Genomic DNA, 140688 nt, shown 5'->3' with positions numbered 1-140688 from the left:
CCCTGGGGGTCCCCAGGGTCCCCAGCCTCAGGCGCACCCTTCACTCCCCCGCCCAGGAAGAGCGGAGACAGCCCACAAAGGAGGTAGCACAGGCAGTGACACAAAACCACGATTTATTTAAAATAGGTAACAAAGCAAATGTTCCAACAGACTATTTACAACCAAGCACTCTTTTGTTCCTTTGAAAAAAGAGATTACACGGCCAAATCGTTTGAGATCAAAGGTGCACATACATGCATAAATGTCGGTGAACGGTTTGGGGTTTTCTTCTTATTTTTTGGTAGAACTTTTTTGCATTAAAACGGTGACGTTTTGTCCAGAATTATTACCTGCTTGAACAAAAAGCCCATTTTTTTTGTCTTGGGAAGGAAAAACAATTATGCTATTCAATTTGTGGCTCCAACAATGTACTGTCATATGAAGTAATAAAAGAAAAAAAAACACAAAGTTAGAGTTTAGATTAAATTACCCACAGAAACCTGAGGGAAGGAAGGAAGTCTAATCCTACGAGCATGTAATCAATAATGGAGTTTATACATCCCGTCTTATGACTTGATTAAAAAATTCTTCCATTTATAAAATAAGTCCACATCCTTTTGAGAAGTCATGAAACAGCTGCCGCGGATCTAGGGCCGCTTTTCTTCAGAGAACGGTCAGCGTTGTGCGCGACCCTCCTGCTTTTCTCTTTAAACTCTGATGACTCGGGGTGCTCTCAGAGATGACTTAAGTCCATCAGCATTTACTGCGTATGAAGGATGGGGGTCATGGAGGAGGGGTTTCTGACACAGGCAAGTGCAGGTGCCAGAAGTCGGAATCCTGCGTCCTCCAAAACGTGTGGTTTCTGGAATGAAATCGCATGGCTATGATTTAGGGCAGTTTCTGCTTCCAACCTGGAGGAAAATAACAAAGAGCTTTAATAACAGGGGTTCGATATCTGAGCTGGGAGCCTCTGGGACAGGAGGTCCGGACTGAGCCCTGATCCCCCAACTGGAATATAAGCTCATCTTGCTTTTTTTTGAAGTGGCCAAAGGCCCGTTCATGTGACAGCATCAGGATGCCCTCAGGTGCTCCTCTCCCTCCACCAGCTGGCTCCTGCCCTGCCGTGCGCATGGGGCTTTTGGAGTGCGTGGCGGGCGCAAGTGGGGAGGTACAAGAGGGGGGGGTCCATCTGCCCGCGAGTCGTCTCAGCTCCGCCGCGCGTACCCCGACTCCGCGGTGCCCCAGGTCCCTCTGCTTTAAACGGAGAAGGATGACACGCCCCCAAAGAAGTGCATCGTCCATTCAAGTGTCAGGTGTCCACCAGGTGGGGAAAACCCTGCTGCCACCTCCTGCCTGACCCCCTCACGTCCTGCCCTTCACGCCCCCTCTGGAGCAGGGAGGGAGAGAAGAGGGGGCAGGAAGGAAGGTCACTCTCCCCACCCCCGTGTCATGGCCCGTTCCTGCCAGCCTCAGCAACCCCCCCCCACACACACACACTCGCACACACACCCATCTCTCCACAGATATTTTATTCCTAAGTCGCGGCTGCAGACACACAGCAGTGCTGAGCAATGAGATTCTGGGGTGATATTTACCTACCTAGGAAAACACTGACCCCCAGGACATCAGGCCCACGACTCACCCCCCCCCCCTTTCCTGCCCAAGGGGGCAGGGCTCTGTTCTGGCAGCTTCACCTACCATCGGAATGTTCCAGAATGCTCAGAACTACGTCCTGTAATAGAAGCCTTCCTTAATATCCACGGGCGAGGACATGGCAAAAAAAAGGTACTGCGTTAACTTATGAACAGACCTCCTTTTTCTTCCAACTCACCTCTTCTCCAAACTGATGTAGCGTAAAGGAAGAGTAAGGGGTGGGAGCCACAGTGTTGGTTTTCAGCACTGAAAAGCACGCCTATTCCCTGCACAGACAGCTTCCATGGGGCCTGGTGTCCGTGCTCTTCTGAGACAGGGAGGGCGTCTGCTAGAGAAACCCCACCTAAGCTCATCTTTTCTCATTCTCAACACAACATGCTGTCTCACCACCTCATCCACTCGTGCACTGATCTCACAAACCTTATGTAGACACCGACCCAGTGCCAGGCAAGATCTAGGAACCGGGGGGGTCCCAGCAGTGGGTGAAACAGACTTGTTCCCTGTCCTCAGGGGTATATGTTCTAACGGGGGCTGGGGGCTGCTCCAATGGGGACATGACATCCAGACAGTCCAAAAACACCTTATTTTATGTCACAGCATCAACATCCTTCCCTATAAAATCTTCCCCCAGGACTTGTAACATGAAGGCAAAAACCAAAGATGTTTCAGGGGCAGGACCACTGAAAGAATTTATCTCTAGCTCATCCACATTCCTGAAACATTAAAGGACTTCCTTCAGGCAGAAGGAAAACGGCATCAGGGGGAAATAAGGATCTAGTGGAAGGAATTCAGAGTTTCAGAAATGTCAGTGATGTGGGTGATTACATATCCTACTTTCTTATTATTTAAATCTCTTTAAAACTTTCACCATCATAGCTGTAATGGACTGAGTGTGTCTCCCCAAAATTCATATGTCGAAGCCTCAACCCCCAGTGGGATGGTGTTACGAGGCAGGGCCTTTGGGGGGTGATTAGGGTTAGATGAGGTCATGGAGGGTGGGACTCCCAAGATGGGATTAGTGTCCTTTTAAGAAGAGGAAGAGACCACAGCTCCGTCTCTATCATGTGAGGACACAGCAAGAAGGTGGTTGTCTTCAAACCAGGAAGAGAGCCTCACCAGGAACTAAATCTGCCCACACCGTGATCTCGGACTCCCAGCCTCCAGCACTGCAAGAAATAAATGTCTGGCCCCCAGCCTGGGGTATTTTGTTACAGCAGTCCCAGGAGACTAAGACAATGGCTTTAAAACAAATCTGGGAAAAAATAAAGGATCAAAAGAAGAACTTTTCTCAGCATCTCTCTTTCCTCTGAAGTTGTTAGGGAGCAGTAAGACGGCCCCAAAATCTGTCCGAGACATGAGAATCAAATGTCAGTTGTAAATAAAAGAGCCAGGGCCGACTCATTCCTGGTCAGCAGGATGACATACGCGGTGGATTTGCCAGGAGCGGGATGAGTTCCCTGGAGCGCCCCCAGCAAGGGGCTGTCACTGGCCATTTCTGGGTCTGCCTGGTCCTTTCATGGTGTCCCCACAGACACTTTGTCCAGCGTCCCTGCCCCGTGCGGCTCTGTATGAGTGTCCTGGGGCTGGTCTAACAAAGCGCTGCCAGCCGCGGGGCTGAAAGAACAGGAGTGTCTCCTCTCTCAGTTCTGGAGACAGAAGTCTGAGGTCAGGGCTGGTCCCTGCTAGGGGCTCTGCTCGAGAAGCTGCTCAGGCCCCAGGGTCTTTTTATACAGGCCCCAGGCATAGCGGATCCAGCCCCGCCTGACCAACTTCATCTTAACTTGACTGTCTCTATAAAGACCCCCGTCTCCAAACACAGTCAGACTTTGAGGTCCTGGGGGTCACGGATGAGTCTGGGGGACAAAATTCAGCCCATCACAGGTGTCAACTACACCGGTCTCCCACTTCCTGCTTGCTTCCCTTTGCACGGCCGTCTCTTCTGTCTGGGAGGCCCTCATCCTGCTCCCCACTCCCCCAGCCTCCCCGCCCACCTTCTCCAGCCTCCCACCTTGAAGGCACATCTCACCAGCTTCTGCAACCTCAGGACTCAGCACATAGCACCCGAGCCACGGGAGGGTCCAAATGCCTTGAGACCACGGCCAGCTATGGGGTCACCTTATTCCTTTATGACAAGGAAGAAGGTTCACACACGCTTCCCTTAAACAAGCCAGCCTCTGAGAACCCAGGAGGCTAGCTCCTAGGGGTATCGGGGGGATTGATTCAATACACAAGGAAGAAGGGTAGGGAGGAGTGGGATCCTTGAGGCTTCATATTTAAAAATCATACACTTGGGACTTCCCTGGCGGTCCAGTGGTTAAGAGTCTGTGCTTCCAGTGCGCGGGGCGCGGGTTCGATCCCCGGTCGTAGAACTAAGATTCCGCATGCCGCGTGGCACGGCCAAAAAAAATAATATAAGAAAAATTTTTAAATTAAAAACATAAAAATCATACACTGCCGCAGGAAAAGAAAAATATGTACAACAGTCCCTCCACTGCCCTGCTTGTCCTGGGGAAGCTGTTAGCTGCTCTTGCTTGAATTTGCTTTCCTGGGGGTTCAGCCAGAATGTAAGTGCATCTCTGAAATCCCGTTGGGGCCACCACAGAGCTGCAGGGAGACCAGGATGAGAATCTAGACCCAAAGAGGGAAGCTCGTGTGGGGAACTGTTGGCCATCAGAAGCAGCAGCTCTGTGCTATCAACCTGGAGAGAACCTGGACCAGGAGTTCCTGCAGAGCCAAAGGCTTGCAGACGGGAGCAGGGGAATTAACTATGAACATAGGGTCAGGCTCTACGAGATGCACTGAATGACAAAAATGGTGCCCCCCAAAAGCAAGCTGGCATGGCAGGAAAAGTGTGAGAACCTGCCGCCGCAAGGCACAGCCTTTGCAACCAAGAGAGAAAACCTCTAACCTCTGCCACGAGAAAGAGCATCCCATCGCAGACACCCTGTTGAGGCTGTCATTCCCTCCTGGCACCCAAGCCCTTCATTCGGACGTTTCAACCTCTCTTTCATCAGCTGAGTGGAGGAAGCCTGAAGAATAAAAATGTTAGCCAGGCTAGGAATCCCTCTGTCGTCCCCCACTCAACACAGCAAAACCACACGGTTTCATCCTTCCTGCAGCTGCCCTCCAAAAATAGAGCTGCCCAGGACGCCGGGTATCAGGTGTCGGGTGCAGAGGAATGCGGACAGATGGCCCCTGCACGCTCGCGGGGATGTTTTTCGAGGGTCGGAATCTAGTCAACTTGTGCTGTGGCCAGAAATAAACTCTCCTGCTCCGACGGGCCAGGCGTCTGGGAGATGCGGGCCTGGCGACATCTGGTCTACCTCCCTGCTCTGCAGAGATGGCCCAGGCGGAGCCCGGAGAGGCCACCCTGGTCCCGCGGGCTCCCGTCCACGCCTTGACGTTCGCTGGCTCACCCCGAGGATTCACGCTGGCGCTGTCCTTTCTTAGAATACACAGTGTTCTCTCTCCGGGTCCTCACTCTGGCTGTGTACCTGTGTCTCCACCACACTCTTATTCACGAGCTAAAGTACCAGCCCAGGCATCCTCCTGGCTCTTGGCGTCTGTCTGGGGGTCCCTCCTGCGAGCTGTAACAACACAGTCAGCTTCGATCGTGCCCTCAGTGGCGCCATAACCGTGCCTTATTGACCTATAGCCCCTGCCAGGCGAGCAGCTCTGAGCTGCAGGGGGCATTTGGTTGACACCTCCATTGGGGCATTTATCACATCCAAGGGGACTCGGCTGTGCCCCCACAGGGGGTGGGTGGGTGGGACACACAGTCTTCTCTGTGCATGCAGACTCTACAGGTCGGGGTCCATCAAGGGCTTGTGGGTGCAGCCTTCTCAAACCGTGAGCCGATGATGGCCCCTGCCTGCGAGGGATGGATTCCAGCTTTTAATGAGAAAACCTAATTGCTAATAAAAGAGGTGGACACACAAACCTATGAACAGAGGCGCCTGGCTCCCAGCCTTGCACAGCCCCCGGGTGTGGGGTGGAAGGTCCCAGGCACCCTCCCCAGGCACATAGGGTGAGAGGTCGTGGGGACCTTCCCCAGGTGCACGGGGTGGCAGTTCCCAGGGACCCTCCCTGAGGTCATGGGGTGACAGGTCGTGGCCTGAGCCCATGGCCTCTGCCGTGGGTATCCCCCCCCAGCTGAGGCCTGTGGCCCCTCCCATCAGCTGCTGTAAGGTCAGGTCCCCTCTCCCACACCTAGAGATGGGGCACAGCCAGCACGTTAAGTCTACAGGCTCAAGGGGGAAAGAGAAAGACGGGAAACCCGCCCACAGGTGAGTTCTGTGGACCTCAGGGCTCGTGGCACACCAGTGTGGGAAAGCTGCTCTGGCATCCAGGCAGGGGGACCTGGGCCGCGCCTGACAGCAGGTGAGAAGTGCAGCTGGGGGCCCGCAGCCTCTGGGGCCCAGACCACCCAGGCAGGGGCTGTCCTGAATCCCTGTCTGGCCAGACACAGATCTGCCCCCAGTGGGAGGGCAGCACCTGTCCACAGACCCCACCGCACGGCCGCCCTGGGGAGGTTCCAGGCAGGAAGACTCCGGAGAATTCACTCCGTGGGGTGGGCACAAGGTCGGAATCCATGTGTAAAACTTCAAAGCCATCTTAATAATTTGTTGGATTGTAAAAATGATGCAAAAAAAGAAGTCAAATTATATATAATGTAGCATACTACCGCATTGTATAATATATGCATGTGCCACGTGCATATGAAACTTATAGTGTATAGTATTATTATATTGTACTATGTTAATTATATAACATATGTACTATGTAATAATATAGTATCATAATATAAAGCATCTAATATTGTTATATGATATGTACACATATATTAAAGTTATGTTACATAAGATGTATACATATGTATTATATGTATGTAATATATAACTATGTATTGTACAATTTTATATGATATACATTGTATGCATATTACAGAATACTATAGACTATAATATATAATTATATAATTTTAATACACATTATATATATATTCACGTATCTCATAAACTCTTTGCTTATTTCCAAGTGGCATATGTGTATGTATCTTGAAGGAAATACATATCACCTATCTATCATCTATATATCATCACCTATCTATCACCTATCTATCTATCTATCTGGCCTCTATCTATCAATCTAACCTAATCTAATCTAGCTATCATTTATCTACTTACCTATTTATCATCTGTCTGTCTATCTAATCTATATATCCATCTAATTTAATCTAATCTATCTATCTATCCTGTCTATTTCCCTTTCATCCCATGTCTGGAAGGAAACTCAAGCTCAATACATGAGTTACTTTTCAAAGCGTCAAGTGTCCACCCTCTCAGTGCATTTGCACAGAAAGAATTTAATTGGTTTGGGCAACACCATGAGGTTTGGGTTTAAAGTGGGTCAGAAACAAATCCCCAGTGAATAACCCACTTCCTCCCTGAAACCCAGCTCTGACTCTGCCACTCTCCCTGTGGCCAGAACACAGAAATTCAGCGGAGAAGTTCAGACACCACAGAAGCAAGAGCTCTCTGACCAATCGCATTCCTGACGATGGTGGGGGACTTTCTTCAGCTCCCACTGACGGCGTGTGCTCTGTTTGAACATCAGAACTGCCACCAGCCTTGGACTTCCCTGGTGGTCCAGTGTTAAAGACTCCACCTTCCAATGCAGGGGACATGGGTTCGATCCCTGGTTGGGGAACTAAAATCCCACATGCCGCGGGGCAACTAAGCCCGCGCGCCACAACTACTGAGCTCGCGCCCCTCAACTATAGAGCCCGCATGCCACAAACTACAGAGCGCCCTGGAGCCCGCAGGCCACAACTAGAGAAGAGAAAACCCTCACACCACAACTAGAGCGAAGCCCGCGTGCCGCAACGAAGGATCCCACGTGCCTCAACGAAGAGCCCGCATGCCACAACTAAGACCCGACACAGCCGAAAAAAATAAGGAAAATAAATAAAGTAAATAAATATTTTTTTAAAATTTTAAAAAAGCAAAGAACTGCCACCAGCCCTGTGAGAGCGCGCCTTCCACGTCACCAGAAAAGCCCATCGGAAGGTGGAGGAAGGCGCTTCTCGCTGCTACGGAACAACCCCGTCCCGTCCCCGCGCCCAGCCCCGCGCACGGAGCACCAGCTACCACGCCCGCCGAAGCCGCACGGGTTGTGCATCCCCTCCACCCAGCGAAAGCCCACCGCTCAGTGCCTCTCTGTCCTTGAAGAGCCCGACCGAGGTCAACGCTGAGGATTAGGAGCTAATGACATTCTTCAGATTCCGGAGCCGGACAGTAATGCAGCTTTAATGCCATGCGTGGCTGTGATTTCCTGAAATTTGCTGGTACGTAACCCCTGGGGCATGAACGAGAGCCCTTAAAATAACCCGAGTTATGTGCTGCCAACACAAGCTTGTGCTCAGCTGTCTCCACGAGGAAATGCCTTTCCCGAGGCTCCTGGGGGGGACATGGCACACGGCCAGAGCAGCTGAGCGTGTGGCCTCTTCAACCTTGGGGGCAGCGGCCAGAGACAAGGCACGGTGTCGGGGCGGCCTCGTTTGAACAGTTTGTCACGAGACGCCATCCTGTACTGTTTAAGACGGTCATCGGGACTTCTGCCCACACCCAGGCACCAGGCTGACAGGCTGTGTTCAGTTTCCGATGTCTCCCACTCTGTCGGTTCCCTGAGGTGGCAGATGACTGCAAAGTGGGGGGTTTAAAAGCACGGACATTTATCCTCCCCCGGTCCTGGAGACCAGATGTCTGAGGTCAACGTGTCCCAGGGCCGCGCTCCCTCCAGAGGCTCCAGGGGAGGGTCCTTCCCGCCTCTTCCAGCTTCTGGGGGCTCCAGGCGTCCCTGGGCTCGTGGCCGCCTCCCTCCCGTCTCTGCCTCTTGTCTTCACGGGGCTTCTCCTCTGTGTCTGGGTCTCTCCTCTTCTGTGTTTAGAAGGACCCTGTCATTGGATGTAGGGCCTCCCTCCTCCAGGAGGACCTCATCTCAGACCCTTCACTGCAGAGATCCCGCTTCCAAATAAGGCCCCGTTCACAAGTCCCAGGGGTCAGCATGCGGATGCGTCTTCTAGAAATGCAGTTCAGCCCACTACGCCCACTTGGCCTTCAGTAACATTCGTTAATTATGTCTTGACCAGGTGAAAATGCATAGAGATACACGTACACATACACACACACACAGAGCTAAGTGACCCCCACCGGGGACTCAAGCACTGACCTCACATCAGTCGTTCCGTCTGTACACGACCTTGAGTAACTCATACACACTCATTCGTGCTGTACTCATGGAACCCGACACCCTGGCTCAAATCACAAGTTTGGGGTGACCCAAGATCCCTTTGTTGCTCTTTCAGGGACCCTGCAACCTCTCCCCCTGAGCCCAGCATGCACTGTCCCCTGCTCCCCTCCCCATGCCAACTCCGTGTCCCAGGCCACCGTCCCCTTCCCAGGACCCCTACAGCCGCCTCCTTGCCCCCTACCCATCCCCATTTCTCCGCCCAGCAGCTCTCGTCCCCTTGTTTTCTGGGGTCTTTCTTTAGTGGCTTTACTGAGATGTAATTCACATCCTATGCAATTTATCTATTTAAAGTGTATAATTAGGTGGCTTTTAGTGTTTTCACAGAATTGTGCAATCACCGCAGAGTCTGTTTTAGAGCATTTCATCCCCCAAAAAGAAACCCCACACCCGTCAGCCATCATGTCCATGTAACCCCCTGAGAAATCACGAACCCACTTTCTGTCTGTGGATTTGCCTGTTCTGGACGTTTCCTGTCAATGGAATCACACACTGTGTGTCCTTCTGTGTCTGCTTCTCTCACTGAGCATCGTGTGTTTGAGGTCCACCCACGTGGTAGCCTGTGTCAGAGCTTCACTCCTTTTCATGGCTGAGTCATATTCTACTGTATGGATGGACGCCGTGCTGTTTATCCAACATCCATCCACCCATCCATCCAACCATCCATCCATCCAAGGATCCGTCCATCCATCCATCCATCCACCCATCCCACCCATCCATCCATCCATCCATCCACCTATCCATCCATCCATTCATCCATCCATCCACCTATCCATCCATCCATTCATCCATCCATCCACCTATCCATCCATCCATCCACCTATCCATCCATCCATTCATCCATCCATCCACCTATCCATCCATCCATCCATCCATCCATCCACCTACCCATCCATCCATCCATCCACCTATCCATCCATCCATCCATCCATCCACCCACCCATCCATCCATCCATCCATCCACCTATCCATCCATCCATCCATCCATCCATCCACCTATCCACCCATCCATCCATCCATCCATCCATCCATCCATCCATCCATTCATCCGCCCACCCACCACCCATGCATCCATCCATAGACACTTGGGTTGTTTCCACCTTTTGTCTGTTGTGAATTCCGCTGCTGTGAACACTGTGTGTGAGGTTTTCTGTGGACGGCTGTTTTCTTCTCTCTCGGGTACACGCCCAGGAGTGGAATCGCAGGGTCACATGGTCACCCCGTGTTTAACCCCTGGAGGAACGGCTGGACCGTTTCTCGCCCCCTCTGTACGCAGCAGACAGTGCCCCCTCGTGTAAGACCTCCCTCCCGGTGGCTGGCTGTGACTCCAGGACCTGCTGGCTGGCCCTGGTCACCCGCTGACATCAGCTCAGCTCAGCACCCATGGCACATGGGCTCCAGCTGGACCTTGGTCCCCCTGGACACACGCAGCTCCTTCCTGCCCTGGGACCCTCACCCTGGCTGTTTTCTCTGCCCGGGACCCTTCCCCACATTTGCAGGGTTGACTCCAGTGCCTGTGTCTCCCGACCATGAAGCTGAGAGGGGGCACCAGGACCCTCTCAAACACACAACACGGATCCCCGTTCTCTGCAGAACCCTTCTGACCACCCATGTGGGCATCAGCCTTCTCCCCAAGAAAGGGGAGCCCCATTACCACCTTCACGAGGGTACAGTTACCTGTCCTCCTGAGCACGGCCATCCACACCTGGACCCAGAGGCACGTGCACACACTGGGTCCACTCTGGGTGGCATGATGGCCCTCAAGTTCTGTGTTCTTTATGTTTTCCTTAGATTTCCCCATGTTCTCCCATCGTTACCTATCACTTTTACAGTCGTAAATATAATCAGATGTCTGGAATATGGTGATCTAAATCACTAACTTTGGCCCTCAGAAATACAGCCCCATATCATTTAGAAAAGTGAGCGTTCTACACTCCGAGTCAAATGTACATCTTGAACAGGAAAAAACTAGTTTCTGTCACCAGCATCCTTAAAATTGCACTCACTGAAAGAAAAGAGTATCACATCTGAGCTCCTAAGAGTTTCCACCTGCTTTAAGTTCAGGGGAAAGCGTATGTCATAGCAAAAGAGCTAGATCTAAGGCTTTCGTTAACCAAAGAAGCATCCAGAAAACATCCTTTTTCTTTCCTTAAAGAAGAATTTGTGAGTGATTTTCTAGAGTCACACATTCCTGGGAACGGTACAATTGTACTCTCTTCTTTTATCACCTAAGCTTTTTTATAGCCTAGCACTTCCCAGAAATAATTTCAACACACATGTAATTTTAACGCATGTGGGTCTCACTCTTTGAAATTTGGAAGATAGAGAAAATATTTTTAGGTCACTTATTATCCATATCTGTTTAACAAAAATGAGTTTCCTTTTGTGTATCCCTTCCCAGTCCTCTTCAAGGGCTCCTTTTATAGAGAATGCATCCTGTTCCACTACGTAGCTCTTTCTGCCGATGTGACAGGCGCACTTACTGTGGTCCTCATCTGTCACGGCCTTCTGTCTGAACATGCGCAGTGCTGCCCAGCATCTTGAGGAAATGCGCCGTGACTTACGGGTCCCTCCTGCTGTTCTTGGTCGTGGAGACAGCTTTCGTTTTTCCGTTTTTTGTGGGTCTTGCAGGGATGAAGATCTGTGCTTGCTTTCGGAGACTCTTTTCTGTTTCTTGTTTTAATTGAGGTATAGCTCATTTACAATATTATATTAGTTTAAGGTGTACAACATAGTGCTTCAAAAATTTTACAGATTATACTCCATTGTAGGTTATTACAAGATAATGGCTATATTCCCTGTGTTGTACAACATATCCTTGTAGATTACTTATTTTATACATAGTAACTTGTACCTCTTACTCCCCTACCCCTGTCTTGCCCCTTTCCCCACTGGTAACCACTAGTTTGTTCTCTTTATCTGTGAGTCTGCTTCTTTTTTGTTATATTCACCAGCTTGTTGCATTTTTTAGATTCCACAGATAAGTGATAAAATACTGTATTTGTCTTTCTCTGTCTGACTTATTTCACTTAGCATAATGCCCTCCAAGTCCATCCATGTTGCTGCAAATGGCATTATTTCATTCTTTTTTATGGCTGAGTAGTATTCCATTGTACATATGTACTACATCTTAATCCATTCATTTGTGGATGGACATTTATGTTGCTCGCATGTCTTCGGTATTGTAAATAGTGCTGCTGTGAACATTGGGGTCTATATACCTTTCAAATTAATGTTTTCATTTTCTTTGACTTAAGGGATCTATCAAATGAGTCCCAGGGGTCACAGAGAAGTGTCTCTTGTCTTCTAAGGGGGATGAAGGGCCGCAGGTGATGCTCAGTGAGGCCTTGTGGATCTGCAGGCCCCGTGGCCCCAGTGGAGGTGGTGCTGTGTCAGTGTCCCGGGGCGGCCACACAGATGACCACCAACCAGTGGCTTCAAACATCTCAAACCCATCCGACCCCAGTCCTGGAGACCAGACGTCTGAAGTCAACGTGTCCCAGGGCCGAGGTCCCTCCAGAGGCTCCAGGGGAGGGTCCTTCCTGCCTCTTCCAGCTTCTAGGGCTCCAGGCGTCCCTGGGCCTGTGGCCGCATCCCTCCCGTCTCTGCCTCTATCCTCCCGGGGCTTCTCCTCTGTGTCTGTGTCTCTCCTCTTCTGTGTCTTAGAAGGACCCTGTCATTGGATGTAGGGCCTCCCTCCTCTAGGAGGACCTCATCTCAGACCCTTCACGTCATCACAGCTGCAGAAACCCTGTTTCCAAATAAGGTCTCATTCCTATATTTTGGGGGTCAGGGCATGCACATAGCTTTTTGGGGCCACCGTTCAGCCCATAACCATGGTCTGTGTCCGGCGGGGGCAGGGCAGGGTCTGTGTGGTGTTTGAAAGTGAGCAGGGCTCACGTGACCCCAGCGAGGGACCCACACTGCGCCCTCAGCCTTCGTTGCGAGGTTCCAGAATGGTTCTGAGTGCCTTTCCCATGTCAGCTCATCTAATGTGTGTCAGAATCTGCCAGGTGAGGGCTGTGATGAAGGCAACATTGCCAAGGAGGCAACTGAGGGTCAGAGTGGTTGAGTCAAAGCTCTGGTCCCCGAGTAAACCTCAGTGACACAGCGAATAATAAGCATTTTCCCTTAAAACATGAAGGCTTTCGTAGCATTATGATTGATAGCAGGCACGAAGCAGAAACCACCCAAGTGTCCATGGATGGATGGATGGATGGATGGATGGATAGATAGATGGGTGGATGGATTGATGGCCAGATGGATGGACAGATGGACACACAGAATGGGGTCCATCCACACAGTGGAACATGACTCAGCCGTGAAAAGGAGTGAAGCTCTGACACAAGCTATAACACGGATGGACCTTGAACACAGGATGCTCAGTGAGAGAAGCTGACGCAGAAGGACACACAGTGTGTGATTCCATTGATAGGAAGCGCCCAGAACAGGAAGATCCACAGACAGAAAGTGGGTTCATGGTTACCGGGGCTGGGGGAGGGGCATGGGAAGTGACAGCTGATGGGGACAGGGACTCCTTGGGGGGATGAGAAGTAGATAGAGGTGGTGGTTGTACAACACTGTGAATGTGCTAAATGCCACCGACTTGCCCACTTTCAAATGGTTAATTTTATGTTATTTCACCTGAATAAATTAAAAACTAAATTTTATAAAATGGAACAGTTGTGTGCAGGCATGTGACATTCTGGGTCATAGACAAAAGGAAGGGGTTTCGGTAGCTCTGGGAACCACCACAGCGACAGAGCGGTTCTGCCAGGTGACCATCCGGAGACCACCTGGTTCCCCCAGCAGTGGGGCTGCAGGGGGCGGCCAGGGGCTGGACAGACCCTCCTACAGCAGGACCCTCTGCACAGCCCCGCTCCCTGCTCTACTGCCCATGTGTTACGCCCAGGAGATCAGTGTGATGGGTGGGGCGGGGCTACCTGGATTCCCACCTGTGCCCAGGTGAGGAGGGGCTGGCACAGCGGTGACCTGAGAGAAAAAAAGTGGGTGTAGCTCGGGTCACTGGGGTCATCCAAGGACAGGGCCCACATCCAGGTCATGTCTGAGAGCAGATCAGGGGATGGCTCAGTCACAGAGATCACCTGGGGGATGGCGACGTCAAGGTCACCCAGAGGATGGCGAGGTCACAGAGGTCTCAGAGGTCACCCAGAGGATGGTGAGGTCACAGAGGTCACCTGGGTGATGATGAGGTCACAGAGGTCACCTAGGATGACATCTATGTCCAGGGCACTGTGAGGTCATGTCTGTGACAGATCAGGGATGGTGGGGTCTCAGAGGTGGCCCAGGGGATGGTTTTGGGGTCATGGAGGTCACTCTGACATCTCCGTCCCCTGTGCCCTGCTGGTCCAGCCCCGGGTCCGGGCATCTAATGATCGGCGTCACCGTCTGGTCCACACAAGGACGGTGCTGAGCCCCTTTTGTATCTGGGACCCTGTGGAGATCGCACGTGTCTCATGGGGACTTTGACGGGAAGGCAGATCTTCCTCCCTAAATACTTTCCAGAAAGACAAGTCCCTGCCCTACGGCCCCCGAGTCTCCCTCTACAACGTCCCTGCCTTGGTGACCAAGGAAGAAACAAACTAAACACCCAGTGTTCGCAGCATAAATAGAAGACGGGAAACGTATTCCCCATGCGCTCCTTGTGGGCACGTTTCATTGGACCACGGTGACTGTCATCACTCCCCACCAAAGCAGGCTGAGTGACAGGGGCACCGGAGACAGCAAGGAACATTCCTGTGTGTGCTTTTCCAGAGCAGTTAAAGCGCAGGGCCCAGCGGCCTAGGACCTGGGCTGCTCCTTCCAGGCTCCAAATCTCTTCATTCTCAGCCTGATTTCTCCACCCCGACGCACCTCTATGCCCCATTCCTGCCTCTGGTGTTGGGATGGGCCAGGGCTCGACCTTCCAGGCTGTCCATCCTGTGAATTCCCATGCTCGTCTCTAACGAGGTGTTTCCAATTCTCTGCAGCCCCCGCAGATTCATCTTCTCCTTTGAATCCTTCGGAAACGCGTCAAGGTCTGGCGAGGCCCACAGCTTCTGTTCATTTCCTGCGAGGGCATCTGTCCTTCTCCACGAACGCGGTGGCAGACGGCCGCCGCCTTGCCCAGCCCAGCGGATGCATTTCCACGTGCTCTCGTACATTAAGTCCTAATTTGTGACCTACCATTTTTTCCCCTGCGACAGAGCTGTTATTGGTACAGTAATAGGAGGACGCGGGGTCTCGCGGTGTAATGTGCATTTTCGCACTTTGCGGGGATATTCAATCGACTTCATTATTTCCAGCACTCCCGCCGTGCATTCTCCCATTTGATTACCTGCCCCAGACGCATTTCCATATGCCATCCATCACCCTGACCCGTGCAGAGTGCTGCATATTCAGATTAAATTGGAGCTTTTTCCCCATGAATAAGGAATTTGATTCTATTCTATCGTACACATCGTCTCCAGGGACGGGAAATTGAGTTGAAGGTGGCGGAAGGCAAGTCAGAAAATTTTATTATCCAAATACGAGATTCTTTTCCTTATCATCAAAACCTTGAAATGGCGCCGTGGGGAACTGGGGGGTCAGGGAGAGAATTCAATTAGACGTGAAAGTGGAAAAGGAGCATTTTTCAACGGACCTTTTATGTTGCCAAACAAGTGGCAGTGAGAGGGCCCAGGACAAAGAGGTGTTTGTCAGGGTCTCCTTCCGCTGGGTCAGGATGCAGGCCTGAGAAGTTACAGGGGAGGGAGAAGCAACCCCTGTGCTCTCTTGTGAGACGGGGTGCCAGCCATTCTTGGCTTCTTCTGCTTCTTCTTTTTCCTCTCCTCCGACTTGAGACCCGCAAAATTGACACAATGTACTTATTAGAGTTTCACAGAGCACCTCGGACAACGGGTCTGGATTAAAGCTCAGATTTCTGGACTTTCCCCCCAGGACCATCCCATTTTCACAAGGACCCAGAGTGTGAATGTCCCGGGGCTGCCGTAACACATCACCCAAAAATGGGGGCCTTAAAACCACGGGAATTCATCCTCCCCCAGTCCTGGAGACCAGACATCTGAGGTCAGGGTGTGGACAGGGCTGAGCTCCCTCCAGAGGCTCCAGGGGAGGGTCCTTCCCGCCTCTTCCAGCTTCTGGGGGCTCCAGGCGTCCCTGGGCTTGTGGCCGCCTCCCTCCCGTCTCTGCCTCTGTCTTCTCACGGCTTCCCCTCTGTGTCTGTGTCTCTCCTCTTCTGTGTCTTACAAGGACCCTGTCACTGGATGTAGGGCCACCCTCATCCAGGCGGACCTCATCTCAGACCCTTCACTTCATCACACCTGCAAAGATCCTGTTTCCTAATGAGGTCCCTTTCACAGGTTCTGGGGTCAAGATGAGGGCATAACTTTTGGGGGCCCCCCGTTGAATCCCTTACACCAGGGTGACAAGGGAATAGTCATCTCTGTCAGAACAGTGTTTCCCTTTTCAGAGGCCACACGAAGCTTGGGATGACTTTGCCGGGTTTTCGTTCTCCAAACTTCTCCGGCCACTTGTCAACTTGCTTCAAATGCCTCCGTCAGTTACACACGGCTGGCTAATCAGACCTACGTCACCAGGCAGTTTTAAGGCAAAACGAGAAGCAGCGCTCGCCTTGGTGCTGAGTTGGCTCGGAAGTCTCAGGTATTCAGGGGGCGGCCGAGGAGACACGCCACCACGTCCAGTCTTCCGGCTCCCGGCCTGGGGTCCCTCTCTTGGCTGTTTCCCGTTTTTTCTCTACCTGCGTGCTTTCTTTTCTTTTCTTTTTTTTTTAATTAAGGTGAAATTCACGTGATATAAAAATAAGCATTTAAACTGGACAACTCAGTGACATTAAGCCCATTCACAATATTGTGTAACCACCACTTCTGTCTGGTTCCAGAACATTCTATCATGCCGAAAGGAGACCCCGTCCCCATGAGCTGCCACTCTCCGTCCCCCTCCAGCAGCCCCTGGCAACCACTGATCTGCCTTCTGTCTCCATGGATTTGCCCGTTCTGGACATTTCACATAAAAGGAATCACACAGTATGTGCCCAGACATTGCACTCACTCAACAGACTTTATTTTGTTGTTGTTTTGTTTGTTTGCTTGTTGTTGGCTATGGCACATGGCTTGCTGGATCTTAGTTCCCCAACCAGTGATCGAACCCGAACCCCCTGCAATGGAAGCACGGAGTCCTGACCAGGAGAATTTTAATAAAGAGACAGAAATTATGAAGAGGAAACAAGAAGAAGCAGTCTTTTCTCTGCTTCTGAGTTCTTTGCTGCTTTTTGGACAGGTGAGGTTTCCAGGCAATAGTCATGGCTACCGTTCACGATGTCTCATGTTCCCAAGACCCCTCCCCAGCCCACCCTTTCACCTGTTACGGGCTGAACCATGTCCTTGAAATTCCTATGTTGAAGTCCTGACCCCCAGGACCTCAGAATGGGGCTGTATTTGGAGATGGGGTCTTCAAAGACGTGATTAAGGTAAAATGAAGTCTCTAGGGTGGGTCCTGATCCCATAGGACTTCTGTCCTTATAAGAAGAGGAGATCAGGGCACAGAAACACACAGAGGGACGACCACGTGAGGACACAGGGAGGAGAGGGCCGTCTACACCCCCTCAGGAGGGACCAGCCCTGCTGACACCTGGATCTCAGAATCCAGCCTCCAGGACTCGGAGAAATACATGTCTGTTGTTTAAGTCCCAGCTGTGCTACTTCCTTATGGCAGCCCCAGGAAACTAACACCAGTGGTAAAAGGGACTTCGCAGATGTCATGAAATCAACGGTGTTGAGATGGGAGGTGATCCTGGATTATCTGGGTGGCCCCAATGTCACCACAAGGGTCCTTTTTGGAGGAGGCAGCGGGAAATTTGAAGGCAGAAGAGGTGAAGGCTGTGCGACTACAGAAACAGAGATTGGAGTGATGAGCTTTGAGGATGCAGCAAGGGGCCATGGGCCCAGGAAGGCAGCTGTCTCCAGAAGCTGGAAAAGACACGGCACAGATTCTCCCCTGGAGACCCCAGAAGGAACCAGCCCTTGACTGCAGCCCAGTGAGACTGATTTTGGACTTCTGACCTCCACAACCATGAGAGAGGACATTTGGGTTCTTTTTAACCACTGATTTTGTGCTTTTTGTTATAGCCGACCTAGGCAACTAATGCACCCGCTAAAATCCCTTACAGCCTTGGAATCGTTGTCTAGATTCCCATGCCTGTAACTCATCTTCCTCCTCACTGTCAGAGTTAAAGGCCTCAGACATACTGGATCATTTCAATCCCTGCCTTTTGTGTTTCAATGGTCTGCCTTTTGTGTATCAGGCAGTTAGTGGTGTGTAATGACCATCCCCAAACTCTGTGGTCACAATAATAATCATTTCTTCTCCCTTGTGCATCTGTATCCATGGCTGGGAGTTGGCGGATGTGGGCTGGCCCTTCTCTCTAAACTCAGTGACAGGGATTCTGGGCTCTTTCTCAGAGTCCCCCACCCCCAATTTTCCCACTCTAGTTCTTTCAGAGGTCTTCACAAAGGGAATCAAACCTGCATTAGGTCTTTTCTCCAAGGTTGTGTTATAGTGGACACACTTCTGATTGGATGAAAGAAAATGGATTCAATTTCTAACCCTGCAATTTGGGGGCTTGCCCTTATTCTCTGTAAAATTCTGGTGGCAAACTGGCCCATTCTTTTCTTTTCTTTCATGTAGAAACTGATGGAATGCAGTTGGTCACAACCAGCCTGCAGTCTTGTTTTCAGATGGTTTCCCAGAGCTGCCGGTGTACAAGGCACATGTTTTGCCTCCCAGGTTAATGCAAGTCATGGTTTTACCAACTATCCCACCATAACTTAACATGATCACTATGTTTCCTCATGGTTTTACCAACTACCCCACCATAACTTAGCATGATCACTATTTTTCCAGCCTCCTAATTCAAGGTATTTGTGCATGAAAACATCCAAAGTCTCTGCCTGGCACAGAAGCCCTTCACGACAGACCCTCAAACAATGGTTCTAGCTTCAATTCTTGTGTGTTCTTTCCATGCAGACTGCTTTCCACTATTAATCATCCTTAACAACTCTGCTTAAATAGCACTCCCCCCGACCCCCCGCAAGCCTGTCCTGTCTCCCCACGTTCACTTTTCTATCATCCTTCTGCATCATACCGTATAATTGAACGTTGAATTATCTAATTAAATAATTCCCCTCTCCCACCCCATTCCGATACCGGATCTCCGAGATCACGAGTTGTTTTATTTATCTATGTCCTCAGGCGTGTCACACACACTCAGACGACCCAATACTAACCCGTTTAATTATGCTGCGTCCCAGCATAACAAATAAATTGTTAGTAAATTAAAAGACAAGGGACTGATAGAGGCGGGCGAGCTGATGTCATGAAGTTACAGCCGATCACAACCATTACAGCTGACAGCTGGACAAATACAATAAAAAATGGGGCAGGGTCAAAGGTCATTTAGAGGATGGGGTCCTGAGCCAGCATTTAGAACTGGGATGTTGAATCAAGACCATCAGTGGATGTCTGGAAAGTTTCATTATAAATAGTACAAAACCATGCACATACTCAACTTCTGTAAAACTCTTTCTTGTGGATAAAAGGGCAGATTATATGCACACTCCCCAATTTTTTTTTAAGCTTTTATTGGAGTACAGTTGATTTACAATGTTGTGTTAGTTTCAGGTGTACAGCAAAGTGAATCAGTTATATATATACACTCTTTTTTTTCATATTCGTTTCCCATATAGGCCATGACAGAGTATTGAGTAGAATTCCCTGTGCTATACAGTAGGTTCTTATTAGTTATCTATTTTATGTATAGTAGTGTGTGTATGTCAATCCCAACCTCCCAATTTATCCCTCCCCCCTCCAATCTTTAAAATTTTTTTTTTTTTATTTTTAGCATTTGAGATTTTTCAGTTCTCTTTAGTTTGGTTAGAACTGCTATGAATTCGTTTCATTTTTCCTTTTTTGTTCAACGTTCTTATTCTTTGAAAGCTTATCAAAATGGGTGCTAACAAAAAAAATTTTTTTTTAAATTATCAGGTCCATATCGCATTTTACCTAAAATGCTACTACTTATATAGGAAACATTCAATGGATTTCCCCCTCCTTTTTGTCCTGGCTGCAGGAAAACCTTAGCACATAAGGAATGCTGAAAAAATGTTCAAAGGCCATTTGATCCCTGGTTCTGAGTCTGAAAACCTTTCCCCAAAACCACTTTGCTTTCAACGGAGGGAAACTCGGGGGCACTGCGTCCGGGGCTTGTCTGAGTCCCACAAGTTAGAGGATGCAGGGGTGAGCGAGGTTCACAGGAAGGAAATGGTTCCTCGACGATCAGGGAATGTGCAGTATTCCCGTAACGGGGTGTGTCTGCGGGGCTGCCCCACAGTGATGGGATGCACCAGCCACTTCCTCCACTGTCACACTGTCTGAAAGGGAGTCTCATCCAGCAACAAACCAAGGCTGAAAAGGAAATCAGTCGGGAATAAAGCAAAGCAAATAAAGACAAGGAAGGGAAAAGACAGAGATGGAAAAGACACGCCAATCAGAAAAGAGCCTCCACACTGTACTTGACGGAACTCCCCATTAAGTACTTTGAGAGGAAGTCACTTGAAATCAAACACATGCACCCTCGTGGCTGTTCAGGAGTCCGTTTTCACGAGAAAGACAAAGACCAAAAAAAAAAAAAACAAAGAAAGAAAGAAAGGGAGGGAGGGAGGGAGCGAGGGAGGAAGAGAGGGAGATGGAAGGAGAGAAAGAAAGGAAGAAAGGAAGGAGGGAAGAAAGAAGAAACTCAGGTGGAACAGCTGTGGCAGATAAAAACTTGATCACTCCGACTTCCAGCTGCACAGGACACGTATATTTGGAGCTCAGGGTCAGCCCAGGACCAGTGAGACTGACCACATAGGACAGTCTGTCCAGGGCGTCTTCATGCCTCACGCCTGAGTGTGCAAGCAACCACCCGACCTGGGCTCTGGTGACAGGCAGGTGTGACTCAGAGCCACAGGATGTTCTGAGCGCCTGCCTTTCCGAGCAGCTCCACCTGGGGCTCTGAGTTGATGGCCACAGAGGGACCTGGGCTCCCGTGGACGAAGGAAGGACTGCCCTCCCTCCCACTCCCCTGGATAAGCTCCGCCCTCCCACATGCGGAGCATGCGCAGTGCATGCCCTCCCACAGGGGGGCCTCTGGAATCTTCCTCTCCACGTGCACGCTCTCCACACCCACCCCCCCACCCTCTGCCCTGAGACCTCCGCCACCCCTGGAAGGCGGTTGCAGCCAGCAGAGCTTCCATTCCTGCCATCAGCAGAGTCCTGCCTCTGTTCAGGGGTGGGCGGTGCAGGCCCCTCTGGCCTCTGCCCCGCCGGCCTCGGGCCGCACAGCACCTCTCTGTCCCCTGCGGCGGGATCCACCGCACAGACTGAAGGAGGTTCTGTTTCCTTCACGGAGTTTGTTGCTGTCCCGTTGGCAGACGCACAGACCTTTCCTTAGGCCCCGCCGAGCCCCGGGGTATAAAGCCGTCTTGTGCAGGGACTCAAAAAGACCATTTCCCCCCAAAACCACATGGATGAATGGCAGCTCGTTTACAGACCCCGAGTGAAAAGCACATTTGTTCTTGGACAAGATGTCTGTGTGTGATAAACTCAGAGACGTGTATTAATATTTACTTCTCTCCAGAAGTGACAGCCTGCGTACACAAGCATTAGCTTCCCAATGAATAGAAAGAACCGCACAGAATTCCTGCGTTATGGCCCTGTCCTGACCCAGGATACTCGGATTTTTATCTTCAAGCCATATCGGTAAACAAAGGATATTGCATCCATCAAGCCCTCAGCCACTGCAGGCACCCTGGACTGTGCACCCTGGGGGGACTCAGGATGGAGAAAAGCAGGATACTGGTCCCAGGTAGCTAAGGTGCATATCAAAGGAGTGATTTCCTATCTTTAGCATCTTCCCATCCATAGAAAAGTGCTAAATTCATTAACTTGAGATGCCTGTTTTTCTTTCATTAACAGTAACCTTCCAACTATCTTATTTTTTGTTGCAAAAAAGGCCTCTGTACCCTGGCTCCTCCCTGACCTCTTGGAAGAAGTCCCTCAGAGCCATCTGAGAGGGTACCTCCCTGGCTTAAGTCCTCGGAATCAAACATAATTCTCAACTCTTAGGCTGTGCATTTTTCTTCAGTCAGGAAACACAAACGAAGTTTGAAATCATTGTAGGCACAAAATAAACCCATAGTTTAAGAGTTATTTAGTGAGTCTAGCTATACTTATACTCCTGAGAAATAGGAGAGCCCGGCTCATAAGACCTCGAAACTACCTCCTAAAAGAGAGCAAACCCAAGTGAAAACTCATAATGTTAAGAGAAAAAAAACAACTTAGAAAAAAGATCAAGGCATTAAAAAAAAAAGAGGTGCATGTGTGCTGTGTGGATGATTTATCGACACTATTAAAAGGATAAACTGAAATAAGCTAGTCATGGGGCCAAAGTCATTTAAGTAATTACTTCCACTTCCATCAGAATAGATTATTTTTGCAATTACAAAAGCAGTTCATTCTCAGCCTGAAAGGCCAGCTTTAAAGCAGTTGCACGCCTCCAACCCGTCACTATCATCATTTAACAAATTTAACGTAACCGCAACCATTGCGGTCTGAAGGGGCCCGTCTTATCTAAAAACTGCATTTCCCCGCAATCGCCGCCACGCCCACCTCCCGCTCGCTCCCGCAGCGCGCGTGCTCGCTCCCGCGGTCGGCGGGCACGCCCTGCGCATGCTCCTCCCCTGTACCACGGCCTCTCCGCGCACAATGCCCGGCCTCCGACTAGCTCCCGGCGGGCACGCACTGCTCATGCTCGACCGACAGGCCTCCCGAGCGCCGCCACGACAGGCATGCACTGCGCATGCCCAACAGACCGGCCGACTACCCCCGCCCATCCCGGCGAGATCGCACCGCGCGTGCTTGCACTTCCGCGGACATAAGGGCACGTCGCTGGTGCGGGCCGCACCCCAGCAAAGCCTAAAAGCTGAAAGACGTGGGGTGGGGTGCCCGCCATCCCCCGCCCCCGTCCGCACTCCAGCTCCTGAGCGCCCTCCAGCCCACCGAAGCGCCCCGGCACAGCCGCGGCTGGAGTCGTGGGCGCCGACGGTTGGCGCCGTGATGACGCCACGCGTCACGGTGACGCACGACATAGGCGACCTTTTTTGGGAGCGCAGCCGGCGCGCCCGTTTTGAAGCTGCCCTGAGCTGGGCGGGCCCCCTGCGGTCCGGCCTTCCGCCTCCGACGGGCCCCCCAGTCCGCGCAGCCCCTGGGCGGGGCGCCGCCCTACCCCGACCCATGACCCCGGGCCCGCGACGCTCGCCGGGCCGTTGACTCCACGCCAGACCCCGGGCCCGCCACGCCCGCCGGGCCGGCCGCCTTCACCCGGGACCACGGGTCCGGGACCCCCGTGGGGCTCGTCCCCTTTGGCGGCCGTCGCCTACTACGCGGAGGTCCATTCAGGTCGGACTTCGGTCCCGGCTCCAGGCACCTGTGCAGGAGGAAGGGGTCCCCCTGGAAGGAGGGTCCGAGCCCCGGAGATGCCGCCCGGCAAAGTCCTGCAGCCCGTCCTGAAGATGAAGGTGGACGAGCTCTTCCTGTGCTGGCTCAGCGAGTCCAGCACGCAGGCGATGCTCCAAGACTGCTTGCAGAGGATCAAGATGCCCGGGGGGCCCGAGGGGGTCGCGGGAGACGCAGGGCAGCCCGGGCCCCCGTTCGCAGCCCCGGCCCTCGCCTGCAGGCCGCGCGGGTTGGATGGCCCGGGGGCGCCCAGCCCGTCCCCCGCGTCCACCGCTCTCCCCCTGGGAGCCGCCTCTAGTGCCCGGAGTGGACCACCTGTTCGAGGGCCTCGTCGATCCGCAGGGACGAGAGTAGTAAGTTACCCTTCCTTCTCCTAACGCCTGCGGAGGTAACTCGGGTCGCCTACCGACGTGTAGCTGAGGGTGGTCGAAGATGCTGGAGGAATGTCAGGCGTGAAAGCGCTTGCACGTCTAGTCTCTTTCCCCTGCCAAGAAAGTCTCGCACACAGAAAAATGTTGTCTTTGACAGATTCCCAAGTTGGTCGTCATTCTGGAGTTTGTTTCCGGTTGGTTTTAGTTATCCATGTCTCAGCTTCTTCTATTCTGCCTAGCTTCTGAACCTAGAGGTTTTATGCCTTATTTATCTACAATAAGGACAGCTGGACAGCAGTATATTTAATTTTTTTTAAAAAAGGTGCTTTTTGATATTTAATACCGTGTCGGTTAAAAGTAATAAAACGTCTCCAGGTGCTATGGGAAAACGTATGGTTGGTGCATATCGTACCCCTAGCGTACGCCTAAGCCTGAAGGAGTGCGCCTGTTCCATTGGGACTTGCTGGTAACCTTCACGGTTTCCCGTTGAGCCCGCATCCGTCCCATCAACAGCACTGAGCGTATCAGGAGGAGGGACTTCCCCCATCACTCAGTCTGCTGGTTTCCCAGCCACGAAGGGGAGAGTGAGAGGTGGATGTCAGTCCAGAAGGCACTCGTCTGGTTCCAAGTGATTGGAGGGTGCCTGACATGTTCTCACGGATCAAGGATATTTTCCAGAAAGTGAGCCTCCAAGGAGGATGGGAGGTAGACCCAGAGGCAGCTTGGGAGACCCTGTAGAAACGCCCCAAAGGAGGCTTATCTGGATCTGCAGGAACGTGTGTCCTGGGACCCATCCCTTAGTCTGAGCGTCTGCAGTGCCCCCACTGACCTGCAGAACCACAGTGCCCCAGAACGCCTGCCTGAGCCCCCATTGAACTGAGGAGGTGGGTACGTGAGGGGGGCCAGGGCTCTCTCAGCAAGCCCCCTCTAGCAGTGACAGCCCCCCGCCCGTCCTCCCCCAGGTGCTCTTCCTCCCTGGGATCCCTCAGGTCTTCTGTGGGGAGCTCCCCACTTTGTCACTAAGTGTGCTCCGGTGACACCGCTGGAAGATGAATTCTTGTGTTTCGTGACCCCGTGACCTGGTGTGAGTCCCCTTAGGTCTGGAAATGTCTACCGAAGGTCAGCTCGTGCGAGGAGGGTGACTTGGATGTATGTGAAGAGAATGTGTTTCTGTGCAGCAGGTAGGAAGTCACAGACCAGTGGAAGTTAAGTTCCGTAGGTGTTCACAGCGGGGAGAGGCCATTCCTCTCCGTCTGGAGGGATGGGGCGTGGAGGAAGTGAGCTGTGGGACTAGGGGGTGCCCTGAATTAGGGCAGGGCGCCTGCGGGGCGGAGGGGACGTGGCGGGGGGGCTATGTTCCAAGTGTGAGGACCAGATGTTTATGCTCAGAGACCTGAGCCGTCGCACAGCGGGCTGCTGCGTCTGGGCCGCGCCAGCCGGATTCGGATTGAGCCAGAAGCAGAGCTCAGGGCTGGGTAATCTCTCTGCCTCTGTGGCCGGCTGCTGGGCTTCCCGAGGGCAGCGACACGGCGGGAGTGGTGTTTCCTCAAGACCACGTTATTGCATTGCTCTGCACTGCATGGGGCCGCAGAGAGATGAGCTTCTGCCTGGAGGGGTGGGGCGTGGCCTGGGTGGCGTGGCCAGGATGGAAAGGGGGTGAATGAAAGGAAGTGCTGACGGAGGTGGGGTGAGACTGAAGACCCCTCCTCTGGTCTGTGGTTTCCATGACCAGATAGAGCAAGTCAGCATGAGAAACCGGTTTTGAGGGAAAACAGAATGACTTTCTCTTAGTGGTCCCAAGAGTTTTCAAAAAGTGATGACGGACCTTGTCTGGTACTTGAAGGTGACTTTAAACACGTCTCAATGTATTTGGAATTTATGGCGTGCTTCACTTGGATTTCAAGAAGCGAGTACCCCAAAAGGATGTTTGTCATTCTGACAAAATGATAAGAGCTCTTTTGCCCCAAGAAATGGATAATTAATTTCAGAAAAACGTTCATACATAAAGTGCTGTGAGAAAAGTTCTGAACCTTTTTTTCTTTAAGAACTAATAGGAAGCGAGTCGGACTCACGTGAGGCCCTCACCCATGGGAGCGGTGGGCAGGAGGCTGGGTCCTGACCCTCCACGCAGAGCCCAGGACACCTCAGAGTCATGGGAGTGACAGGCAACAATCCACCCTCCCCATCCTGGGGACCAGACGTCTGAGGTCAAGGTGTCCCAGGGCCGCGCTCCCTCCGGAGGCTCCGGGGAGGGTCCTTCCCGCCTCTTCCAGCTTCTGGGGGCTCCAGGCGTCCCTGGGCTCGTGGCCGCATCCCTCCCGTCTCTGCCTCTTGTCTTCACGGGGCTTCTCCTCTGTGTCTGGGTGTCTCGCCTTCTGTGTTTAGAAGGACCCTGTCATTGGATGTAGGGCCACCCTCCTCCAGGAGGACCTCATCTCAGACCCTTCACTGCATCCCATCTGCAGAGATCCCGTTTCCAAATAAGGCCCTGTTCTGAGGTTCCAGTGAACATGAATGTTTGGGGCACGGCTCTGCCCCTCCACTGGGCACTGGTCCCTCCCCCTTCGCTGCTGTGCCTCCTCTCCCATCGCCACCGGAAGCGGAGGGCTGTTTTCTCTCTCTGCCGCCTGCAGCGTCCCGGGTGCCTGGACACACTCAGACCTGCACGGCGGGTTTGCTGAGGGGTGCGTGTGCCGGCTGATCCCGCAGCGCGGCAAGAGCCGAGCCCCTCCCCGAGTGTGGAAGCAGAGGTGTCAGGGAAAGGGGGGCGGGCTTGTTCTTAACCCTTGATTTTTGAAAAGTCCAGTTTGTGGGGGGTTAGTTTACATACAGCGAATGGTGCCTATAGGTGTGCGGGACGGTCGTCACACTTGCGTGTGCACACGCCAAGGAGCAGAGCGCTTCCCGCCCCCAGGGCCCCGCGCCCCTTGCCCGCGCCCCAGGCAGCCACTCCCGCTGCCAGGATCTGTCTGAGGTGCTGCGGGCCGTGCTTCCCTCTCCCTGCCGAGTAGGATCCCGTTGCGTGGATGGACCACAGCCTGATTGTCACTTCAGCACTGGGGGCCCCTCGAGCTGTCTCTGCGTGTGCTTCTCATGAATGAAGCTGCCGAGAACCCCGCGTGGACAGCTGTTTGCATCTCTCTCGGATGAATGACCTCGGAGTGGAGTTGCTGGGCTGTGCGCTGTGTGTGTGTTTAACTTAAACAAAAAAACTGAAAAGGCTCCAAAGCCCCTACACTGTTCTGAGGCAGGTGTCACGTCCCATTTCCCCAGCCGTGCGTGCGGGTCCTCGTCCACGCCTCCCCGGCACTGGCTGTCCTTAGACTTGTACTTCAGCCGTACTTCAGCCGTCCCGGCGGGCGTGTTGTGTGTCATGGTTTTATCTGCATTTCCCTGTTTTCTGGTGACGGCGAGCCTCTTTTCATGACTTATCAGCCGTTGTGCCCCGTCTGTCCAAATCTTCTGCCCCTTTGAAAACCGGGTATTTCTCGGTCACTGAGTTGTAAGGGCTCTTGGTGTAGACTCTGGATGCGGCTCCTTTATGAGACGCATGTTTTCACATATTTCTCTTCAGTCTGTGGCCCATTTTGTCATTTGTTTAACATGTGTTTTGAAAGCAAAAGCTGTTTGTTTTTTGATTCTTTCAGTTTTATTCTTTTATGGTTCTTATTTATTACATCCGATCTACGAAATATGTGCCTATCCCAAGCTCTCAGGGTTATCTGCTCTTTTCCTTCTGAAAGCTTCCTGGTTTTCGCTTTTGCATTTAAACTTCTGATCCATTTCACGTAAGTTTCTGCATGTGGTGTAAGATATCCAGGTACACAGCAGTTTTGAAGTCTCTCCTTTTCCCATTGAGTTGTGTTGTCTGAAATCAATTGGCCGTATGCGTCTGGGTCTATTTTCTCATCCCTAACCCCCTGATCTGTGTTTGTGTTCTCACTCTGGGGCGCTTTGTAGACTAACATGTGGAAAGTGGGTGGTGTACGGCCAACTCTGTTCTTTTAAAACAGCTCTGGCTATGCTGACATTCGCATTTCCACCTAACACTGAGAATCAGCTTATGAACTTGTACAAAAAAGCCTGTTGGAATTGTGATTGGGATTGCATTGAATCTGTAGATCAATTGGGTGTAACTGATACCCAAAAACAGTTAAGTTTTCCAGCCCATGAGCTCTAGATGTTTTTCGATTTACTTACATGTCCCATAATTTCTCTCAGCAATGTTGTGTGCATACAGGTGTCATGCCTCCTTGGTTAAATTTATCATCATCTATTTAGATCTTTCTCTGCAGCCGTTTTGTAGTTTTGGGGGTATCCAGTTAACCGTTGATTCCCTCAGGACATGCGACCATGTTCTAGGTTAGAAGTGCGTTCCTTGGAGACACACTCGTGTGTACGTGCAGATGCGTGTACACACAGCAGGCACGTGTGTTTACTTTGACGCGTCCTTAGATTTTCCTGCAGATGTGTCGGAGACAGAAAGGACCTGGAAGTCCTCGCAGCAGAAGGTCAGGATCCTGAGAGCGTTTCTGACGGGAGCCTTGAGTTTGCCCGGTGACCGTGACTTCACAGAGGGGTGAGCTTGGCCACGTTCCATTCTGTGGATCTCTTAGTGAAGAACGATTTCCGGTTTTCATAGTTGGCATCAACGAGAATCTCTGTGCAGGAAGGAGGGGTAATACTGAGAACTTTTTATCGCTGGTCAAGACTTTGCCACATTGAAGTGGCACGAACCTAGACGCCCTCCGTTCTCTTCCTGACGAGTGGAACCAGGAGGTTTCTCGGGATCACGTGGTGGGGGGTGTGTGAGTGCTCTTGTCCTGTCCTCCCGGGCCTCCCACACAGGGCCCTGCACCCGCAGCCTGCACGTGCCCGCCAAGGGCACCTCGCTCTGGTACCCGGCGTCTACCTGGGTGCTGCCTGGGCCGCCACTCCTGTTCCCGACTGGCCACAGAGCGGGCTGCGTGAGGAGCCTGAGGGGCCTCAGATGCAGATTGGCCACAGCCCACTCCCCAGCGGTGGTGGGTATCGCCTCGTCCCCAAGTCCTCAGCTCCCCCAAAGCTGCCTGTGGGCCCCCCGTGGACCAGCTTCCCCAGGCCTTGTCCAGGCTGCTGGGCCGAAAGGGGCCGACTTGAGGCTCGGCCACTGGATGGTCACTGAGGCCCGGGGTGGGGGGGACACTACATGGCAGAACCCCGTCCAGGGGAGCCCTGGTTCAGTCCTGGTTCAGGAGCCCTGGTTCAGAGGTGTGCTTCGGGAGCCCTGGTTCGGTCCTGGTTCAGGAGCCCTGGTTCAGAGGTGTGCTTCGGGAGCCCTGGTTCGGTCCTGGTTCAGGAGCCCTGGTTCAGAGGTGTGCTTCGGGAGCCCTGGTTCAGAGGTGTGCTTCGGGAGCCCTGGTTCAGAGGTGTGCTTCGGGAGCCCTGGTTCGGTCCTGGTTCAGGAGCCCTGGTTCGGTCCTGGTTCAGAAGGCCTGGCTTAGTCCTAGTTCAGTCCTGGTTCAGGGCTCTGATCCAGTCCTGGTTCAGACCTGGTTTAGGAGTCCTGGATCAGTCTTGGTTTAGGAACCCTGGTTCAAGTCCTGGTTCAGGAGACCTGGTTCAGTCCTGGTTCAGAGGCTTTGGTTTAGTTCTGGTTCAGAGGCCCTGGTTTAGTCATGGTTGAGGAGTCCTGGTTCAGACCTGGTTCAGTCCTGGTTCAGTCCTGGTTCAGAGGCTCTGGTTTAGTTCTGGTTCAGGAGCCCTGGTTCGGTCCTGGTTCAGAGGCTCTGGTTTAGTTCTGGTTCAGGAGCCCTGGTTCGGTCCTGGTTCAGAAGGCCTGGCTTAGTCCTAGTTCAGTCCTGGTTCAGGGCCCTGATCCAGTCCTGGTTCAGACCTGGTTCAGGAGTCCTGGATCAGTCTTGGTTTAGGAACCCTGGTTCAAGTCCTGGTTCAGGAGACCTGGTTCAGTCCCGGTTCAGAGGCTTTGGTTTAGTTCTGGTTCAGAGGCCCTGGTTTAGTCATGGTTGAGGAGTCCTGGTTCAGACCTGGTTCAGTCCTGGTTCAGTCCTGGTTCAGAGGCTCTGGTTTAGTTTTGGTTCAGGAGCCCTGGTTCGGTCCTGGTTCAGAGGCTTTGGTTTAGTTCTGGTTCAGAGGCCCTGGTTTAGTCATGGTTGAGGAGTCCTGGTTCAGACGTGGTTCAGAGGCTCTGGTTTAGTTCTGGTTCAGGAGCCCTGGTTCGGTCCTGGTTCAGAGGCTCTGGTTTAGTTCTGGTTCAGGAGCCCTGGTTCGGTCCTGGTTCAGGGCCCTGGTTCAGTCCTGGCTTAGTCCTGGTTCAGGGCCCTGATCCAGTCCTGGTTCAGACCTGGTTCAGGAGTCCTGGCTTAGTCCTGGTTCAGGGCCCTGGTTCAGTCCTGGTTCAGACCTGGTCCAGAGGCTCCGGTTTAGTTCTGGTTCAGGAGCCCTGGTTCAGTCATGGTTGAGGAGTCCTGGTTCAGGGCTCTGGTTCAGTCCTGGTTCAGGGCCCTGGCTCAGTCCTGTTTTAGTCCTGGCTCAGGAGTGTGCTAGAGCTAAAGCCGGGGAGCGTCTCCATGGGTTCCCCATAGAGCAGGTACCTTCAACCTGGGTCTTTATCCCCGGGGCCCCACAAAGGCAGAACACGGCCATCACGTTGCCCCGTGTTGGATGGGGCCTTTGAATGGGGCTTGTAGGGGGGCAGAATCAGGGCCCTCCCCACCCCAGAGGACTCACCTGCGGAGTCGCCGGTGGTGTGTGCCTGCGGGGGGGGGGCCCTCGTGGCGGCGCCTCGGAGCCCAGGTCCTCAGGAGCTGGGTTGGTGACTGTCTAGGGTAGAGCTGTGTACCACCCCTCACCCCTGTTGGTGACGGAATTGCCTGGGATTTACGCTTGTTTCTTTGCAGATGACAGAATTGCCTAGGATTTACGCTTGTTTCTTTGCAGGTGACGGAATTGCCTAGGATTTACGCTTGTTTCTTTGGAGGTGACGGAATTGCCTAGGATTTACGCTTGTTTCTTTGCAGGTGACGGAATTGCCTAGGATTTACGCTTGTTTCTTTGCAGGTGACGGAATTGCCTAGGATTTACGCTTGTTTCTTTGCAGGTGACGGAATTGCCTAGGATTTACGCTTGTTTCTTTGCAGGTGACGGAATTGCCTAGGATTTACGCTTGTTTCTTTGCAGGTGACGGAATTGCCTAGGATTTACGCTTGTTTCTTTGCAGGTGACGGAATTGCCTAGGATTTACGCTTGTTTCTTTGGAGGTGACGGAATTGCCTAGGATTTACGCTTGTTTCTTTGGAGGTGACAGAATTGCCTAGGATTTACGCTTGTTTCTTTGGAGGTGACGGAATTGCCTAGGATTTACGCTTGTTTCTTTGCAGGTGACGGAATTGCCTAGGATTTACGCTTGTTTCTTTGGAGGTGACGGAATTGCCTAGGATTTACGCTTGTTTCTTTGGAGGTGACGGAATTGCCTAGGATTTACGCTTGTTTCTTTGGAGGTGACGGAATTGCCTAGGATTTACGCTTGTTTCTTTGCAGGTGACGGAATTGCCTAGGATTTACGCTTGTTTCTTTGCAGGTGACGGAATTGCCTAGGATTTACGCTTGTTTCTTTGCAGGTGACGGAATTGCCTAGGATTTACGCTTGTTTCTTTGCAGGTGACGGAATTGCCTAGGATTTACGCTTGTTTCTTTGGAGCGTTCGTTTTCCCAGCACTAGGCAGTACTGTGCAGGCCTGAGGTCAGCGCCAGAGTCGGGGGGTCTTTCGGAGCCTTGAAGGGCAGTGTGGGAGCAGGTCCACAGCAGAGAGCGCTGTAGGAGCCTCTGTGAGCGTTGTGACCCGGTGACCTGCTTGGTGGAGCCGGTGACGTCCTTCAGGAGGGCCCTGGGGACGGATGGATGAAGGGACAGATGAGACGGTCTTCGGGGCAGGTGGGCCGTGGATGGGAGGGTCCTGAGGCTGGATGGACGTGTGGGTGTCCTGGGAACAGGCGGACAGGCGGAAGGGAGGCCCGTGAAAGCAGTTGCTGGCCCCTTTCCAGAAGCCCAGTTTCGGGGGCTGCGGTGGTGGTGGGGTCTGCGTGTCTGCCCCGTTCCGGGTCCGCTGCTGGGAGCTCCTGGGGGGACCGTGCTCGGAGCACTGCAGACAGTCAGTGCAGGGGACGGGGCGGGGGGGCGCTCTGAGGAGGCGCTTCGGACCCCGCAGCGGGACCGGGGCCCTGCCGTCTACAGAGTCTTCACCTTGGCCCGGAAGCGGCGTCGCCGTGGGAAGCGCGGCTGGAGGGGCCGGCGCGCGTGACTGCGGCGGGAGCTGGGCCCACGTGCGCGCGCGTGCGCCGCCTCCGGTCCGCGCCGTTAGGACGGGACCGGGGGTGCCAGCCCGCGTCGCGTCGGCTCCCTGCGGGGAAGCTGCAGAGCAGGGGCCCTGGGCGCTCGGAGCCGCTGTGCTCACACCACGGGCGGGCCTGCGGGGGGCCACGGCGGAGGCGGCCGTGCTTTCGGAAGTAGGTCCGTGGTGTTCCCATGGGTCGTGTCTGTCCGAGCGACCCGGTGCCGTTTCTGGAGTCTGTGCTTTTCAGGAGCAGGTGGAAGTTGAGCTGCCGGTGCCCCGAGACCAGCTCCCAGCACAGAGCCCGGGAGCCAGTGAGCATGTCGGTCTGCGGCCACAGCACCGCTGCTCACCTGGCGGCCGCGTGCGCCGCGTTTCCGGTTGTTGCAGCTGGGGGAGGGGCCCCGGCCCCTGGGGTGGAGGCCAGGGCTGCCCCCCACCCCGCAGACGGTCGTCCAGCCCCCGCCCCTCCGCCGTGCGCACAGCGCCGAGGCCGAGGTCTGCTCGGGAGGCCCGCTGGCCGGTCCCGTCACGATGTCCCCTCCTTGCCCCGGGCTGCAGTGTCCTGACGAGCACAGAGCCAGCGGACCCTGTGGTGGGTCAGAGGTCAGACCCCGCTGTCCCGGCTCCCTGTTCGCCTGCTCTAATCAGCGTGGTTAGGCTCGGGTGTCCAGGAGGGCGCGGTCCCGCAGGAAGCCTGTCCACGCAGACGTGTTCCAAGGGTCCGTTTGCGTGCTGCAGAGCACTTCGTATCGCCGCGCGGGCTGCTGGTACGAACGCGTGTGTAATTAGACCGGGATGAAGGGAGGTTTCGGGAGCGCCGTGGACCAGAGTCTTCTGGGCAGAGTTCGCGTGTCAGGGGCCGGGTGCGACTGTGCCGGGTCCCCCCAGGGGAAGGCGGCAGGGTCCCCGTGGATGCGCCCCCTGCCCCCGCCGGGGCCAGAGTGCTGGTTGTCTCGCGTGTGGGGGGTCGGGGGCAGCATTTGGGCCTGGGGACGGCTCCCGGGCTGTGCTGCGTGTCCTGCCAGCTTGACCACCCGCCGTGCACCTCTTCATCCCCTGGAGCCGCCTGCTTCCGTCTGTCTGCGCTGCAGCCCCGGGGAGGTGAGGCGGGGCCTTCCCTGCGCCTTGCCTCTTGCAGGTGCCCCATCAGTGGTCCTGGAAGAAGGAAGCACCTTTGCAAGGCTGTGCTGGAAGGGAGAGTGAGGACGCGTGGTGCACGGGTCTCTGAGGATCCCCGGGGCCCCAGGAGAAGGGACGCAGGGCGGCCCTGGAGGACGCTTGCTGGGGAGGATGGCGGAGCTCTGGGGGTGGCACCAGCACCCAGGGGGGCACCCGGGCGGGGGTCAGAGGCAATGGGACGGGGCTCCTCAGGATACAGAGGACAGGGGCTGAGGGGAGGGTCCGGGGGCTGCACGAGGAGGTGGGTGCAGGGTCTCCAGGAGGACGTGGGTGCGGGTGGTCTCCCTGAGGAGGTGGGGGGCAGCTGCTGGTCCTTGGACTTGCGGGGCTGCCTGTGGCTGACAGGGGTCCTCTCAGGCCTGCAGCTGCAGGGCTCTGTTGCCGCCCTGGGTGGAGGTCCTGGCTGACTGTGACCTGGGCTTCTCCAACTGCCACAAAGTGGCTGGGAAGTGCCGTTCCCCGTGTGTCAGCCACGTCTCCGCTTTGAAGTGGGGTGGCCTGGTGTCGGTAGCGTCGTGTGCGGGAGGGTGCTGCAGGTCACCGGGCTGTGCAGCGGTGCGGCAGACCGTCCAGGGCGGTGCTGTAGTGTCCCTCTGGCTGGCCGAGAGTGGATGGCTTAGTTTTGGAGATGCGGTGCCTTCCCATTTAGGGTTCCAAGGACGTGAAAAGTTGTGCAGAAACCCTCTCCCGCCTTAGCCACCCCCTGCGGCAGCCAGGGCTCTCAGCAACGTCCATAGCAGTCCGAGGTCTCCTCTGCAACTGCAGGCGGACTTTTACCAGCTGCGTTCACGTGTCCTTCATCCCATAAAGCTCACCGAGTTCAAGTGCGTGCTTCTGTGCCTCGTCTCCTTGCTGAGCACTGCTCCGTGAGCCGGGGTGCCTCGTGGGGTGTCTGTTGGACCCTGGGCCTGTCCCGGGCTTTGCGCTCACGGGTACTCGTGTGAGCACATTCGCGTGTGACTCCTCGTGAGGACCGTGTCTTCACTCACCTTAGGGACGGGCCTAAGGAGGAATCGCTGGGTTTTATGGCACATGTGCCTTCTGCTGTCTAAGAGACTGTCAAATTGCCTTCCAAAGGGGCCGCGCGGGGGGTGTTCCTGCCCCATCCTGACCAGCCCTGGGTATCGCCAGGCCTCTGACCTGCCCTGTTCTGGAATGTGGGCCTCTGGGGCACCTCTGCAGCTTTATCTGCCTTTCCCTGGTGACGGTGATGTTGGGCTTTTGGTCCTCACACATCTTCTTTGCTGAAGTGTCCGTTCAGATCCTCTACCATTTCCCCCACTGGGTCGTTGGTTTTCTCATTCAGTTGGTAAGTCCTGTGTGTTTGCTGGATACAACTCCTTTATCACGTACAGGATTTGCAAATTGTCTTCCTAGTGAATGACTTCTCTTATGTTCCATTTCTTCTACCTCTTTTATCAAGATATAATTGACACGCAGCTCTTCATAAGTTTAAGGTGTACAGCGTAATGATTAGACTCGCGTAATCGTGAAATGCTGACCACGATAAGTACAGTTCATTATCTCATATAGATACAACATTAAAGATATATAAAAAAAGATACTTTTCCTTTTGTTGTGATGAGAACTCTTGGGATTTACTCTTAACAACTTCCATATACAGCAGTGTTAATTATCTTTACCATGTTGTACGTTACGTCCCTAGTACTGTATCCCTTAACTGGAAGTTTGTATCTTTTGACCTCCTTCATCCAGTTCCCTCCTCACACCCGCACTTCTTCTAGTAAGGAATCTGATCTCTTTTTCTATGAGTGTTTGTTTTGAAGTATAATTGACCTATAAAACTATGTTCTTGTTACACAAGATTGTGATTTGGTATTTCTATACATTTCAATAAATCTAGTAATGATATGTCACCATACAAAGATGTTACATAATTACTGTTTCCCACACTGTACATTTATACCCTTGACTCATTTATTTTGCAACTGGAAGTCTGTATCTCAGTCTCCTTCACCTTCTCTTATATTCTTATTAGTGTTTTCTGAAGCAAAAAGTTTTTAATTTTGATGAGGTCCAATTTATTAGCTATTTGATGTTCCCAAAAGTATAATCCGTAATCTAAACAATCTTTGTCAAACCCTAGGGCAGATAGGTTTTCTCCTGTGTCTCCTCTAGAACTTTTCCAAATTTCGCTTTTATGCTTAGACTTATGGTCTCTTTCAAGTTAATTTCTGTGTGTGGTCTGAGGTAAGTTTCGGAGTGTGCTTTTTTGTGCGTGATTACTCAATTGCTGCAGCGTGGCTTTCTGAAATGATTTCCCGTTGAATGGTGCCGGCGCCTTTGCTGGAAGTCCCGTGTCCGCAGGTGTCTGGGTTGGTTCCTGGACCCTCTGTCCCGCGCCTGTGGGCACCTGTGTGCGCACTGCAGATCTCTGTGCAGGTCACCCCGTGTTCTGGTGACCTGAAACCAGCACCCCGCCCCGGTGCACGACTGTTGGGATGGCTTTTCTGGGTGCTTTTTGCTTCCGTGGACTTTTAGAGTCATGGTGCCAAGTTCTACACAAAAGGGCGGCTGAGGTTTGGCTCAAGGCCGCGTGGTCTGCAGACCCTGTGGGGCAGTGGCCACCCGGCAGTGCGGGTCCCCCGTCATGGAGGCGCCCGTCCCTGTCCGCGGGGTTTCTGGCTGGGTGGGCAGGTCTTACGGTTCCTCCCCTAGACGAGTTCCTGGGGCATTTGTTGCTTGTGGTGCTGCTGTGAGTGGAACCGTCTTCCCGTCACTTCCGCGTGCTCTCTTCCGACGGCCGTGCACTTGAGTCCCCACCCTGTGAAGTCGCTGACCCGCTGATCAGTTCTGCGGTCAGTAGATGCTCGAGGACCCTGCACCAGGGTCGTGCTGGCGTGAGGGACAGCTGTCCCGCGTCACCCCTCCCGGCCGGCGTGCCTGGGACTCTCCTTCCTGCCCGACACTTCAGCTGGGGTCTCGGGGCCTGGTCGGGGTCAGCGCTGAGAGTGGAGCTGCTCGATTGGTCCCGGCTCAGCCAGCAAGCATCCCGTCTTCCTCAGGATGACAGAGATACAGGTGTTCTCATAACGCCCTTCGCAGGTTGAGGAAGCTTCCTCAGGATGACAGAGATACAGGTGTTCTCATAACACCCTTCGCAGGTTGAGGAAGCTTCCTCAGGATGACACAGATACAGGTGTTCTCGTAACGCCCTTCGCAGGTTGAGGAAGCGACCCTGTATATTTAGTTGGTTGGGAACTGTTAACATGAATGGGTGTTGAATCTTGTCCAGTTCTTTATGATCACGTGATGTTTTCTCACTTGATCTGTGAGTGTTAACCAGCCTTGCTTCCTTGGATGAATCCAGTGATCCCAGCTGATGCTCTCACACGTTGCTGGGCTCTGAGGGCTCCCGTGTTGTGAGATCAGTGTGTCTGTGGTCGGGGGACACCCGTCTCCCGTCTTCTGTGTGATTTCCTTGGCGGTGGTGTCAGGGCGATGCTGGCCTCCCAAGAGCAGCTAAGAATGGTTACTCCTTGCCCTGTTTTCTGTAAGAGTGTTCAATATCGGTATCATTTCTTCCTTAAAATGCTCTGTAGAATCTAGGCGGGGGTGAATCTGGTCTCCATTCCTCTTTTGTCTGGAAGCAGAAGTTTCACTGTCCCTGTTGAAAGATACCTCCCTGGGTGTCGAGTCCCAGACCACAGAGCCCGTGTGAACAAACGTCAGATCCTTCCCGTCCTACAGACCACACGCTGTCGTCACAGAGCAGCGTAGAGATCAGCGTTGTCAGATAAGTCCAGAAACTTAAGAACAGACTTCCAGAAAACTCCTTTGCCAGAGGGGAAGCGCTGTGAGCTTTCTGAGATCGCTCAGACCACACGAGGAGGCTGGCACTTCCTCGTCTCTAGCCGCCTCCGTGTGGGGGCCTCGTGCGCACGTGGCCTGGCCGCCTCTGGGCCTTTTAGGAGCCGGGGCAGGAGATGGGCCAGGGCCGGGTTGACTCTGTAGCTGGGTTGCAGAGCTAATCGTCGGGAATGGTTATTTTATCTGAATCGACGCTAAATTGTGGACAGTACATCACGTCTTAGTTTTTCTGGCCAGCATTTGGCTCTGAGCTCAGAGAATCATGGGATGAGCAACGTGGGGAGGGGGTGCTGGTGGCAGGGATTGGCTGTTCTCTGCCGTCCCGGGGACTTCGGGCCTCCACGCAGACCCGGGGCCTCAGGGGTGCCCGTGGCCTGCTGCCAGCCCCAGGGTCTGCACCGCTGGAGTTGGGCGCTGTCCATACCGGGCGCGGCTAAGAGGAGTTTTCACGGGTGTTTTCCCAGCGAGGGGCCGCCCCCTGGCCCCCGGGGCTCTTTCTGTTCCTCGTGACAGTGTCTCCAGCCTGGCTGGGGGCTCAGGTTCCGGAGCACCAGGGCCTGGGCTGAAGGAGGGGAAAGAGAGCCGGTGATGCTGTGTCTGCACGTGCCGAGTGCCCGCGTGGTTCTGGACGCTGCCTCGGTGGGTGTGCTGCTCTCAGAGCAGTGGCCGCGGGAGGCAGATGTCCCCCGCCTGTGGGGCGCCCCGAGCCGTCAGTCCTGCGCAGGGTCAGCTGCCTTCCTGAGCCAGGCCCACTCCACCCTGTTTCCTCACCTGCTCCCTCCGTCCGGGGCTGTCCTGCGGGTGAGCCCTTGCTCGGGGGCAGAAACGTTACTGAAGGTTGCTGGGGGCCTCAGTCTCCCTCTCTCCTGAGCTACCTTTGAGCGTTGGAGGAGCCATGGATTTTTCCCCAGTTTACCTAGAAGTGGAGAAATGAGTAAAAGATTCCTTTTTTCTACTTGGGTTAAATTTCTGGTTTGTAGCCAAATTGTAAGCTACAAGTGAGGGGTCTTGGGGACTCTCTCGGTGTCCGTTTCATGCACCCTCAGCGCTGCAGTTGACACACGCCTACCAGCATCGCTACAGAAACTTAAACAGAAGAGTTGAGAGCTGACTTGGAAAGGCAGAGTCTGTATGGCCGGGACGCCCTGTGGGCAGGGCCTGCCCAGGTGTGTAGTTCTGTGCTGCCCCACCTGCCCCTGTGCTCGTCTCTCACGCTCAGTGCAGCAGCGCCGGGCTTTGCTGTGAAGACTCAGCCCTGGGCTTAGCAGCCTCTGGGTTCTCGGCAGGACCTTCCCCAGTCTGTGCCGGCACGGGACCTGCGGCCACCTCGTGGGCTGTTTGGCCAGGGCCAGGCGCAGGGACAAGCCCAGGTCTCGGGCAGCGCACATGCTCCGCCTTCCCCTGGAGGAGCTGCATGGCAGGGGCCAGCAGTGGAGGGCCTGGACAGCTCTTCACGCTGCAGGAGGAGCCCCTCTTCCCTGGGGTTTGCAGGGGGAGGGGGAACGAGAGTGAACCTGCAGGTGTGGCCGTTCATGGCAGAGGCGTAGCGCAGAGTGACGGGGCTGTGCCTGGGTCCGGCACAGAGGCCTCCCTGAGCCACTGATGACCAGCTGCCGACACCCTGAAGTCAGAAGTTTGTCCTGAACCTGGTCCCTGCCCGGGGCGTGCTATTGGGGGCCTTCCTGCGTGTTGTGTCCGGGTCTGGACAGGGCAGGACTTAGGCCCTGTAGCCTCACACCGCCTGGGGCGGCTCTGTGGCCACGTTGGGGTGCCTACACTGCCCCTGTCTGTGTGTCTGGAGAACCAGAGGGGTCGCCAGCCAACCTCTGAATCTTTGAGGATGTTCCAGGAATGAGGAGAAGGACGGAATAGGGTAAAGAGATGGGAAAGAGGCAGAGGAGAAGGACAGGAGAGAGGGCAGCCCCCCGAACAGGAGTTTGAAGAGGAATTTGGGGCTGAGTGATGGTGCAGATGAAAGAGGAAGCGGGTCTGAGAGGCTGCAGCCCTGTGATCCCAGCTAGGGGACACGCCGGGAAGGGCAGACCCCTGCGATCCCGGCTAGGGGACACGCCGGGAAGGGCAGACCCCTGCGGTCCCGGCTAGGGGACACGCCGGGAAGGGTAGACCCCTGCGATCCCAGCTAGGCTTAGGACAGAATACGGACACAGTAAGAGGTCAGTGTTGGGGAGGGACATGAACAGGCCGGGCCCAGGGCACCCCAGGGCAGCGACCCTGCGCTGCGTGATGCAGTAATGGTGGACACACGTCATTGTGCATTTGTCCAGACCCACAGAATGTGCACCACCGCGATGCACCCTAGGGGGAACCGTGGACTTCTGTTCATAGCAGCGTATCAGTATGGGCTCATCCTGGGTGCTCGTTGCTGTAACAGATGCAGCACCCAGAGCGGGGTGTTTGTGACGGGGAACCTGGTTTCTGCAGGGGCAGCACACGGGAGCTCTGTACTTTCTGCCCAGCGTCTCTGTAAAACAAAAACTACCCTCCCCCCCCAAAAAAGTCCATTAGAGAGACAAGGAGGAGGGTGGATGGGTGAAGTGCCTTTCGACCCCCGAGGTCATTTCCCCAACGTCTTTGTCTGGGGGCAGAGGGAAGGGGGCAGGGAAGGTCAGCTTTGGCTGGAGCAGGCGTTCCTGGGGTCCTGGGATTTCAGGGGTGGGACATGCAGGCCCGATCTAGACGGTATGTGGGGGGAAAGCCCCGCCCAGAAGGGGGGCCTGGCTCTGCTCCTGGTTCCTCCTCGTGTCAGGGGCTCAGTCGCGTGCTCTCATCGCTCACGTGACACAACAGCATGCGTCGTCTGTGTCGTATTCCACACCACGCACACCATCTGTGACATCTGCGTTCCACTACACTCTACACAGCCGTGTACGACAGGGCGAGAGCTCTAATACCCCGAATTCCACCCCCACCCCGAGTTTTAAACAAAGGCCGTCAGAGCGTCCTCTGCCGTTTAAGTGTATCTTCTCAACTCCTGGAGGGCTGGAGGGTGCCCCCTTCGTTTGGGGCCGTTTCCCCGACGTACCAGCTCTTGGGCCGCACGTGGGCTGTCGGGCGGGCGCGGCCGGGGCGCCAGCCGCGGGCTCGGTAACAGGTTGCGCTTAGTCCTGGACGGGCTGCCCTTGTCCGGAGAGAAGGCCCACCCTCCCAGGAGCCGGCAGGCGGCGTCTCCAGGTCCGCTGCCCTTGCCGGCCTGCCTACAGGCTGAGCCGAGGGAGGCTCTCGGCGGGAGAGCCGCCTCCGCGCGCAACAGGCCAGCTCGGGGCGGGCGTCCGGCGCTCCGTCCTGCACCGCGGAGCACAGCCCGGGCCGCGGGAGGGGCCGCGCGTCCGCCACGCCTCCCCTGCCCCGCCGCGCCGCCGTGCGCCCGCCCGGCCCCGCCTGAGGAATGCGCGCGCCCGAGGCCCGGCCCCCAGAGCGCCGGCCGGCGATGCATGGAGCGCGCTGAGCCCGGCCGCCCGGACCGCCCCGACCCCGCCGGCCCCGGCCAGCCGCAGCTCCAGCCCCGCGAGCGCGCCCGGCCCGGGCCCCGGCGGCCCATGCGAGCCGACATGCGGCTCCGGGACCTGTCCCTGCGCCAGGACCCCGACCTGCGGCAGGAGCTGGCCTCGCTTGCCCGCGGCTGCGACTTCGTGCTGCCCTCCCGCTTCAAGAAGAGGCTCAAGGCTTTCCAGCAGGTGCGGCGGGCCGGCGGGCCGGCGTGCGGGCGGGTCCGCTGCGTCCGCGGGCCCCTCGCCGCTCTGGCGAGGTCGGGGTGGGGGGCTGCCTGGGCTCGGGGCGCTCCACCTGTGCCCGTGCGCGGCTCCCCTGGAACAGCGCCCGTGCGCGCAGAGAGCAGGTGTGCCCGTGCAGTTTGTCAGGGAAAGCGCTGTGAAGGGAGGCGCGGGCATCTCCTTTCCTGGAGTCCTAGCAGCGGATACCCCGGGCGCGGGGCAACGTCGTGGTGCGTCTTGCGCGAGGCGGGGAGGTGTCGACCTCGGGCAGTAGGAGCCTTCGGGACTTGACCCTCCGCAGGTGCGCAGCGAGCCTCCCCGTGTCGTTGGAGCGTGTGGCGCCCTGGGTAATAACAGCGCAGCGCTGCTGGAAAGGAGAGCGAGCGCGGTTTGTTGCGAGCGCCTGTGTTGCTTTAAGGGCTTTATCGCAGGCACGTACCAGCCGGAGCGCCCTTCTCCGCGGCTTCAGTGACGACTGGGCTTGTAAACATCACTGCGCTTCACAGAAGCAAACCCCGTGTCTGTGCCTCGTGTGTGCTTTGTAAATTCGTGTAAGAGGACCATGGAATTTAAAAGTCATGGCCACCTGGGATCTTTTGGCAACTGGAGGTTCTGCTGCCTTACGGGTATTTGGCACGTTAATCACTTGTATTTTCACCCAGGCGAGGAGTTAAAGGTCATCTCGTGGCCTAAAAAAAATCACATCGAATCAAACCAGGCTGTTTGGGGTGGGAAAAAAGACCTGCTTTCTGCTGGTAGTGTAATTGGATTTTTTTCCTGGGATCATGTCTCAACTTTTGCAGGGCTTCTGGTACTTTTGTGTCTGATCTCTATCCTTCAACTTGTGAAATTCTGTCTGCAAGTGGCTGATGCTTGTATGTTTGTCGCTTGTGGAGAAGGAAAGTCTACTTAGAATCTGAACGTGGAGACCTTAACGTGGAATCAGCTAAGGGTGATCTTCTACAGAGAGGAGGTCTGATGTTTGCTGGTTACTGTTTGTGTGCGTGGCGCACACATGGTGCACACAGGCTGCGCCGGGGTGTTTCCTGGATTGGGGAGCCCTCCCCCCTCCCCCCACGGCGGCTGTGACTTGATCTTGGTGGGGGGGGGGGTGGTCCTGGCTCCACGCAGAACTGTTCACGGCAGCCTGGTTGTTCCAGGACGGCTCTTCGTCTTACAGAATCACTTTTTGGGATACGCGATTCGCGGTTGCCTTTAAGAGGAAGAAGTTTCACGTTACGGCAGATACGTTCCAATGACGTTTCCCACGAACGTGGGCACGTGCTGCGTGGAGTGAGCGCTTCTCAGGGGCGGGCATCGGGGGAGTGTCGGGGAGGAGAGTGTTCCTGGCTTCCTTCGCCCCTTGGTGTTTGAGTGCAGACTCTGCGCAGAGCTGTGGGTGGTCGGCAGACCTCAGGGCGTGGGGAGGTGGGGGGAGCGTGGGAGGAGATGGTGGGGGGCGTGGGGGAGATGATGGGGGCGCGGAGGGCAGCGGGGGAAGGTGTGGGGAGGAGGGCATGTGGGGATGGGGGCATGGCCGGAGAGGATGGCCTGAGGGAGGTGGGGTTGGCCTTGTGGGCAGACGGGGACTGTGGAGGGATAGGGGGGGTGCTTCGTCCGTGCCGGCCCTGCTGCCAGCTTGGGGCGTCCGCGCTGCACTCGGGGCCAACGGAAGGTGTGCAGCGAGGCTGTGTCGTGCGTGGGAGGCCGTCCTGCTCCTGCGGCCCGTGTCCACCCGCCTGCCCTGCCTGTGGCGCCCGCGCCTTGCGCACTCTGAGCAGCCCTGAGGCCCCCAGGTCGTCCCCCCGACGTCCCTCAGACCTTGTCCCAAGCCCACGAGGGCCCGCTATGGCCGTGCTGCCCGCCCTGTCCTAGCCGGGTCCCGACCCTCCGTCCCCCGGGGATTGACTCTCGGGCTCCGCACACGCTCTCCTCCGCTGTCACCGTGCCCTGGTCCCACTCACGGCCATCCAGCTGCCCCGTGGGGTGCTTCAGGTGGATGCACGGGCCCCGCGGGGCACCGAGAGCGCAGCGCAGCCGCCCCCCTGGAGACACTGCTGGGCGCTGACCCGACCTCTCCTCCACACGGTGACAGCCTGGCCTGGGGACTCTGGCCGTCTCGGACACCGCGCGGGGTCACGGCGCTGCGCGGGGTGGGCCCTGAGTACCCCCTTGATCTGTGCTCCCAGGACCCAGGGGTCGGACGTGGCCCCCCGGGTCCCTGAGCCCACGGATGTGACCCCTCACGCCGCCCCCCGTCCCGTCCCGTCCACGCCCCCAGCCCTGCCTTCCGGCCCCGTGGGGCCCCAGCGTCCTCTGGCCGGGGGTGCAGACCCAGCCGACATCTCAGGCCCCTGCCTCGTGGACGTGGAGCCCCGGCCTGTCCCCGCATGGCAGGCGCCCTGCTTGGCCCAGCTCCTCGCGGCTCTGAGAGTTTGCTCTCCAGACACCCTTTCTCCCCTGGAAAGCTCCGTGGCTCATGTGGCCCCTCGAGGCCAGTCCCTCTCCTGTGGTGGCTAGAGGACTTTTGAACAAACCCACGCGCAGGGCCAGCCGTTCTCATCTTTGTTTTGGCGCCTCTGCTTTAAACCTTCACAGTTGGACTCTTGCCGTCCGTCCAGCGGGCCGTTGGCACCTAGCTGGGGAGCCTGCCGCCAGCCGGTGGGGAGGGGCCCTGGGGTCGCAGCAGAAGCAGCTCCGGCCTGCAGGGCCTCCCAGCCCGGCGGTGGCCTCTGGTGGGCGCTGTGCCCGCCCGTGTCCCCGCGCCGCCCGCCGGGCTCGGCCGCTGCCCCCGGCTGCCCCCGGGTCTCGGCTCGGCTGGGGCGGCCCGCGGGCTGCTGCCCCCGGCTGCCCCCGGGTCTCGGCTCGGCTGGGGCGGCCCGCGGGCTGCTGCCCCCGGGCCGTGCCGCGCTTGCCCTGCGTCCTGCCCTGGCCGAGTCGGAGCCACGGTCGTTTCCGCCGCCCCAGCTAGTGCGTCTGCCCGAGGGGCGCTGCGTGCGAGCTGCGTTTAGAGAAGGCTGGCCTGGGCGCTTGCTTGTGCGGGCCCACCTCCCGGGGCCCCTGCCGCTGCGCGGGGACGGCCGTGCTTCCCATGAGGCCGAGCCTTCAGCCCGCCTGTGTTCCGGGGGCCCCGGGCGTCTCCGTGATGTCTGCAATCGTGATGAGTCAGGCCGCGCTGGTGTCCGTGCCGGCGACAGAAATAGCTCTTTGCGAGCAGGTGTCATCTTGACCGGTGGCCGGGTGACAGCCGGGAGGCGGGCGGCAGGCGTGTCGCTGGGAGGGAAGCGGCCCTGCTGGGAGCCGAGTGCCCCACCTGCCGTGCTGGCTTCTGAGAAGCTTCAGCCCTGCTCGAGGATCCTCCCTGTCTGTCTGTCTCGCTCACACATACACACACACAAACACACACACACACACGTATTTGTGCCGCGTCCGCTTTCATTGTGGACGTCCAGCCTGGCCGCAGGTAGCTCAGGGAACAGCCCCCGTGGTCCCCTCAGGCTCTGCTGAGGCCTGTTTGGGGCCGGGAGGTGGCCGGCTCCCAGCAGCGCCCCGTGTGCTGGAAAAGAATGCGTGTCCTGCAGCTGCGCCGGCCGCGCTCTATTTATGGCCCAGAGATTACACTGTAAATCTCCCGTGTCCGTGCCCAGCTGTTTGTTTTTCCGTCATCCGGTGGTCCGTCAGGGGTGGGGGGGGGAGCGGGCCTGGCCCGCCTCTGTGCCGCGTGCCCGCATTTCCCCAGCACCTTGGCTTGGTCGGCGCCGAGGCTGTGCTGGGGCACCGGTCAGCTCCGGGTCGGCAGAGCTTCCCGTGATGGGCGCCCCGTGTGGTGTCCTGACCATCTCTCTCTGTCGCATCCAGACCTTTAGTCCTATCTGGGCGTGAATACGGCGATGCCAGCCTTCTTTTTGTCACTGTTGGCTGCTGTATCTTTTTCCACTTGTTAAAAGTTTTCAACCTCTGTGTCCTTATATCTTACATGTGTTTCCTGTAAGTCTTACTTTCTTTTTTCTGTCTGATCTTTGTTTTTTAACTGGAGTATTTAGTCCATTTACATTTATAAGGATTATTAATCCATTCTGTTTTATTTTCACGATCTTATTTATGTTTCTTTTTATGCTCTCCTTTCCCTCTTTTTTATCTTTTCCTCGTTGGAGTACTTAATACTAGCTTACTGCTCATCTTACAATGTCAGTGCCTTCGTTTTTCTAGGTACAGAGTCAGTATCTTTATCCTCCAACTCAAAACTCTCAAACCCTTCACTGCCGGCCCCCTCTCGTTTCGTGTCGTTGTCCTGAGAGAGTCTTTAAAGAGAGGTAAAACAACATGCTTGTTACCGATGTGCGTGGCGGGCGTGTGCGTGGATTTACCCACGTAGGCACCACGTTCTCTGCCCTTCGTTCCATCCTGCAATTCAGACCTTCCGTTTGGGAGCACGTTGCTTCCTGCCCGAGCCCAGTTCCCCTGGGAGGGGCCTACAAGCTGACCGTGGGGCAGGCGCCATGGAGCTGGTGACGTGGGGAGAGCTCACCGCGCTGAGGAGGCGAGCCTCCACTCCGCCGTGTCCCTGGCGGGTCCATTTCCCTTGGCTTCCCGGTGGCTGGTGAGGGCGGCGGCCCCGTCCTGACAGCGGAGAAAATAGCGCACGATGTTGAGCGACACCTTGTCTCTGTGTGTCTGCGGCCGTGGCTGGGCAGGTGGGGACACCTGCCCTGGGACCAGCCGGCCCAGCTGATTTCGGGATGGGCGATGGTGGCGCCCGGCGCTGAGTGCCGCCGTGCCGGGGAGGATGCCAGAGGTGTCGGTGCAAGCCGGCAGCCCTTTCTGCAGACGTGAGCCATGAGCTGCTACAGGTGACAGCCCAGGACATGGGGCCTGCGCTCCATCCTGCCCTCCAAACAGAGGCGAGGAAAACTGGGGAAAACTGAACCCGCCCAGAGGAGTGAAACCGGGGGGAAACATTCCCCAGGTGAACCCTGGGCGTCCCCAGGCGACGCGTGAACCCTTGAATCTCTCCGTCCTCAGGGCCGGCGCTGGGTCTTGCTTCCCCTGCGGCTGTTCTTTGCCACTGTAGGTGGGCATCACAGCCCAGCAGCTCTGCCCCGAGACCAAATCACAGAGACAGGACGTCTTTGGGCTGGGAGGAGGGGGTCAGCCTCTGTCCCTGGGCGCCGACAGGGCCGAGTCCGAATGAAACGTGGGCCGGAGGCGTCCCGCGGCCCCTCCCGGGTCAGGGGCTCCTCCAGGGCCTGTCCTCCTGCTTCCTGCTGTCCCCCCGCCCCATCCCTGTGCTGTCCCTGCCCCAGCCCGTGGCTGTGCCGGTGCTCAGGGCCGCCTGCCGTCCCTCTCCTTCCCCCGCGTGCGCCTTCCCAGCTCTCCTCTCGCCTCTCAGGACTGAGCCAGATCTGCACGCAGCCCCTCAGGATTGTGTTGGCCCCGTGGTGATCACAGAGCTCGTTGCCCAGTGTCCCCAGGCTGCCACACAGACCTGGTACAGCTGACTCACGACGGCCGCACCTCCTCTCGATGCGGTCACCGCGCCTTGCAAGGTCACCGAGCACTGAACAGCTGCCTCAGCTGGGACCTCAGGAAACACAGGAGACGTGGGGCATCCCCGATGTGACAGAAGGGACGCAGGACATCCCCCATGTGGCTGACGGGACATGGGATGTCCTGAGATGTGACCGAGGGGACGTGGGATGTCCCTGATGTGACCGAGGGGTCACGGGACGTCCCTGATGTGACCGAGGGGTCGCGGGAGGTCCCGAGGTGTGACCGAGGGGACGCGGGATGTCCCTGATGTGACCGAGGGGGATGCCTGCCGTCTGCTGCTGTGTTGCGGGTGGAGAAGCGGTCTGGGTGGCAGGCTGTAGGAGTGACGTCCACTCACAACGTTAGAATCAGTGCACAGCGTGACTCCTGAGGGCGTGTGCTGTGTCTCGGCTGCGGGTCGGTGGCGGGGCCTCTGGCGCTTGTGGGCGTGGAGCTGTGCTGTGTGCGCCTGGTCGGGCAGCTGGGACGGGGCCACCCCGCAGTGAGCAGACCGCCACCCGGCCCCGTCCTTGGCTGTGTGGGCCTGGCTGCCCGCCCCAGCCCCCTGATGTAACCACTCCTGGTGGGGGAGTCCTGCCCGTGAGCCCTCTCTCCTGCGTTTGCCTTCCGTCTGCTGTTCTGCGTGTGTCTCTGGATGCCCAGGGGCTGTGGGCTCCGTGTGTCCGTAGTGCCCTGTGTGCGCTGAGTTTCCCAGACCTCGTTGGTGGGCGTACCCCTCGCCGTCCCCTCTCCGGAACACCTGGTCACTCCCCGTCCCCCGCCAGTCCCGTGGCCTGAGGCCTGGGTGCGCCTTCCTCTCTCCAGCGCTTCCCACCCGGACCCTGGGCTCTTCCTGCTGCGTCATGGTGTGTCCGCGTGTCCCCAACCACAGGGAACCTGGGGTGTGTCTAGGAGGTGGGCCCTGGGCTGAACCGTGCTTGCCTGTCCCTGCCCATCAGGGGTGCCCGGATGCATGAGTCTCCACGGGCATTACGGGCCGTGACTCGGGGCAGCTGTTTCTGGCACCCAGGGGGCCTTCCCGGGTCAGCGCAGAGGGACACCGCGCGTCCTGCAGGGGGACAGTGCCCCGCGGTCCAGGGAGAGCGAGCGTCACCAAGTGCGGCCGCCCTCCCGGCCCCCCGAGGCCTGCCCGGTCCCAGCGCGTCCACTCCCGGCAGGTGCTTCCTGAGTGGTTCCGCTGGCTGGTCCCGTCTGCTCAGGGGCGTTGGCGAACGCAACCCTCCTCTGCGTGCGTGGTGCGCGCTTCTGACCCGTGACTGCACCCAGCTAGCTCGCAGGTCACCCCGTCGGTCACCGGGCAGGCGTGCTGACACTGCCATTTGGAAGGCACGGCGTGGGCTCCAGGACGGCTTCCTGCCTCTCCCCGTGCCAGGATGCCGAGCCCTCGGGGCTGTGGTGCTTTCCGAGGGCCGCGCCCAGCCACGGCGCTGGCCTCGCATCCCGGCCACAGGGGAGGACGGTGTGGGGACAGGCGGTTCCAGGCGCGAGATGCAAACGAGGGGACAGCCCGCCTCTGCTGACCTTGACCTCCCGGGAGGGCAGGAGAGCAGGTTCTCTCAGCAGCCGTCCTCGTCCTGAGGGGTCACACCCGAGGCAGGATCGGGGGAAGCAGGGCCGTGTGTGGCGCTCCGCCGCGGGCCGCGTCGCCTCCCGCGTCTGCAGTCAGCCCGGCGATGGTCTGGGCTCTGTCCACAGTCGGGTTCGCTGGGCTCGGGGCGGCCGCTCTGGTCCCGTCCGCGCCGGCGGGAAGCGGGTGCCCGCCGTGCTGGGTCCTCACTGCTCGCTCGCTCTCGCTCAGGTTCAGACGAGGAAGGAGGAGGCCCTGCCGCCCGCTGCCAGCCTGAGCATTCCCACGTTCTACTTCCCCCGAGGCCGCCCGCAGGACGCGGTGAACGTGGACGCCGTCATCGCCAAGATCGAGAGGACCTTCGCCCAGTTCCCGCACGAGAGGGCCACCATGGGGGACATGGGCAGAGTGGCCAAGGTGGGTGTCTGCGCGCGGGGACGCGGCCCGCGGTCCCTGTGCGGTCGTGGCCGTGCGTGAGCTCACCGCACCTGCGTCCCGCTTACTTCGGTCCTTGTGATCTGAGGCGCAGAGGGATCCGTGTTAGGCTTTGTCCTCGGGCGTGTCTGTGTGCCGTCCTCCCAGGCGTGGCGGCTTGGAGGGACCCTGCCCCGGGGCTCTGTGTCCGCTGTGCAGGGTGGTGGTGTTCTGGGCGGGCGCGTGTGGACCCACGGTCCGCGTGGACCAGCACCGTGTGTGGGGTTTCCAGCTGAACCCAGGTGTTCCCATGCCGTGCGCACCCCTGAGCGGTTCGGTGTTTTCTTCCAGCAGTGTGTGTCGGGGTCCCGCGTGTGGACGCCCGTCGGTTTGCTTGCTGCACCGTCTGTTGCGGGAACACACCACGGTGTGCTCGTTCCTCCCCGATGGCTGGCTGGCTGCCCGCGGCGAGGGACCCGGGTTCCGCGCGGTCCCTCTGGTGTCTCAGCCTGGGGGTGGGCTTGCTGGACAGAGGACAGTCCCCACCCTCACCTCCGTGAGATGCCCCAGGTTGCCGAGCGGTGTTGTGCCCCGTGGCAGGTTCCCGCGCACCCAGCCCCCAGCTCTCTGTGTCGTTGTCAGCTGCGCGCGGGCACTCCCTGGGTGTTGGAGTTTGTACGTCCCGGTCCCCCGTGGGTCAGGCTGCCTTACAAAGTGCTTCTGGATTCAGTGTTAGGTTTCCTCAGTGGGTTGCTTGTGCCTCTCCTTTGCCCCTGGTGCTGCTGGGGTGAGTTCTCTTTTTGCATTCTCCCTCCCGCCTGTAAAATTTCTCTCTACGTCCTGGCGGCTGATCCTCTGTCCGTTATGTGCATTCTGAAAAGTTCTCCTGTTCTGTGTGCTGAATAACTTCATGTGCTCCCTTTTGCTTTCAGTCTCCAGCGGTTGCCTTCTTTTCTTTTTCTAACAGCTTTCTTGAGATGTAATTCACATGCCACACAATTCACCCATTTAAAGTATACAGTAAACTCAGTAGTTTTTAGTGTTTTCACAGAGTTGTGCAACCATCACTACAGTTAATTCTTATCACCGCAGAAAGAAACCTTATACCCTTTGGCTGTCATCCCCCAATCCCCTTCTCCCCCATCCCTAGGAAACCACTAATCTGCTTTCTGTCTCTCTGGATTTGCCTGTTCTGGACGTTTCCTGTAAGTGGAATCACACACTGTGTGTCCTTCTGTGTCTGGCTTCTCTCACTGAGCATCATGTTTTCAAGGTTCGTCCACGTTGTAGCCCGTGCTTCACTCCTTTTTGATAAATTTATTTATTTATTTTTGGCTGTGTTAGGTCTTCGTTGCTGCATGCGGGCTTTCTCTAGTTGCGGCGAGCGGGGGCTGCTCTTTGTTGCGGCTTCTGTTGTTGCGGAGCACGGGCTCTAGGCATGCAGGCTCAGTAGTTGTGGCTCGCGGGCTCTAGGAGCACAGGTTCAGTAGTTGTGGTGCACGGGCTTCGTTGTTCTGCGGCACGTGGGATCTTCCCAGACCAGGGCTCGAACCCGTGTCCCCTGCATTGGCAGGCAGACTCTTAACAACTGCGCCACCAGGGAAGTCCCTTCACTCCTTTTAATATTCCTTTACGTATTTATCCATTCATCCTTTCGTGGACACTTGGGTTGTTCCACCTTTTGGCTCTTGTGAGTGGTGCTGCTGTGAACATTCACGTGCTACAAGTTTTTGTGTAGACGGACATGTTTGCATTTCTCTTGGGTAGATACTTAGGAGTGGAATTGCTGGGTTAGGCAGTAACACTATTTAACTTTCTGAGGAACTAGGAGACTGTTTTCCAAAGCAGCTGCCCCGCTTTACATTCCCACCAGCACTGTGTGAGGGTTCCCGTTTATTCACATCCTTGCCAACACTTGTTACCTGTCTTTTTGGTTAAAGACCATCCTATCCCAGTGTGTGTGACGTGGTACCTCCTTGTGGTTTGGATTTGCATTTCCTTCATGGTTAATGTTGAGCCTCTGTTCATGTGCTTATTGGCCATTTCTATGTCTTCTTTGGAAAAACGTCTCTTCAGATCCTTTGACTATTTTTTCAGTTGGGGTATTTGTCATTTTATTGTTGAATTGTAAGAGTTCTTTATGCAGTCTAGGTAGAATCCCTTATCGGATATATATAGTGTGCAAATATTTTCTCCCATTCTCTGGGTGATTTTTTTTCACTTTTTTAATATTAAAGTTGTTTTACATTGTGTTAATTTCTGCTGTACAGGAAAGTGATTCAGTTATACAGGTACACAGATTCTTTTGTATATTCTTTTTCATTATGCTTTATTACAGGATATTGAATATAGTTCCCTGTGCTATACAGTAAGACCTTGTTGTTTATCCATTCTATATATATTGGGTTGGCCAAAAAGTACCTTCGGTTTTGGTTTTTGTACTTATTTATTTCTTTCTTTCTAGCTGTATTGAGATTATTGACATACAACATCGTGTAAGCTTTATTGAGATTATTGACATACAACATTGTGTAAGTTTAAGGTGTACAACATAGCGATTCGATAGACGTATTTATTGCAAAATGATTATCACAGTAATGTTAGCACATCCATAATCTCACATACTTACAACTTATTTTTTGTTTAATTGGGGTATAGTTGTTTTACAATGTTCTGTTAGTGTCTACCGTACAGTGAAATGGAGTTCCCTGTGCCATACAGCAGGTTCTTATTAGTCATCTGTCTTATACAGATTAGTGTATATATGTTAATCCCAATCTCCCAGTTCATCCCATGCCCACTTCCCCACCGTGGTGTCCATATGTTTGTTCTCTACATCTGTGTCTCTTATTTCTGCCTTACAAACTAGTTTATCTGTACCATTTTTCTAGATTCCACAAATATGCCTTAATATACGATATTTGTTTTTCTTTTTCTGACTTCCGTCTGTATGACAGTCTCTAGGTCCATCCCTGTCTCCACAAATGACCCAATTTCGTTCCTTTTTATGGCTGAGTAATATTCCATTGTATATGTGTATGCCTTCAGTTTTTAAGTAAAAAATAAAAGACACATTTTTCATTTTCACCAAGAACTTTATTGAACAACGTAGCCACCCTTTTGCTCCACTACCATCTGCCATTTTTCAGGCAACTTCATAATTCCATCTTCCCAAAACCTTTTATCTTTTTGAGCAAAGAACTGTTCCAGGTGCCTTTTACCGTCTTCCAGGGAATTGAAATTGTTTCCATTAAGAGAATTTTGTGAAGGACTAAATAAATGGAAATCCAAAGGTGTGATGTCTGGTGAATAGGGTGGATGAATCAGAACTTCCCAGCCAAGCTCTAACAGTTTCTGCCTGGTCATCAAGGAAACATGCGGTCTTGCGTTATCCCGATGGAAGATTATGCATTTCTGTTGACTGATTCTGGATGCTTTTCGTCGAGTGCCGCTTTCAGTTGGTCTACTTGGGAGCAGTACTTGTTGGAATTAATCATTTGGTTTTCCAGAAGGAGCTCATAATAGAGGACTCCCTTCCAGTCCCACCATATACACAACATCACCTTCTTTGGATGAAGACCGGCCTTTGGTGTGGTTGGTGGTGGTTCATTTCACTTGCGCCACGATCTCTTCCGTTCCACATTATTGTACAGTATCCACTTTTCATCACCCGTCACAATTTGTTTTAAAAACGGAATGTTTTCATTACGTTTCAGTAGAGAGTCTCATGCAGCAATACGGTCAGGAAGGTTTTTTTCGCTTAAGTGGAACCCAAACATCAAAGTGATTCACATCACCAAACTGGTGCAAATGATTTTCAACGCTTGATTTGGATATTGTGAGTATGTTGGCGATCTCCTGCGTGGTATAACATTGATTGTTCTCAGTTAACGTCTGGATTTGATTGTTATCAACTTCAACTGGTCTACCCGAGCGTGGAGCATTGTCCGGCGAGAAATCTCCAGCACGAAACTTCGCAAACCACTTTTGACACGTTTGATCAGTCACGGCACCTTCTCCATACACTGCACAAATCGTTTTTTTGCGTTTAGGTTGCGTTTTTACCTTTCTTGAAATAATAAAGCATAATATACCGAAAATGTTGCTTTTTTTCTCCCATCTTCAATATTAAAATGGCTACACAAAAATTTAACCAATTTTGATAAGTCTTTTTTTAAATGCATGCTGGTATGACAGCTGTCACATACAGTCTAACAAAATTGTTTTGAATGAAGTTAAATCAACTAAGTGCTACTAGAGCCATCTTACCAAAAAAACCCAAACAAACCTTTTGGCCAACCTGATACTAATTTGCGTCTGCTAATCCCAAGCTCTCAATCCATCCCTCCCCCACCCCTCCTCCCCCTTGGCAACCAAAGTCTGTTCTCTGTGTCTGTGAGTCTGTTTCTGTTTTGTAAACAAGTTCATTTGTATCATTTTTGAGATTCCACATATATTTACGTTGTCATATGATATTTGTTTTTCTCTGACTTACTTCACTTAGTATGATTATCTCTAGGTCCATGAATGTTGCTGCAAATGGCATTATTTCACTCTTTTTTTTATGGCTGAGTAATGTTCCATTGTATATATGTACCACATCTTCTTTATCCATTCCTCTGTCTCTGGACACTTAGGTTGCTTCCATGTCTTGACTGTTGTGAATAGTGCTGCTGTGAACATAGGGGTGCATGTATCTTTTTGAATTGTAGTTTTGTCCAGATATATGCCCAGGAGTGGGGTTGCTGGAACATATGGTAACTCTATTTTTAGTTTTCTGAGGAACCTCCATACTGTTTTCCATAGTGGCTGCACCAGCTTACGTTCCCACCAACAGTGTAGGAGGTTTCCCTTTTCTCCACACCTTCTCCAGCATTTGTTATTTGCAGGCTTTTTAATGATGGCTCTTCTGACCAGTGTGAGGTGGCGTCTCATTGTAGATTTGATTTGCACTTCTCTGATAATTAACGATGTTCAGCATCTTTTCATGTGCCTGTTGGCCATCTTTCTTCTTTGGAGAAATGTCTATTTACGTTCTCCGCCCATTTTTTGATTAGGTTTTTTTGTTGTTGTTGAGTTGCATGAGCTGACTGTATATTTCGGAAATCAATCCCCTGTCGGTTGCATCCTCTGCAAACATTTTCTCCCCTTCCATAGGTTGTCTTCGTTTTGTTCATGGTTTCCTTTGCTGTGCAAGAAAAAGCTTGTAAGTTTGTTTAGGTCCCATTTGTTTATTTTTGTTTTTATTTCTGTTGCCTCGGGAGACTGGCCTAAGAAAACATTGGTACGATTTATGTCAGAGGATGTTTTGCCTATGTCTCTTCTGGGAGTTTTATGGTTCATGTCTTGTATTTAAGTCTTTAAGACATTTTGAGTTTATTTTTGTGTATGGTGTGAGGATGTGTTCTAACTTCGTTAATTTACATGCATCTGTCCAACTTTCCCACCACTACTTGCTGAAGAAAGTGTTTTATTTCCATTGTATATTCTTGCCTCCTTAGTCGAAGATTAATTGACCGCAGGTGTGTGGGTTTATTTCTGGGCTCTCTGTTCTGTTCCATTGATCTATGTGTCTGTTTTTGTGCCAGTACCACAGTATTTTGATTACTGTAGCTTTGCAGTATTTTGTCAAGTCTGGGAGGGTTATGACTCCTGCTTTGTTTTTTTCCCTCAGGATTGCTTTGGCAATTCTGGGTCTTTTATGGTTCCATATCAATTTTAGGATTATTTGTTCTAGTTCTGTGAAAAATGTCATGGGTAATTTGTTAGGAACTGCATTAAATCTGTAGATTGCTTTGGGCAGTATGGCCATTTTAACAATATTCATTTTTCCAGTCCAGGAGCATGGGATATCTTTCCATTTCTTTGAATCATCTTTAACTTCCTCTGTTAATGTTTTATAGTTCTCAGCATGTAAGTCTTTCACGTCCTTGGTCAGGTTTATTCCTTAGTTTTTGGGGGGTTTTTTTGTTTTTTTGGTGTGACTTTAAAAGGTTTTTTTTTTTTTTTTAACATTCACTTTCTGCTCTTTCATTTTTAGTGTAAAGAAATGCGTCCAATTTCTGTACGTTAAAGTGTAAAGAAATGCAACTGATTTCTGTATGTTAATCTTGTATCCTGGTACCTTGCTGAATTCGTTTATCAGTTCTAGTAGTTTTTGTGTGGAGTCTTTAGGGTTTTCTACATACAGTATCATGTCGTCTGCACGTAGTGACAAGTTTACCTCTCCCCTTCCATCTGGATGCCCGTTCCTCTGTCTTGCCGGATTGCTGTGGCGAAGACTTCCAACACTGTGTGGAATACAAGTGGTGACAGTGGGCATCCTTGTCTTGGTCCAGGTTTTAGCAGGAAGGCTTTTAACTTTCCCCCTTTGAGGGTATGTCGGCTGTGGGCTTGTCATAAATAACTTTTATTATGTTTAGATCTGTTCCCTCTATTCTCATTCTGGTAGGAGTTTTTATCATGAATGGATGTTGAATTTTGTCAAGTGCTTTTTCTGAATCTATTGAGATGATCATGTGGTTTTTGTCTTTTCTTTTGTTGATGTGGTGTTTCACATTGATTTGTATATGTTGAACCATCTTTGTGAACTTGGGATGAATTCCACTGGGTCATGGTGTATGATCTTTTTTATGTGTTGTTGGATTCGGTTTGCTAGTATTTTGTTGAGAATTTTTGCATCTGTGTTCATCAAAGGTATTAGCCTGTAATTTCCTTTTTGGTAGTGTCTGGTTTTGGTATTGGGTCGATGGTGGCTTCATAGAATGTCTTTGGGGGTGTTCCCTTCTCTTCAGTCTTTTGAAAGAGTTTGAGAAGGACTGGTAAAAGTTCTTCTTTGTATGTTTGGTAGAATTTGCCTGTGAAGCCATCTGGTCCTGGACTTTTGTTTGTATGGAGTTTTTTTTTTTTTTATTACAGATTCTATTTCACTTCCAGTTTTCAGGCTTTCAAATTATCTTATTTCTTGTTGATTCAATTTTGGTGGGTTTTATGTTTCTAGAAAGTTGTCCATGTCTTCTAGGTTGTCGAATTTGTTGGCATGTAGTTGTTCATAGTATTCTCTTATGGTTTTTTGTATTTCTGTGGTATTGGTTGATGTTTCTCCTTTTTCATTTCTTATTTTGTTTATTTGAGTCCTCTCTCTTTTTTTGGTGAGCCTGGCCAGAGGTTTGTCAATTTTTGTTGGGTTTGTTACCCTTTCAAAGAACAAGCTTTTGGTCTTATTGATTTTTTCCTAGTTTTTAATCTTTATTTTATTTATTTCTTCTTTATTATCTCCTTCCTCTTGCTGACTTTAGGTTTTGTTTGTTCTTCTTTTTTCTAAGTCTTTTATGTGGTAGGTTAGGTTGTTTGAGATTTTTCTTGTTTCTTGAGGAAGGCCTGTTATCTCTATGAACTTCCCTCTAAGAACTGCTTTTGTTGCATCCATCCCATAGATTTATATGGTTGTGTTTTCGTTTTCATTTGTCTCAAGGTAGTTTTTAATTTACTTTTTGATTTCCTTGCTGACCCATTGGTTTTTTTAGTAGCATATTGTTTAGTCTCCATGTAATCTTTTTTTCTCATTTCTTTTCCCGTGGTTGATTTCCTGTTTCATGCTGTTGTGGTCAGAGAAGATGCTTGAAATAATCTCTATACCATTAAATTTGTTGAGGTTTGTTTTGTGCCCTAGTACATGGTCAATTCTAGAGAATGTTCCATGTGCACTTGAAAAGAATGTGTATTCTGGTTTTCTTGGATGTAATGTCCTGAAAATATCAATTAAGTGTAACTGTTCTGTTGTATCATTTAGGAGCTCTATTGTCTTATTGATTTTCTGTCTGGAGATCTGTCCATTGATGTGAGTGGGGTGTTAAAGTCTCCTATAATTATTGTATTCCTATCAATTTCTCCCTTTTATGTCCGCTAGTATTTGTTTTATGTATTTGGGTGCATATATGTTGATGAGTGTAATATCCTCTTCTTGTGGTGATCTTTTTGTCATTATATGGTGTCCTTCTTTATCTTTCTTTATGGCCTTTTTTTTAAAGTCTGTTTTGTCTGATATAAGTATTGTGACCCCTGCTTTTTTGTCATTTCTGTTTGCGTGAAATACCTTTTTCCCCTCCCTTTACTTTCAATCTGTGCATGTCCTTTGCCCTAAGGTAGGTCTCTTGTGGGCAGGATATTGTAAACTCTTGTTTTTTAATACAATCTGCCATTCTATGTCTTTTTTTTTTTTTCTGTTTGCGCCGAGCGGCTTATGGGATCTTAGTTTCCCGAGCAAGGTTTGAATCTGGGCCATGGAAGTGAAAGTGCTGAGTCCTAACAACTGGACCACTGGGGAACTCCTCTGTGTCTTTTTTTTTTTTTTTTTTTTAATTTATTTTATTTATTTTTGGCTGTGTTGGGTCTTCGTTTCTGTGCGAGGGCTTTTCTCCAGTTGAGGCAAGTGGGGGCCACTCTTCATCGCGGTGCGCGGGCCTCTCACTATCGCGGCCTCTCTTGTTGCGGAGCACAGGCTCCAGACGCGCAGGCTCAGCAATTGTGGCTCACGGGCCCAGTCGCTCTGCGGCATGTGGGATCTTCCCAGACCAGGCCTCGAACCCGTGTCCCCTGCATTGGCAGGCAGATTCTCAACCACTGCGCCACCAGGGAAGCCCCTCTGTGTCTTTTGATTGGAGCATTTAGTCTGTTGACATTTAAGGTAATTATTGATAAGTAATGTATTCATTGCCATTTTAAACCTTGCTTTCCAGTTGATTATATGTTTCTTTTTTGTTTTTCTTTTTGTGGCTTGATCATTTCCTTTTATTTTATGCTTGTGTTCTCTTCTCTTTGGTTTTTGTGAATCTACTGTATGTTTTTGATTTGTGGTTATCCTGTTTTTTCAAGTATGTTAACCCCTTCCTACATCTGCTTGTTAGACTGATAGTCATATAGGCTCAGACACGTTCTAAAAAAGAGAATCTATGTATTCTTACTCTCCTCCTCCACATTTTGTGATTTTGATGTCCTCTTTTACATCTTCATGTTTATACTTTTGCTGTTCCTTGTGTTTATCATTGCTTTCACAAATAGGTTTTTTTTCTTTTTGATTTGTATACTGGCTTATTTAAGTGATTTATTTCCCAATTGTGATTTCCTCTTTCCTATATCTTCTCGCTTCGTTTCTAGTTAGAGAAGACCTTTCAATATTTCTTTCTTTTTATTTTTAACTTTCTTATTTTATAGTGGAGTACAGCTGATTAACAGTGTTGTGATAGTTTCAGGTGCACAGCAAAGTTACTCAGCCATACTCTATTTTTTTAGGATAGGTTTAGAATTGCTGTATCCTTTTAGTTTTTGCTTGTCAGAGAAATTCTTTGTCTCTCCTTCTATTCTAAATGATAATCTTGCTGGGTAGAGTATTCTGGGTTGCAGATTTTTCCCTTTCAATACTTGGAATATGTTTTGCTACTCCCTTCTGGCCTGCAGCATTTCTGTAGAGAAATCAGCTGATAGCCTTATAGGGGTTCCCTTGTAATTAACTCTTTGTTTTCCTCTTGCTGCCTTTAGAATCCTCTCTTTAACTTTTGTGATTTTTGTTATAGCATGTCCTGGTGTAAATCTGTTTGGGTTCTTCTTGTTTGCGACCCTCTGTGCTTCCTGTATCTGGGTATCTGTTTCCTTCTTTAGGTTTGGGAAGTCCGTTCCCTACGTCTGTCTTTCTATTCCTGCCTTGCAAAGAGGTTCATCCATACCACTTTCCTAGATTCCACCTACATACGTTAATATACGATACTCGTTTTTCTCTTTCTGACTGACTTCATTCTGTATGACAGGCTCTAGGTCCATCCACATCTCCACAAATGACCCAGTTTCATTTCTTTTTATGGCTGAGTAATGTTTTGTTGTATATATGTACCACATCTTCTTTATCCATTCATCTGTTGACGGACATTTAGGTTGTTCCCAAGTCTTGGCTGTAAATAGTGCTGCAGTGAACGTTGGGGTACATGTGTCTTTTTGAATTATGGTTTTCTCAGGGTATATGCCCAGTAGTGGGATTGCTGGGTTGATATGGTAGTTCTATTTTTAGTTTTTTAATGAATGTCCATACTGTTCTCCATAGTGGCTGTATCAATTTACATTCCCACCAACAGTGCAAGAGGGTTCCCTTGTCTCCACACCCTCTCCCACATTTATTGTTTGTAGATTTTCTGTTGATGCCCCTTAATTTTTTGTTCTTGTTCTGTGAAAAATGCCATTGGTAATTTGATAGAGATTGCATTGGATCTGTAGATTGCTTTGGGTAGTATAGTCATTTTCACAATATTGATTCTTCCAATCCAAGAATATGGAATATCTCTCCGTCTGTTTGTATCATCTTTGATTTCTTTCATCAGTGTTTTATAGTTTTCTGAGTACAGGTCTTTTGCCTCCTTAGGCGGCTTTATTCCTAGGTATTTTATTCTTTTTGTTGTAATGGTAAATGGGATCGGGTCCTTAATTTCTCTTTCTGATCTTTCATTATGAGTGTATATGAATGCAAGCGATTTCTGTGCTTTAATTTTGTATCCTGCAACTTCACCGAATTCATTGATTAGCTCTAGTAGTTTTCTGGTGGCATCTTTAGGATTCTCTACGTATAGTATCATGTCACCTGCAAACAGTGATAGTTTTACTTCCTCTTTTCCAATTTGTATTCCTTTTATTTCTTTTTCTTCTCTGATTGCCGTGGCTAGGACTTCCAAAACTATGTTGAATAATAGTGGCGAGAGTGGACATCCTTGTCTCATTCCTGATCTTAGAGGAAATACTTTCAGTTTTTCACCATTGAGAATGATGTTTGCTGTGGGTTTGTCATTATATGGCCTTTATTATGCTGAGGTAGTTTCCCTCTATGCCCACTTTTTGGAGAGTTTTTAATCATAAGTGGGTGTTGAGTTTTGTCAGAAGCTTTTTTTGCATCTATTGAGATGATCATATGGTTTTTATTCTTCAATTTGTTAATATGTTGTATCAGATTGATTGATTTGTGTATATTGAAGAATCCTTTCATCCCTGGGATAAATCCCACTTGATCATGATGTATGATCCTTTTAGTGTTTTGTTGGATTCTGTTTGCTAGAATTCTGTTGAGGATTTTTGCATCTATGTTCATCAGTGACATTGGTCTGTAATTTTCTTTTTGTTTTTTAATTATTTAATTAATTTGTTTGTTTTTTGGCTGTGTTGGGTCTTCGTTGCTGTGCGCGGGCTTTCTCTAGTTGCGGTGAGCGGGCTTCTCATTGTTGTGGCTTCTCTTGTTGTGGAGCATGGGCTCTAGGCACACAGGCTTCAGTAGTTGTGGCACATGGGCTCAGTAGTTGTGGCTTGCGGGCTTTTGAGTGCAGGCTCAGTAGTTGTGGCGCACGGGCTTAGTTGCTCCACGGCATGTGGGATCTTCCTGGGCCAGGGCTCGAACCTTTGTCCCTTGCATTGGCAGGCAGATTCTTAAGCACTGCGCCATCAGGGAAGCCCTGTAATTTTGTTCTTTTGTGATATCCTTGTCTGCTTTTGGCCTTGTAGAACGAGTTTGGGAGTGTTCCTCCCTCTGCAGTTTTTTTGGAAGAGTTTGAGAAGGATAGGTGTTAGATCTTCTCTAAATGTTTGATAGAATTTGCCTGTTAAGCTCTCTCTGGTCCTGGACTCTTATTTGCTGGAAGATTTTTAATTACAGTTTCAATTTCATTACTTGTGATTCATCTGTTTATATTTTCTAATTCTTCCTGGTTCAGTTGTGGAAAGTTGTACCTTTCCAAGAATTTGTTCATTTCTTCCAGGTTGTGCATTTTATTGGCATACAGTTGCTTGTAGTAGTCTTTTATGATCCTTTGTATTTCTGTGGCGTCAGCTGTAGTTCCTCCTTTTGCATTTCTAATTTTATTGATTTGAATCCTCTCTCTTTTTTTCTTGATGAGTCTGGCTAAAGGTTTGTCAATTTTGTTTATCTTCTCAAGGAACCAACTTTTAGTTTTATTGATCTTTGCCATTGTTTTCTTCCTTTTTGTTTTCTTCATTTCTGCTCTGATATTTATGATTTCTTTCCTTCTGCTAACTTTAGTTTTCTTTTGTTCTTGTTTCTCTAGTTGCTAGGTGTAAGGTTAGATTGTTTATGTGAGATTTTTCTTGTTTCCTGAGGTGTGATTGAATTGCTGTAAACTTCCCTCTTTGAACTGCTTTTGCTGCATCCCATAGGTTTTGGGTTGCTGTGTTTTCATTGTCATTTGTTTCTATGTATTTTTTAAATTTCCTCAGTGATCTCTTGGTTATTTGGTAGCATATTGTTTAGCCTCCATGTGTTTGTATTTTTTTACAGTTTTTTTCCTGTAATTGATTTCTAATCTCACAGCGTTGTGGTCGGAAAAGATGCTTGCCACGATTTTCAATTTTCTTAAATTTTCCAACGCTTGATTTGTGACCCAAGATGTGATCTATCCTGGAGAATGTTCCGTGTGCACTTGAGAAGAACGTGTGTTCTGCTGCTTTCGGGTGGAATGTCCTATAAATATCAATTAAATCTGTCTGGTCTATTGTGTCATTTAAAGCTTGTGTTTTCCTGTTTATTTTCTGTCTGGATGATCTGTCCATTGGTATAAGTGGGGTGTTAAAGTCCCCCACTATTATTGTGTTACTGTCAATTTCCGCTTTTATGCCTCTTAGCAATTTGCCTTATGTATTGAGGTGCTTCTATGTTGGGTGCATATATATTTATAATTGTTATATCTTCTTGGATTGATCCCTTGATCATTATGTAGTGTCCTTCCTTACCTCTTATAATAGTCTTTATTTTAAAGTCTATTTTACCTGATATGAGTATTGCTCCTCCAGCTTTCTTTTGATTTCCATTTGCATGGAATATTTTTTTCCATCCACCCCTCACCCTCACTTCCAGTCTGTATGTAGCCCTAGGTCTGAAGTGAGTCTCCTGTAGACAGCGTATATACAGGTGTTGTTTTTGTATCCATTCAGCCAGTCTGTGTCTTTTGGTTGGAGCATTTAATCCGTTTGCATTCAAGATGATTATTGATATGTATGTTCCTATTACCATTTTCTCAGTTGTTTTGGGTTTGTTTTTGTGGGTCTTTTTCTTCTCTTGTGTTTCCCTGCTAGAGAATTTCCTTTAGCATTTGCTGTAAAGCTGGTTTGGTGGTGCTGAATTCTCTTTGCTTTTGCTTGTTTGTAAAACTTCTGATTTCTCTGTCGAATCTGAATGAGATCCTTGCTGGGTAATCTTAGTTGTAGCTTTTTCCCTTTCATCGTTTTAAATATATCCTGCCACTCCTTTCTGACCTGCAGAGTTTGTGCTGAAAAATCAGCTGATAACCTTATGGGGATTCCCTTGTATGTTATCTGTTGCTTTTCTGTTGTTGCTTTTAATATTTTTTGTTTGAATTTTATTTTTATTAGTTTGATTAATAAGGGTCTTGGTGTGTTTCTTGTTGGGTTTACCTTGTATGGGACTCTGTGCACTTCCTGGGCTTGGTTGGCTATTTCCTTTCTCACGTGAGGGAAGTTTTAAATTGTAATCTCTTCACATATTTTCTCAGACCCTTCCTCTTCCTCTTCTTCTTCTGGGACCCCTATAATTTGTACATTGGTGTGTGTAATGCTGTCCCAGAGGTCTCTGAGACTGTCCTCATCTCTTTTCATTTTTTTCCCTTTATGCTGTTCCTCGGCAGTTGTTTCCACCATTCTATCCTCCAGCTCACTTATTCGTTCTTCTGCTTCAGTTATTCTGCTGTGGATTCCTTCTGGTGTATTTTTCATTTCAGTTATTGTGTTGTTCATCTCTGTTTGTTCTTTAGTTCTTCTAGGTCCTTGTTAAACACTTCTTGTATTTTTGCGATCCGTGCCTCCATTCTGTTTCCAAGATTTTGGGTCATCATTACTGTCATTTCTCTAAATTCTTTTTTAGCCAAGTTGTCTATTTCCTCTTCATTTATTTGGTCTTGTAGGTTTTTATCTTGCTCTCTCATCTGTAACATATTTTTTTTGTCATCTCATTTTTTTGATGGGTAGGGCTGTGTTCCTGTTTTCTTGCTGGTTGTTTGGCCTCAGGCGTCTAGTACTGCAGTTTCCAGGCAGTTGTGTAGAGCCGGGTCTTGGTGGAAGATGAGGACATCTGGGAGACCTCACACTGCCTAATATTCCCTGGGGCCTGAGGTTCTCTGTTAGTCCAGAGGTTTGGACTTGGTGCTCCTACCACAGGAGCTGAGGCCCGACCCCCAGCCTTGGAATCGAGATCCCACAAGCCACACGGCACAGCAAAAAAAAAAAAAAAACAAAATTAGAAAAATAAAAATATTGTAAAATTAAAAATAAAACAACAACAACAAGGCAAAACAGAACCACAACAGCAAAAAAGAAGGAAAAAGGGGGCTGGAAGAGGCCTGAGGGGTGGGGCTTAGGCCTAGCACAGAGGGAGGGGCCCTGGAGGGCTGAGGGTTAGGCCCAGGACCCCAGCAGGCTCGCCAGGGCCCGAGTGGTCGGGGGAGACGCTGGCCACATTCCCCTCTGATCCCCTGATCGCCTCTCCCCGTCCCCGCTGACCCTCCTCCGCTGTAGGAACCCCTCCCCTCACCGCCCCGAGGGTGCTGGTCCCATCCCACCTCCACGTTTCCTTCCCTCCTCCTTCCCCTCCACGTCCCGCCCGGTGTAAAGACTTTACATTTAGGTCTTTAATCCATTTTGAGGGTTTTTTTGTGTATGGTATTACACAGTGTTCTAATTTCTTTCTTTTACATGTAGCTGTCCAACTTTCCCAGCACCACTTATTGAAGAGACTGTCTTTTCTCCATTGTATATTCTTGCCTCCTTTGTCATAGATTAATTGACCATAGGTGCATGGGTTTAGCTCTGGGCTTTCTATCCTGTTCCATTGAATCGTGTGTCTGTTTTTATGCCAGGACCATACTGTTTTGATTACTGTAGCTTTGTAGTGTAGTCCAAAGCCAGGGAGCCTGATTCCTCCAGTTCTGTTTTTCTTTCTCAAGATTGCTTTGGTTATTTGGGGGTCTTTGTGTTTCCATATAAATTAAAAATTTTTTTCTTCTAGTTCTATGAAAAATGCCATTGGTAAATTGATAGGGTTTGCACTGAATCTGTAGATTGCCTTGGGTAGTATATTCATTTTGGCAGTATCAATTCTTTCAATCCAAGAACTCAGATCTGCACATTTGACCCTTTGTCTTCATAGGGTTATTTATCTCTCCTTTTGACTAGTCATGCTAGAGGTTAACTTATATTTTTTCAGATAAGAATCTATCAGCTTCATTGAGTACTTTAATTTTTTGTTCATCTCCTTCATGAACCTCTGCTTCCATTTTTGTTACTTTCTTACATTTTTTTCTATTGTCACTTTTTTCCAGCTTCTTGAATTGAACAATAATTATTTTTCAGTCAGCTTTATTGAGATAAAATTGACACAGAGTAAGACTCCCCAATTCTAAGTATACAGTTTGACAGAATTTGATAAATGTTCACCCCTGTGGATCCACATCACCGGCAAGGTAGGGAACACTAATCCCCCAGGAACGTCCCTTGGACTCCTTGATCAGTGGGTTGGGCCAGAGGGAGTGGCTTGGGCATCTGCCCACCCCCTTGGTGGTGCCATGTACAGGGATCATGGGTGCAGGACCCTGCTTTTGCTCCTGGCACCGCAGAAGTGACAGTTAGGTTCTGACTTCTTTGTGTCTTGTTCATAACTTGCCCCAGCTGCACGTGTGTGCAGTTATTTTAGTCCCTTATAGTTTCTTTGTATCTGTTGCTGGAGGAGACGTTTGTCCATGTGCAAGCCCTGCAGCAAAGGGTCCCAGGTCCCGGCCTACCTCGCCCTCACTCCCTGGCCCTATGGTGCTCTTGTTCTGCCCTTTCTGGAATTTCACGTGAATGGGACCATGCGGTGGGCTGTCTGGGACTTCCTGGCCTCTTCCGCGCAGCCTAGTCGTCAGTGTCCGTCCTGAGCATTTGCTGCTGAGCAGCGGTCCGTGCTCGCACGTCCCCGGGTGTATCTGTTTACTGGTGGGTGAAAGGGTGTTCCCAGTTTTGTCTCGTGAATAAAGCTGTTGTGTACGTCTGTACACAGGATTTGTGCAACGCCTTTGCAAGTTCTCTGAGGTGAGAAATGCTGCAGAGTTGAATTGCTTGGTCATCTGGTGACTCTATGTTTAATTTTATAAGAAACTGCGAAACCGTCTTCCAGTGTGGCTGTCCGTTATGTGTGTCCAGCCAGCGGTGTGTGAGACGCCAGTTGCTCTGTAAGCTGTCAGCACTTGGTGTTGACGCTTTTTCACTTTAGCCGAGCTGGTGCCCCTGCAGAGGTCACTTACTGTGGCTTCGTGTCTCATTTCCCTAATGATTATGTTCAGTCCCTGGTTATGTGTTTGTTTCTCATCAACATCTTTTTCTTTTTTTGGCAGCTCTCTTGAGGTATAACTGATGTGAGGTAAACAGTAGATGTTTACGGTGTACCATTTTGTGAGCTTTGATGTGTGTGAATCCCCGTGAGACTATGCAGTCGAGATGAGAAGCATTTCCAGCATCCCCCCAAACTTGGCTCCTTTCCAGTCCATCCTGGCCCAGCCCCAGGCCCCCACTGGTCTACTTTCTGTCACTGTGGATCAGTTAGAGTTTCCTAGAACTTCATGCAAATAGAATCACACAGTAGGTACTTATTTTTTTAATTGTGGTAAAATTCACATAAAAATCTATCAGCACGTTAGCCATTCTAAAATCTAAAATTTAGAGGCCTTACTACACACACAGTGTTGCACGACCCTAACCACTGTCTAGTTCCGGAACATTCTCCTAACCCCAAAAGAAGCTCTGGGCCCCTTGGCAGTCGCTGCACTCCCCCTCCCCCAGCCCCTGACACCGCTCATCTGCTTCTTGTCTCTGTGGATTTGCCTGCTCTAAATGTTTCATGTGAATGGAACCAGGACTAATTGTCCTGTGTCTGACTTCTTTCCTTTACTTGGCATCACGTCCTCGAGGTCCATGCACATGGTAGCCTGTGTCAAAGCTTCACTCCTTTCCATGGCTGGGTCATGTTCCATTAGGTACTTGCACCCCATTCTGCTTATTCAGTCATCCATAGCTGGGCGTTTGGGTGGTTTCCACCTTTTGGCTGTCGTGAGCAGTGCTCCTGTGAACACTTGAGTACGAGTGTTTGTGTGAGGCCCCGTTTTCAGTTCTTTTGGCTGGGGGCAGGGTGGGTGGTGGTGTGGGTGTGTGTACACATACCTAGGAGTGGAATTGCTGGGTCATACGGTGATTCTGTGTTTGACGTACTGAGGGACCACCCCGCTGATTTCCACGGCAGCTGCACCATCTTGCGTCCCCACCAGCATGTGTGGTTCCCATCGCTCCACATCCTCAGCACACTTGCTTTTCTCTCCCTTTAATTGTAGCCGTTTGTCTTGCTTCAGGCTGATGTACCAATCCTGCAGACTGGGTGGCGTATAAAACAGAAGTTTACTTCTCATAGTTCTGGAGGCTGGACGTCCGAGATCAGGGTGTCAGCAGGGCTGGTTCTGGTGAGGGCTGTCCTCTGGGGCACAGAAGTTTCTTGCTGTGCCCTCACGCGGAAGAAGGGGTGAGGGAGCTCTCTGGAGTCCCTTTTATAAGGACACTGATCCCGTTCATGACCTCATCACCTCCCAAAGGCTCCACCTCCTAACACCATCACCTCGGGGATTAAGTTTCAACATAAGACCTTTGCCGGGTGGGGTGGGGACACGAACATTCAACCATAGCTCTATCCTACTGGGTATATGGAGATAGCTTGTTTTAATTTGCACATTTCTAATGACTGTCAGTACTGAGTGAGCATCTTTTAAATGTGCCCATTTATCATTGTATGTCTTCTTTCATGACATGCCTGTTCAGATAGATCATTTGCCCGTTTAAAAATCTGGTGTTTTCTTACTGTTGAGTTATATGTGCTTTGCATACATTCTAGATGCAAGTCCTTTGTCAGAGGTACTGTGTAGCAGACGTTTTCTCCCAATGTTTGCTTGTCTTTCTGCTCTTGTAACAGTCTTTGGAATTGCAAACGTTTTTCATTTTGATTGTGTCCAGTTTTCAGATTTTTTCCCTACTTGGTTTATGCATTTGTATCCTTGATGGGAAGTGTTGGCAAATCCGAGGCCAGTAGGATTTTTCTCATGTGTTTTCTTCTAAAGGCTGATTCGGGTAACTCTTCCCTTCAGGTCTGTGCTCCACTCTGAGCTGGGTGTTGGCGCATGTGGGGTAGGAGGGAAGGTGCGTCTCTGCACACGGTGTCCAGTGGCCCCAGACCTGTTCGCTGGGCACCCCGTCCGCCCGCTGACTTGCCTTGGCACCTTCTTCCGACGGGAATTGCCGTACGTGAGTCTGTCCCTGGAGGCTCTTGGGTGTCGGTGACGGGCCGTCTGTCACAGCAGGACAGCGCTGGCCCCGCTGCTGTAGCTTCACTGCTGTGCTCACGTCCGGCAGTGCTGATTTTCCTGCTTCTCTCTGGTTCTCAAGTGCTGCGACTGTTCTGGTGTCTCTGCATTCCCACGTGAACTGCAGAATCACCGTCCCCACGCCTGCTGGGGAAGGAGCCTGCTGGGATTCGGGTTGTGATCGTTGGAGTGTGTAGGTGAATTTGGGGACAGTCCACGCCTTTCCAACATCGAGTCTGCCGGCTTATGAGCCCGGCATTTCTCAGACTCTAAGTCATCATTAATTTCTCTCAGTACCGTTTTGTCATGTTGGTCTTTCCTCAAACATATGAATACTTGGGCATAACCCAGTGTTTCATGTCTTTGACGATACTGTCAGTAGCGTTATTTTGCTTCAGTTCATGGCTGTTCCTTGAAGTGCACAGAACTGCTGTTGGTTTTTGTGTGTTGGCTTTGGACGACACGTAAGATCACTTTTTCAGGTTCCTTAGGAGTTTCCAGTAGACGATCACGTCCTCTGCACATGAAGAGAGTGTCCCCGTTTGCTCTGTAATCTGCGGGTCTTGTATCCTCTTTCCTGCCCTGTTCGCTGTGCTGGCTGGGCCTCCGTGAGGACGTTGACTCGGGGTGTGGGAGCACCATAGCCCTCGCCCCCCCAGCCTTGGGGCGCGTCACTCCCCGCAGACGCAGCGTGGGAGCTGCAGCTGCTCCTGTGTCCTTTATCAGGTTGAGGAACCTAGTTTGCTGAGAGCCCTTTTACTGTGTAAAATCTTGAACGCGTGTTGAAATTTGCTTTTCTGCACGTATTGAGTGCTCCTGTGGTTTTTCTTCTTCCCTCAAGCCGTCTTGCGTCTTTGGATGAATCCCATTTCATCATAAATCCTGTCTCTTCCTCCTTGCGTGCTTTTGGGTTCTGATTGCTTGTGTCTTGTTAGGGTTTAAATCCAGGCTCCGGAAGGACACCCATCTGGAGATGCGTTGTCTAGTGAGTTCTCTGGCTCGGTCGCAGGGTGGCCTGGCCTCACAGAATTGGTTGGGTTATTGAGCCGCGTGTTTAGAACTGGGATGGTGTTTCACGATAAACGTTTGGCAGAATTCACAGTGAAGCATTTGGGGTTGGACATTCTCTCCCTGGGAAGGTTGTGGACATTGAGTTTGATGGGGTAGTTCCCGTCTTTCAAGTGTGTGCCCAGCTCCTGTGACTTGGTGAATTTATTGACACACATTGTTGATAAGATTCCACACGTTTAGGGTCTGTACTGACTGACGTCCCTCTGCCACTTCTGATGTTGGCATTTGTGTCTTCTGTCCTTATCCTCAGTCGGTTTGGCCAGAAGTTTTTTATTTTCCTGATCTTTTCTGAGAACTAGCTTTTAGTTTTGCTAACTTTTTTGTAGTGATTTCCTATCACATTGATTTCCCGTCTTTATTGTTTCCTCTCTGCTGCTCACATTAGGGCTAACTGTTCTCCTTGCAGTTTCTTAACGAGGCAGCTCTGTCCACTCAGCCTTTCTGCTTTGCTCACGGAAGCACTTAATGCTGTGAACTTCCTTCCGAGCGCTGCTTGACCGGCATCCCAAACGTTGTTGATGTGTTGGTTTTTGGGTTTTTTTGTGTGTTTTTTTTCCCCTTCTCATTCAGTGCAAACTACATTTGTGTTTGTCTTGTAAACTTCTCCTTTGGCTGATGCATTAGAATTTCATTGTTTTGATTTTCAACTCCTGCAGCTTCTTTAGACATGTTTTGGTTACTGATTTCCAGTTTAGTTCTGTCGTGGGCAGGGGTGCTCTGTCTGGTCTCAGTGCTTCCAGATGTACTGAGACTTGTTTTCTGGGCTGAGGGTGGTCGTCTTGGTAAACGCGCACGTGAAGGTCGTCCAGCCCTGAGTGTCGGTTTGCTCCCTGGGTTCCGAGCGTGTCCGGGTCCCGGCATTTCGGCAGCTTCTGCCTGTTCCGTCAGTTGCGGGAGAGGGTGCGGCTCCCGACGGTGAGTGACTGCGGGCTTTCCTCGGGGAGCTGTGGGCCGGGGGCCGCGGCCTTTGTGCCTCTGTGGGCGGCTGTGTCGTGTGAGGACCTCCTGTCCCCAGATCAGCTCCGTCCTCACACCCCTCCTTCTCCCTCGTCATCGCCACGCGGCCCTTGTTCTTGCCGGAGACGTGCTTCTCGGGAGCCTGCGTGCCCGAGGTCAGTGGACCTGCTCCTCTGAACACAGAAAGGGGCAAACGGCTGGTCCGTGAAAAGGGCAGTCTCTGCTTCCCTTCCCTGCGCACGGGGGCCCCTGTCGGCACACGTGTGGGCTCTGATCTGGGCGTCCTGCAGTTCTTCCCGTTCTGAGCCCTGCTGCCTGGAGTTAGCACGGCGGGTGCTGAGCCCCTGGGGCCACCCCCATTCACACGCCAGGCCCGCGTCCCAGGCTGTCACCTGTGTGTCCGCCTGACCGGCTCTGGATTCCGGGGCTTCCCACGACCCCCCTCATGACCCCCCTGCTGTTGGTTTTTGTGTGTTGGCTTTGGACGACACATGCCCATCAGATCACTTTTTCAGGTTCCTTAGGGGTTTCTAATAGACGATCACGTCTATTCCGCAGTTCCGCAGTTTGCTCGGCAGCCCACAGGACTCAGGGAAACACCAGTTCGTTATAAAGGGTTCCTTATGAAGGGTATGCTGAGGGGTACCGGTGAGCAGCCTGGAGAAGAGGCATCAGGGTGCGGCGTCGGGGGCTCCCCAGTGCAGCAGTCTGTCCCCGTGGAGTTGGGGTGCATCTCCGTCCTGGTACGGCGGATTTGTTCCCTAGCTTGGAAGGCCCCTGAACCTGCTCCTTTAGGGGCTGTTTCAGAGGCATCCCATGGGCATGATCGAGGTTTCTCTCCACCTCTGCCTTCGCCCTCTGCAGAGAATGCCGGGGTGCTGAAAGTTCCAGCTCAGTAACCGTGGCGTGGGCTCTTTAAAGGACAGCCCCATCCACTACGAAACAGGCTCCTGTCCCCCCAGGAGATTCCGAGGGACTTCGGGGCTCTGTGTCCGGACCTGGGGGCAGAGGCCAAATATCAGCACAGAAGCCGCTCCTGGCACTGGTTCGTGGTGGGAGCGCAGATGCTCTGGGAATCCCTCCCTTAGGGGACCCCACGTGGTCAGGAGCCCCGTGGGGGGAGCCGGGCAAAGGCCAGCGTGCACCTGCTGATGGTCCACACGCAGAGTCCTGCTCGGGTGGGTGTCAGATGCCCTGTGCCACGGGAGCCGAGCCAGACCCCAGGCCCCAGCCAGATGCTGCCGTGTTCGGGACAGGCTGTGTGGATGGACGGGGAGCTCTGTGTGTGCGCGGGCGTCGGGGGGTGCCGTGAGGGGCGTGAGGGAGGGGATCGGGGTCACCGCGGGGCTGCTCCTGACGGGGTGACGCGGGTCTCAGCGTGTGCCCGGGTCTCCCGTCACGTACGCTAGATGAAAGTTACAGACCTGTAAAACCTTACCATGTCGTGTGTTCTTCCCTTCAGGGTGGCGTTTTACCATATTTTTAAACGCGTTTCTTCGTACCTCTGGATTTCAGAGTTGGTGTTTCCTGTTCCCTTAGAATGTTTGCAGACGGTCCTGAGAGGTAGTGGACGGAGGTCACGGTGAAAGCGTTAGGATGGACTCTCCCGCTGCCTGTGGGGTGGGTGGGCTTGGAAGTGCAGGCACCGCTCGTTCTGGGACGTGAATGCAGGCGTCACCCCATGGGCAAGGGCACAGCTCCTGCCGTGCGGTGGACGGACGCACGGCCGTGGGACGGGACGGTGCCGTCGCCCAAGTCCATCCAGTGAGCTCTCACGTGCCCGCGCGAGCGCTCCAGGCGGGATGCCCGAGGCCCCTGGCTCCCCGGTCCCTGCCGCCTGCGCCCTCCCGCCCCGGGAAGCGGCCAGTGCCCTCCGCGCCCCGGCTCACACAGCCCCTTCGGGGCCCTGGCGCCAGCATCCCTGGCAGGAGGCCTCCGCTGCCCGTCGCCCCAGGCCGCGCGCCCACCTGCGCGGAGCAGAGGCCTTTCAGCCCGCACTGTGCCCGAGCCTCGCCCCGTGGTCCCCGCCCCAGCGTGTGCGCGAAGCCACAGAGCGTCCAGACGCACACCTCCCACGCAGCTGGGCTGCTCCCTCCCGGGGCGCCGAGGGTGAGGCGCCGGCGTGCTCTGGGCCTGGCGTGGTGGGCAGGAGCGGGCTCCGGCGGTCTCCCCCGGGGCGGCCCCTGGCCGCGGGCGTGCGTGGCCGGTGCTCGGGTCCTGCCAGACCATCTTCTGGCAGCTCCGCCGCCACCTCCCCGACCCGCGGGCGATGCCCGTGACGCGGGTCCTGTGAGCGCCGTCACCGTGTGGGCTTCTGTGGGGACCCGGTTTGCGCCTTTCCTCTGCCTCTCCCTCCGGAGTCCGGCCGTGTTCACACCCTTCTCCCTGCAGGGCCTGTCGCTCTCTTGGGCCCTTGGCCTTTTTTCCTGTACCTTTGCCTTAGTTTGAAGTCTGTGTGTGACCCCGTTGTCAGGATAATGCCCTGTGAACGTTTTCCTGGTCTGCGGCTTGTTTTTATGCCCTCGGCGACGTCTGCCCCGGAGTTCTGGTGGGGAAGTGGTTCAGTCCACCCACCTTCTCTTTCAGAGTTTTGGTGTTTGAGTCACGTTTAGGGAACCTTTGCTTCTCCAGCATCAGGATGACCTCCTACGTTTCCTTCTGGAGTTTCACTGTCCACGCTTGGGGCTGGGATCCCTCCGTCATGGTTTTGTAGAGTTGCCCCGCCGACCAGCTGGGCTCTCACTGGAGACAATCGTTCCCTCTGAGCTGCCGCCAGCTTTGTCTGTGTGCCGAGTTGGTGGGTGGCACCAGCTCAGGGGTCTGTCCCTACACCGGTCCCTTCCTCTTTGCCCTGATGCGCAGCCTCCGTGCTGTGAGTGCTCGGGAGGCTGGCGGTCGTGTGCGTTTGCACGTGGGCCGTGAATGAGCTCGTGGATTCCTGCAAAGCACACCTTGCTGGGTGTGCACTGGCTTTGCGTTGAATCTGTGGGTCGTCTGGGGAACAGTTGACATTTTAACACATTATTGACCGGGGGATTTTTGCAGAAACTAACGCCTGTGGCTGTAATAACGTCTCCGGTCAGAAATGTGTCAACAGCATTAAGTGTCCAGGCCAGGAATCTGTATGGTCTGTCCCTCCATTTGGGGGGTCTTCCATTTCTCCCAGCCACGCTTTCTCGTTCCCTTTGTAGAGATCTCACACTTTCAGTTACGTTTACCTGTAGGTTGACGTCTTTTATGCTTTTCATAGATGGCACTGTTACATTTTCTGTTTTCTAATTGCTTGTCGCCAGTGTGTGGAAATATAATTGATTTTTGTACATTGTCCTGGGATCCCGCAGCTTTGCTGGTTTTCTGTTACAAGTAAGTCCCCTACGTACACACCTTCAAGTTGCGAACTTTTAGAGATGCGAACGTGCTTACCGTCAGCGTCAGGCACGAGTGACGTTGCAGCTCGCCCTCCGTCTCCTACTGCCGGAGATCCTTCAGTTCTACCATCTCCCACCTCCTCTCCCTCCTCCAGGCAGTAACTCTTCTTGCCTGTTCACTCGATGCCAGCCCCTGTGTGCCAGCTGTTGTACTGGACTACTGTACTTTTCAAGGTACTGTAAAAATGTAAAAATGTTTTCTTCATCTTTTGTGTTTGTCTTTTATGTATCATTTGCATGGAAAGTATTAGAAATCTGTTACAGTACAGTACTGTGCAGCCGACTGTGTTAGTTGGGTAGCTAGGCTGACTTTGTTGGACTTACAGACAAACTGGACTTTGGAACGTGCTCTCGGAATGGAACTCGTTCGTGTGTAGGGGACTTAGTGTAATTCTGGTATTTCGTAAACCTTTCGGAATTCTCCCTACCGCCGCGTATTTGTGAATTACCAGAGTTTTCTCTTTGTCTCTGCCCCGAGCGTCCCCTCCTCCATCTCTGCTGGTGGAGCCTGTCCTGTTCCAGCTCAGGGCAGAGCCGGCCGACACGTGTCCCCACGTGCAGATGTGAGCCGTGGGCTCCTGTGTACACCCCTGATTACAGTGCTGTGTTCCTTTCTGTTCTTAAGTTTCCTGGCCTGTTGTTTGTTTCACTGTGATTTTTTTTTTTTTACTGCTGGATTCGATTTGCCGGCCTGGATTTGTGTGGGATGTTGGCATCTCTGTTCCTGGGAGCTGAGGGGGCCTGATCTCCCCTCACAGGTGTCAGGGTCCAGGACGTGCAGCCTCGTAACAGGAGTTGGGAGACGTCCCTTGTTTCCATTCTCTGGAAGAGTGTGGGTACCATCCACGTGATTTCTTCCCTAAAGCAGGGCCCGGGATTTTCTTAGCAGGAAGGCTTTAAGCCACGGGTTCGGTCTCTTGAAATGTAGAACCGTCTGGATGTCCGTTGTCAGTTGTGGTTGGACACGTCTTTTAGTCAAGGGGTCCGCCCGTTTGCCTGCAGTTGTCGCGTTTCCTGGCCTCCAGTTTTTGGGAGTGTCAGCTGCCTGTCTGTCCAGCGCTGGCGGGCTCTGCAGTGGCCGCTGACGTGGGGAGCGCGCGTTTCCTTTTTCTGCTTCTCCAGGAGTGTTGTTGAGGGGTAATTGCTTGCTTAAAAGCTTTCCGAAGAGCTGACTCGGCCTTGTTGACTCTCTGTTGCGTATCTGCTCTCTTTTTCTCTTCTCTCAGCCTTTGTTGTTTCCGCCCTGCTGCTTCTGCGTTTTCGGGAGGGAAGCTTAGAGCGTGGGTTTTCCGCCTGTTTCCCGGTCAGCACCTGCGTTGACAGCTGTGGCCGCCAGCCCTGCGGTCGCCTCGGCCACTGAGATGTGCCCGGGTCACAGCCTCGTGCTTGTCGCACCCGAGTGTCCCCTGACCTCCTCCGTCGCTTACGCCGCCCCGACGCGTCATCGGAGGTGCTGCACGTCCAGGGCTGGGCACGTGCTCGTCGCCTCCCTACAGCTGCCTCCAGTTGCGGCAGGCGGTCTGTGCCGCGTGCCCGGGAGCGCCGTTGCCGTCGGCGTCTCCGGAGTGACGGCTGGGAGAGGCTGCCCCTCCCCGCGGAGGCCCGTGGCGCTGGCGCTGGCGCAGGCGCTGGGCTGCGCGGCCGGGCTGTCTGCACGCGGTGCGCTCCCGGCCGCTGCGGGGCCCGGGGCGCGCTAACCCTGTGTCCCCTCCCCTCCCCGCGCAGGCCTGCGGCTGCCCGCTCTACTGGAAGGGGCCGCTCTTCTGCGGCGCCGGCGGGGAGCGCACGGGCTCCGTCTCCGTGCACAAGTTCGTCGCCATGTGGAGAAAGTGAGTGCCGGGGCGGGAGTGGTGGCCCGGCCGTGCCTCTGCCTCCACTGGCCGGTGCTCCTGCGGCCGGGACAGTAAGGGACGGAGACGGATGTCCGGGGGTGCCCGGCACGGCCGCCGTGTCCCTTGCGGGGCCCCGTCCGTCTGTGCCCGTCCTCCGGAGTCTGGGGAGGGGCCTGTGGACGCGCGCGGGGTGCAGCTGGGGTGCCCTCTGTCGCCCAGGATGCTCCAGAGCTGTCACGATGACGCGGCCAAGTTCGTCCACCTGCTCGTGAGCCCCGGCGGCAACTCCCTGGCGCAGGAGGACTTCATCCCCTTCTTGCAGGTGCGTCCCGCCTCCCCGCCGCACGCGCCTCCCGTCCCCGCCTCCCGTCCCGCCTCCCCGCCGCACACGCCCTCGCCCCCGCCCCCTCCTCGCAGGCGCGCCCCGGCGTCTACACCCCGGGGGCTGGCGGGCGGGCGGGGGCAGGGCGGGCTCCTCCGAAGCTGGCTCGTGCAGCCCCTCCAGGCCTGCGTGAGAGGCAGGACGGTGCAGACAGCTGCACACCTGAGCCCGCGGAGCGTGGAGTCGCACCTTCGGGCGCCGGGCCGCCCACGAGAGGCCGCTCGCGGTTTGCAGAACGCGCACTTCCAGACGCCGTTCTGGTTCCTGTAAACACGGTTTTGTTTAGCGCTTTCTGTTACGTCCTGTAGAGGGGAATCGAAGGCGGTCCCCGGTTACCCGCGTGTTCCACGTGAACACGGAGTAACCGAAGTTACCAAACCATTTGAATGGAAGCGACTTAAAGGGCTCCTGGGACTGCAGTGCTTTGTTAAGTGAGGATATCACCAATTTTCTTTCTCAGAATCTGGGGTGGAGTTCCACGGTGGTCTTTTATACATTTATACGTGTCAGATTGTTACCTTCGGCCGCGACAGGTGGCGTGCTTCCTTAGCTCGTGGCCCAGATGATTCTGTGTGATCCTTTAATTTGATGTGATTTCACGTAACCGTGTGTCTGGGGTGACGCTGCGTGAGCGGCTCTGTGGCTGGATGTGTGAACCTGGGTGTTGGTGGTGGACACGTGCGCGCTTATCCCTGGGCCTGGCGGCACATCCCAGGGCCGTGTCCCGTCCCCCGTGTGCAGGACGTGGTGAACACCCACCCGGGCTTGGCATTCCTGAAGGAAGCGTCGGAGTTCCACTCCCGCTACATCACCACGGTGAGTACGAGCACGTCCGCTGCCCCTGTGGCTTCCGTGGGCGCCTGAGGCCCGGGCTCCAGGCCTGCCGTGAGGGAACGGACGCCCAGCCCCTGCACCCGTGGCCCCTCACAGCCCCGCTTTCCCACCAGGAAGCGGGTGTGGGGCTCGGGCGCGCGTGGGCTGTGTGTCCCACCTGGGTCCCAGCTGGGCCCCAGCTGGGCGCGCTCAGCGAGAGCCTGGGTGGTCCTGGCCGCGTGCCCCGGGCTCGGACAGGTCGGGGCAGGCGAGGGGACGTCCGCAGACCCAGCGGTCTCCCTCTCTGGGCAGCCTGGGCCCCTCAGCCTGAGGGCCTGGCCTCCTCGGCTCCAGGCCAGCACGCCCAGCGGGTTGGAGCGCGGCGGGCGGGGTGCCGGCCTGGCCCGGGGACACGAGGACTCCACAGCCCAGCCCCCGCCCCGGTCAGAGGTCGCCTGGGGAGGACGGCCCTCCGGCTCTGGGTGGAGGTGGGCAGCGCCGCGGCCCCATGGCACGCTTGTTGCATGGCACGGAGCCGTCGCTCGTGGAAGCCTGCGTGCCCGCGGTTCCACAGGCCTCCCTCCGCCCCCTCACCGCTCCACGTCGCCCTGAGGGGTCGTCGCCGAGGAGCGGTGCCCAGAGCCGTGCCTTATTCCAGCGGCGGCAGGGAGCGCTGCGTGTGAACAGGGCTGGGTGCCAGGAGCTCCGTTCCCGTGCCCCGGCCTCTGTGCGCAGACAGGACAAGGCAGGACACGTCCGGGCGGAGGGGACGGGCTATAGCAGGGACGGGGGAGGGGATGCCCCGGGAGGAGGACAGGTGAGGGGACAGCCCGTGACAGGGACAGGCGAGGGGACGTCTCAGATGAGGACAGGTGAGCAGATGCCCTGGGACAGGCGAGGGGCGTCCCCACCTGGGAGCAGAGCTAAGCCCCGTGGCCAAGGTGGGCCTCACTGTGCAGGGCGCAGGGGTCACTCTCTGGCCTTAACGTTTTCCATTCAGTGGTCAGTTGAGCGTCCGTGGAAGCATTGGGAGCAGTTTCTCAAACCACCCGCAGTGTAAGAAAGACTCCCAGCCCCACAGGAACTGCATGCCCACGCCGTCCCAGCTCAGGTGTGGCCATCTCACCCGGACATCCCCCTGCATGTGGCAGCGGGTCCGCCTTTCCTGCCACCTGTGTCCTCCCTGCAGCTGGAGGCAGGACTGCTCCCCCCCCCACCGTCTGATGACGTGTGGGGCGGTCGCCCTCTGCTGGCGACACGGGGCCCTGCGGCCCGGGGTGCGGAGCTCCTGGTGGGGCCAGGCAGGAGCTCGTAGGCGAGGCCCCAGGCCGGGTACCTGCAGGACCACACGTGGGGTTGCCGCACAGTCACGTGGGGGGCCCCCGGCCCCCCGCGTCCCGGTGCTCAGCCGACGGGCCTCCTCTTACAGGTCGTACAGAGGATCTTCTACACGGTCAACAGGTCTTGGTCCGGGAGGATCACGTGCGCGGAGCTCCGGAGGAGCACGTTCCTGCAGGTGGGTGGCAGCTGCCCGAGGGGACACGGGGCCTCCTGCATGCCCCCGCCCACTCATCCAGCCTCCCGGCATCCACCGCGACCCATCCACCCATCCCTCCGCCCGCCCCCCAGCGATCCCCCATCCCTCCACCAACCTGTCAGCGGTCACCCCACCCGTCTGCCCACCTGTCGTCATTACCCCACCCAGCCTCCCTCCCTCCCTTCCCTTCCCCAACGTCATCCGTTTCTCCGCCCACACGCCAATAGTCCATTCTTTATCCACATACACATTGTCCGTCGGTCCACTCACCCCTCTGCCCACCCGTCGTCTCTCCCTGCACCCACCAGCCTGTCACCCGTCCCTCCATCGGCTAACGCATCACCTGTTTCCCCCACCCGGTCCACCCACCCGTCATCCACCTCCTTGTCCATCCACCCAGCCATTACCCATCCCTTCAGCACGCTATCACCTGTTCCTGCCTCGATCCCCCACCCACCATCCCCTTCTTCATCTACCCACGCACTCGTTCATCCCTCCACCCCCCCACCAGTAACCCGTCGCTACACCAACCCCTAGATCATCCCTCTGTCCACCCTCCCATCCTCCGTCCCCCTCCCTCCACCCTCCCATCCTCCATCCCCCTCCCTCCACCCACCCACTCTCCATCCGCCTCCCTCCACCCTCCCATTCTCCATCCCTCCACCCCTCCACCCAGCACCCAGCTTATCCGCGGTCACCCCATTCATCTGCCCACCTGTCATCATTACCCCACCCACCTTGCATCCCTCCACCCAGCACCCAGCTTATCCGCGGTCACCCCATTCATCTGCCCACTTGTCGTTACCCCACCCACCTTCCATCCCTCCACCCAGCACCCAGCTTGTCCGCGGTCACCCATCCAGCACCCAGCTTATCCGCGGTCACCCCATTCATCTGCCCACCTGTCATCGTTACCCCACCCACCTTCCATCTTTCCACCCAGCACCCAGCTTATCCGCGGTCACCCATCCAGCACCCAGCTTATCCACGGTCACCCCATTCATGTGCCCACCTGTCATCGTTACCCCACCCACCTTCCATTCCTCCACCCAGCACCCAGCTTATCCGCGGTCACCCCACTCATCTGCCCACCTGTCATCACTACCCCACCCACCTTGCATCCCTCCACCGTCATCCGTCCCTCGTCCCCCGACTCGTCCATCATCCGTTCATTTTCCTTCCTTTCCTTTATCCACCCGCCCACCCTTTTTCCTTCTTCCATTCGTCGTGTACCCTTCCTTTCCCCTTGTCCATCCGGGAGGCACGGCCCCGCCCTCTGGGGAGCGGGTGCACCCGGGTTCTGTGGACCTGTGCGTGTCGACAAGGGCGGGGCTGACCCGCTCGCGTCAGGAGCCCCCGGCCACGAGAGCGTATGTGCTTGGGCTGCTCCGTGCTGCAGTCTCGGGGCCCTGACCGGTGCGCCCCGACCTGGGTGCTGGGCTCCCAGCCCTCAAGCAGGTCTCCACCAGCGCTGACCCTCCACCCTCAGGACGTGAGACTCCTGGGCGGGGCGGGGCGGGGGGGGTCCCACCTGCGGGAGGCCCGTCTCCACGCTGCAGCTGGAGGTGCCTGGCAGCAGTCTTCTGGGTCTGTCCTGGCAGAACGTGGCGCTCCTGGAAGACGAGGCGGACATCAACCAGCTGACCGAGTTCTTCTCCTACGAGCACTTCTACGTCATCTACTGCAAGTTCTGGGAGCTGGACACGGACCACGACCTGCTCATTGACGCGCAGGACCTGGCCCGGCACAGCGACCACGGTGAGGGCGCGGCCGGCGGGCGGCGGGGACGCAGCACACGACGCACGGGGACCGGGACGGACACGGGACACGGCACAGGACCTGTGGGGACCGGGGCGGACACGGGACACGGCACGGGACGCAGGGGGACCGGGGCAGGCACGGGACCTGTGGGGACCGGGACAGACACGGGACACATGGGAATGGGGCGGACACGGGACGCAGCACACGACGCACGGGGACCGGGACGGACACGGGACACGGCACAGGACCTGTGGGGACCGGGGCGGACACGGGACACGGCACGGGACGCAGGGGGACCGGGGCAGGCACGGGACACAGCACAGGATGGATGGGGGTCGGGGCGGACACAGGACACATGGGAATGGGGCAGACACGGGACACAGCACAGGACGGATGGGGGTCGGGGCGGACACGGGACAGCACGGGACCCGCGGAGACCGGGACGCACAGGTCCTGCCGTTGGTGGAGGCGCTCTCTGGGGGGCGTGGAGCCCCCGTCCTGAGCAGAGGCAGCGGCTGCCCCACACAGGCTCCGTCCGTCCCCCCGCTCTCCCCGCCCATCTCCCCTCCATTTGTGCTCAAGTGTTTCGGGGCCACCCCACCCGTCATTTCACGCCAGGTCCCCTGATGAGCCCCGGCGTGGGCCAGTCTGGGTGCTGCCCTGAGCCTCCAGCACCAGTTCCCATAGCTGAGCAAACTGTCCCCGTATGCTGTATCTCTCGGCAGCGTTCCCCTCCCTCCCTCCCTCCTCCCGCGGCTTCCTGCTCTGTGTCGGGGCCTCGAGCGGCCCGTCTGCGGAGTGGACGGTGCCCTGTCTGCGTGGGCGGCTCTGGGCACCGTCCTGAGGCCAGATTCCAGCTCGGGGCCACTGGGGCCGGGGCGGGTGGGACGGCGGCGGCGGGCCCCCGGGAGCCGTCCTGAGGGGAGGGAACGGCGGAGCGGAGATGCAGTTCTCTGAGAGGTTGTACTTCTGGCTTCTGGGTTTGACTGTGAGCTTCAGTGCCTTCTCACCACAGAAAGGCCTGAGAAGTTGCACTCTGGCTTCTCACAGTTCAGGAGCAGCAGGGGGGAATCCAGTGTCAATGCTTCTTTGATGAGAGAAAATTATCACCTCCCACCTCCCGTGACAAGAAATCACATTTTCAGGGTACACAGAGTGGGCCAGAATTTAAGTGCGCCGTGGGTTCTTAGTCTTAGAAACAATTTTCTTAAGACTGCACGTTTTCGTGTAACGGATATTTCACGTACCCACGCGCACAACCGAATTTCTGCATCCTCGGGGCGTGTGTCTTGTCTGTGGTGACGGGGCCCGGACGTGAGCTCCCCGGGGCACTGTCTGCTTGCTATATCTCTTGGACTGGCCTTGCGAGGGTGCCGTGGACGCTGGCGTGTGGACGCCTGAGCGGACGTGGGTCTCTCTCAACTCCGTCCCTAAATTCGACGCCTGGTCTCAACTCCAACTCCCTCTGTGATCTCGGGAATAGCTCCAGGCGCAGACCCGTGGTGGCCGGCACGTGGTTCCCCAGATCGGGGGTCACCTGTCCCCGCCTGTCCCCACGACCCTCTCCTGGTGCCCACATCCCTGTGTCCCTGTGTCCACCCCGTCCAGGTCTCACGTCAGGGCGTCTCGTGGGGCTGGTGTTGGGGCTTTGTCACCAGGCTGGGCTGGTGGCGTTGTGGCCTCGTCTGTCCTGGAGACACGACTGACTGTGGGGACCGTGGTCTTGCGGCCAGCACAGGACACTGGGTGGCTTCGGGCACAGTCCCCCAGCTGTGGACGTGAGTGCCGTGATGCGTCCCTCCCCTTCCATCTGCCGCTTCCTAACCTACCAGGTCTGGCACGAGAGGCGGCAGGGCTCCTCCTTACGTCGTGGGAAGGAACGGGCAGAGGGGCAGAGCTGACCTGTCCCGTGTCCCACGGACGAGTGGGTTCTGGTCTCAGATTGCCGGTCGTGGCAGTGAGTCTGAGTCAGCTGTCCAGTTCCCTGGGGCTGTCGTCATGGCGGGGTGGGGAGGGACCCTCAAAGAACAGGAAATTATCCTCCCAGTTCTGAGGCCAGAGGTCCAAAATCAACGCATTTATGAAGGACTGTCATCCAGGAGGGGCTTCCTGAGGCGGGTGTATCGGATGGCCGCAAATCGGGGGCTTAAAATCCACCCTCCCCCACGCTGGGGACCAGCCGTCTGAGGTCAAGGTGCCCCAGGGCCGCGCTCCCTCCAGAGGCTCCAGGGGAGGGTCCTTCCCGCCTCTTCCAGCTTCTGGGGGCTCCAGGCGTCCCTGGGCTTGTGGCCGCCTCCCTCCCGTCTCTGCCTCTGTCTTCCCGGGGCTTCTCCTCTGTGTCTGGGTCTCTCCTCTTCTGTGGCTTAGAAGGACCCTGTCATTGGATGTAGGGCCACCTCCTCCAGGGGGACCTCATCTCAGACCCTTCACTGCATCGCATCTGCAGAGACACTGTTTCCACATAAGGTCCCGTTTGCAGCCCAGGAGTCAGGACGTGGACGTGTCTTTCTGAGAAACACTGTTCAGCCTCTGACACCATCCGGTCATTTCCCGTTAGAGGTGACTTTCAGTGAGGCCGGATGACTTGGGGGAAAAGACACTTGGTCTTTATTTCCCCATTTTTGTGGCTATAGATCTTGGGTATGGGCTGAAAAGTGTCCCCAGAATTTACACGATGAAGCCCTGACCCCCGGGACCTCAGGATGTGACAGTATTTGGAGATGAGGCCTTCAAAGAGGGGATGAAGGTAAAATGAGGTCACTAGGGTGGGTCCTGATCCCACAGGACAGGTGTCCTTATAAGAAGAGATCAGGGCCCAGACACACACAGAGGGACAGCCCTGTGAGGACACAGGGAGGAGAGGGCCGTCTACACAGCAAGGAGAGAGGCCTCAGGAGGGACCAGCCCTGCCCACACCTGGATCTCAGACTGCAGCCTCCGGGACTGGGGGAGAAATAACGTGTGCCGTTTAAGCCACCCCGTCTGCGGTGCTTCATCATGGGAGCCCCAGCCGACTGATTTGGTGTCTTTCACTCTTCGATCCTCTTAGTTGCCAGCGGGTTGGATGCATTTGTGTGCTGATCACAACAACTGAGTGTTTGGAGGCAGAGCCTCCGAGAGGGTGGACGTGTGCGTCCTGCCTTTACCGCCCACTCTGTCTTGGGGCCCCTGGGCCAGCTCTTCACTCTGCTTTGCTCTGGGCTCAGGTCCGGGACTGGAACGCGCCAGGCAGCGCTGAGGGAGGCCGGGAGCAGGAGGTTCAGTCCCGAGGGTTCCGCCTGACCGGGCTCGGGTCTCGGCCTTCAGACCTGAGCCCGCCCGGCCACCTGCACGGCTGCGACGATGGGCCAGGAGCAGCGTGCGGGGCTCACGGCCAGCTTCCTCTTTTGCAGCCATATCCACCAAGATGATCGAGAGGATCTTCTCCGGAGCCGTGACGCGGTGCGTCCCAGCCGCTGTCATCGGGGTTTGGGCTGACGTTCCGCACGCGCATCCGGGTCTGACTCATTCGCCCTTGATGTGCGGTGGCCGTGCTCTGGGAGCGTGTGCCATCGTCACATGAGGTCGTGAGTTAGGGACACGTGTACACACCTTTGTCACACGAGGTCACGAGTCGGGGACACATGCCACTCACGAGGTCACGTGTAAGGGACACGCCATTGTCACAGGTTGTGAGTTATGGACACGCGTACACATCTTTGTCACACGAGGTCACGAGTTGGGGACACAGCTTTGTTACATGAGGTCACGAGTCCGGGACACATGCCACTCACATGAGGTCACATGTAAGGGACACGCCATTGTTGCATGAGGTCGTGAGTTAGGGACACGCGTACACACCTTTGTCACACGAGGTCACAAGTAGGGGACACACCTTTGTTACATGAGGTCATGAGTTGGGGACACGTGCCACTCACATGAGGTCACATGTAAGGGACACACCATTGTCGCATGAGGTCGTGAGTTAGGGACACGCATACACACCTTTGTCACACGAGGTCACAAGTCAGGGACACACCTTTGTTACACGAGGTCATGAGTCGGGGACACATGCCACTCACATGAGGTCACATGTAAGGGACACGCCATTGTTGCATGAGGTCGTGAGTTAGGGACACGCGTACACACCTTTGTCACACGAGGTCACAAGTAGGGGACACACCTTTGTTACATGAGGTCATGAGTTGGGGACACGTGCCACTCACATGAGGTCACATGTAAGGGACACACCATTGTCGCATGAGGTCGTGAGTTAGGGACACGCATACACACCTTTGTCACACGAGGTCACAAGTCAGGGACACACCTTTGTTACACGAGGTCATGAGTCGGGGACACATGCCACTCACATGAGGTCACATGTAAGGGACACGCCATTGTCGCATGAGGTCGTGAGTTAGGGACTCGTGTACACACTTTTGCCACGAGGTCGTGAGTCGGGGGACACAGGCCCCTGCCCCTGAGGCTGTGAGGCGGCTGTGACCACGGCGGCTGCTCCTGCCCCAGCTGGGCCCCAGGGACCCTCCTCCGGGTCACGTGGTCTCTCAGGCCTTGTCCTGAGGAGGAACCAAGGGTGCAGGACTGGGCCGGGTGCAGGGTTCCCCACGCCCCGGGGGAGAGGTGGGCGGGGACCCCGCCTCAGGCCACTGCTGCCTGACACAGTCTTTGTCTCTCGGTTCCGGCCCTGAATCCAGAGGGAAAAAAGTGCAGAAAGAAGGAAAAATAAGCTACGCTGACTTTGTCTGGTTCTTGATCTCCGAGGAAGACAAGAAAACCCCAACCAGGTGAGTATCTGGCAGCTGCTCTCTGCCCCACTTGCTGGAACACTTAGAAGCAGGGGCTGGTGGTCACCCCCGAGCGAGGGCGCCCCCCCCTCCGTGATCCACCTGGGCAAGGTCAGACACAGGCGGGGCTCGCACTGGTGGAGGGGTCCCCGGGTGGTGGTGTCTGTCCCAGGCGGGGCTCGCGCTGGGGGAGGGGTCCCCGGGTGGTGGCGTCTGTCCCAGGCGGGGCTCGCGCTGGGGGAGGGGTCCCCGGGTGGTGGCGTCTGTCCCAGGCGGGGCTCGCGCTGGGGGAGGGGTCCCCGGCTGGTGGCGTCTGTCCCAGGCGGGGCTCGCGCTGGGGGAGGCGTCCCCGGGTGCTGGGGTCCGTGCTGGGCGGCCATGCTGACCGTGGCCCGGCGTCACAGCATCGAGTACTGGTTCCGCTGCATGGACTTGGATGGGGACGGGGTGCTGTCCATGTACGAGCTGGAGTACTTCTACGAGGAGCAGTGCCGCCGGCTGGACAGCATGACCATCGAGGCCCTGCCCTTTGAGGACTGCCTGTGCCAGATGCTGGACCTGGTGAAGCCCCAGAGCGAAGGTGATGCTGGAGGGCGGGGTGCCCCAGTGAGACAGGGACACCCCCGGGGGAGGGGGTCCCCCGACCCCATGGCCCGGTGCCTGTGCTCCTTCACGGCCCACGTGGGGAGCCCAAGCCCGGGACGCCCGGTGTGGGCACTTCAGAGGGCCCCCCGCCCTCGGCTCCCCCTCGTCCAGCCCTGTGCTGGGGTCCCCGGGGTGTGTTTGGTGGGTGTGGGAGCCGGGAGCCCACCAGGTGCGTCCGTCCAGGGGCGCCCAGGACGCCTTCCAGGGTCAGAGGCTGGCTCTGCGCGGACCCACCCGCCTCAGTCGGTGTCGTGCGTCCGTGTCCTGCACCCTGGTCTCAGGTGTCGGCACCGGGGGCCACGGTGTCCTGGGCCTTCCTGCCCTGGCTTAGGGCCTCCTGCCCCGTGTCCGCGGGTCCAGGGCAGCTCGGGCCCCGCCCTCAGGTGACGCGCGCGCGGCCCTCACTGCGTCGGGCCCTGTCTCCCGCCCGTCCCCTCCCCCGGCTTCTGCCCACACCCGTGGCCTGGCTCGCGGCGGGGGGCGCTGGGTCCTGGGCGCGTCGTCACGCACGCACGGAGGGGACGCGGCTCCTGGGCGCACGTGGGAGCCGTGGGAGCTCACGTGCCGCCCCTGCCCGCAGGGAGGATCACGCTTCACGACCTGAAGAAGTGCAAGCTGGCCAGCGTCTTCTTCGACACCTTCTTCAACATCGAGAAGTACCTGGACCACGAGCAGAGAGAGCAGGTCTCCCTGTTCAGGGTGAGCGGGGGGCGGGGCGCGGGGGCACCTCCGGGTTCCCTCCCCCTCCCCCCCACCCGTGTGACACGACGCGCATGCTTCCCGCAGGAGAGCGAGAGCGAGGGCCCCGAGATGTCCGACTGGGAGAGGTACGCCGCCGAGGAGTACGACATCCTGGTGGCTGAGGAGGCTGTGGGGGAGCCCTGGGACGACGAGTAAGGGCGCGGCGGGGACACGGGGACCCGGGACGCGGGGACGGCCAGCTGGGGGGGACGGGGGCCCGGGACGCGGGGATGCAGGTGGGGGGACGGGGGCCCGGGACGCGGGGATGGCCAGCTGGGGGGACGGGGACACTCCCCCTGTGTCACAGCCCGAGGATCCGGCAGGCAAGAGACGCCTGCTGTGCTCCACCTGCCGCCGCCCCACCCCGAGGGCAGGGACCTGTGGAGGCTGGGCCCGCAGCTCCCCGCCCTGTCCCCGGGCGCTCACCCGCCCGGCCTCACGCAGCCCTGGCCCCGGGAGGGCTTCCTGCTGAGTCAGGCCCTTCCGCGGCCCCACACACGGTCCTCCGGGGTCCCGTGTGCCATCTCCCGAGCTCTCTCGCCCTCGGGGGTGGGACCGGCAGGCGGCTTGAGGGGCGCAGAGCCCAGCCCTGCGGAAGGGTGGCCGGGGGAGCCGGCAGGGCAGCCCCTCGGGGGGCTTCCCGTCGGGGAGCGTGGTTGTAGCTCAGTGGGCGCGCCTGCCGACGACGCCCCTCCTCCCCCGTGGCTGGCGGGTGTGGACGGGTGAGGGGAGCCGGGGACTGCGCGTCTCCCCCAGGGCCTCGGTCCTCAGGCTTGAAAGTAGCCTTGCGGTAGAGGAGGGTTGGGGTCCAGCGTTCACGCCTGGGTCCCTGACGGGCTCGGACCCCCACCCGGTCCCGCCCAGAGCCTCCCCGCCTGCCTCTTCCCCTGACGCGGCTGCTCGGCCCCAGGGCCGGGGCTGGCACGGCTCCTCGTGTGTGTGGCGCACGGGTGGCAGTGGAGCCCGGGGCCTGACGGTCACCCTCCGCCTCTGAGGAGGGGGCTTCAGCTTGCCGACCGCGGCGCTGCCTGCCCAGGGGTCCGAGGGGGTTCAGAGCGGGCGGGAGGGTGAGCACACCTGTCACCCCGGACCCCGCCCACCCTCAGGGCCTGTCTTTGGTCCAGGTGTTTGGCCTTTTCCAGAAGGTCACAGAGGTGGAATCCCCCAGCCCCTTCACGCCCGCCTTTGCTCTCAGCACGCGGCCTCTCAGAGCCCCGCGCGTCCCTGGGCGCGCCAGGAGGTTGGGCCCCTTCACACCTGGCCGCGTCCTCACCGGCGATGGACGCTTGCTTGCTGGTGTCTGTTGCTTCGGGCCTGGGCACGCGTGGACGGCTGCGCGGTTGAGACGTGCGAGCTGGTTTCGTGGGGCTGTAAGCGCTCGTCTCCTGGCTCAGAGCCTGGGCGGGAGGTTCCGGGTCACCTCCACGAGCCGCCCACCCATCTTCCCACGTGGCTGCGCCACTTCGCGTCCCCGCCGCTCCACATCCTCGCCGGCTCTGCCGTGGTTACGGTTGGTTTGTTTTTTTAATTGTAGCCACTCGGACATGTGCAGCAGGATTGCGTCCCGGCTTTAGCTGTCCTTGTCGCCCTTTTCTGGTGAAGGGCCGTGTCTTCTGTCTGTTCCCCATCGTGGGTTATTTGTTTCCTTTTGATCGAGTCTCGGGTTCTTTACGTCTTCTGGATACAAGCCCTTCAGGAGAGAGGGGACTTGTATTTCCTCGCCGTTTGTGGTGTATCTTTTCCTTCTCCTAACCTTGTGTATCACGGAGGAGACGCTCTGAACTTTGATGAACTGCCATTTGTCACTTTGTCTTTACGGGCTGGGCTTTGGCGTCACGTGTAAGAAATGATTGCCTAATCCAAAGCCACAGAGACTCTCCTGGAAGTTGCAGCGTTTTCCACTTTACGCTGGGTCTGTGATCTGCTCTGAGGGACCTCCCCTGCGGGGTATGGGGCTGGTCCCGGTTATTTTTTATGCACGTGGATGTCCAGTGTAACGCAAGGCCACCAGGTCGGCATCTCCGTTGAGAATCACTTGACCGTGTCTGTGGGTCTGTCTGTGAGCTCCTTCGGTTCTGTTGACGCTCGTCTCTGTCCGGCCCCCGGTGCGACGCCGTCTCGCTCGCCGTGGCCTCGGGGTGCGGCAGTGATCACGTAGCGAGGCCTCCGACTCTGGTCTTGCTCAGAACCGTCTGGGTCACCCCGGTTGCTGTGGCTTCTGTGTGAATCGTAGAGTCGGCCTGACTGTCCAGGAAGCGCCTGGGAGACGTTTACTGGGCTGAGCCGGGTCTCTACGTGGTGAGACTTGGCACCGTGACCGGGCGACCCCCTGTGAGTTGGTCTCGGGACTGTCTGGCCCGTGACCGGTGTGGCTGGCCTCGGGCCGCCCACCCGGCTGTGCTTCCTGCAGCTGCGAGGTAACCCGGCCTGTGCGAGGTGAGACCCCGCGTGCTTCAGCGAGGTGTCGGCTGTGCTGGTTCCTTTGTTTTGACGTGGACGTTTCCGAACAAGCTTGTCTCTACACAATATTAAGCTGAGACTCTGAGGAAGGAACGAGCGCTCTGGGGACAGTGACGCCTTAGTGACATCGGGCTTCCTGACCCGCAAAGCACTCTTTCCGTTTATTTAGGCCTCTGACCTCTCCTGCCAGTGTTGTGTAGTTTTCAGTGTATGGATCTTACACGTATTTTGTGAAATTTGTACTTGAGTACGTCGTCGTGTTTGGTATTGAAGCGGTCCTGCTGAGCTCTCCGTCCCAGCAGTTCACTGGTGACGTAGAGAAATACGGTTTATTCATCTTGTGGTGGTTCCTCCAGCACCCAGCACGGTGCTGAATCAGAGTGGTGACGGGAGACGGCCTGGCCTTGATCCCACGTCAGGGGTGGAGTCCCCCGCTGCCCGGGAAGCGTGGCGCTGCTGTGGGATGCTTCCGCCCACGTGCTTCCCCAGCCTGCGGACACTCCGCTTCACTGCCGTTCGCGGAGACTCTGAATCCTGCGCTTTGTCAGCTGCCTTGGCCAGGTGGCCCCTCGCCGGTCGTCTGCCGACACAGACACAGTGTGGTTCTCGTGGTTGAACCGGCTTTGCCTTCCCGTGACAAACCTGGTCACGGTACACGGGCCTTCTCGTTTGTTCTCGGATTCTGCTGCAGCGATCGCTTGCAGTTTCTTGTGACACTGTGCCCTGCTGTGGCACCGGGGTCACGCGGGCCTCCTGGCAACCATCCTGGAGTCGGGGTCACGGCCTCCTGCAACAGTGAGGGTGCCTCCTCCCGCCCTCGGGAGGAGTTTGGGTGGGGGACGTGCCTGTTTTCCCCGCGGGCAGGACTCAGCAAGGAGGCCGTCGGCGTGGCGGTCCTGCGCTCCCGCATCGGGGGTCTGCCAGCAGCGCCTCCGGCCGTGGGGGAGCACAGGTGGGGGGCGCGCCCACCCGTGTCCTCACCAAGCCCCTCCCTGCAGGTACGAGGCGGAGCTCAGCCCCGTGGACCAGAAGCTGGGCGCGCTGCGGTCTCCACGGGCCCAGAGGCCCTTCTTCGAGGTGCCAACCGGCCTGGGCGCCGTCGAGCTGTATGAGTACGAGTGCGGGGATGACGACCTGCCGCGCTCGTGACCTGTGGCCTCCGCGGGGCGTGAACGCGGCCTCTGCCTCGGGAACAGAACGGTGTGCTCGTGGAGCTCTTTTACAGAAAGTGAAGTGCGTTTGTATGGAGAGACGTTCTTATTTATTCAGCACAGAAGCTGGCCAGAGACGGTCACTGAGGGGGGCCCCACCCGCCCCGGAGGAGCTGCCGCGCGTGCGAGAGCCGCAGCCCGGCCTGGCGGCGAGGACGCACTGTCCAGCTTCCAAGTGTAGGTGTTTGCAGACTCGCGTTGCCTGGCCAACGGTTCACCTCGTCTGGCTGAGCGGCTCCCAGGCGCCACCCAGGAGATCTGCCTGTGGTCGTGGAGGTGCGCTGACTTCGGGGCGGGGTGTGGTCGTCAGGAACATTCCAGGAGCCCCGGCGCCTCCGTCCCGCGGGTGCCCCCGCAGGGGCCACTGTCCTGGCCGCAGCTTCTCCCCCAGAGGGAGCGCCCACGTCAGCATATCATCTTTTACTGTTTTTGTGTAAATGTACAGAATATGTAAAGTTGAGCTTTATTTGCTGTGCAGAGCAGTTTAAAAACGTTTTATGAGATCACGTTTGTATTTTCAAATAAAGAAATTAAGGATTTTCAGCCCCAGGCTCACCTTGGGACAAAAACGGACACAGCGGCCGGGGATTCCGAATGCAGGTCACAGAGGGACGTGGGGCAGACGGTGGTGTCAGTGCGGGGAGACCGCAGGGTGTGGAGGCCCTCAGGGCAAGGAGCCGGGGGCGCAGGTCCCAGGCCCTGGGCCCCGGGGCACTTGCAGCCTGACCCTCTGGCCACGGTGGGCCCGGGTGGCCGCTGTCGCCCGCGGTCACTTCTGATCTGTGCGTGACGGGGCGCGAGCCTTCCCCGCAGACACCACAGGGAGGCCCCGACGCCCACCCTCCATGCTGCTCGGGCCACCCCCGGGTCCGGCACGGCTGAGTCGGCACCAACCTGAGACTTGAGGGGAGGGCGCGGCCCCGCGTGTCCAGGGGGAGGTGGCCGACGAGCGTCCCCCTGCCCAGGCCAGGGACAGGTCGTCTAAGGTCTGGGCACTGAGCAGACCTCAGGGAATGAGTCCGTCCACCCTGCAGCTGGGCCCGCGGCAGTGGACAGAAGACGCGCCCACGGCAGGGCCGGCAGCGAGAGGAGGAGCCGGCCCCCCGCAGAGCCAGACCACGTGGGACCACACAGGGCAGAGCCCCCCCGGACTGGTGCACTGACCATGCGGGGTCTGCGCAAGGTGCCTCGGAGGGGGGCACCTCTGCTCCTAAAGGGCCGTCCCAGGCCCACACTCACCGGGGCTCCGGCAGCACTGCCCCAGCCCGGAGTCAGGAGGGACGCCAGGACCCCAGGGCGCCCCCGACCCAGTGGCCTGAGCCATGCGGGCCTGGGCGCACGCCTGAGGCGCCCGAGCGAGCCCCAGTCTACACCTGGGGTATCAGAGCACCTGGGGTGGCTCAGTGGGGCCTGGGCCACCTGACAACCAGCCAGCCGCGGGTGATGGTGCACACGGTGGCCCCGGGTCACTGGGACCAGGGCCTGGATCCCCGGTGCTGACTGCACAGGGGCCCCTCCCATCCCCACGCTGGGCTCAGGTCTCACCTGGGAGACCCCAGCGGCTGCAGAGTCCCACCTGCTCCCTCGCTGCCCCCCATTACCCACAGCACAGGGGACGCCTCACCTGCTGGACTGGGGATTTGCAGACGGTTCTGGGTTCCCCGCCGACCACGGAGATGCCGGCCAGGGCGTCCAGGTGGAGCTCGTCCCCGCGGGCAGCTCTGCAGTGGCAGGAGCGGTCAGCCGCGGTGGCACAGCAGGGCTGCTGCTTCCCCCCCCAGGCCACTCCCTGTTCCGAGGACGCCCGCCTCTCACCCCCCGCCCCCCCCACCTCCCCACAGACCCCTTGGGGGCGGCAACGGGTTGTCGACAGGCTCCGCGCCCCCCTCCCCCAAGGCCTGCACGCCCTCGGGGATGAAGTCCCACAAGTGGGCGAGCCTGCAGCAACAGGGTGCCTGGATGGGGACGGGGACGGGGGAGGGGACCCCCCAGGAGCTCACCTGTGCCCCCACCCCACGCTCACAGCCGCGAGGACGCCGTGCGGGGACACGGAGGCTCGGGGGCGGGGGAGCGCCCTGCCCCGCGGGAATCCCCCCGGCCCTCCTCACCACAGCGCGGGCCGGGCACTCACGCTCTGCCAGGATCCGGCGGAACTGGGCGAGCAGGAGCAGGACGCCGAGGCTGGGGACGCGCTGGCGGCTATGGTCCTCCTCTGTCCTTCCGTCCTTCACCTGGGGCTCCGGGGCCTCGGGCCTCCGGGAAGGCGAAGGCCTGCCCATCCCTGGAGGCGGGGCTCAGGGAGAGGGCGGGGCGTATGCAGGGATGGGCCTAGAGGGCGGGGCCAGTGTGGGCGGGGCTCAGGACTTAGAGCTCAGAGAAGTGGGCGGGGCTCAGGTGGAGGGGTGAGGCTTCGAGACGGGGTGGGTCCAGAGGAGGGGCGGGACTGCTAGGGCGGGGCCAGAGGTGGGCGGGGCTCAGGACTTGGAAGAGCTCTGATGGGGGAACCGGAGCTCAGAGAAGTGGGCGGGGCTCAGGCAGAGGGGCGGGGCCTAAGCGTACCTGTGCACCCGGTGGGTGGCGTAAGCACCAGGCTGTGAGCCAGCAGCCCGTGGAGTAGCAGGGGACGCAAATGCACTCCGTGGGGTCGCTGCCCAGGCCGTATGTGTCCAAGGACGCGTGGGGGTGTCAGGGGGCACCTCCCATGTGCAGGGGTCTGAGAGACCTTCCCAGTGCAGGGTCGGGGGCCCTCCCATGTGCAGGGGTGGGCGGTCTGGGGGCACCCAATATGCCAGGGTCCGGGTGAACCTGCAGGGGTGGGAGGAGGTGGTGTCCCGGCTCTGAGGATCCGTATCTGCATGTTTTACCAAGAGAAGCCATCGTGGCCTTGACACCCCCTTTCCTTCCAGGGGAAGGGTGTGGGGCTCCTCACCCCCAACAGAGGCTGGAAAACTTCTGTGCACCGTGGCCACACCCACAGGCCTGTGACCCAGGTCTGAGCCGAGCCGCAGGGGTTCGGACCCCAGACCTGCCTGGGGCCTCCCCCGGCCCCCATACTTCAGGGGAGTGGGCCGGTGTCTGGATCAGGTTGTCAACCAAGACAGCAGGGCAGAGCCCCCTCCCCAGGTGACCCAGGTTCAAGACAATCCAGAGAAGAATCCGGAAGAGCCTCCCCACCTTCGCCTCCCCCAGAGGCAAAATAATGACAGGGTCCCGGGAAACAGGCGTGTGGTCGAGGGAAGGGTGACCCACAGGCTGATGCAGTGCAGGTGAACGGGGACCCTTGAGGCTGGGGACACTCACGGGGCTGGGGGGGGCACAGAACCACAGCAACACACACGCATGGAGGCCACTGATCCACGGCCGAGATGCTGGGGGCAGGGTCTGCCTACATCCAGCTACACTCGCACCGGCCACGTCACCTCCGGTCCACGGACACCCTCACAGCCTTTCAGCACGACGACCGGATGGAAACCCGCTGACCAGGGGAGACGCTCACGATTCATTACCAAGAAAGAAGGGCACGTGTGGGGCACGTGTGGAGCCCGACGTGGCCGCCAACGTTGGACACTCGGTTCCTGGAATTTGGGGATCGTCTGGACGTCTCGGGCTGCTCCACAACGAGGAAGAAACGAGGCCGTTCCCGCCCAGGAGCAAACTGCAGGAAACCTAACGTGAAACCTGCGTGTGACGATCTCAGAAACTGCAGAAAAGGGGAGGCTGGTCGCCACGTCCCTGCAGGACGGGGAGGGTAAAGGGCGTCCGACGGCTGTCCAGGGGAAGCTGGGCACCTGGCCTGTGCGCAGCCCTGGGTCCGGAAGGACCCGTGCCGGCCGGGAACGCCCGCCCAGCGCTCACGCTCCGAGAGGGGCTCCGTCCCGGCCCTTCCTGAGAAACTGCCGCAGCGCGCGAGGGGCAGGGGGTCAACCCCCAAGGGGGGAGAATCCGCGGCAGCAGCGGAAAGCCTGAGGCCCGGGGGCTGCAGGCCGTCCCTTCCAGGGCTCGGACACAGCACCGAGCCCAGACGAGTGGATGAGGCGAGAAGAGCAGCACCGCCTCCCCCGACACGCTTTCGGGACCGAGACCAGGTTGGCCCCGATTCAAGGCGGGCTCATCAGAGAATCTGCCGACACTTGTGAGTAACCCCCGATGTGAAGGCAGGGGTGTTGGCGAGGGAAACACACGAGAAAACACAACCCAGGGTGAGACAGCCGCTCGCCATACCCCGGACGCCACGATTCTGGGGTCAACTCTTCCACGAAGACGAAGAATCAGAAAACCAACCTCGCTCGCATGCCGTCATGACAACGTGACAGCTCAGATGAGACAGAGGACAGATAGATGCCCACCCCGAGGGACGGGGAGACCCCTCCCCGCGTCACCGTCGGCAGCACAAGTCCCCACACTCAACACGAAGCTCACGCACGGGGCCCTCCCTCGTACCCTGTGTAAGGATGAGCCAAGGTCGGGTGTGCGGGGATGCCCAAGTGGGCGGGTCTACGGAGGGGACAGTCTGCCGCCTGACCAGAGAGCAGGCAGCTGCAGGAACTGCCCAGACGCCCCGGGGTGAGGGACGCCTGTCCCCGGCAGATGCAGAAGCACCTGTAGGTAAGTGCTGCCCTCACCCGGCCCCTGAGACGCCCTGGGGTTCCTGCAGACGGCAGGAAGGTCCCGGGCTCAGCTGGGAAAGCCGCCCCCCACCCCGGGGACAGTCCAGCCCAACACAGAACCACAGGTTACTCCCCAGCCTGGGCAACAGGGCGAGACCCCCCCTTCCATGTGCCACCCCCGACCTGTCACATATCCCAATGACACACCGGGGCCGTTTCCTCCCATCCCCCCCTCCTGTCCTCAGGGACAGGACACAAAGGCCAACGTCCCTAAGGTGGGGCTGACTTCATAAGCCACATGGGATGGACTCAGTGTGCATGTCCCCCCAAATCCACATGTGGAGGCCCTAACCCCCCGGTGGGACAGGATTAGGAGGTGAGGCCTTGGGAGGTGATCAGGGTTAATGATGTCACACGCTTGCGGTCCCATGATGGGTCAGAGTCCTCGTAAGACTCAGGACAGAGCTTCCCCTCTGCCCTGTGAGGACACAGAAGGGGCCGCCTATGACCCGGCCCAGAAGAGGCCTCTCCAGAACCTGACCCGCTGGCACCCTGGTCTCAGAGTCCAGCCTCCAAGACAAGAGACAAACGTCTGATGTTACAGCCGGCCCGTCTGCTGTAACCACTGCCCGACAGGACAGGACACCAGGATTCCCCGTGCCCATGCGCAGCCGAGGACACACTGCAGACCAGGGCGGGTGATTTCTAAGGAGGCAGCAGGTGACCCCAGCGTGTCCCCGCCGTCCTCAGGCCCTGGCGACTCACCGTGACTTCACGCCCCGGCTGGGTGGCCGCGGGGCACCGTCAGACCTTCCAGGCTTCCTGCTGCGGCAGAAGAGCAGGGATGGGGCGTTTCAGAGCCCGCAGTTATGTTCGTCCTGGTCACCGTCTCCTCGAAGGTGTCACCAAAGTGGTGGCAATGCTGGGAGTTGCAGAAAGGGATGGTTACCACGGCAACACTTTAAGCACACACTGGTGGCCACTGTGTTCCAAAACTGAAAGTCACAGAGTGGGGACAGCCACCCGTGGCCCAGCCGCACTGCCTGGACCCCAGACTAACTGTGCCTGTGGTGCCCTCAGCACCCCCCGCCCCTCGGGCCCGGCCTTGGCCCAGCGCGGAGGCGCGTCCAACACCCACTGGGGAGGCTGGACCCCGAGCCTCGTCCTCGGGGCGAGATGCACCCTCAGCAGAGGGTCCAAGCCATGGCCACTGTGCCAGGCCCTCAACAGGGGACGCGCCTTCCGTGGGGAGGGTGGGGCCCCCGGGCAGCAAGGGGGCCACGGTGAGGCTACACGGCCACTCTGACCAGAGCTGAACTGAGCCACGTGCAGGCGGCCTCCGGGGGGCATGGAAAACCCAGCAAAGGAAGGTGGAGAAAAAACCGGTGAGACTGTGTCCTCACCTCTTGTAGAAAAGCCCCCGGGGGGTCAGAGGTTGAAAACAGAGAAGAACCCGTCCCGAAAGTAAAACTCAAAATAAAAGGCAATCCAGGAGATTGGTTCAAGATGGCGGAGTAGAAGGATGTGCACTCAACCCCTCTTGCGAGAGCACCAGAATCACAACTAACTGCTGAACAATCATTGACAGGAAGACACTGGAACTCACCAAAAAAGATACCCCACATCCAAAGACAAAGGAGAGGCCGCAGTGAGATGGTAGGAGGGGCGCAATCACAATAGAATCAAATCAAATCCCATACCTGCTGGGTGGGTGACTCACAAACTGGAGAACACTTATACCACAGAAGTCCACCCACTGGAGTGAAGGTTCTGAGCCCCACGTCAGGCTTCCCAACCTGGGGGTCCAGCAACAGGAGGAGGAATTCCTAGAGAATCAGACTTTGAAGTCTACTGGGACTTGATTGCAGGACTTTGACAGAACTAGGGGAAACAGAGACTCCACTCTTGGAGGGCACACACAAAGTAGTGTGCACATCAGGACCCAGGGGAAGGAGCAGAGACCCCATAGCAGACTGAACCAGACACAACTGCTAGTGTTGGAGGGTCTCATGCAGAGGCAGGGGGTGGCTGTGGCTCACCATGAGGACAAGGACACTGGGAACAGAAGTTCTGGGAAGTACTCCTTGGCGTGAGCCCTCCCAGAGTCCACCATTAGCCCCACCAAAGACCCTGGTAGGCTCGAGTGCTGGGTCACCTCAGGCCAAACAACCAACAGGGAGGGAACCTAGCCCCACCCACCAGCAGACAAGTGGATTAAAGTTTTACTGAGCACTGTCCACCAGAGCAACACCCAGCTCTACCCACCACCAGTCCCTCCCATCAGGAAACTTGCACAAGCCTCTTAGAGAGCCTCATCCACCAGAGGGCAGACCGCAGAAGCAAGAAGAACTACAATCCTGCAGCCTGTGGAACGAAAACCACATTCACAGAAAGACAGACAAGATGAAAAGGCAGAGGGCTGTGTACAAGATGAAAAGGCAGAGGGCTATGTACCAGATGAAGGAACAAGATAAAACCCCAGAAAAACAACTAAATGAAGTGGAGATAGGCAACCTTCCAGAGAAAGATTTCAGAATAATGATAGTGAAGGTGATCCAGGACCTCGGAAAAAGAATGGAGGCAAAGATCGAGAAGATGCAAGAAATGTTTAACAAAGACCCAGAAGAATTAAAGAACAAACAAACAGAGATGAACAATACAATAACTGAAATGAAAACTACACTAGAAGGAATCAATAGCAGAATAACTGAGACAGAAGAATGGATAAGTGACCTGGAAAACAGAATGGTGGAATTCACTGCTGCAGAACAGAATAGAGAAAAAAGAATGAAAAGAAATGAAGACAGCCTAAGAGACCTCTGGGACAACATTAAACGCAACAACATTCGCATTAAAGGGGTCCCAGAAGGAGAAGAGAGAGAGAAAGGACCCGAGAAAATATTTGAAGAGATTATAGTTGAAAACGTCCCTAACATGGGAAAGGAAATAGCCACCCAAGTCCAGGAAGTGCAGCGAGTCCCATACAGGATAAACCCAAGGAGAAACACGCCGAGACACATAGTAAGCAAAGTGGCAAAAATTAAAGACAAAGAAAAATTATTGAAAGCAGCAAGGGAAAAACGACAAATAACATACAAGGGAACTCCCATAAGGTTAACAGCTGATTTCTCAGCAGAAACTCTGCAAGCCAGAAGGGAGTGGCATGACACATTTAAAGTGATGAAAGAGAAAAATCTACAACCAAGATTACTCTACCCAGCAAGGATCTCATTCAGATTCGATGGAGAAATCAAAAGCTTTACAGACAAGCAAAAGCTAAGAGAATTCAGCACCACCAAACCAGCTCTACAACAAATGAGAAACACAAGAGAAGAAAAGGACCTACAAAAACAAACCCAAAACAATTAAGAAAATGGTAATAGGAATATACATATTGATAATTACCTTAAACATGAACGGATTAAATGCTCCAACCAAAAGACACAGGCTCGCTGAATGGATACAAAAACAAGACCCATATATATGCTGTCTACAAGAGACTCACTTCAGACCTAAGGACACATACAGACTGAAAGTGAGGGGATGGAAAAAGATATTCCATGCGAATTGAAATCAAAAGAGAGCTGGAGTAGCAATACTCGTATCAGATAATATAGGCTTTAAAATAAAGCATGTTACAAGAGACAAGGAAGGACACTACATAATGATCAAGGGATCAACCCAAGAAGAAGGTATAACAATTATAAATATATACGCACCCAACATGGGAGCACCTCAATACATAAGGCAACTGCTAACAGCTATAAAAGAGGAAATCGACAGTAACACAATAATAGTGGGGACTTTAACACCTCACTTACACCAATGGACAGATCATCCAAACAGAAAATTAATAAGGAAACACAAGCTTTAAATGACACAATAGACCAAATAGATTTAATTGATATTTATAGGACATTCCATCCAAAAACAGCAGATTACACTTTCTTCTCAAGGGTGCACGGAACATTCTCCAGGACAGATCACATCTTGGGTCACAAATCAAGCCTCACTAAATTTAAGAAAATTGAAATCATATCACGCATCTTTTCCGACCACAACGCTATGAGATTAGAAATCAATTACAGGGGAAAAAAACGTAAAAAACACAAGCACATGGAGGTTAAACAATACGTTACTAAATAACCAAGAGATCACTGAAGAAATCAAAGAGGAAATCAAAAAATACCTAAAGACAAATGACAATGAAAACACGATGATCCAAAACCTATGGGATGCAGCAAAAGCAGTTCTAAGGGGGAAGTTTATAGCAATACGATCCTACCTCAAGAAACAAGAAAAATCTCAAGTAAACAATCTAACCTTACACCTAAAGGAACTAGAGAAAGAAGAACAAAGAAAACCGAAAGTTAGCAGAAGGAAAGAAATCAGAAATATCAGAGCAGAAATAAATGAAAGAGAAACAAAGAGAACAACAGCAAAGATCAATAAAACTAAAAGCTGGTTCTTTGAGAAGATAAACAAAATTGATAAACCGTTAGCCAGACTCATCAAGAAAAAGGAGAGGACTCAAATCAATAAAATTAGAAATGAAAAAGGAGAAGTTACAACAGACACGGCAGAAATACAAAGCATCCTAAGGGACTACTACAAGCAACTCTATGCCAATAAAATGGACAACCTGGAAGAAATGGACAAATTCTTAGAAAGGTATAACCTTCCAAGACTGAACCAGGAAGAAACAGAAAATGTGAACAGACCAATCAAAAGTAATGAAATTGAAACTGTGATTAAAAATCTTCCAACAAACAAAAGGCCAGGACCAGATGGCTTCACAGGTGAATTCTATCAAACATTTAGAGAAGAGCTAACACCCATCCTTCTCAAACTCTTCCAAAAAATTGCAGAGGAAGGAACACTCCCAAACTCATTCTATGAGGCCACCATCACCCTGATACCAAAACCAGACAAAGATGCTACAAAAAAAGAAAATTACAGACCAATATCACTGATAAATATAGATGAAAAATCCTCAACAAAATACTAGCAAACAGAATCCAACAACACATTAATAGGATCATACACTATGATCAAGTGGGATTCATCCCAGGGATGCAAAGATTCTTCAATATACACAAATCAATCAATGTGATACACCATATTAACAAATTGAAGAATAAAAACCATATGATCATCTCAACAGATGCAGAAAAAGCTTTTGACAAAATTCAACACCCATTTTTGATAAAACTCTCCAGAATGTGGGCAGAGAGGAACCTACCTCAACATAATAAAGGCCATATACGACAAACCCACAGCAAACATCATTCTCAATGGTGAAAAACTGACAGCATTTCCTCTAAGATCAGGAACAAGACAAGGATGTCCACTCTCACCACTATTATTCAACATAGTTTTGGAAGTCCTAGCCACGGCAGTCAGAGAAGAAAAAGAAATAAAAGGAATACAAATTGGAAAAGAAGAAGTATAACTGTCACTGTTTGCGGATGACATGATAGTACACACAGAGAATCCTAAAGATGCCACTAGAAAACTACAAGAGCTAATCAATGAATTTGGTAAAGTTGCAGGATACAAAATTAATGCACAGAAATCTCTTGCATTCCTATACACTAATGATGAAAAATCTGAAAGAGAATTTAAGGAAACACTTCCATTTACCACTGCAACAAAAAGAATAAAATACCTAGGAATAAACCTACCTAGGGAGACAAAAGACCTGTATGCAAAAAGCTATAAGACAGTGATGAAAGAAATTAAAGATGTTACCAACAGATGGAGAGATATACCATGTCCTTGGATTGGAAGAATCAATATTGTGAAAATGATTATACTACCCAAAGCAATCTACAGATTCAATGCAATCCCTATCAAATTATCAATGGCATTTTTTACAGAACTGGAACAAAAAATCTTAAAATTTGTATGGAGACACAAGACACCCTGAACAACCAAAGCTGAGTCTTGAAGGAAAAAAACGGAGCTGGAGGAATCAGACTCCCTGACTTCAGACTATACTACAAAGCTACAGTAATCAAGACAATATGGTACTGGCACAAAACCAGAAATATGGATCAATGGAACAGGATAGAAAGCCCAGAGATAAACCCACGCACCTATGGTCAACTAATCTATGACAAAGGAGGCAAGGATATACAATGGAGAAAAGACAGTCTCTTCAATAAGTGGTGCTGGGAAAACTGGACAGCTACATGTAAAAGAATGAAATTAGAACACTCATACACAAAAATAAACTCAAAATGGATTGGAGACCTAAATGTAAGACCAGACAGTATAACACTCCTAGAAGAAAACATGGGAAGAACACTCTTTGACATAAATCACAGCAAGATCTTTTTTGGTCCACCTCCTAGAGTAATGGAAATAAAAACAAACAAATGGGACCTAATGAAACTTAAAAGTACAAAGCAAAGGAAACTACAAACAAGATGAAAAGACAACCCTCAGAAGGGGAGAAAATATTTGCAAACGAATCAACGGACAAAGGATTAATCTCCAAAATCTATAAACAGCTCATGCAGCTCAATATTAAAAAAACAAACAACCCCATCCAAAAATGGGCAGAAGATCTAAATACACATTTCTCCAAAGAAGACATACAGATGGGCAAGAAGCACATGAAAAGCTGCTCAGCATCACTAATTATTAGAGAAATGCAAATCAAAACTACAATGAGGTATCACCTCACACCAGTTAGAAAGGGCATCATCAGAAAATCTACAAACAACAAATGCTGGAGAGGGTGTGGAGAAAAGGGAACCCTCTTGCACTGTTGGTGGGAATGTAAATTGATACAGCCACTATGGAGAGCAGGATGGAGGTTCCTTAAAAAACTAAAAATAGAACTACCATATGACCCAGACATCCCACTCCTGGGCGCATACCCTGAGAAAACCATAATTCCAAAAGAGTCATGTACCATTGCAGTGTCCATTAGCAGCTCTATTTACAATAGCCAGGACATGGAAGCAACCTAAGTGTCCATCGACAGATGAATGGATAAAGAAGATGTGGCACAGATACACAATGGAATATTACTCAGCCATAAAAAGGAACGAAATTGAGTTATTTGTAGTGAGCTGGATGGACCTAGAGTCTGTCACACAGAATGAAGTTAGAAAGAGAAAAACAAACACCATATGGTAACACATATATATGGAATCTGAAAAAAAGAAAATGGTTCTGAAGAACCTAAGGGCAGGACAGGAATAAAGACACAAACATAGAAAATGGACTTGAGGACACGGGGAGGGGGAAGGGTAAGCTGGGACGAAGTGAGAGAGTGGCATGGACATATATACTCCACCAAATGTAAAACAGATAGCTAGTGGGAAGCAGCCGCATAGCACAGGGAGATGAGCTCGGTGCTCTGTGACCACCTAGAGGGGTGGGATAGGGAGGGTGGGAGGGAGACGCAAGAGGGAGGAGATACGGGGATATATGTATATGTATACCTGATTCACTTTGTTGTACAGCAGAAACTGACACACCATTGTAAAGCAATTATACACCAATAAAGATGTTTTAAAAAAAAAAAGCACAAGACCCAATGCGGGGTGCCAAAACCCCTCCTGATGCCGAGTCTGGCTAGAATGAACCCACTTGACCGGGCGTCGGGACCCCGTGAGGAAAAAGGAGGTGGCCCATCCGAGTTGGGGCTGCACTGAGCGAGTTAGTCCCTGAATATTATGAGACATGAGGAATTAATGTACATACTACCTGTGTCCATTGATGGGTGAACAGAAAACCAAAACATGGTCCATCCACACAAAGGAATGTTATTCAGCCTAAAAAGGAAGGGACTTCTCACACAGGCTTCAGCGTGGCTGACCCTGAGGGCACTGTGCTCAGTGACGTAAGCCAGACACAAAAGGACAAAGCCTGTGTGACCCCACTCACACGAGGCCCCTGGAGCAGTCAGATCCACAGAGACAGGTGAGAATTTCACCTTCCGTCATTCTTGGGGTGTAACCTGCACTTTTAAGCAACACCCAGGGGTCCTGTGCAGAGGCTGAAAGCCCAGCCCCACACGGTGTCCAGTCCCCCGTGAGACCAGAGCCCAGGAGGAAGGGTGAGATGGGCCTGTTCACAGGACAGCATCCTACGGTCTCATGTGAAGCCAACGTCCTGTGACATTGTGAAGCAACGTCCAGGACGTCTCCGCGTCCTGTGAGAGCCGCTCCCCAGGGCGCCACGCGGGCAAGACAGACTGGTCAGGGCCACGGTGCTGCCTTCAGTTCAGGCCCACTCATGGTAGCTGTCTCGCTGGAAAGTGCGGAGGCTCCAGGGGAGGGTCCTTCCTGCCTCTTCCAGCTTCTGGGCGCTCCAGGCGTCCCTGGGCTCGTGGCCGCATCCCTCCCGTCTCTGCCTTCATCTTCATGTGGCTTCCCCTCCGTGTCTGTGTCTCTGCTCATCTTGTAAGGACGCAGTCACACAGGACTGGGGCCACCCTAAGGCCCCCGTCTCACCTACTTACACGACCAGGCCCTACTTCCAAATGAGGTCACGTCCTGAGGCCCTGGGGTCAGGGCGTGGACGTCTCTTTCCCTGGGTGGACACAGTCCCCCTTCCCTCTGAGATACCAGATAACGTTGCCCAGAAAACAAGCCAGCCCCTTACCTAAGCCAGCCCCTCGAAGAGGTCCGAGCCCGCCTGGTCTCTTGGAGCCCGACTGGGCAGGAGAGCGCGGCTCAGGACCCGAGTGTGAAGGACGTCAGGAAGCCCCCGTGCGAGGCTCCCCTTCTCAGCGGCAGCCCTGGACCGGCTGATGAGGTCCAGCAGGGCGACTCCGACCTCCTCATAGGACTCGACCCACGTGGCCTGGGGGCGACAGGCAGCGGTGAGCACACCTGTGAATGTGAACGATTAGGTACACGTGACGAGACACTGGCTCTGGGGACAGGGGACCGAACACCCCACCTGGGGTCGGGGGAGGGGACACGGTCTGCAGGCGGGGCCTCAGCCAGGCTTTCCGATCCTCCCTGGGCCCTGAGGGGAGATCACAGCCTCCAGCCTCCATGGGGGCTTCCCCACCCGTGTCCCTGCCACAGCCTGACAGCCGGGGTCCTTGACCTGCCACCATGGCCATGAACCACCAGCGTCCAGGGAGGCCCGCGTGCGTGCCTGGAGGGGTGGAGACCTGTCCCCCAACCCTGTCTGCAGGGTTACAGGGCACCCATCACCCCACCCGTCAGGACCCAGGATGGAGACAGGGAACTCAGGCCAGCGACCAGGGACAGAAGTCCTGTGGGATGAGTGAGACCACAAAACATAGGCAGGGAACCGCTCTCCCTGCGCTTCCGGGGAGGGCACAGCCTAGGGGGTTGGCAGGAGGGGTTGAGACCACCGCAGCCTCACGGGGCCACAGACCCTGGAATCATGGCGGAACCCGGGGTCATGGTGGAACCCAGGGGTCATGCCTGGAGATGGTGCAACCTGGGGGTATGGTCGCGACAGCAGAAACCAGGGGTCACATGTGGACACAGCTGCCCGACAGGACTGTGGCCTGCCCCGCAGACTGTGGTCAATGTCCACGGGCTACAGCGCTGAGCCCAGGTGGCTCCCTGCCGCCAAAAACCTCATTGCGACAGGCCCCTGATCTTGCCTGAAGGAAGCGCCGCTGACTCAAGTACTCGGAAGGGACCTCACCTCAGCTGCATGCTCCCAAGTGTCTTCAGGAAAATAAAACGACAAGTGTACACACACACACACACACACACACACACGTTAAAATGATGCACGTGTGTATGATAACTAACGTGAGGAATCGGGGGGAAGGGTATAAGCTCACTCTTTCTACTAATTTTGCAACTTTTCTGTGAGTCTGAAATGATTTCAAATAAAACATCTTGAAGTTCTTCAACAACTTGTCTGCTGCTACCTGCCTCCCCAGCCCTGGATGTAACGTAACTCAGGTAACCACCACTCCCCCTTGGGACATTTACTGCTGTTATACATAATACTGCAGAAAATGCCTTTTGTAGCTCTCAGTTTTAACCCACTCCTGAGATGCTAACAGGACAAGTTGAGGCCAAAGGTAAAAGTTGCTCCATGTGGCTGGCAGGGCCGCCCTTGAGCACCAGCGAGCACTGCAGGCACCAGTCTCCTTCTTACCCAGGAGGGGATGTAGGTCCACACCGCACGTGCACTGGGCCAAGAACAGGGCAGGGATGTCTGCTCCTACTCCACTGTGTCCCAGAGTCCTAGTCAGTGCAAGGGAGAGAAGGAAATGAAAGGCCCAATAAGACTGGGAAAGAACAAATAAAGTCACCTCTATTTGCTGATGACATGATGGGCTATGCAGAACATCCCAAAGAATGTAACCAAAAAGCCTCCTCACACTCAAAACTGAATTTAGCAAGGCTGCAGGATACAAGGTCAGTCAGTATAAAGAAATCAGGCATATTTCTATAAACAAGCAATGAAAAACTGGAAACTGAAACTTAAAAAACAGCACCATTTAGAAGAGCACCCTAAAAAGTAAATTCTTAGGTATCATTCTAACAAAATAGGTATAGGATCTGTGGGCTGAAAACTACAAGACTTTGATGAAAAAATCAAGTAACATCTTAAGAAACAATGAGATATACCATGTTAATGGAATTGAAAGGGGAAACAGACAGTGTTCTACAGAAATAGTTTGTGGCTTCAATACCCTCTTCTCGGGAATGGGACGACCAGACAGAATATAAGTGATGAAAAGGGAAATGAACACAACAAACCAACTAGGTTAACAGGCAAATACTGAACTCACTAGCCCAAAACAACAGCACACACCTTCCACTTATGTGCACAAGGGACATTTTCCAGGATATACCATATGTTAGGCCACAAATTAAGTCTCCATAGATTGAAAAAGATAGCTATCATACAAAGTTATCTTCTCTGACAATGAGGGATAAAGTGAGAAATCAGTAACAGAAGGAAAACCAGAAAATTCACAAAACTGTGGAAATTAAACAACACACATTTAAATAATCAATGGATCAAAGAAGAAATCACAAGGGAAATTAGAAAATATTTAGAGATGAATTAAAATGAACACATAAGATACCGACACTTATGAGATGCAGGGAAAGTAGTGCTAAGGAGAAATTTATAGCTGTAAATGCTTTCACTAAAAAACCAGAAAGATCTCAAGTCAGCAACATCACTTTATAAGTTAAGGAATTACCAAGAAAAAATGAAATCCAGAGCTAGCAAAAAGAAGGAAATAATAAAGATTAGAGCAGAGATTAATAAAATAGACAAGAGAAAAACAATAGAAGAAAAATCAATGAAACTAAAAGTTGGTTCTTCAAATAGATCAACAGAGTTGACAAACCTAAAGGTAGGTGGACTAAGGAAAACAGCATGAAGACTCAAATTACTAAAATCAGAATTATGAAAGTGGGAACATTACTACCAATTCTACAGAAAAAAAAAAAGGATTCTAAGACAGTACTAAGGATAATTGTACACCAACAAATGGAATAACTAGATGAAATGGAAAAATCCTAGAAACACAAAACCTACCAAGAGTAAGTCACAAAGAAGTAGAAAATCTGAATAGCACTATAACTAATAGGAGATGCAATCAGTAATCAAAAATCTCCCCAAAGAAAAGCACTGGATCTGGTGGCTTGACTAGTGAATTCTACCAAATACTTAAAGAACTAATACCAATCCTTCTCAAACTTCTCCAAACGTATAAGAAGAAGCAACACTTCCTAACTCATTCTATGAAGCCAGCATTACCATGATTCCAAACTCAAAGACACTACAAGAAAAGGAAACTACAGATGAATATCTCTTATGAACACTGATGCAAAAATACTAGTACATCAAATTCAGCAACATATTAAAAGAATTATACACCATGACCAAGTGAGATTTATTCCTGGATTACAAAGATGGTTCAACATGCAAAATCAAAATAAGATACCACAACAACAGAATTAAGGGACAAAACCACATGATCATCTCAATCGATGCAGAAAAAGCACTCAACAAAATTCAACACCTTTTCATGATTAGAAAAAAAAAAAACTAGGAATAGAAGGAAACTACCTCAACACAATAAAAGCCAAATATGAAAAACCACAGTAGATTAAACTCAGCAGTGAAAGACTGAAAACTTCTCCTCTAAGATCAGGAATAAGACAAGGATGTCCACTTTTGCCACCTCTATTCAACAGAGTACTGGACTTCCCTGGTTGCGCAGCGGTTAAGAATTCCCCTGCCAATGCAGGGGACATGGGTTCGAGCCCTGGTCCGGGAAGATCCCACATGCCACAGAGCAACTATGCCCATGAGCCACAAGTACTGAGCCTGCGCTGTAGAGACCGCGAGCCACAACTACTGAGCCCGTCTGCCACAACTACTGAAGCCCACGTGCCTAGAGCCTGTGCTCCACAACAGGAGAAGCCACCACAATGAGATGCCTGCACGCCGCCATGAAGAGTAGCCCCCACTTGCCGCAACTAGAGAAAAGTCCATGCACAGCAATGAAGACCCAATGCAGCCAAAAATAAATTAATTAAAAAAAAAAAAAAAAAGGAAACCTAAACAGAGTACTGCAAGTCCTAGCCAGAGCAAGGAGGCAAGAAAAAGGCATCCAAATTGGAAAGAAAGAAGTAAAATTATCTGTTTGTAGATGATAGGATTTTACATGTAGAAAACCCTAAAGATTCCACAAAAAAACTGTTGGAACTAATAAATTCAGCAAAGTAGAAGGATACAAAGTCAATACAAAAATCAGTTACATTTCTATACACAAACAATAGCAATCTGATAAGGAAATTACAAAAATAATTCTATTTACAATAACATCAAAAAAGAATAAAATCCTTGGGAATTAATCAAGGAGGAGAAAGACTTTTACAAAGAAAATGACAAAACATTGCTGAAAGAAATTAAAGAAGACAAATAAATGAAACACAATCTATGTTCATGGACTGAAAGACTTAATATTGTTAAAATGTCAATATTGCCCAAAGTGACCTACAGATTCAACAAAATCCCTATCAAAATCCCAATGATGTTTTCTGCACAGATAAAAAAACTCATCCTAAACTTCACATGGAATTTCAAGGGACCCCAAATAGCTAAAGCTATCTTGAAAAAGAAAAACAAAGCTGAAGGACTCACACTTCCTGATTTTGAAACTTACCACAAAGCTACAGTAATCAAAACAGCGTGGCATTGGCATTAAGACAAACATATGATCCAGCAATTCTTCCTCTACGTATATACCCAGAAGAGTTGAAAGCAAGGTCTGGAAGGGATATTTGTACACCCATGCTCATCGCAACCTTATTCACAATAGCTAACCTGAAAGCAACACAGTGTCCATTGACAGATGAATGGATAAGCAAAGTGTAGGTTATTCATACCACAGAATATTATTCTGCCTTAAAAAGGAAGAAAATCCTGCAATATGCTATGACATGAGTGAACCTTGAGGACATTATACTAAGGGACATAAGCCAGTCACAAAAAGACAAATAATATATGATTCCAGGTCCTCAGAATAATCATAGAGATAGAAAGTAGAATGCTGGTTACCAGGGGCTGGTGGGGGGGCAATGGTGAGTTATTATTTAATGGATGTGGAGTTTCAGTTTTACAAGATGAAAAGAGTTATGGAGATGGTTAATGATGATGGTTACACATTATAAATGTATTTAATACCACTGAAGCGTACAGTTAAGGATAGTTATGACGGTAAATTTTATGTTATGTATATTATACCACGATTAAAAACACTGGGGAAAAAAGGAAACAGTGAGATATACCGTGTTCATGGACTGGAAGAAAGAATATTGTTGAGATGTTCATTCTTCCCAAAGTGATCTGTAAATCCCATGCAATCCCAATCAAAATCTCACCACAATTTTCTGTGTATATTAACAACCTAATTCTAAAATTTATATGGAAAGAGAAAGGAACCAGAAGAGGCAAAACAATTTTGAAAAAAAAAAAGACAAAGCTGGAGGACTCACTCATAAAGTGACAGTAACAAAGACAGCGTGGTGTTTGTGAAGGAGGGTCCCACGGATGGAAAAGAATGGAGTCCAGAAACTGATGGACAGAAACGCAGTCAACTGCTTCTCACAAAACTGCACGGGCAACTCAATGCAGAAAGAATAATCTGACCTACATCTTTCACCTTAGGCAAAAATTAACACAAAATGGGTCATGGCCCCAACGCTGAGATGTAAAACCATAAAACTTCTGGAGGAAAGAATTTTGCGATCTAGATCCATCACCAAAAAATGTAATCCACAAAAGAAACAACTGATCACAATTCAAACCTCTGTTCTGTGGAGGACACTTAGGAGAGTGAACAGACAAGCCAGGATCTGGTAGAAAATACCTGCAAAGCACAATCCTGGTAAAGGTCTTTATAAAGACGTCTCAAAACTCAACCAGAAGAAAACAAACAATTCAACAAAAAAAGGCCCAGAGATGATCTCAACAGATTCCTCAGCGAACACATACAGATGGGAAAATCAGCCATGGCAGGACGCTGCACATCAACAGACATGAGGGAACGGAGACTGAGGCCACAGGGAAATGCCGCTTCACAACCACCCCAAAGGCCCACAGCGGCTGGAGAGGACGCAGGGCCACCGGGACGCAGACACCACTGATGCGAGTGTGAAACACGGACCAGCTGGGAAAACAGTTTGGTGGGTTTGTAAAGCGTCAGACGCGTACCTACCATATACCTCAGCCACTCCACTCCCGGTATTTACCCAAGAGAAAGGCAGGCATATTTCCACACAAACACATGTCTCCGAAGAGCACACACAGACGGCCGACAGGCACATGAAACCATGCTCAACATCGCTAATTATCAGAGAAATGCAAATAAAACCCACAATGAGGTACCACCTCACACCGGTCAGAATGGGCATCATCAAAAAGTCTACAAATGACAAATGCTGGAGAGGGTGTGGAGAAAAGGGAACCCTCCTACACTGTGGATGGGAATGTAAATTGATGCAGCCACTACGGAGAACAGGATGGAGGTTCCTCAGAAAACTAAAAATAGAATTATTATATGACCCAGCAATCCCTCTCCTGGACATATATCTGGAAAATATAAAAAGTCTAATTTTAAAAGACACATGTGGAATATTTAATAATTAGTGGAATATTTTTTGCTACTACCTTCCATGATTCTTTCAGCCTATTTCCAAACCTCACCTGTGAAGCACCTCTTTTTGTCCTTCGACAGTACAAGAAGTAATACCAGGAACCAATCACATACTTGTTTTATGTTTGGCCCCGTAGTCTACAGTACAGTTATATGTCCTTTATTAGAATTCTGTAGAATTATCCCCACATTAGTCTATTTGTTCAAGTTCTCTTTTGTGTACTTTTGAAACACTGTAAAGTTTTATTCATATCTGTACATATTTCACATTCCTTGTTAAGTTTTTTCTCTCAGAAACTTTACATATCTCTTGCATGGTAAATGAAGTTCTCTTATTAAATCTTATCTTCAAACACACAAACACACACACTTTTATAATATGCATATATAAAATTTCTCAACATTATTGTTTCCATGTGCCCTACTGAATTTTCCTAGAGGTTAAAGCAGTTTTTAGTTGATATTCTTGAATGTCTGCAGTACAATATATTTAAACAACAGTAATTTTAACCATTTGCTTTAAATATTTTTCTTATGTAATTATTTTAGATAATATACTAAAAATAGTAATATGTGCTAGTCTACATTTTTATCTTGATTTTGGCTTTAATGAGGTGGCCCTAGTGTTTCCCCAGTAAACACAATAAAGACTTTTAGAGTGAGACAGATGTTCTATCATATTACAGAAAATGCAACTCTTCATATTTTATAAATGCTTAAGTCAATAATAATGTTGAGTTCTATTAAATGGCTTACCAACATCGTAAACATGAATAGCAATTAGTATATGAATTTTCTCCTTAAATCCATTAATTTCAAAAATTGTCACATTATTTCAATACTAAAAAATCTGGACATTTTAAGAAATAAAAAATTAAAAAAATAAATAAAAAATAAAAGATACATGCACCCCAATGTTCATAGCAGCTCTATTTACAATAGCCAAGACATGGAAACAACCTAAATATCCATTGACAGAGGAGTGGATAAAGAAGATGTGGTACATATATACAATGGAATAGTACTCAGCCATAAAAAAGAATGAAATCATGCCATTTGCAGCAACATGGGTGGACCTAAAAATTATCATACTAAGTGAAGACAGACAGAAAAAGACAAATACCATATGATGTCACTTACATATGGAATCTAAAAAAAAAAAGATACAAATGAACTTATTTAAGAAACAGAAATAGACTCCAGACATAGAAAACAAACCTGTGGTTACCAAAGGGGAAAGGGGATGGGGGAGCGATAAATTAGGAGTTTGGGATTAACATATACACACTACTATATATAAAATAGACAACCAACAAGGACCTACTGTAGAGCACAGGGAACTATATTCAATATCTTGTAATAACCTATAATGGAAAAGAATCTGAAAAAGAATATATATATATATATAAATGAATCACTTTGCTGTATATCTGAAACATTGTAAATCAATTATACTTCAATTAAAAAGGTTCTCAATCACTCATGCTTAATGCCCAAATGAGAAACTCCTCTACATTTCAGTGATTTGCCCAGTACAACTATCCAGATTAGAGTCGGGCTGCCGCTTATTTTCACGCGCAATGCATGAGGGGCGAGGAGAGAAGGGCAATCCCAGCACACGGCGGCCACACCCCCAGGCACCACGTAAGCCCAGCTAACACGAGGGATGAAGTAAACGATGAAATATCCACTGAACCACATTCTACGCAGTCAACACACAGGGCTACTCTATGTACTGAAAGTATATGCAGGATACATTTTAAGTTAAAAATTTTATAAAACAATATATACTATAGGAATCCACAAACCTGTGTGTAGATGTACATTAAAAAAACTGGAAGAATACATACCAAAATCTTAACAATAGTTATCTCTGTATGGTCATATTGTAGGTGATCTTTATTTCCTTCTGGGTTCTTTTCTGCACCTTCTAATTATCTACACAAATATGTCACTTTCTTTCCATGGAGGGAAAATGCATTTTCAAGCCCAAGGAACGAATGTATATAAATTGAGCAGATCGTTATCCTGACAAAATCCCTAATAAGGAGCGTTTACACACATTCTCAGGGCCACCGCCTTTTGAGACAGACTCTGATTTCATGACAATTTGGCCAGACCTTCATCTAAGGTACAAGAAAAGTCAAGTTGCTAAATGCAGCCCTTGAAGCTGTAAGCCATGTAATGACACTGCCACCCCGACTCACTCACAACATCTCTCCCAAAGGTGCGGACACCCCCAAACCCTGGGGATGTTAAGTGCACAGCCTACCATTAGACTTCTTAACACCTCTTGCCAGTAGAGGGAAGCAAGTTACAAAAAGGGAGCCACTGAAAAGAAACTGGCAACAACCATGGGGACAGAGGCACCACATCAAAGTCATCGTTTCCCACGGCTGTGAAGGGGGAGAGGTGACCCACCAGCTCTCCTGATTCTAAGTGCACGATCGTCCGTGAATCAGAGACTTCTCACCCCGCAAGCAAATCTGTAATGGCTGGGGCTTGTCTGTTTTTTTTGGGGGGGGGCGGAAGGGTGGTAAAAAGTTATTAAATCAACGATGCATCTCCAAATCACTGGTAGGAGAGAATCAAGGCAATGGAATACGTTCCACGCCAAGCTGCAGTCTACACTGCGTCTCCAGCCCTCTGGCTCTCGGTGCACCTTTGGGAACCCGCCATCACACGACGACACCAGGCAACGGTCACTTCTTTCCACCTGGTTTCCCAGCTCCTCCCACAGCCTCATCATCACCGTCACACCAACATCTACGCCGTGTACCATGAACGGTAGATGTTCTACGACTGTCTGCCGAGTCGTCTCCGCAGAGGCCTGGATTTTCATCTCGGTAAGGTTTTAGGGTTCCCAGTGTACTCAGGGGGAAACCATCTACCCTCTGGCAGCAGCCATATGACATGCGATCAATAGTAAAGCAGTAAACAACTGCGTTACCTCATGATCGAGTGTGTTAACTCTCCCCCCACACACCCCTGGAAACCCCGGAGAAGGCAGGCTCTGGGGGACAGCCTGGTGACGACGCCAGGGCAGCACAGAGACAAGTCACAAAGCAGAGAAGAGCCGGAGAGGTCTGTGTGCAGGAGGGGACCAGCGCTTCCCTCCGACCGAGTGCTCAGCAAACAGGAGCTCCGGGCCTTCCACCCCCCAGGTAAGGCCGTGCAGGAGGGCTTGGAACGAGGTGACCTCTCCGCATCTCCCGCCAGGCAGCGTGGCAGGACCGGAGCAGCCAGCCGCCCTCCCCATGCAGCCCTGAACCACCCCAGCACCAGAGCCAGCCCTCCGGACGGACGCACCCGTGCTGGGACAAAGGAGCTCGAGGTTTTAACAGGACCCGGTCTACGACATTCCTTGGGCCTCCTGGCTGTCTCCCGCCGTGTGATGGAGGAGGGCAGGGAGACTAGCCACAAAAGGACCAGCCACCAGAACTTACACATTCGTGATTTCCCTGTTGGGAGTTTTAATTCCGCCTCTCGTTCTATCCACAGGGAAATGGCCCCCAGGAATGACCACCTGTCCGGGGCTCCACTGGCAACCCTGGGTCGAGATTCTAAGACTTCACCCGTTTTCTTTACGGCTGATAATCTCCATCTCAATTTAAACTTGTAATTCTGCACAGTCTGATCACACTTGCCAGGCTGTGTACATGACAGGTCCTGGCCTCAAAGGTCCCTTTTCACCCTCTACACCCATTCCTAAATGGAAATTGTGTCTGCAACCCCGTTTCAGGCCACACGTCTCCACGTTCCTCTGGGGTCTCCCGCCTTCTCTTTGTTACATGATGCAGCTGAACATCGTCTCCTGAAACATCAGGCAGGCCATGGCTTTCTGCAGATACTTACGAAGGAACATTCCAATTGAAACCGTTCTCCTGTAAAAACAAGAACCCCCTAGAGACGGCTGGGATTCCTTGTGACGCTCTCAACACGATGCCATTTTAAAGTTTTGCCAAGAGGATATGACTGATTACAGTCTGAATGGGAAGGGTGCTCCTTTGGAATCAGCCCGCCTCCCACTTTCTGTGATGCCGTGGACTCTGCTATCATGAACCAAGCTCCATCTGCCAGCCGGATTCGGACCCTCAGGGCAGGGCCTGAGAACCTAGCATGACTCACACCCTCAATGCTGCACTCAGGCTACCATCGCAGACTTTGGAACACCACCTTGTCCTACTGGGAAGCCCCGACCAGCATTTGGGACCCCTGAAGGAGGACAGCATTGGACACTCATGGCAAAGTCAGGGGCCCCTGGGGATGGGCTTGGACTCCCATGGCAGGGTCTGGGACCCAAAGGGCGGCACTCCAACCCCCCAAAGCAGAGCCTGGGAATGCACTGTCACAGACTTGGGCCTGCAAGGCAAGGCTGGGGACTCCCGGAGTTGCACTCAGATCCCGTAAGGCAGGGTCTGGGATCCCCAAGGATGGAGTGGAACCCCCAAGACAGGGTTCGAGACCTCCAGGGATAGGATGGGACCCCCAAAGCAGGGTTCGTGACCACTGGAGTCCCACTAGGACCCGCTCCCCCCTCCCCCGCAAGGCAGGGTCTTGGGCCCCAGGGCTGCATTCCCACACTCGAGCTACCAACGCTAACTTCATCCCCGCAGGGCCAGACAGGAGACTCCAAGGCCAAGTTTGTGACCTCTGGGCCAGACACACAGGCCCAAGGCAGAGTTTAGGATCCACCGCGACTCGCCTGGACCCCCAGGGCCAGTCAAGCTAGCACCATAAACTTCAGATCCCCGGACTGGATTTGAAACCCCCAAGCAGTGTTTGCAATACCCGCCCAGTCCAGACTCCAGACCCCAAGGTAAAGTCCGGGACCTCCAGGGATGGGACTGGATCGCCAAGGCAGGGTCTAGGACCCCCGGGGCCGCACTCGGACCCCTAAGGTAGGATCCGGGACCCCCCCCCCCCAAGGCATGGTCTGAAACCCAGGCTGCACCGGGACCCCTAAGGCAGAGTTCCGGGCCCTCAGGGCTGCACTCAGACTCCCCCTGAGGCAGGGTCTAGGACCCGGGTCCGCACTCGTACGCCTAGGGTAGGGTCTAGGACCCTCAGAAATGCACTTGAACCCCCAAGGCAGGATCTGGGACTCCTGTGACACACTCAGAGCCCTAAGGCAGGACCTGGGACCCCAGGGCTGCACTCGGACCATTAAGGCAGCGTTTGGGACTCTCGGGGCCACCCTCGGACCCCCACCAAGGCAGGGTCTAGGACCCCTGGAGCCACACTCGGATCCACCAATGCAGAGTTCGGGGTTCCGGAGAACGGAAATGATCCCCAGGACCGGACCCCGAACGTGCGCGGAGGCCTGACCGAGGCGCGGGGAGGTGGCGAGCGTGGGGGAGCGCCCACCGGGTTGGGTGCCCGGCCTGGCCCTGCTCCGGCACTACGTGCCTTGGGAGGTCGCCTCGAGCATCCGCGGCAGAGAGAAGCGTACCCCCACACTGCGGCGGCCCAGACCCGCCCCCCGGCCCAGACCGGCCCCCCGGCCCAGACCGCGCGCACCAATCAGGCGGCGGAGAGCACGTGACCCGGACGGCCAATGGGCAGCCTGCACGGGAGCATGCCTCCGAGGCCCCGCCCCGTTGCGTAGGAGCGCTTGCGGTATGTGGGCCCTGCGAGCCGCCGTCCGCTCGGGGTCCTGGTTCTCTCGCGTGGTTCGCGGCTGCCGGGCTCCGAGGGCCGCGCCGCCGCTGCCGCCTTGCCCTGTGCGCGCGCTCGCCACCTTCCGCGGGGGCCTGGGGGGCCCGGAGGGGCGGGGCCCACGTGCAGATGGCCGGGGAAGTCGGACTGGTGGAAAGGAGGATGAGGAGGAACCAGAAGATGCGGAGGAGGAGGACGAGGAGGAGGAGGAGCTGCTGAGGAGGGACCCTTTGCTGCCAGCAGGGACCCAGCGCGTGTGCTTGGTTCACCCTGACGTCAAGTGGGGACCCGGGAAGCCGCAGGGGACCCGAGGTGACCGGGACTGTGGCCACCGACTGGGGGGGGGGGGGGGGTTTGGGAGTCGTGAAAAGCGCCAAGGCCCGGAACTTAAGGGGCGGGGCTTCTGGGGGTGGGTTTCGAGGTCTGGCGCTCTGGGCAAAGACGCCGAAGGGCGGGGCTTCTGAATGGCCGGGCTGAAGGGGCGTGGTTTTGGGGGCGTGACTCTGAGGGCTGGAGCCCATAGGGCGGGGCTTCTGGGAGCGGGACTCCGAGAGCTGGAGCTCGTAGGGCGGGGACGTCGGGGGCGGGGCTCCTGAATGGCCGGGCTGAAGGGGCGGCGCTTATGGCGGCGTGACTCCGAGGGCTGGGACCCCTAGAGCCGGGCTTATGGGGGCGGGGACTCGGAGGCTGGACCGCCCCCACCGGATCCACTCCCGGCAGCGGCACCCCTGCAGCGGGCCTGGAAATCCTAATTCTGGGCTGGGGCGCCTTCCCCCGTGCACATAGCGGGTCCGGGGCCCCTTCCCCTTTCGGCCGCGCCCCAGGTTGTCGCTCGGCCCTGCTGCCCCGAGCAGTCTCCCCATCTGTAAAGGAAGAGAATCCAACAACTAACGCCAGTTTGCACGGGGTGTGTCCCTCAGCTTTAAGCCTTTATTGACCCGCTTTCACTGTGTATCGCTGAGTACTACGCCCAAAGGTTGTGCACAAGCGTGTTCACACGCCCTTTGTAGCAGAAATCGTGAACCCGGCTGAGTCCCTGAGCCGCCTGGGACCTGCATCCATGGCCCTCGGCCATCAGCAGCCCCACTGTACCCGCCCCGGTCGGGCTGGGGGGACAGCAGACACGCCGGGCAGGAGCCCGCCGCCTGACCTGAGTGCTGTGTTCAGAACCCAGCAGGAAGGCGGACGGACGGGGGCGGGGACGGGGCCGTCTCACCAGGGTGGTCCTGGGTGGCCTGGGGAGACGGACCCCACAGATGAATAGGGACAGTGTCCAGGGTTAGGGCTCCTGAGGGAGCACGTCCTGGGCCCTCCTGGGACCGCTGCCCCTTCGCTGTTTAGGGGCTCTCAGAGCCAAGTCACTGTAGTGGTGCAGCCATGCGAGGACTCAGGTCGTCACAGGTACTCTGGGTTTGAGCAGAGCAGTGACCCAATCGGGGGGGGGGGGGGTGGCATTCTCCTAATTCCTTTCCTCCTCTTAGATCTTTATTGAGATACAGTTCGCAGGGCATAAGAGTAACCACTTTGAAGGGTGCCACTCAGAGGCAACTAGTACGTTCACAGTCGTGTGCAGCCACGGCCTCTGTCCGGTTCCACAGCATTGTCGTCTCCCCGGAAGGAGACCCTGTACCCCCAGCAGTAGGCCTCCCCCTTGCTTCTCCCCCACCCAACCCCTGGCGACCAGGAATCGGCCTTCTGTCCCCGTGGATTTGCCTGTCCTGGACGTTTCACGTGAGTGATACGTGGTCTTTTGTGTCTGGCTTCTCTCACTGAGCGCCATGTTTCTGAGGCACGTATATGTTGTAGCCTGTGTCAGTGCTTCATTCGTTTTTTTTCTTAAAAACTTTTTTTTTAGAGTGCTTTTAGATTCACAGCAAAATTGAGAGGAACGTATAGATATTTTTCATATATACTTGCTGCCCTCACCAATGGATGGCCTCTGCCGCCTTCAGCATCCCCACCAGATGGTGAGTTTGTTATAACTGACGAGCCTGTGTTGACATAACATCGTCACCCCAAGTCCACGGTTTACGTTAATTAGGGTTCACTGCTGGTCTTGTACATTCTACGGGTTTGGGCAAATTTATGATGACATGTATCCAACATTATAGCATCACACAGAGTAGTTTCACCGCCCTAAAAATCCTCTGCGCCCCACCCATTCACCCCCCCCCCCAAACCCCTGACAACCACTGGGCCTTATACTGTTTCCATTGTTGGGCCTTTTCCAGAGTGTCATAGAGTTGGAATCACACAGTCTGTAGCCTTTTCTCACTGGCTTCTTTCACTCAGTCATATGCATTTAAGGTTCCTCCATGTCTTTTCATGGCCTGACAGCTCATTTCATTTTAGCGCTGAATAATATTCTATTGTCTGGATGGACCACAGTTTATTTATCTAGTCATGTACTAAAGGGCATCTTTGTTGCTTCCGTTTTGACAATTATGAATACAGCTGCTATAAACATCAGTGTGCAGGTTTTTGTGTGGATGTAAGTTTTCAACTCCTTTGGGTAAATACCAAGGAGTATGATTGCCGGATTGTATGGTAAGAGTATGTTTAGCTTTATAAGAAACTGCCAAACCATCTTCCACAGTGGCCGTACCGTTTTGCATCCCTCGCAGCGGTGAGTGGGAGGGATGGTCCACATCCTTGCCAGCATTTCGTGTTGTCAGGATTGTGGATTTGGGCTCTTCTAATAGGTGTGGAGTGGTGTCTCATTGCTGTTTTAGTTTGCATTTCCCTGATGACAGAGGATGGGGAGCATCTTGTCATATGTTTGTTTGCCATCTGTATATCTTTTTGGTGAGGTGTCTGTTAAGGTCTCTGGCCCATCTTTTAGTAAGTTGTTTTCTTATTGCTGAACTTCAAGAATTGTTTTTATGTTTTGGATACCAGTGCTTACGGATGTGTCTTTTGCACATATTTTCTCCCAGGTCTGTGGCTTAACTTCTCAGTCTGCTGATGACATCTTTTGCAGAGCAGACGTTTTTAATTTTCCGTGCTGTCGTATGTTCAAACTCCGGGATCCTTTCTCTGCCAAGTCCAGCCTACCAGCAGGCCCGTGAGAGGCACTCCTCATTTCTTCTAGAGCGCTTGTGATCTCTAGCAGTTCTTTTTGGTTCTTTCTTGGGATTTCCGTTTGTCTGCTTGCCTTTCCCGTCCGTTCTTGCATGCTGTCTACTAAATCCATTAGAGCCCTTGGCATGTTAATCATAGTTGTTTTAAATTCCTGGTCCAGTAATTTCAACATCCCTGCCATGTCTGGTTCTGATGCTTGCTCTGTCTCTTCAGATTGCCTTTTGGTGCGCCTGGTAATTTTTTCTTGATAGCTGGACGTGATGCACGAGGTGAAAGGAACTGCTGTAAATAGACCTTAGTGGTGAGGGCTGACGTGTGGGGGAGGGGAAGCCTTCTGTGGTCCTGGGATCAGGGTTCGGTCTCTTATGGTGCCTGTGCCCCTGGGCTGTGACCTGCACAAGTGCTTCTCCATTTCCATCCCCACCGAATCCTAACCCTGGCCTTCGGGGTGGGGTTGTGGGGTGCCAGACCCCCAGGCAGGCAGCTGTGGGCGTGGCCAGAGGAGCAGTGCAGCAGGAGGGAGGCTGTTGGCACCCGCGCAGGCACTCACCACGGAGCTGGGGACGTGGCCCCTGGGATCAGGAGAGACAGCACCTGCAGGGATTACTGCTGGGTCAGACCTGGGGTTGAAGGGCGGAGGTCAGGCGTGACCAAGCACCTGACCTGAGCGACCAGCAGGTGGAGGAGGTGGGACAAGCTGGCGGGCCCATGGGGAGTCACACCCAAGAAGACTCTGCCTTCCCTTGGCCTAGAGGATGGGGGGGCCCCCCATGTCCCAGAAGATGGGGACCCCCGCACAGCCCAGAGAATGGGGGGGACCCTGCTCTGTGGCCTCAGACCCAGCCTGGCTCCTACTCCCCAGCCTCTGGCCTGTGTCCTGGCTGTGCCCTGAGGAGGGTCAGGTGGCCCCAGAGACAGCAGCACCCAGGTGTCCGGGGAGTGGGGACAGCGAAGCAGGGGCGCCACAGAGGGGCCGCGGCTCTGAGATTCTGTGCAAGGGTGGCCTCCCAGGGGGCGGGGGCACGGGCGCGGGATGGGGGGCCGGCCTCCCGTGGGGCTTGGGGCACGCGCTCCACATCTCACAGAGAACAAGCCCGGGCCCCGCAAAGCTGTTCTCCAGACCTGAGTCAGCCCCGTCCACCCCGTCAGGGCCCAGCCCCGGGACACGCTGGCGTCACTGCCCACCTGCCTGCTGTCCCTCAGGGGAGAGTCTCGGCTGCCCTGTGCCCCCTTCCTGCTCGGGAAGGACCGTCAGGAGGAGAGCCTAGGGCGGGGCGGCTCCCGACAGCCCTGCATCCACGGCCTGCGCCCTCAGTGTCCTGGGCTCCTGCCCCGGGTGGGCCCTGCCTCTCCCGCCACCCACCCCCAGCGCACGTGCGCACGCACGCACACACACACCCCATCCTGACCGTTCACGGCCAGGGGCCCCGGGTGGGCGCTGCCTTTCTCGGGCCAGGCTCTGCAAGGGCAGCCACTGGGGCCAGGCTAAGACCAGGCTGGGCTCACCCAGGATAGGGCCCCCACGGGGACTCAGCCCACCCTGCAGGCAGGGTGGCAGGTTCTATGGGCCCTTGGGAGCCTCACAGGGGATGCTCTCCCGTGGGTCACAAGGGACCATGGGCCCCCACGGGGCAGACGTCCCAGATTCCAACGCGGGGGGCGGCCATCCCCGCGTCCCTGCTCGGTTCAGGGCCCTCCTCCCCTCCCCGGTCCTGTGTCCACCCCTCCTGACCATCTGCCCAGAAGAACAGAGCTGCATTTCGAGCAAATGCTGATTGGGGCGCTTTCCCGGGACCGTTGTGTAGGTGGGAAGCAGGAAGCCGTCCCAGCCTGGGGCACGTGGCCCAGGGCCCTGGGCAGGGCTGGACAGGGCCCGGGGCTGACCCAGCCGGAAATGACCCTCACACTGGCCTGTCTCTCCCCAAAGCTGAGTGGCAGGTGGTGGAAGCACAGGCGCTGGTGCACACGCTGGATGGCTGGTCGGTGGTGGACACGATGGTGGTGCCCACCAAGACGCCAGGCAGGAAGCTCATCTTCGGCAGAGGGACCTTGGAGCACCTGACAGGTGAGTCAGGCGCACGTGTCCCCGTCACCCTCCCGGAGACAGAGCAAGCGTGGCCATCCCTCTGTGCCTCACAGGAACTTGGATCAGACGGCAAAAGCCACCACGCCCGCGTCAGAATTCAAACGAGGCCCCAGGACACAGGCGGGGCCTTTGAGAGTCGGGCGCACGCCAGCCCTGCGCCCCAGCCCACCCCCTCCCAGTGCCCTGCGGAGGGGGTCCTGCGTGTGACCCCTGCCCTCCATGGACCCCAACGTCTCCACCCCAAACCCATGTCTAGCTCACAGCTCAGAGCAGGAGACATGCCAAGGGGGGAGCTCACCGCCCATCTGTGTCTAACAGGCACTCAGTCCCCACGGGGTCACGGGACCCCCATGTGTGTGAGATGTACTCCCCTGAAGATGGACCCGGTCCGGTCCTCCCCGACCCCCGACCCACACTTGACAAATACTGTGCTCAGAGACTCAGGGTGTCCGGGGAACACGGCCAGAGTGCAGGGTCCGCAGACAGACATCATGGGCGTGCAGATCTCTGAGAGGCCATCCTCTTTTCCTAGAGAAAATCAGAGGGTCCCCGGAAATCACTGCCGTCTTCCTGAATGTGGAGAGGATGGCTGCACCCACCAAGGTACCTCAGAAGCTCGCTGTTTCCCGCCCACGGCGGCTCAGGGAGTGGGTCAGTGTCCCCGTGAGGACACAGGTCTCGACGGGCCTGGGGTCACCACAGGTCCCCTCCCTCGCGCTCCGTCTTCTAGAAAGAACTGGAAGCCGCCTGGGGTGTGCGGGTGTTTGACCGATTCACAGTGGTTCTTCATATTTTCCGCTGCAACGCCCGCACCAAGGAGGCCCGGCTGCAGGTGGCCCTGGCCGAGCTGCCCCTGCTCAGGTACCTGCAGAGCCCGGGCTCGGGGCAGGCAGAGCCCTCCTGGGACCCCCTCTTGCTTTCCCGTACCTGGACTGTTGCCAGGGTGGTGAGGGTGGAATGTGGCCAGTGGGGACGTGTCCAAGCAGCACAGCTACCAGGGCACGGGGCCCACGAGGAGCGCCACCCAGCAAGGGGCCCTCCGTCCCCGCCCGTGAAGGCCCACGCAGCGGGGAGGCCCCCCGCGAGCCTCTTCTTTCTGTCCAGATGCCCACCCCCAACCCAGGGCTCTGTCCCAGCCCCCCACGGGCACGTGCTCCCATCTCCTGAGCCGACCCGTTTCCACGCCAGGTCCCACCTGAAAAATGACGTTGCCCACCTGGGCGGACGAGGAGGGGGCTCTCGCCACATCATGGGGTCAGGTACCGTGTCTGACGTCTTGTCACCGGGCGCTCAGAAGGGGGGGGTGTCTTGGCCACCAACCCTACAAAGGGGACGACATCCCTCAGAGGTCCTGATGGGGCCTCATCCATGGTCACAGTCAAAGGAGGGTATCAAGGTGTTTCCCTGGTGCGGCCGTAACGAAGCACCACAAACCGGTGCCTTAAAACCACAGACATTCATCCTCCCTGAATCCTGCAGACCAGATCAAGGAGTTATAAGGGCTGGTTCCTTCTGGAGGCTCCAGGGGAGGGTCCTTCCTGCCTCTTCCAGCTTCTGGGGGCTCCAGGTGTCCCTGGGCTTGTGGTCGCATCCCTCCCATCTCTGCCTCCGTCTTCACGGGGCTTCTCCTCTGTGTCTGTGTCTCTCCTCTTCTGTCTCTTATAAGGACCCTGTCATTGGATGTAGGGCCACCCTCCTCCAGGAGGACCTCATCTCAGACCCTTCACTGCATCACATCTGCAGAGACTTTGTTTCTTAATAAGCCCCCATTTGTAGGTCCTGGGGGTCAGGGTGTGGACACATCTTTGGGGCACCACTCAGCCCACTGTGGGTATCATGGGGGCACTTCTGAGGCTCTCCCCTTGGCCTCTTCCTCCTGGGTAAAGGGGAGCCCAGGTGACCTCGGGGGGCAGAAGTGCGAGGCCGCCTCGCGCCGGGCAGAGCCATCTCAGAACAGAAGGTGTTGGGGCCAAGTGTACAGGAGAGCAGGCTGGGGGTGCGGGTCCCTGCAGCCCCAAGAGTGAGCCTGTCCCCGTCCCCCGCAGGCACCCCCGTGGCTCTTGCCCCTTTTGTGTCTGCTCACTGACTCGCCATCTTGGGTGCTCCTAGGAGAGTCTTTCCTGCAGGTGCACCAGCGTCTCCTGAAAGATAAGGAAGCGAAGATTCGGAAGGCCCTGGACAAACTCCGCCGGAAGAGGCTTCTCCTGGGGCAGCAGCGGAGGCGGCGGGAGTTCCCTGTGGTCTCCGTGGTCGGATACACGAACTGCGGTGAGGAGTGGGCCCTCCCCGGGGCTGGGCGGGTGTACGCTAGGAGAACCCACTTGCCCACCCGGCGAGATGAGTATTCGCGGAGGGCTAGCCCAGAGTGAGAAGGACTGGACTGGGGCCCCATCCCTGGGCGTCCCGGGGGCCACGGCGGCCCCCCGTGTGACTGCTGTGGGCTGACGCCCCTCTTAGTGGATGTCTCCAAACTCTGAGAACGAGGAAGTAGTGACAGTTTTAAGTCCGTTGAGAGTGGACAGGATCTTCCAGGGATCAGAGCGGTTCAGATGTTACCGAGGAAAGCTTCACAGTCTGTTCTCAGCTTCGTCTGCACGAGCAGATCAAGTGGACCCCACGTGGGGAACAGAGTGCAGGGCGTCCTTTAGGGTCACAGGTGCCCTGAGATAAGTGGAAAGCGCCCGGTTCCCTCCACCGTGGGGATTCAGTCCGTGGCACTTGCTGGGCTCCCCTGAGGCCCGGCCCCGCCGTGTGCTCGGGAAGCACCGCCTCACGGTCTGCGTCCAGAGGAGGGCGGGAATGTCCCACAAACGTGCACGGGAAGCCGTGGGGCGTCCAGGCTGGAAAAGTCATAAATGTCTACGGGTAAAATCGCCCGTGCCAGGAAATCCCAACTGCCCCTCCTGGCTGCATCCTCAGAGGGTGGCGCGTCCTCCTCTAACCGTCAGAGGATCCGGTGAGTGCGGCTTGATCCCGACGCTCACCGACCGGGAGTTCGGGGTCCTGCACGGAGCAGGGGCGTCCAGGCTGAGCCCCGCCATCCAGTTACTCGACGGCAGGAACCGCCACCACCTCCTGGTGGACCATCGGCAGGGCTTACAGGCGTAACCAGGGGGTATCCCTGGGCTGGACGGTTACTGCTGGCGCCCCTGAACCTGGGCTCAGGTGGAGCAAGTGTCCACGTTGTCAGGAAAGGCCGTGGCGGAGGGTGTCCTAGGCCACCTCAGGTACACACAGCACCGTCTACACCCTCACTACCTGTCTGCCCACACTGCACCCCCTACTCCACCATCCCCTCGTCTACACGGACACCACACCACAGCTCGGTTACGCCACGGTACCATCCCTCCGTCTGTGGACGCCTGCCCGCCTCACATGCACGTCACCACTGTCTGTGTCTACGCCGTCTCTCTCGTCTACACCAGCACTCTTGCCCTGGCCCTGGTCCATTTTACCCTGAATCGTGGCAGCTGAGTCCTTGCACGGCCCGCGCAGCGTCCCGCGGGTCCTGCGGAGAGTTCCGAGCGCGTAGACCCTCCTGCCCCTGCCCCCCCTCCAGCAGCCTGTAGTCAGTGTGGGGCAGCCCCGAGGTGCACAGCGGTCGGTGGGGGACCGGAGGGGTCTGAGACGCACGGTCCCCTTGTGCCCGATGTGCAGGAAAGACCACACTGATCAAGGCCCTGACGGGGGACGCCGCCATCCAGCCCCGGGACCGGCTGTTTGCGACGCTGGACGTCACAGCCCGCGCAGGGCGGCTCCCCTCCCGGCTGACCGTCATCTACGTGGACACCATCGGCTTCCTCTCCCAGCTGCCCCACAGCCTGGTCGAGTCCTTCTCGGCCACCCTGGAGGACGTCCGCCGTTCGGTGAGTGCGGAGGGCCAGGTCGCCTCAAATACCACAAATGGGAGGCAGGTCCCCTCATCCCAGCATCAGGGGCCTGGGTCCCCTCATCATACATCACGGGCCTGGGTCCCCTCATCACAGCATCACGGGCCTGGGTCCCCTCATCACACATCACGGGCCTGGGTCCCCTCATCACAGCATCACGGGCCTGGGTCCCCTCATCACAGCATCACGGGCCTGGGTCCCCTCATCACAGCATCACGGGGCAGGGTCCCCTCATCCCAACATCACAAGGCCTGGGTCCCCTCATCACAGCATCACGGGGCAGGGTCCCCCCATCACAGCATCACGGGCCCGGGTCCCCTCATCACAGCATCACGGGCCTGGGTCCCCTCATCACAGCATCACGGGCCCGGGTCCCCTCATCACAGCATCACGGGCCCGGGTCCCCTCATCACAGCATCACGGGCCCGGGTCCCCTCATCACTACATCACGGGCCCGGGTCCCCTCATCACAACATCACAGGGCAGGGTCCCCTCATCACAGCATCACGGGGCAGGGTCCCCTCATCACAGCATCACGGGCCTGGGTCCCCTCATCACAGCATCACAGGGCAGGGTCCCCTCATCACAGCATCACGGGCCTGGGTCCCCTCATCACAGCATCACGGGGCAGGGTCCCCTCATCCCAACATCACAAGGCCTGGATCCCCTCATCACAGCATCACGGGGCAGGGTCCCCCCATCACAGCATCACGGGCCCGGGTCCCCTCATCACAGCATCACGGGCCCGGGTCCCCTCATCACAGCATCACGGGCCCGGGTCCCCTCATCACAGCATCACGGGCCCGGGTCCCCTCATCACAGCATCACGGGCCCGGGTCCCCTCATCACAACATCACAGGGCAGGGTCCCCTCATCACAGCATCACGGGGCAGGGTCCCCTCATCACAGCATCACGGGGCAGGATCCTCTCATCACAGCATCACGGACCTGGGTCCCCTCATCCCAGCATCACAGGGCCTGGGTCCCCTCATCACAACATCACAGGGCCAGGGTCCCCTCATCACTACACCACGGGCCTGGGTCCCCTCATCACAGCATCACGGGCCTGGGTCCCCTCATCACTACATCACGGGCCTGGGTCCCCTCATCACAGCATCACGGGCCTGGGTCCCCTCATCACAGCATCACGGGCCTGGGTCCCCTCATCACACATCACGGGCCTGGGTCCCCTCATCACAGCATCACAGGGCCTGGGTCCCCTCATCACAGCATCACGGGGCAGGGTCCCCTCATCCCAACATCACGGGCCTGGGTCCCCTCATCACAGCATCACGGGGCAGGGTCCCCTCATCACTACATCACGGGGCAGGGTCCCCTCATCACAGCATCACGGGCCTGGGTCCCCTCATCCCAACACCACAGGCCCCGGGTCCCCCCATCACAGCATCACGGGCCTGGGTCCCCTCATCACAGCATCACGGGCCTGGGTCCCCTCATCACAGCATCACGGGGCAGGGTCCCCTCATCCCAACATCACGGGGCAGGGTCCCCTCATCCCAACACCACAGGGCCTGGGTCCCCTCATCACTACATCACGGGGCAGGGTCCCCTCATCACAGCATCACGGGCCTGGGTCCCCTCATCCCAACACCACAGGGCCTGGGTCCCCTCATCACTACATCATGGGGCAGGGTCCCCTCATCACAGCATCACAGGGCCCGGGTCCCCTCATCACAGCATCACAGGGCCTGGCTCCCCTCATCACAGCATCACGGGCCTGGGTCCCCTCATCCCAACACCACAGGGCCTGGGTCCCCTCATCACTACATCACGGAGCAGGGTCCCCTCATCACTACATCACGGGCCTGGGTCCCCTCATCACAGCATCACAGGGCCTGGGTCCCCTCATCACAGCATCACAGGGCCTGGGTCCCCTCATCACAGCATCACAGGGCCTGGGTCCCCTCATCCCAACATCACAGGGCCTGGGTCCCCTCATCCCAACATCACAGGGCCTGGGTCCCCTCGTCCCAACATCACAGGGCCTGGGTCCCCTCATCCCAACATCACAGGGCCTGCGTCCCCTCATCCCAACATCACAGGGCCTGGGTCACCTCATCACAGCATCACGGGCCTGGGTCCCCTCATCATACATCACGGGCCTGGGTCCCCTCATCACAGCATCACGGGCCTGGGTCCCCTCATCACACATCACGGGCCTGGGTCCCCTCATCACAGCATCACGGGCCTGGGTCCCCTCATCACAGCATCACGGGCCTGGGTCCCCTCATCACAGCATCACAGGGCAGGGTCCCCTCATCACAGCATCACGGGCCTGGGTCCCCTCAGCACAGCATCACGGGCCTGGGTCCCCTCATCACAGCATCACAGGGCAGGGTCCCCTCATCACTACATCACGGGCCTGGGTCCCCTCATCACAGCATCACGGGCCTGGGTCCCCTCATCACAGCATCACGGGCCTGGGTCCCCTCATCACAGCATCACAGGGCAGGGTCCCCTCATCACTACATCACGGGCCTGGGTCCCCTCATCACAGCATCACAGGGCCTGGGTCCCCTCATCACAGCATCACGGGCCTGGGTCCCCTCATCACAGCATCACAGGGCAGGGTCCCATTACACAAAACTTCACGATGACTGGATTCCCCCATCCCTGCCCCTCAGTGAGCTGTGCTCCGACTGTACGATTGTATGTGCTGTAAAGGCAATGCTAATGAAGAAGGGGTTCTCTGCACCTTTTGGCTGCACTGGGGCCCCGAGACAGTGAACCCTGGCATTTACTCAGGGTACAGGGGCTGCGGGGCCCTACGTGTGACAGATGCCCCAGCACCTTCGAGGTCACAGCAGCTGAGCCTGAGGGCCACGTGCAGCTGCCAGCACCGTCCTCAAAAGTTTCTGAAAATCTAGAACTTCTGAACTGAAACACTGATTAAAAGAAAATTTAAGTTCATCAAAAAAAAGAGAGAGAGAGACAACCCAGAAGCGAGCCCCCCAAACCGTAATGGGCCCATCCTTCCTGTGGCAGAATTACCCTCAGCTGAAATTTCTCCTTTTCTGTCTTTTCTGAATTTGGCACAAGGTACCTGCCTGTAAAACGTATGGAATAGGGATGGAAGCCTTTTTAGAACGTGAGCTTGGTTTCACAGAAAAGTGGAGCGGCCCGGAGCCTCGAGCACAGCACCCCCCGGGTTGGGGGCTGGGGACGGGGGTCACTGGCCGCATGCAGGCGTAGGGCCAGCACCTGTCGGGCGGGGACACGAGGCGGCCCCTCAGTCTGGGTGCACCTGGAGCGGCAGCCTGGCCCGGATCGAGGGCACTGGGGGGGCTCCGTGCACGGCAGAGCGGCTCTGTGGTCTCGGGTCCCACCCTCCCCCTTGGGGTACAAGTCTCCGTGGGCAGCCGCACCCACCCCCCACAGAGAGCGGTGCGGCGCCCCCATCGTGGGCCTGGCGGGCCCTCCCGGGCGGGGCCGGACACCGCTGGCCCCGAGCTCTCTGACCGCCCGGCCCCTCTGGTCCTCAGGATCTGGTCATCCACGTGCGAGACGTGAGCCACCCCGAGACAGAGCTGCAGAAGGCCAGCGTCCTGTCGGCCCTGCGGGCCCTGCAGCTGCCGCGCCCGCTGCTGGACCACATGGTGGAAGTGCTCAACAAGGTGGACCTGGTGCCCGGGTGAGCACCTGCCGCCCCGCGGCCGCCGGACCCCTCGTGCTGGCGACCAGGGCGCACGCGGGTCTCCCACTCGAGCAGCGCCCCGCAGCGCGCGGGGTGGGCTGCGCGTTTGGACCCCTTCGCCCCACGCGCCCGGACCGCACCCCAGCCCCACGCACATCTCGCTCTTCCCACCGCCTCCTCTCAACTTCCGGCGGGGCCGCGTCCTCGCCCGGCACAATCCGAGCCCGTCACGGCTGGGCCCGCGGGCGGGGACCCCGCTCCGGTCCCCCTCGCTGAGCGGGCGGCCGCCCCTACAGGTACAGACCCGCCGAACCCAGCGCGGTGGCCGTGTCTGCGCTCCTGGGGCTCGGGCTGGAGGAGCTGAAGGCCAGGCTGGAGGGAGCGGTTCTGAGAGCCACGGGCAGGCGGGTCCGCACGCTCCGAGTGGGGCTGGCGGGGCCGCAGCTGAGGTGCGTCGGGCCGGCCCGGCGGGGGGCGGGGGTGCCCTTGGCCTGGGCGGGGAAGGCGGCGCCAGGTGGGGCCAGGGTGCGACGCCGGGGCAGCCGGTCTGGCTCCTCAGGCAGGGAGCAGGTGCCGGCCGCTTAGCCGCACGCCGGGGCCGTGGGCGAGGCCGCCCACCAAAAGGTGGGACGCCCCGCTGGGGGCTTCGGGGCTCCGTCGGGGCCGCCCGTTCCCACCAAACGCGTCTTCCTCCCAGCTGGCTGCATCAGGAGGCCACGGTGCAGGCGGTGGACGTGAGGCCTGAGGCCGGGGTGGCCGACGTCAAGGTCATCATAAGCGACCCGGCTTACGGCAGGTTCAGGAAGCTCTTTCCAGGGTGAAAGGACGCCCAAGGGTGCGGATGCTCCCCGAGGACTGAGGGGGGGGCTCCCCGGGGGCCGGGGGGCTGCAGCGTTCCCGCCTCAGAGAGGAGCGGGCGCCCCGTGTGGGCCCTACGCCCCCGTGAGCCTGGCGGGAGGGCCGCTGGGGCTGGGAGCTGGCGTCGATGGTGAGACTCTGAGCTGTTCCGGTTGACCGTCAGGGGCGTCTGGAGAGCTGACTTCCCGTCCAGGGTGCTTGAGCCGCGAGACAGTAAAAGCTTTGTGTGTGTTCGTGAACCAGCCTTTCCGGTTCTTCCGTGCCGGCCGCCTGGCCGAAGCCCTGTGAGCGCTGGCCGTGAAGGGGGCAGGTCCGGCTCCCTGTCCCCTCTGTGTCCACGCGTTCACGGCTGCCACTCCTCGCCCTTCCCCACGGTAGCGTCAGGGGCATAATTAAAATGTCTCCCGACAGCCCAGCAAGCAGGAAGAATCCCCCCGTTTACAGGGCCAGGTGGCCGGGACCACCCATCACACACCCGTTAGTTGTCTTTACCCAAAAGAAAAAATATAACTTAGGGCATCTTGTCGACAAGCAAGAAATCACATCCTGGGGCCAAACTCCCCCACGGTGAGGCAGGACCCCTTCCCGATGTTCACTTTGCAGAGAGGCTCCAGGGTCCCCAGGCAGACATTCCCGGGATGCAAACAGGCCGGGGGTCCTTCTGCTTAAAGAGATTCACACACATCTCAGGGAGACGGGACACTACGCTGCAGGTTTTCTAAACGGAAAGCGAATGAGAAGGGCGTTCCCTTGCCCTTTTGGCACCAGGAAAGGACTTTTTTCCTTACCTCTGTATTCAGCATTATAGGGGCATTTCCTGAGTTGTCCCAGGCTTTCAGCACCGCTGGAAAGTCTCTGCGCTTCTCCTAAGCCTGTGGATGCAAGGTGTGCGTGTGAGCTTTCCCTGTTTTCTGAGGCTCGGCTGTGCACACGCGGCTCTGCAGGCCCCCCCTCAGTCCTCGGTGTGCCCAGGCCTTCCACGCCTGCTTCTGTAACTGCCATCCTGTGGAGTTTCCGCCTGGGGCAGTGTGGCAGGCGGAATCGTGTCCCCTACAAAGTCCACGTCCTAATCCCAGAGACACCCCCCCTGCCCCCAAGGCACCCAGGTGAGCCCACCAGCCCCCTCCCCGTGGGTCCCCGCGAACAGGAGGCAGAAGTGAGAGTCGGGGCAGGTGCGAGGACAGAACTGGAGTTAGAGCTCAGAGGAAAGTGTGACTGCGGAGATGCTGCTGTGAGGTGCAGAGAGGGGTCCCGACCCCAGGAACCCGGTGGCTCCAGAGCTGGGAAAGGGACGAAACAGCCCTCCCTGGAGCCTCCAGAAGGATGAGCCCTGCCCGTCCTGGGCGTCTGCCTGGGGACACGTGCGACTGCTGCCTGCGGGGCGGGGAGAATTAATGTGTGTTTGCAGCCGCCATCTGGGCGCCTGTGGCAGCGTGTACAGGACCCGCATGGGACCCGGGGGGGGCACCCACATGGAATCGTGGGGCGCGGGACAGTCAGGATGCGAGCCCCTGAGCCCGCGTGCGCAGGACGGCCTCCGATCCTCCCGAGAGGAGCTGCCTCCAGGGACCCCACAGGCCGAGTGCGGAGCGGGACCGCGCCCCACAGCCCCATCCGGTCCTCCTGCACGGGGTGGAGGAGGAGGGGCTGCAGGGGGGCCCCCGGGCGCAGGGCCTCCTCTCCGAGGGAGGACCAGGCCGGGGGACCAGCCAGCCAGGGCCTCACAGCAGGTGCTCCGCCGGCCTGCCCCCCCTTCCTGCCCCCTTCCCGCCCCCTTCCCGCCGCCTTCCCGCCCCCTTCCCGCCGCTCAGCCCCCTTCCTGCCCCCTTCCCGCCCCCTTCCCGCCCCCTTCCCGCCCCCTTCCCGCCGCTCAGCCCCCTTCCCGCCCCCTTCCCGCCCCCTTCCCGCCCCCTTCCCGCCGCTCAGCCCCGGGGGTCTGATTCCTACAGGGTCCTTGAGGCAGGGGAGGCTTTGCATAGACCCTGCTGGGGGGGGAGCATGCCGGCCCCCGGACTCCAGCCCCCCAGGCTCCCCGGGTCCAGCCCACTTGTTTGCCAGGCTGGGGGTGCCCACGTGGTCCCAGGGGCCCCGTCAGCCATCCTCCCTGCCGGGGACCCCTGGGCTCGGCTGCCCAGCTCCTCCCAGGTCCAGCCTCCCTGCTCGAGTCTGGTCCACCCCCAACTCCTCCCGGCGGCAAGACACAAGCAAGGGCTGTAGGGGGTCGGTTCTGGCCTCTGGCTCCCTCTCCTGGTGCCCCTCACCCACTGCCCGGGGTCCCCCCCACCCCCAAAGCCCCCTCCCCAAGGACTCAGGAGGCGAGCTCAGCCCGCGGCTGCCCCCGACACGGGCGAGATGCTGCAGGGCCAGACACGCCCCCGCGGGAGCTGAGTGAGCGCGCCCCAGGCAGGAGGACGAGGCGGGGCCTCGCGGGGCCTGGGGGAGGGCAGGGGTCTCGGGGGGCCCGGAGGGGGGGAACAGGCTCGTGTAGGGTGGGGACAGGTATAAGACCACCCCCTTCCCCCAGTACCCAGACCCTCCTAAGACCCTTGTGCAGAGACGGTCTCCCCTCCCAACCGGGGTCCACTGTGCCTCGGGTTGCCCAGGGCTCTGAGAACAGGCCTGGGTGTGTGGCAGCCTGTCATCACAGGAAGGGGATGTGCTCAGGGCCACGTGGCCACGCTGCCTCTGAAGACGTGACCCCGTCTGGCTGGCTTCACCTCCGTGGCCGGCAGCCTGAGCTCCCAGCCTCGACGCTGGCCCACCAGCGACATCCTTCTGCCAGAACTCACCCCTCAAATGCGGAGGTCTCCAAAACTCATCTTGAAAACAAACACAGAAGTTTCACTTAATATCCCCGCGGGGAACTACAGATACTCCCAAATGCACGCCTTTGATCCAGTCCTTAAGTTTATAAATCAGAATAAACAGGAGGAAGGAGGCATGGTTTGATTTCTGAAAAACTCACCACGACGTGAGAAAAGTGCTCCATCAACTTTGGATTTCTAAGGATCCTCCCCGAGCGTTACCATGAAAGCCGCCAACAGCCTCTCGGTTGTTTGGTAACAAAAATCCACAAATGCAACTGACTTTAATGTCTTTTAATCATTCTGTAGAGTTAAATGATCCATGTCGAACCATTCCTGACCCAAATGCGAGGTAATCGCGGTTGGATCCAGCGGGAGACACTGATTATTGAGTCGTAATTACCATTAACCACATGCCCTGATCTCCACCCGATCCCCCAAGCGTGAGTTCCACGGGCCCACCGAGCAAGTTCAAGGCCGAGGTAGCCCCTGAGATGACCCATGAGTTTCTTCCTCTGGGTTTCAGGCACCTTTGTTCAGGGAGGGATCCTGGTACCGAAAACAGAAGCAGATTTTCCAGTGGAAAATGAGTACTTTGATCCCAAAGGGAACGCCTTCCAACGTGGATTAAATGGCCATTTTCCAGGCTATCCGGAGAACCTAGTCCCTGAAGTCCTTGCTTTACAGTAAGACTGTTCCAGAACATGAGACACAGACTCCCCGGGTACCCTCTCAAGAGGGACGTGACATTAAAAGTATGGTTGGGGTCCATCCTTTGGCTGAGACATGTACAAAACGAGCTATTTCTGTGCTGAGTTTGTGAGACTCCTGGTCATCAGAAAGTGAGGCAGAGGCCTCGTGGGCGATGCCCAGCCTCCCTCAGGACCGGGGGCAACACGGGGCCTCATTTCTACCTGTGGGGTTGGAGCTTACAGAGGCGCCTGAGCCAACACGGAGAGACGTGACCAGGATGTCCCAACGCCCAGGAGAAGGGACGCCCCGCACAGCCATGGCGGAAGCCGTTTGGGTCGGGAGGCAGAGCGCACAAGGCCACGGAGTGTCTATGGGAATGGCAGACCGGTCGGCATTGGCCCGTCTGATTGATTCCAGGGGCCCCGGGCTGCAGGGATGGCCTCTGCCCGCCTGGGCCTGGCCCCAGGTGTCGGGTGCGGGGAGGACTGTCCTGGCGTGTGAGCCTTGGACAGCAAGGTGGTCAGCTCACATAAGGATGTGACCTCCTTATGTGATGGGATGAACCTCCCCCGGGTCTGCAGGCCCCCCGGGATGCCAGAGCGTCAAGAACACAGAAAATAAGAAAACACAGTTAATGTGATGAACAGATAGTCAAAGAGACCACAGAATGGGGCAAGTTGGGAAACTGATAAATACCCCCTGGGAGAACAAGAAGAGTTCTAGGCGTGGCAAAGATCCAGGGGCAAAGAGGCCAAGGGCAGAGGAGGACCAGTCGGCTTCAGTTCAGTACCTGAGGGAGGAGGACAGTCCCGCACCTGGGCTGGAGAGCTGGGTGGAGGAGAGGGGTCGGCAGTTGACAGAGCCGACGTGAGTGGACACAAAGGACAGTTCAGAGGAGGACGAGGGTGTGAGGGCGGCGTCCCAGCACAGGCATGGACATTGTGCCGTGTCACCTGTGTCCTCACACCTGCGTCGTGTCATTCACAGCTGTGTCCTTATACCTGTGTCCCACTGGCTACACCTGCATCACATCACTCACTCACACATGTGTCCTTATACTTGCATCATTCTGCTTATACCTCTGTCCTCAAACCTGCATCCTCACACCTGCATCCTCACCCCTGTGTCCTCGCACCTGCCTCATGCTGCTTGCAGCTGTGACCTTAACACTGATGTCATACCCCTCACACCTGGGCCCCTAGACCCGTGTCCTTACACCTGCGTGGGGAAAACGTTCCAGCAGGGCTCTGGGAATGGGAGGGGCCGTGGGCCAAGCACCACCCGTGTTCGTCTCGGTAACAAACCCCCGACCGGTCCCTCACGCTCACTCCTACGACAGTGGGGGAACCGAAGGAAACCAGTGGCCCCTGGGAAGCCTGTTGGCCTGGGGCAAAGGGAACAGCTGTGATTTCCTTAGAATCAGACACAGGTTACGCCCCGTCATCTGATAAAGGGGCTTTCTCGGTGGCATTCCAGTACGCTCAGTCCCCTCCTGCAGACACGATACTATAGCCCCTCGAGCTGGGGCTTGTCGTCCCCTGCTGGCAGCCCCCGGGGGGGGGGTCGCCCAGAGCCTCTCCCACCAGCCGGCACAGCGCAGCCGGGGCTGTACCCACACGGACGGCAGGATCCAGGTAAGCGTCCTTCGTGGATGGGATCGCACAGTCCCCGGTAATCACCGCCTCGCACGCGGAATCCGCCCAGAGAGGCACCGAGGGGCGAGGGGCCGGGAGCGCTGAGGGCCGTCCGCGTCACGGGCAAGGCGCGGGAGCCGCCGCCCGGCCCCGCTGCTCTGCTCTCCCCCGTTCAGGGGGCGGCGGTTCCCAGCCCCGCAGACCAGGACGGAGCGGCCGCCTTCGCGGCGCTGGCTTCGCGAGGGCGCCGCCAGCCCCGGAGCAGCTGTGCCTTCCGTCCGGACGAAGGTGTCGGCCCCGAGGAAGTCGCCGCCGTGATGTCGGTGCAGGGCGTGCCCGCCCCCAGGTGCCCCGGTTCGGCAGCCCGGGCAGCGTCATCGTCTCCAGGGGCGCGGACGGGTGCGCGGGGACCTACTCCAGGCTCGCCGTCGGGTTGCTTCCGGCCGCGGACAGCCTGCCTGGAACAGGGAGGACAGGGGGCTCGCGTGCCCGTCTACGCGGCCACCCGCCCGCGTCCTGCCCTCCGTGGCAGCTCCGGAGTTTCAGATCTCGGACAGAGACACGAGTTCCGACAGCAGGGGCTCAAACGGGTGTCAAGTCATTGAATTTCTTCTGTTATTCGGGATGGTGGGCTGAACGATGACCCCAGAGACGTCCACGTCCTGACCCCCATGGGGGGGGGGGTCACCAGCCTGCCCCCGGCTGCCTCTGAGCTGCTCTCCAGTGACAAGCGGCTCAGCTCTCGTGGCTATGAAAGGCCGCTGTGTGGGAGCCCAGAGCCACACGGGAGTCAGTGCCTCGTGAAGGCCCCCAGGTGCAGTGTTTAAAAATGGACGTAAAATACGCTTAACGTAAACTTCCCGCTTTACAACTGAGCAGCATTTAGCACATTCTCAATGCTGTGTAGCCGCCGCCCCTGCCTGGTGCAGAGCATTCTCGACCCGCAAAGGAGACCCCGTGCCCATGAGCCGTCACTCCCCGTCCGCCTCCCTCAGCCCCAGCACCACTAACCCGCTTTTCTACCTAGGGATTTGCGTGTTCTGGACGTTTCCTATGAATGGAATCACACACTGTGTGGCCCTTCGTGTCTGACTTCCTTGAACCTTGTTTTCAAGGTCCATCCTCGTTGCTTCTCGTGGACAATTTTCCACGTGGGAGTGGACCACGTCTGTCTGTCCATCCAGCCGGCCATCAGCGTTTGGGTGGTTTCCACCCTGGACGCTTCCCAAACCTCCTGCCGCCACCAGGACTGGGACCCGGCTGATTCCAGATCCAGCCAGGTTGGGCTCCAGGACCTCCCCCGCCAGAACCCAGGGTTCAGCTGCTCTCAACAACTCTGCTCCAAAACTGCGCCACCAAAGCAAGGGTGCCTTCTGGGAAAACACACCAGGAGACCACAGGGAGCCCAGAGGTCAGCCCGGCGTCGAGGGTGAAAATGGCAGCCGTTTTAGCGGAAACGGGGGTCGGATGGGCAGAAGCAGGCCTCGGATGCTGGCAGAGGTGTCTGCAGGGGCAGCTGGGTGAGCACTATGGGTTTTGTCCGATGGAAACCATTTTCCATCACGTCGGCTCAGAGAAAACAGCGGGTGAGTTGGTACACGTAGTACCAAACGTAGCACAGAATGGATATGATCGCCAGCTGCTGACTGATGACAGGGAACTGAACAGGGGGCCCTGGGGCCCCCAGTGTCCACTGCAGCCATGTGCCCTTGACCCAAATGTAAAACACCTAGACTGGGGACAACCATCAGTAAAAGTTCCCCTTCATCAGACCAACAGCTACAACAAAGCAAAATATCACCGACCCTCAAAGCAGGCAGAAAAGGGCCCATTTCCTTAAAGAAACCAGCAAACCACTAAGACAAAGCAGGACACCCACTTGGAAACACCCCCAGCTGAGAACGTATTCCCCTAGGGGGGCAGGGGAGTCTGAGACTCCCGGCTGCTCTCCCCAGGGCAGGACACCGGCACCCAGCACACAGCTGGGAGGACACCCCAGAACTGAACAAGTGAAATTTGATAGAGAGAGAGGGCGAGAGAGACAGAGAGACAGACAGAAGGAGAGACAGAGACAGTGAGACGCACAGAGACAGAGACACAGAGGGAGCGAGAGACAGTGAGAGACAGAGGGAAACAGAGACAGTGAAAGACAGAGGGAGGCAGAGACAGTGAGAGAGAGACAGAGAGACAGAGGGAGAGAGAGACAGTGAGAGAGAGAAAGACAGAGGGAGAGAGAGACAGAGGGAGAAAGGGACAGACAGACACAGAGATAGAGCAGATGGAGCTGCCGGGCGGGTGGGCGGGCACCACCCTCCAGACCCGTCCATGGGCAGAGCCACGGGTCCACTCAAGGTCTGCTGTGAGGATGGACAGGCTCACGTGTGTAAACCCTGAGCAGCGCCCGGCAAATAGAAGTGCCAGCCACTCCTCGCCCTGAGGCCCGTGTGCAGGGAAACATGCGTGACTGAGGGAAAACCACGGTGCACGGGGACCCGCTAAGTCCTGCTGGACGGCACAGCCTCACCCGCAGAGCAGAGCCCGGTGGTGGACCTACCTGGGGAGGCTCCCTTTAGACACCTGTGTTGATGCCGTGTGTGTGTGTGTGCACACGTGCACCCGCTCATGCATGGAACCTCCTGTATAAATTGTGTGGGGATGTGTGTACCTGTGTGTATGGCTGTGCACTTACCTGTGTGCGTGGGTGCATGTACACATACACACGTGTACATGCACACATGCGTGTACACCCTCACACATGTTTATTCATATACAGGCACACGGAGGCATAGACACAGATATTTGTGCATGAAGGTGTACACACAGGCATATACACATGCCTTTATGTGTGGATGTGCACACAGGCATACACACTTATATTATGTGTGTATATGTACGTGCATATATGCACATGTGTTCGCGCATGTATATGCCACAGGCAAGCATGCGCTACTGTTGCGTTTCTTCACTTGAACCCAAAGCAAAGCCTGTGCCTGATGGCACACGAGAGACTGGGTGGAGGTGGGGTCTCCGTGCAGAGGGCACCACAAACCTGGGCAGCTGCAGCTCTTCATGCGCTCCAGGTGGTGGACGAGGTCCTGGGGCTTCACCTGGTTCCCCCACCAGTAGGAGACCCCAGACCACAGCTCCGCGTGCCGGCTCTCGGATGCCTCATCCTCGTAGGACAGGACGACCTGCTGGCCCCAAACCGCAGCTGGTGCAGCGACGGCACCTCCTGGAGGGAAGGACCATCGGGGCGCCCGTGAGCCGCTTGCGGAGGGTTACAGCATCGCCTGTGACATGGGGCTGGGGGACACATTGGGGTGTCTGTGAGTGTGGACGGAAGTGGGTAGATGATGGGGGTGTGTGAGACAGAAGCGGGTGGAAGGAGGGGGTGTGTGAGACAGAAGCGGGTGGATGATGGGGGTGTGTGAGTGTGGATGGAAGCGGGTGGATGATGGAGGTGTCTGTGAGAAGAAACAGTGGTGGGGACCCCATCTCAACAGCACTGTGGCCTCTGGATTCCCACAAGGCCATGGACCCTCATTTTCTTAAATGCACCCTGAGCTCACATGGATCCTCAATTAGTGGTAAGTATTTACAATGAAGATGAAAGTATGTTATGAATTTACACGTCAAAGGACCATCATGCTGTCCTTCTAGAACTGAATGTCACATTTCCCGACCTCCTTCATCCCCAGAACTGTGACGTCCCAGGTGGGAGTTGGAGTGGCCGGCATGTGCCCAGGGCACCGTCTCCCCAACGTTCCCCTAGGGCCCCGAGTACCTGGTGGCCGGGTCTCGCGGCAGGTCCGTTGTCTCTGTTTTAGCCCAGGCCACACAGGACTGGTGCTTTCTCCTGTTCTTACAGGATGTAATTGGAGAAACGCCACACATATAAGGGTCTGAAACAAATTGGTGTAAACTCGACAGATATGGATGGGGATTTAGCTTCTCAGGCTCCTGGGGAACCAAGGGGGGCCACACACCAGCACCAGCAGCAAACGGAGACTACTAGGGACATGATCAACCCACAGCGTGCGTCACAGGCTGAACTGTTTCCTCAAAATGTACATGTCCTGACCCCCAGGGCCCCAGGATGGGGCTGTATTTGGAGATGAGGTCTTTAAAGAGGGGATGAAGGTACAATGAGGTCACTAGGGTGGGTTCTGATCCCATAGGACTGGTGTCCTTATAAGAAGAGGAGATCAGGACCCAGATACACACAGAGGGACAACCACATGAGGACACAGGGAGGAGACGGCCATCTACACGCCCAGGAGAGAGGCCTCGGGAGGAACCAGCCCTGACCACACCTGGATCTCAGACTCCAGCCTCCAGGGCTGGGAGAGGATAAACATCTGCAGTTTTGAGGCTCCTGGACTAACTCAAGGAGTTAGAGAAGACCCTCCGGGGCGCTGGGAAGAGTCCACACGAGGAGTGTTCATTTGCTGACGTCTGGTTTGTCACCAGAGCCGTGAAGGTTAACTCCTTAACCAGGAGGTTGATTCATACCTTCCTCTACATTCCTTACTGAGAATCTCCATTGCTCTTGATCGACATTCTCCAAATTGTTAAACTTATTTCCGGGCATTTCATATTTGTTAATGTAAATGGAATTTTAAAAGATTTTCTAACTGGTAAGTGTTGCTGTAAGTAGCCTATTTCAAGTTATTAGCCAACGCACTACCTTCCCCAGTGTCTGGACCCCGTGGTCAGGCAAGCTCGTCCTCCTCTTCCCTGCCATTCATCCGGGGCTCGGCCCGAGACTGGGGCTGGGCTGTGCCCCTCGTGGACGGGCCCGCGGGCAGGCTGCTGAGGGCAGGACCGCGACGCGGGGTCAGGAGGGGTGCCCCCGCCGTCGTCCCGTGCAGGGGGGACACCCCGTCTCAGGGGGAGCCCTGTGGAAGGGAAGCCAGGCCCTCACGCTTCCAAAGGGCTGCCGATTGGGCGAGGTCGCAGCTCCAGAATTTTATCTGAAATAAATCCTACCGCGACTAACATGTTTCCCTCGCTGGGGTTCCCAAAAGGCAAAGGTGCTAAAGAGATAAACAAGGGTCTCAGCAGATGGTCCAGCGCAGAAGCGCTGCCCCAGGGCCCGTGCGGTGCGGGTTCACCTGCCCACAGAGCGGCCGGGCCTCTGCTCTTGCCTCCCGGGGGTCACCTTGAGTCTTTCGGGGGCGTCCGCGCTCCGCGGGCTGGAGTCACAGGTCGTCCGTACCGTGCTCCCCACTTCGGCGGGATGGACCCCAGTGAAACCCTGTATCCCAGGACCCAGGGGCACTTCCGTGGGCAGCCATGCCTCACGGACCCCCAACTCTCCTCCTGACCTCTGCCCTTCGCTGACTGTATCTGCATCCTTTCACCATAACCAGCGCTGACGCTGAGTATAAAGTTTCAGTGACTCCTGGGAGCCTCCAAGAAAAAAAGAACCCGGGGTGGTCTCGGGGCCCCCAACCCCTCAGCTGGGGTCAAAAGTGGGCGTGTTCTCCAGGCCCTGGAGTCTGCAGGGCTCTCTGCCAGGGGAAGTAGAGGAGACCCCAGGCTGTAGTTAAGCTGCGCCCAAGGTCCTCCTGCGTACGGCGCATCCTAGCCCTGCGGACCAGGAAGGGGCCCGTTCCCTCCACTCCTCGGCCCAGTCCCTGGATCTGTGAAATGACCTGGGACACCCGGTGCTGCAGGTGCCCCAACTCTGTGGCCTCCTGAGCCTCTAGGGACACACAGGACAGCCACACGGGACTCTCACATGATGTTAAAACGCTTTCCCAGGGCAGGCCGGTAGGTGAGAAACACCATCCCAAGGCTGGGGCAGGGCCGAGGGGGTGCGGGTGTTCCAGCCGGGTGCGAAGCCTCTAATGAGCTTCCCTGGGGGGACGGGGGTGGGGGTAACCGTCATGGTTCCGCCCTTCGTCGCTGGGGGAAGAGACACCCTAGAGACCCTCGAGGGAAGGAGGGGGCATGAAGGGTCATGAGGTGACCGGAGCAGGGGCCCTCCCTCCCGTGCATCCCTACTGCGTGCCGTGACCCATCTCAGCTGTGAGCACACAAGCCACAAGCATGTGCTGGGTCCTGTGAGCCTCCCAGCCAGTCCCTGAAGGTGAGGGCAGCCCTGCAGACCCCAGCCCTTTCCTCCACGTCTAGTAGGTGGAAGAGCCACTTCTCCTTGCCATTCCAGAAGCGGTTCTGGGGCTGTGCTGGGAGGGCTTCTGGGGTTATGCAGGCTGAGCCCCTGTTGCTAAGTCCCCACTTCCCCACAAGAACGTCCAGAGCAAGCTGTTTGCCCTGTTGCCTGAATGCCCCCCACCAGTTTTCTCAGGAAAGAATTAGGGTTTTCTGTAGCAGCGTCTGCAGGCAGCTCTGCATCTGGGCCCACGTTCACATCTTCTGTGTAAACACCGAGAACCTTCCCTGACACATACCCCAGCTGACCACCTCCGCATGCCGACCACAGGCCCCAGTGCGGGCGTCAGACTGACCGCCCGTCTCAGCCCCCTCCTCTTGTTGTCAGAGCTACTCCAGGCCCTGCTCAAAACCCGTGGACCCACCTTTCACAGGGCTGTCCTCCATCCCCCAACTTCAGCAGGAGTTCACCTAAGTATTTAAGTTAAGGGGTCCAGAGATAAGAAAGGAAACTACAAACAAACAAACAGATGGAACCAGCTGGGACCAAGATGGCAACGAATGTGACCTCCAACAGACCCTGAGTCTCCTCACAGGTTGAATTGACTATATCAGCATATTAAGTGACACACCTACCGGTGGCCATGACTGGACATGAAGGACCAAAACCGGGTGAAAGGAGGTGGTACCCCACTCACTTGGGAAAAGCCCTGCCCCTTCCCCGGAAGGCCTCTTCATCCCCGTCATTAGCCGCACTCCTCCTCCCTTTATCTTTACTCTTTAAAATTAAACCACTCTCTCCAGGTGGCCGAGAAGTTGATCTGTGAACTCAGTTCCCCGCTTCTCCATTCTTTGGCCACTGAATAGAGCCTGTCTGTGGTGGTCTCAGCTTTGGTTTTGTTATTTGCCTACTTGAACCCACATGGAAAAAGGAAACCTTTGTCAGTCGCTGTTAGACTGAGGAACAAGTCCTGAGAGCATGTGAGGGGATTAAGAAGAGACGGGGTCAGGAGGGTGGTGTACAAGCACACACACACTTTAGTTCCCATCAAAACTCCTTTTATAGATTGCAGTAGGCAGTACATGTTTTTGTTAAAATCACAAGACAGAATCATCAGACAGTATTTCCTTAATGTTGAAGTTATAGTACAAAACATTCTGCGAACCAGAATATAAACATGCGTGAGAACAGACTGTGATTACCAAAATATGCCAAGGACAAACTATAGTTAGAGAAACCGCAAGCAACCTCACGGGCCAAGACTCATATCTTCTCTAATAACTCTTTCGGGTCCTGTCAGGAATTAAGCAGGACTTTGCCATGCTTTAAGCTGCAAGGACTGTGTCATCTTGCAGCTGGTTCCCGGCAAACCTTCCCCACTGAGGCAGAGCGCCTCGCCAGGCCAGGGCCCGAGCAGGGTCCATGTGACTTCACTTGGTAACAGTCTGTAAGGGGACGGTGGTCTCTGCCCGGGGGTGGGGGGAGGGGACACCTAGAGCCACAGCACCGGCTCCGTGGATGGCACGGCCCCTCGTGGGCCTGGACCGTGTGCTCTCGTCCCCCCACGCCTGACACCCCCTGACAGTCATGACGCGGTGACACTGGCTGCTGGGCCTCCAGTCAGGAGGGACCAGAGGCAGCACCTGGGGCCAGATCAGACGTGCCTTTTCACGGGCAGGGGACATGGGAGATATTAGGACTTTGTGTGTAGAAGACAAACCAAGCGGGTAGAAGGTGATCTGAGCTGTGCACGTGAAACCCACATGCGAGGCGAGAGCTCCCACTGGACACTGGCTCGGAAGCTTCCGCACAGGGGAAGACCACACCAGTGCTTCCCGCCCGACCCCTCCAGGCCTCCCTGGCGGGCACGGCTGGACCTGCGCTCATCAGGCTCCCCGACCCCGAGCCTGAAGGTCTGA

At 55.0% G+C, this 140688-nt stretch overlaps 2 protein-coding genes and 3 long non-coding RNA genes across 11 annotated transcripts; 4 read left to right on the top strand and 1 right to left on the bottom strand.

Moving 5' to 3' along the window:
• Window positions 1-22088: 22088 nt before the first annotated feature.
• On the top strand, window positions 22089-89083 carry PPP2R3B (protein phosphatase 2 regulatory subunit B''beta). 4 transcript variants are annotated; one of them, XM_082375713.1, is made up of 13 exons: window positions 22089-23864; window positions 48305-48490; window positions 74100-74203; window positions 74426-74528; window positions 75330-75404; window positions 76831-76917; window positions 78540-78696; window positions 82092-82140; window positions 83394-83483; window positions 83888-84063; window positions 84709-84812; window positions 84915-85021; window positions 88328-89083. In XM_082375713.1, the coding sequence occupies exons 1-13, from the start codon at window positions 23532-23534 to the stop codon at window positions 88476-88478; spliced, it is 1722 nt and encodes a 573-aa protein (XP_082231839.1). In that variant the 5' UTR covers window positions 22089-23531; the 3' UTR covers window positions 88479-89083. The 4 variants fall into 4 exon arrangements, with proteins under 4 accessions (XP_082231839.1, XP_082231841.1, XP_082231838.1 ...); XM_082375712.1 differs by having other exon boundaries at window positions 22100-23864; window positions 84709-84827; XM_082375714.1 differs by lacking the exon at window positions 22089-23864 and adding an exon at window positions 40663-40920 and having other exon boundaries at window positions 84709-84827.
• On the top strand, window positions 82150-83386 carry LOC309619977. Its single transcript, XR_014239330.1, has 3 exons — window positions 82150-82304; window positions 82444-82697; window positions 82732-83386. It is a non-coding gene; the product is annotated as an uncharacterized lncRNA (long non-coding RNA).
• On the bottom strand, window positions 88568-113867 carry LOC309619965. Of its 4 annotated transcripts, XR_014239299.1 has the most exons (7): window positions 113702-113867; window positions 101770-101999; window positions 93913-94069; window positions 91100-92195; window positions 90672-90833; window positions 89097-90261; window positions 88568-88963 (listed from the first exon to the last, which is right to left on the bottom strand). It is a non-coding gene; the product is annotated as an uncharacterized lncRNA (long non-coding RNA). The 4 variants fall into 4 exon arrangements; XR_014239298.1 differs by having other exon boundaries at window positions 90672-92206; XR_014239300.1 differs by having other exon boundaries at window positions 90672-92195; window positions 101770-101970; window positions 113702-113832.
• A 31-nt stretch (window positions 113868-113898) lies between these two features.
• Window positions 113899-127759, top strand: GTPBP6 (GTP binding protein 6 (putative)). Its single transcript, XM_082375760.1, has 10 exons — window positions 113899-114262; window positions 118959-119096; window positions 119650-119720; window positions 119848-119978; window positions 120306-120376; window positions 121227-121385; window positions 122775-122983; window positions 126511-126659; window positions 126959-127111; window positions 127360-127759. Exons 1-10 carry the CDS (start codon window positions 113914-113916, stop codon window positions 127481-127483), a joined length of 1554 nt encoding a protein of 517 aa, XP_082231886.1. The 5' UTR covers window positions 113899-113913; the 3' UTR covers window positions 127484-127759.
• On the top strand, window positions 115818-118828 carry LOC309619989. The gene is made up of 3 exons (XR_014239341.1): window positions 115818-115917; window positions 116887-117010; window positions 117245-118828. It is a non-coding gene; the product is annotated as an uncharacterized lncRNA (long non-coding RNA).
• Window positions 127760-140688: the final 12929 nt, after the last annotated feature.

Source organism: Balaenoptera borealis (genome assembly GCF_965194805.1).
Source record: "Balaenoptera borealis genome assembly, chromosome: X".
Lineage (NCBI taxonomy): Eukaryota > Metazoa > Chordata > Mammalia > Artiodactyla > Balaenopteridae > Balaenoptera > Balaenoptera borealis.
This window is presented reverse-complemented; position numbering and strand designations above follow the sequence as displayed.

Bases quoted from the DNA above. Each gene is read 5' to 3' on its own strand.
- PPP2R3B (XM_082375712.1), top strand. From the start codon at position 23,532: ATGCCGCCCGGCAAAGTCCTGCAGCCCGTCCTGAAGATGAAGGTGGAC. The intron at 84,828-84,914 runs GTGAGCGGGGGG...TGCTTCCCGCAG, and splicing joins AGCAGGTCTCCCTGTTCAGG to GAGAGCGAGAGCGAGGGCCC. The intron at 85,022-88,327 runs GTAAGGGCGCGG...CCCTCCCTGCAG, and splicing joins GGGGAGCCCTGGGACGACGA to GTACGAGGCGGAGCTCAGCC.
- GTPBP6 (XM_082375760.1), top strand. From the start codon at position 113,914: ATGTGGGCCCTGCGAGCCGCCGTCCGCTCGGGGTCCTGGTTCTCTCGC. The intron at 119,979-120,305 runs GTACCTGCAGAG...TTTCCACGCCAG, and splicing joins GCCGAGCTGCCCCTGCTCAG to GTCCCACCTGAAAAATGACG. The intron at 122,984-126,510 runs GTGAGTGCGGAG...TCTGGTCCTCAG, and splicing joins TGGAGGACGTCCGCCGTTCG to GATCTGGTCATCCACGTGCG.